General features: G+C 40.3%; 11 protein-coding genes, 1 long non-coding RNA gene and 1 other non-coding gene across 29 annotated transcripts; 2 read left to right on the top strand and 11 right to left on the bottom strand.

The window, feature by feature from the left end:
* Positions 1-14,188: 14,188 nt before the first annotated feature.
* On the bottom strand, positions 14,189-18,484 carry LOC121987946. The gene is made up of 7 exons (XM_042541649.1): positions 17,400-18,484; positions 16,806-16,924; positions 15,690-16,319; positions 15,142-15,415; positions 14,905-15,058; positions 14,724-14,817; positions 14,189-14,619 (listed from the first exon to the last, which is right to left on the bottom strand). Exons 1-7 carry the CDS (start codon positions 18,417-18,419, stop codon positions 14,502-14,504), a joined length of 2,409 nt encoding a protein of 802 aa, XP_042397583.1. The 5' UTR covers positions 18,420-18,484; the 3' UTR covers positions 14,189-14,501.
* Positions 18,485-19,238: 754 nt separating this feature from the next.
* On the bottom strand, positions 19,239-26,766 carry LOC121986424 (uncharacterized GPI-anchored protein At1g61900-like). 2 transcript variants are annotated; one of them, XR_006113410.1, is made up of 9 exons: positions 26,522-26,766; positions 25,737-25,931; positions 25,036-25,644; positions 22,313-22,558; positions 22,128-22,139; positions 21,096-21,239; positions 20,798-20,851; positions 19,992-20,138; positions 19,239-19,463 (listed from the first exon to the last, which is right to left on the bottom strand). XR_006113410.1 is itself a non-coding variant. In XM_042540373.1 (8 exons), exons 1-8 carry the CDS (start codon positions 26,583-26,585, stop codon positions 20,068-20,070), a joined length of 1,395 nt encoding a protein of 464 aa, XP_042396307.1. In that variant the 5' UTR covers positions 26,586-26,766; the 3' UTR covers positions 19,793-20,067. The 2 variants fall into 2 exon arrangements, 1 of the variants encoding a protein (XP_042396307.1); XM_042540373.1 differs by lacking the exon at positions 19,239-19,463 and having other exon boundaries at positions 19,793-20,138.
* Positions 26,767-59,025: 32,259 nt separating this feature from the next.
* LOC121987169 (la-related protein 6C-like) lies at positions 59,026-60,960 on the bottom strand. Its single transcript, XM_042541062.1, has 10 exons — positions 60,595-60,960; positions 60,444-60,525; positions 60,259-60,353; positions 60,111-60,182; positions 59,941-60,020; positions 59,778-59,859; positions 59,667-59,714; positions 59,523-59,591; positions 59,309-59,440; positions 59,026-59,238 (listed from the first exon to the last, which is right to left on the bottom strand). The coding sequence occupies exons 1-10, from the start codon at positions 60,958-60,960 to the stop codon at positions 59,026-59,028; spliced, it is 1,239 nt and encodes a 412-aa protein (XP_042396996.1).
* A 1,018-nt stretch (positions 60,961-61,978) lies between these two features.
* On the top strand, positions 61,979-63,521 carry LOC121986423. Its single transcript, XR_006113409.1, has 2 exons — positions 61,979-62,460; positions 63,042-63,521. It is a non-coding gene; the product is annotated as an uncharacterized LOC121986423 (long non-coding RNA).
* Positions 63,522-63,686: 165 nt separating this feature from the next.
* On the bottom strand, positions 63,687-71,124 carry LOC121986421 (protein FAR1-RELATED SEQUENCE 5-like). 3 transcript variants are annotated; one of them, XM_042540369.1, is made up of 4 exons: positions 70,728-71,124; positions 67,910-68,146; positions 64,210-66,637; positions 63,687-64,014 (listed from the first exon to the last, which is right to left on the bottom strand). In XM_042540369.1, exons 1-4 carry the CDS (start codon positions 70,770-70,772, stop codon positions 63,941-63,943), a joined length of 2,784 nt encoding a protein of 927 aa, XP_042396303.1. In that variant the 5' UTR covers positions 70,773-71,124; the 3' UTR covers positions 63,687-63,940. The 3 variants fall into 3 exon arrangements, with proteins under 3 accessions (XP_042396303.1, XP_042396305.1, XP_042396304.1); XM_042540371.1 differs by lacking the exon at positions 70,728-71,124 and adding an exon at positions 69,663-69,986; XM_042540370.1 differs by lacking the exon at positions 70,728-71,124 and adding an exon at positions 69,575-69,705.
* A 1,185-nt stretch (positions 71,125-72,309) lies between these two features.
* On the bottom strand, positions 72,310-73,031 carry LOC121986422. The gene is made up of 2 exons (XM_042540372.1): positions 72,703-73,031; positions 72,310-72,575 (listed from the first exon to the last, which is right to left on the bottom strand). The coding sequence occupies exons 1-2, from the start codon at positions 73,014-73,016 to the stop codon at positions 72,518-72,520; spliced, it is 372 nt and encodes a 123-aa protein (XP_042396306.1). The 5' UTR covers positions 73,017-73,031; the 3' UTR covers positions 72,310-72,517.
* Positions 73,032-73,661: 630 nt separating this feature from the next.
* LOC121986420 lies at positions 73,662-74,662 on the top strand. The gene has a single exon (XM_042540368.1). The coding sequence runs from the start codon at positions 73,692-73,694 to the stop codon at positions 74,499-74,501; it is 810 nt and encodes a 269-aa protein (XP_042396302.1). The 5' UTR covers positions 73,662-73,691; the 3' UTR covers positions 74,502-74,662.
* A 2,880-nt stretch (positions 74,663-77,542) lies between these two features.
* On the bottom strand, positions 77,543-106,378 carry LOC121986419 (B3 domain-containing protein Os07g0563300-like). 12 transcript variants are annotated; one of them, XR_006113402.1, is made up of 10 exons: positions 105,839-106,378; positions 105,443-105,523; positions 105,202-105,339; positions 84,348-84,529; positions 83,629-83,705; positions 82,789-83,153; positions 81,663-81,764; positions 80,598-80,711; positions 79,366-79,433; positions 77,543-78,380 (listed from the first exon to the last, which is right to left on the bottom strand). XR_006113402.1 is itself a non-coding variant. In XM_042540365.1 (9 exons), the coding sequence occupies exons 5-9, from the start codon at positions 82,894-82,896 to the stop codon at positions 78,298-78,300; spliced, it is 423 nt and encodes a 140-aa protein (XP_042396299.1). In that variant the 5' UTR covers positions 82,897-83,153; positions 83,629-83,705; positions 84,348-84,529; positions 92,209-92,305; positions 92,446-92,572; the 3' UTR covers positions 77,543-78,297. The 12 variants fall into 12 exon arrangements, 3 of the variants coding, with proteins under 3 accessions (XP_042396299.1, XP_042396298.1, XP_042396301.1); XR_006113403.1 differs by having other exon boundaries at positions 105,202-105,300; XR_006113406.1 differs by having other exon boundaries at positions 105,202-105,300; positions 105,453-105,523.
* Positions 106,379-107,615: 1,237 nt separating this feature from the next.
* TRNAQ-CUG lies at positions 107,616-107,687 on the bottom strand. The gene has a single exon. It is a non-coding gene; the product is annotated as a tRNA-Gln (tRNA).
* A 3,086-nt stretch (positions 107,688-110,773) lies between these two features.
* Positions 110,774-112,779, bottom strand: LOC121986418. The gene is made up of 4 exons (XM_042540363.1): positions 112,475-112,779; positions 111,982-112,063; positions 111,530-111,898; positions 110,774-111,465 (listed from the first exon to the last, which is right to left on the bottom strand). The coding sequence occupies exons 1-4, from the start codon at positions 112,612-112,614 to the stop codon at positions 110,884-110,886; spliced, it is 1,173 nt and encodes a 390-aa protein (XP_042396297.1). The 5' UTR covers positions 112,615-112,779; the 3' UTR covers positions 110,774-110,883.
* A 127-nt stretch (positions 112,780-112,906) lies between these two features.
* Positions 112,907-116,026, bottom strand: LOC121986414 (CSC1-like protein ERD4). The gene is made up of 6 exons (XM_042540358.1): positions 115,451-116,026; positions 115,184-115,332; positions 114,774-115,049; positions 113,862-114,706; positions 113,519-113,774; positions 112,907-113,449 (listed from the first exon to the last, which is right to left on the bottom strand). Exons 1-6 carry the CDS (start codon positions 115,719-115,721, stop codon positions 113,069-113,071), a joined length of 2,178 nt encoding a protein of 725 aa, XP_042396292.1. The 5' UTR covers positions 115,722-116,026; the 3' UTR covers positions 112,907-113,068.
* Positions 115,763-122,590, bottom strand: LOC121986416 (protein trichome birefringence-like 13). Of its 3 annotated transcripts, XM_042540361.1 has the most exons (8): positions 122,048-122,590; positions 121,769-121,946; positions 120,440-120,580; positions 118,904-119,024; positions 117,245-117,379; positions 116,846-117,173; positions 116,397-116,649; positions 115,763-116,327 (listed from the first exon to the last, which is right to left on the bottom strand). In XM_042540361.1, exons 1-6 carry the CDS (start codon positions 122,460-122,462, stop codon positions 116,916-116,918), a joined length of 1,248 nt encoding a protein of 415 aa, XP_042396295.1. In that variant the 5' UTR covers positions 122,463-122,590; the 3' UTR covers positions 115,763-116,327; positions 116,397-116,649; positions 116,846-116,915. The 3 variants fall into 3 exon arrangements, with proteins under 3 accessions (XP_042396295.1, XP_042396294.1, XP_042396296.1); XM_042540360.1 differs by having other exon boundaries at positions 116,397-117,173; XM_042540362.1 differs by having other exon boundaries at positions 116,397-117,173; positions 121,769-121,951; positions 122,048-122,273.
* A 160-nt stretch (positions 122,591-122,750) lies between these two features.
* LOC121986415 (scarecrow-like protein 23) lies at positions 122,751-124,256 on the bottom strand. Its single transcript, XM_042540359.1, has one exon. It carries the CDS (start codon positions 124,163-124,165, stop codon positions 122,855-122,857), a length of 1,311 nt encoding a protein of 436 aa, XP_042396293.1. The 5' UTR covers positions 124,166-124,256; the 3' UTR covers positions 122,751-122,854.
* Between the last annotated feature and the right edge of the window lie 17,308 nt (positions 124,257-141,564).

Below are 141,564 nucleotides of genomic sequence, written 5' to 3'. Positions count from 1 at the left end.
AGGCAAGAAAACCTGTGTTTTTACATTTATTGTTCTTGTCTTCTTGTATTTCTTCTTGTATTCCTTTCTTGCTGTTGCAAGAATATTGTGGCGAGGTTTCTCCACCCACAAGGAGTATATTGTATTAGCCGGTTTTCCGGGGACTCATCCACCGACGGATTGATAGGCTTCGTCCACCTTACGGACACGCCGAGGAGTAGGAGTTTCATCTCCGAACCTCGTTACATCGACGAGTTGAGGTTTGGTTTGTTTTGTTTTCGTTTCCTTTTGTTATTTCCGCTGCTAACCTAATTTGTAGAAAGAAACGAAGAAAGATTTGGGGTCGGCTATTCACACCCCCCCTCTCTAGCCGTACGAAGGATCCCAACAAGGGAGACTCTCGGAACCTAGGATAGTTGAGGTCTAGGAAAGATCTCTGCAAGCAAGGAGGTTCTCACAACCTAGAACAATTAGGGCTTAGGGGAGATATTTGCACGCAGGGAGGCTCTCACAGCTTAGGACATGGATTGAGGATGTTCCCTAATGGTAATGCTCCTAAGCTATGCTAGCTGACTAGGGATGTACCCAATGGGGTTGTTCTCAGACCGCAACATCTCAATCTGTGGAAGCTTGAGTCTTTCCGGAGGTGTACCTATCATTACAAGAAAATAAAGCTTCAGAAACAAATTTTTAAGACAAAATTAAAATATGTTTCAAAATTTATTAAATTAGAGTCAGATTTGCTACAAGTATTAATCTATTTCACTTTAATAAAATATAATATTTGAAAAACAATTTGACATAGAATTTGAAACAAATTTGAGATGAAATTATAAATAAATTTTTAAAAATAAAAATAAATACATATTGCAAACAGAATTTAAAATTAAATAATTTCTTTCATAAATTTCGTTTAAAATTTAATGAAAAATTGAGATAGAAAATAATCCTTTTCAAATTAATATAAATATTGATAATTTTTTAAAAGAAATTAAATTATATTTCCAATTTAGATAAATTAGAGATGAATTTGTTATAGAATTACTAATATGTTTCACTTTAATAAAATATCATATTTGGAAGAAAAAATTGAGAGGAACTTGAAATGAAATTACAAAATAAATATAAAGAAAAATAAATACATATTACAAACAGAATTTGAAACTATATAATTTCGGTCACAAAATGCATTTAAAATTTAAAGAAAAATTGAGACAAAAAATAATCAGTTTCAAATTTATATAAATATTGATAAAAAAAATTAAATAGAATTAAAATATGTTTCAGATTTAGATAATTAAAGATGGATTTACTACAAAATTACTAATCTATTTCATTTTAATAAAATATAATATTTGATAAAAAAATGTGACAAAATTTTAAATGAATTTGAACAAAGTTGTAAATAAATTTTTATAAATAAACATAAATACATATTATAAATAGAATTTGAAATCGTATAATATTGATCACAAAATTTGTTTAAAATTTCATAAAAATTTAAGATAGAAAATAATTTTTTCAAATTAATATAATAATGATAATTTTTTAAAAAATAAAAAAATCTATTTCAGATTTATATAACTTAGAGAAACATTTGCTATGGAATTACTAATCCATTTCACTTTAATAAAATATAATATTAAAAAAAATTTGAGACTAAATATAAAATAAATTAGAAACAAATTTACAAATAAATTTTTATAAATAAAAATAAATACATATTAAAAATGAAATCTAAAACAAAATTATATTTATAAAAAAATCTATTTAAAAAATTAAAGGGGGAAAAAAATTATATTTTAAAATTTTAAAAATTAAAAAAAAATCATTGATGTGGATCTGAAGAAATTCGATCCATCCACCCAGATCCGATCATCCTGGCCATTCATCTAGATTTAGAGTGATCTGATCTCCTAATTCAAATATGGATCTTCATAGTTGATTCAAATCCAAATCATCCAAAGATTGAAAAAATACCCCTAATTTTTTATCCCATTCTTCTTCATCCCGATACTTCATTCTCTACCTCCCGATCGCACACCTCAAGCCCACACACGAACCTCCCTACTTCCTCCTCCATCCACACTCCACCAAGGTCAATGGCTACCACCCTCATCATAGTTGGCCTCCATAACATCCCATCTCACCTTACCCTCTCTCGATTGGGAGAAGCTCTTATCACCGACAGCCCTTCTTTATCTCCTCTACCTCTCCCAATTGGGAGAGGAGGATTCATCTCGTCCTCCCCAATCCTCATCCCTGGTGCCACAACCACATCCTTCTTCATCGGTCACCACCACTCCATCTTCTTTCTCTCCCGATTGGGCGAGGAGGCTCCAGCCATCTCCACCTTCCTCTCTTGATTGGGAGAGGAAGAGCCACCTATAGGGATCTTTTGCATAAAATAATAACATACGCGATGAAAAAAATAATCCCTCCAGAGATCCATGCGAATACAGTATATGTTGGAATTCAATCAAAGTCTCATATTAAAAAGATTTGATAAAGATCATGGGCCTAAAAGGATGTAGGATATCTTTATTGGCATGAAACCTTTTGGGAAGAGCACAAGAGCAAAGCCATAAGGGTCTAGGCCCAAAGTGGACAATATCATATCATTGTGGAAATATGTGGACATCCTTTAGGCACAATAAATGGTATCAGAGTCATGGTCTAGATCAGATGTAATGTGGGATAGCTTTGAACGAAGATGAGAATAGGCCTGGAGTAGGTCAGGTTGATCGGATGTTCACGAGGAGGCCCGAAGTAAGTCAGGTTGATCGGATGCTCACGAGGAGGCCCGAAGTAGGTCATGAGTGACCAGATGCTCGTGGAGAAGGTCCGGAGCAGGTCAGAGTGACTAGATACTCGCGAGGAGATCTAGAGTAAGTTAGGGTGATCAGATACTCACGGGAAGGCTCGAAGCATGTCATGAGTGACCGGATGCTTGCGGAGAGGCTCAGAGTAGGTCAAGGTAATCGGATGCTCTTGGAGAAGGTCCGAGCAAGTCAGGGTGACTGAATGCTCGCAGGGGGCCTGGAGCAGGTCAAGGTGACCGGATGCGGATGCTTGAGGGAAGGTCCAGATAGACCTGACCATGGTTCGGAACCGACGGTTCGACGGTTCGAAACCGCCGGTTCGACGGTTCCAGGCAGGTCGACCCTTAACCTTAACCGCCCAAGACGGTTACGATTTACGGTTCAGAACCGCAGGTTCACGGTTCGATTCACGGTTCATCACGTTTCGCCACAGTTCAAGATTAATATGTTAAAAAAAAATAAAAATTAAACATTAAACATTAAAAATTAGAAATTAAAATTTATTGAAAAAAGGGCTTGCACTTATTTAAGATGCCTACGTATCCCTTTAGGGGAATCAAAGTCCACGTAGTTCTTTTACATTTTTATCCTTTTACATTTTCATTCACTTCCATTTCCTGTTCCTGTCGTATTTGTTCCTTCAGTATCAAAATCTTCAACTTCGTCATCTGAAAGTTGCATTCCTTGGATTCTTTTCTCCACTCTGGTCCAATCGTCCAGTAATGCTTGGGCTTCCAATGAGTCGGGAGACAAAGTTGATCGTCATTCATCTAATATGTTGCCGCCGGTACTGAACGTCTGCTCCACAGCAACAGTTGACACTAGACAAGCTAAAATTTCTTTTGCGATCACGGAGAGAACGAGAAAGCTTTGAGCCTTCTGTGACCACCACTTTAAGATATCGAAGTTTTCAATATTTGCTTCATTAAAATCAAAATAAGTCGTAAAATAATTCTCAAGCTCCTGTGTGGAACTTGAGGATCCTCGTGGACGTTTTGTCCGTTCTTTTAATAAGAGTTGTGCTTTTGTAAGTTTTAAATTACTACTAGTAGTTTGTTGTATTTCAGAAATATTAATTTATGTTCCATATTTTGCATAATATTGATTATAAATATCATATAAATAAATTCTAACATTATATATAATATTAACTGGATTAGGGGAAGAAGAATCTTTAATTAGAATTAAAGCACCATAATATAAAGTTAATATTTCTTGTAAAACTTCTAATTTAAATCTAGGATCTAAAGCAAATGCAATTAAATGAATTTCAGGAATTAAATAAAAATATTTTTCCCATTTAGTTTTCATAGCTAAGATGCAAGGAGATAAAGATTCATTATTAATATGTTCATTTAAAACTAATACTATATTAGAAAAATTTTCTAAAACTAATTGAGCAGTGGGATAATAAACACCGGAAAGTTGTTTGGTTGCATCATTAAATACTTTTAAAATTTCACAAATACTACTATAAATATTCCATTGTTGTGAAAATAAATATATATTAGTATTAGTGTTTTGTGCAAAAAATGAACATAATAATTATTTATATTGAAATGAATCTTGTAATAATTGGTATGTTGAATTCTAACATGTTGGTACATCACGTGGAAATTTTTTAGGTCTCATTCCATTAATTTTACAAAACCTACCTCATTGTTTCATTATAGATGGATGAGACCATAAATAAGAAATTCTAATTCTAATTGGTTTAATATAACTTTCTAAAATTTTTAAACCATCTTGAAAACATAAATTTAAAACATGGCATACACAACGAATATGAAAAAATAAACCTCCAATAATAGGTTGACAAACAAATTTTAGATCATCTATACAAGCGGTATTGGAACTAGCATTATCTAATGATATTGAAAATATTTTATGAGTTAAACCATATTCTTCTAAAATTAAATATAATAATTGTGTGATATTATGAGCATTATGTGATTCATCAAAAACTCTATAAGCTAATAATCTTTTTTGGAAGTTCCAAGAGTTATTGATCCAATGGCAAGTCACACCCATATACGAATGTGTTTGCCAATGATCACTCCAAATATCGAAACATAAAGAAACTTTATTATCTAATTTACTAAATTCATCAATTAAATTTTTTTCCCTTGTTTTACTAATTTTTTAATTGTACGAGTAAGTGTATGTTGGCGCAGTGGGGACCGACAAGAGGGGGGTGAATTGCCTGCAGACAAAAATTATACCCTGCTCAAAGCTTTCCAACTCTTAAAATAAAGCAACAATATAAAATTAACTACAGAAATAAAAGGAGACAGAAATTAACCTGGTTACAACCAAGAGGGTTGTTAATCCAGGGCAGTAAGAAAAGCGCAGTAAGAAAACTCCTTCTCAGAAGGTGGAGAAGCCTTTTACACTTTGACAGCATAGTAGTTGCTTAAACAGAGATTACTAGAGTTGCTATTTCGTTCGTATTCGTTGTTATTCAACAGCTACCCGAGACCCCCTTTATATAGGGGTTCTAGAGCCTATCTGTTAACCTGATCTTCGGGATCAGGTTTGACTCGAGAGGGATCGGTCGACCGATCCACAGGTTCGGTCGACCGAACCTGCTGTACCTGCCCAGTCTTCCATCCAGGTGCAGTCTCTATGGATCGAGCTTAGGTTCGGTCGACCGGTCCTTTTGTTCGGTTGACCGATCGGCCAACGGTCTCCAGCTGAGTTGGCCCGATCAAACTTCTCGACTTGGTCTCTGGATAAACTTGGGTTCGGTCGACCGATCAAGAGGTTCGGTCGACCGATCAGCTTCACCAACGGTCAGCTTCTGACGTGGCATTCGACGTGTCTGCTGTGGTTGGCTTCGGTTAATGAAGGGTTCGGTCGACCAATCAATAGGTTCGGTCGACCGAACCGTTGACAACTCAACTCCAGTTGACTTGCTCCGGTTTGGCTCCTTGGGTGATTGCGGCCATCCGGAATAGGGCTCACCCGAACCCAGTTCCCGGCCTTCTCCTCGAGCAGGCTTCCGTCCGGCTTCCCGTCCCTCGAACGCCGCGCACGTTCTTCTCGCTCCACTGGAGTACTCTTCCACAGCTCTCTCGTCCTTCGGACGCACCGAGCCCGTCGACTCCCTTCGCGTGTCGTCCTTCTCGCTAGCTGCGTCTTCCGCTCGACTTCCTGTGCTCCTAAGTTCCTGCACACTCAGACACAGGGGTCAGACAAAACGCAAGACCTAACCAACTTGGTTGATCACATCAAAACTACCATCAGGTCCAACAATCTCCCCCTTTTTGATGTGCATCAACCCAAGTTCAAGTTAGGGTTAAAAATAGACCAACGTAATTTTAAGAAAAATTACTAAACTAACAGGTATAGCATAAATTTGCAATTAATAAAATTGCAACACAGTTTAGAGAAGAAACAGATTAAAATTTTAAAATTTTTCCTATCCCCCTAAACTTGTACTTATCTTTATTCTCCCCCTTTGATCACAGCAAAAACGGGGGCAAACAAGTTACAGAAGTTGAAAAAAAAAATTAAGTTAAGATGAATTTTTCAGAATTTTCAAAGGAAAATTTCTAAGTTAAAATTTTAAGAAACAATTTTTCTAGAAAAACAAAGTTAGAGAGTTCCTAAGAATATGTTTAAAAACTTTTCAAAGCATTGTTTAATTCTAATATTAATGCTTTTATCAGAAGGTTAATTAAACATTTTTATTTCGATATTTCGGCTTCCAGGTCGTGGCGAGGCACTAGGCCTTCTTGGTTATTGGAGCAACAACCACTTCCTTAGACAAAGCTTCCATAAAGAAACTCAAAGTTTAATTTTCTCACTGTAAGCTTTTAATTTTTGAAAAAATTAATCAAGTACAGATTTTGGAACCAGTAAAGGTTCCTTCCTACGGGATTTTTTAAAAACATAGGGGGTATATAACTTTTAGGAATTTTCCTAAGTTGAACCTGATGTTGTTTAATGTACCAATTCAATTTTCCATAAATTCTAACTTTTGATTTTGGAAATCTATTTAAGCATGCATCAGTTTTTAATTTTTCAATTTCAAATTTTAATTTATCATTTTCTGATTTTAGATGATCATACATTTCTAATGGGCATGCTCTTGCTAGGTTCAACTTTAGTTCAACATTCTTTTTTTCTAATTGATCTAACTCTCTAGAAAGAGACTTGATAAATTTAAAAGATTGCGTTGGGGTTAGATTGCGTACCTTACTTACTTAGTCTGGTGACGCTCCCCCTTCACTGCTGCTTTCTTCTTCTGATGTTCCTCCCCCTTCATCAATGCTCATTTTTGAGCTAGATGTTTCTTCTAGCTGATGGTTGGCCATCAGTGCTAGTCCCGAGAATTCTTCGACTTCTGACTCGGAGGATGAAGAGTCGTCCCATGTCGCCTTCAGATTTTTGTGCTTGGAGGAATCTGGTTTCTTGTACTTGGTCTTTGTCTTCTCCTTTTGCTTGCTCTTCAATTTGGGGCAGTCATCCTTGATGTGCCCCTCTTCGTTGCAGTTGTAGCAACGAATCGTCCTTTTCTTTCGTTGATGCCTCTGCGATCTAAACTTATTAGTATTAAAAAATTTATTGAAGCGCCTTACCAGAAGTGCCACTTCTGATTCGTCGACTGAGGCTTCGGAGTCAGAACTGTTCATTTTTGCCTTTAAGGCAATGGTCTGACTGGTCTTCTCTACTCCATTGGGCTCTGAAACTCGAGATTCGTGAAGTTCAAAAGTGAAAAATAATTGTTCTAAAGTACTTACCTCGAGGTCCTTAGAGATGTAGTATGCATCTACTAAGGAGGCCCACTCTAGAGTTCTGGGGAAGGCATTGAGCGCATACCGGATAGAGTCCCGGTTCGTTACCTCTTCTCTAAGATTAGTTAGTTGCGTGATCAGCTCTTTGATCCTTGCTTGGAGCTGCGCTACCTTCTCACCTTGGTTCATCCGGAGGTTCGTCAACTGGTTCCGGAGGATGTAGCGCCTCGTTAGCTTCGCTTCGGAGGTACCTTCATGAAGCTCCAGGAATTTCTCCCAGAGATCTTTCGCAGAATCGTAACTTCCGATTCGATTTACCTCCTGAGGTGGCAGTACACTGAGTAGATGGAACTCAGCCTTTCCGTTGGCGACGAAATTGGCTTGCTCCTTCTTGCTCCACGTGTTTTCTTCTTTATCTTTCGGCGTTGTAAAACCATATTTCATTGTAATTAGAATATCAAAATTAGTTTTAAAGAATACCTTCATTTTTCGCTTCCATGTAGCAAAATCTCCGTCGAACTTTGGGGGATGAATGTTCGCGCCGGCCATTGTTCTTGATCTTAGTGCTTCAGACGGCGGTTAGTCCTTCTGAGGCTGTCAAGCTCTGATACCACTTATTGGCGCAGCGGAGACCGGCAAGAGGGGGGTGAATTGCCTGCAGACAAAAATTATACCCTCCTCAAAGCTTTCCAACTCTTAAAATAAAGCAACAATATAAAATTAACTACAGAAATAAAAGGAGACAAAAATTAACCTGGTTACAACCAAGAGGGTTGTTAATCCAGGGCAGTAAGAAAACTCCTTCTCAGAAGGCGGAGAAACCTTTTACACTTTGACAGCACAGTAGTTGCTTAAACAGAGATTACTAGAGTTGCTATTTCGTTCGTATTCGTTGTTATTCAACAGCTACCCGAGACCCCCTTTATATAGGGGTTCTAGAGCCTATCTGTTAACCTGATCTTCGGGATCAGGTTTGACTCGAGAGGGATCGGTCGACCGATCCCCAGGTTCGGTCGACCGAACCTGCTGTACCTGCCCAGTCTTCCGTCCAGGTGCAGTCTCTGTGGATCGAGCTTAGGTTCGGTCGACCGATCCTTTTGTTCGGTCGACCAATCGGCCAACGGTCTCCAACTGAGTTGGCCTGATCAAACTGCTCGACTTGGTCTCTGGATAAACTTGGGTTCAGTCGACTGATCAAGAGGTTCGGTCGACCGATCAGCTTCACCAACGGTCAGCTTCTGACGTGGCATTCGACGTGTCTGCTGCGGTTGACTTCGGTTAATGAAGGGTTCGGTCGACCGATCAATAGGTTCAGTCGACCGAACCGTTGACAAGTCAACTCCAGTTGACTTGCTCCGGTTCGGCTCCTTGGGTGATTGCGGCCATCCGGAATAGGGCTCACCCGAACCCAGTTCCCGGCCTTCTCCTCGAGCAGGCTTCCGTCCGGCTTCCCGTCCCTCGAACACCGCGCACGTTCTTCTCGCTCCACCGGAATACTCTTCCACAGCTCTCTCGTCCTTCGGACGCACCGAACCCGTCGGCTCCCTTCCCGTGCCATCCTTCTCGCTAGCTGCGTCTTCCGCTCGACTTCCTGTGCTCCTAAGTTCCTGCACACTCAGACACAGGGGTCAGACAAAACGCAGGACCTAACCAACTTGGTTGATCACATCAAAACTACCATGGGGTCCAACAGTGTAGTCCTAGAAACACGTTTAGCACATGAATTAAGAGATTCTTTACAAAAATCTTCAAATGTGCATTTAGATCCAAAACTAAAAGAAAGATGTTCTACGGAAACATATTTAGCTAATGATTCTCTTAATTTATTATCCGAATATAAAAATAAACCGGAATCGGTACTACCGCTAGTTGAAGAAAATCTTGATAATTGTGTTTGAGAACGGTCGAGTCCATATTCCGCCGGGTGCTTCGTTTCTACATGTCGTTTCAACAATCCATAGCCGCCGCCGGCTTGGAATTTGTAGGAAGCATTGCAGTGCTTACATTTTACACGCATTTCTCCCGACGGAAGAGTGACTTCTCAAAATGTTTAGTGAAAATAGAAGACTTTAGAGGAGGAAGTTCCCGAACCTTAGAAGTAATTGCATCGGTACTTCCTTGTGTTTCGGGTGTCGGATTCGGAAGATGCTCGATCTCATCATCGGTGGATTGAATGTTGGGGTCCTCCTCCCGCGGATTCATTATTTGCTTTCCCTTCTAAGCTCGAGATGATGCACCTCCGCGGCCTCCTTCCATTGTAATTGAAAATTGGAAACGAAAGCGTGTAGAGATTAGAGAATACGAAAATAAGATTAAGAGTAGAGAAGATGTGTGTGAAAAATGATGAAATGAGCTCTCTATTTATAGAGTTTTGATAGTAACGGACACTAAATCATATCCATTAATCAAAAAACGGTCAAATGATCCTAACTGTTGAAAAAAATACCCAAAAAATCCTCCCAACGGTTACGAACCGTCGGTTAACCGGCGGTTCAAGCCGTTTAAAGAAAAAAAAAATTACGGCTGAACCGCCGGTTCAACCCGGCGGTTCGTCGGTTTTACAGCCAATGAACCGGAACCGGCCCGGCAAGTTGCCGGGCCGGTTGACCCGGTTACGGGCTCGGGCTGGGTCCGGGCCAGACCCGGCCCGGGGTCGGGTCTAGGTCCAGAGCAGGTCAAGAGGATCAGATACTCACGGAGAGGCCTAGACAATGAGAGTAATTGTGGTCTTTCGTTTGAGGGAAGGATTGTTGAGATTCAATCAAAGTCCCACATTAGAAAGATTTGGTAAAAATCATGGATTTAAAAAAAATGTAGGATATCTCCATTGACATGAGGGTTTTTGGGGAGAGCAAAGCCAAGAGGGCTTAGGGCCAAAGTGGACAATATCATCCTATTATGGAGATATGTGGACACCCTTTGAGCACAACAGTATATATATTTTACTACTCTATCAAATAGAATAGTTACCTTTGTTGCGTGAACAAAATAATTTCGGTGGCAACTTGACTTTGGTAGATCTCAACGCAATCAAACACCCGCGCCTCTACGGTATCTACACGAACAAGCCCTTTGTTCATCACACAAACTCAATATTCAGCGAAGCACCAACTATGTTATGCTAGCAACAATCACAAGTGATGTTCAGCCAAGACAAGAAGAAGAGGAAGAAGAAGATCAAGAGACTTACCAAATTTCACTCAAAAGAGTCTTTTATATTCATCTAATGAATATCAAGGGCTTTGCCTTTTGATCTTCTTCCATTAATGATGAATTAATCTCCATTAATCTTCATTAATTTTCATAATGGATTGGATTTAGTATATTAGATTAACCATTACCCAATACGCCTTTAACTCAATATTCCAATGAGTTTAACCCATTAATACAAAGAGTCTAATCCATATTCATTTGTATCTAACTTAATAAGTCAAATTCATATTAGACTTAGCCCTATAATCTTAGGGTCCATCATATTTTAGTCAAACTAAAATATATCCATCTCCAAACTAATATGTTCTTTGTGCGTGACCCAATAGGTTCTCGTAACATTGGCAATATCTCTAAAACAATATTTTAGATACAAAGCAATGAGTGACATCTAGAAATATACCATAACTACCCAAGTGACAAAAATGTCGAGATCCAACCTAACCTTTCTGTGTCTGTTATGTTGTATAACTTGGTTTTCTATCCTTGATATCTAGATTTATTGATGAGGCATAGGTCGTATCATCCTCTTATCAATTTTTGTGTTTCTTGATCTCAAAGTAGACTCACTTAACCAAATGAGTTCAATATCTCATATTGACTTATTTGTGTTTGGTCATGTATTTTAGTAGTCCTACTTAATCAAGGGCCTAGAGATATCACTTCCATCATATAGAGGGGATATATCTCATCTACATCACTGATATCCCTTCGTATAACTTATTACATACCTAGTGATTAGTTTTTTAGTTCACTTTGTTACAGGTGACGTTTGCCGATACCAAAGTATACAACTCCTTATGTAGGCAACTATAGTAATTTCAGGTCTAAGGACTATTCATACTAATAGTCACTATGAGAATGTTTATGACACTCATATAACAATCCATGAAACATTCTCATAGCAGGTCAATTCAATATATATTCCATAATATATACTCATGTGTCAACTTGATATCTTATATCTATGATTTGTGAGATTGAGTTATCAATTGACCTATATACTAGTCTCAACACATTAATATTGTCCTTATATATTAATGCTTGATTAGGAATAATTAAGAGTAGTGTTCTATATATTTCTACCACCTCCCACTATCAATTCAACCAATTGATATGTTGTACACTAGAACTTACTATCCTAGGATATTATTATATTTATTCATTTGGCATAGATATAAAGTAAATATAATAACTATTATCTTTTATTAATAAAATATGATGCAAATGTTTCCTTGTCAACCATCCCATAATTGGCTTAGCTAATCCTGAAATCCAAGGCACTTCCATTCATCCAACCTCATCCACAACCCTCCATTCAATTTGGAGAGATTTTGACAGCCCACCTTCATCCGTTGGCGAGTTTACATCAGAGTGCTTTGGGATTCCAAGCTCTTATACACCATACACCCTTCCAAATTCGGAGGGGGCAGCATGATTCATTTTCGGCGCTCATCACATGCCATCCATTCCGATCGAGGGAGAAGCTTCATCCACAACCGTCATCCATCTGCAACATTCTTTCGATGTGTTGGTTGATTTTTTTTGTGTTGGGTTGTCTACTTTGATTATTGAATTGTAATGACATTAGCTTCCCATGTTAAGATTGCATGCACTTTGGTTTAACTTGATGAATGCTCACATGGTGTTTGATGAAATATTTCTTCCATTAGTTGGACTCTAGTTGATGCATTTAAGTTGTTTAATTTCTTGCAATGGTTATTTCGTTGGAATATTTAAATATGTTTTCTTTATTTGGATGTAATTATATTAGATTAGATTGGGTTTCATTGCATGGTAGTTTTGTTAGACGCTTATTTTATGTTGTCTCTAATTCTCTACAACCGTACTTAATTAGGTTAGTTTTCGTTATTTGCATTGCCTTTAATTTTATAGTCTTAGCAACTCAACCAAAAATCCCATTGTGTTTCATTTCTTAGCCTTCGCAATCAGTAACCAATTTGTGATGTTGGCTAGGAATTCTAAATTCTACAATGTTAATGTAAATTCTGTGTTGTTATAGATCTATGATATATAGTTTCAGTTAGCTAAAATTACATGAGTTTATAAGTTTAAGATGGTGTTTCAGTTTGTTTAAATTCCAATATAGTGATTTTAGTTTCAGTTACTTCTGACAAATATGTTTCATATTATATGAGTATCAACAATTTGAGTTTTGTTGGCTAGGAATTCAAAAATCTTCGATGTTGATTCTGTAGATTTGTGTTATATAGTTTTAGTTTGATGAAACTATATGAGTTTATAAGTTTTTGATGCTGATAAGTGCTATTAGCTTCAGTTTGTTTCAGATTAATATATAGTGATTTCAATTTCAATTACTTCTGACAATACCTTTCAGATTGAATGAGTATCAGCAATTTGAGTTCTATTGGTTAGGAATTTTAAAGTCTTTGATGTTGATTCTAAATTTTATGTTCTTATTGATCTATGTTAGTTTTAGTTTGCTGAAACTATACGAGTTCATAACTTTCTAATGTTGAAGAGTCAAACATCATTTTGCCTTTTAACTCATCTCAATTTTTCACGTCTGATTTAACTGCACCAAGAGTTTTAGGTTTTACTATGACTAAAGAAGAGACTGTATCTTCAATGTTAATTTTGTTACCATGATCAAGTTGCTGGCAAGTAGTGGTATGCATTATACAGGGTGCATGATGAACCTGCCATGCATATATATTTTTGCTTTAAAGAAATTTTTTTGCTGCATGATGAACCTGTCATGCATATATAGATCACATTAAGTATGACAAGAGGTGAATGCATTATTAGTTATTAAAATCTCTGTAAGTTGTATTTATTTTTTTATATTTATGACAAGGGGCATGCATTTATTTTACTTATTTATGTGATGCAGGATGTAAGTAGAGGGAAGGATATTGGTTTCAACAAAGGAAGATCAAAAGGGAGAGGACACGGAGATGATAATCTCTTATAATACCATATAAGTATGTATATTTAATTCTTATTAATGGTATACAAATTGAAGAAATCATGGTGTTACATAAAATTTACTTTGATGATCCATGAATGTAACATGATCCAATGCCTGAATTTGACAACATGCCAAATGAAATACAAGTGCATGAATTTTATCTCAATATTGTATTTATTAAATGACATACATTATATATATTTATTTGTTATAGGATGAGGAGGGAAGACAAATTTCAGAAATTATTGAAAGCTAAAAAAAATGGAACTCATTATCACATAAAATAGGCAAAGGAAAGAAAAACTTATCATAAAAACCTTTGTGCAGTCTGTAATTCTCGTAAACATTGTTCTTTGTGGTTATTGGTTTGTTCTTTATGGTTATTGATTTGTTTTTTTTCAATGAAATACTCATTAAACAAATCAGCCACCAATTGAATCGTCAGAAATGGTTCACAAATGTTAGAGAATGCACAAACCACATATACAATTTTTCCCAGATTACATATTTGATAGTATTCAACAATAAACCTTACATTTTATCCACTATTGGAACTGTTTTTTTGTTCCAGAACATATCCAATATAATATGTAGATACAGTCTCCAGTATATGAAGTTAAATGGAAGGATGGCATTTACATTATTGATCTCGAATGGCCGCAACAATCAATCTTTCTTGTGATTCTTTTGCACTTGGTTAACCTATCAGCAGTGAAGACAGAAGAACACAACCAAAATCTCAGTGGTTTTAGTTAGATATCGATTTCAAGTCAATGTTGTTGCAGTCGTCTTTGTTGTTTATGAATTGGGAATCATCCGGACGACGTCGATGATTGAGGATTGACAGATTGGGCATTTGGCACTGCTCCATTGCAGCTGATGGGCACAATTGAAACAAGTACACATATGGCCACACCTGCAGATGCCAAAGATGAAATTTTTTTGAGAATAATTTTGTCTCGGATTGATTGAACATTGAGATCGAACAAAAAATATTGCAGGTTCTTGTTGTAATGTCACCTGTAAAGCAGACAGTCAACTTGCATTTGGCAACATACTCTGCATGTTTCTCTTCTTCCAGATTTGGAATCTTTGAAATTACGGGAGGTATTCACTGTTCCAGTTGAAGCAGAAGGGTAAACAACTAAATTCAGCATCCATAAGAGGAGTACTAGAAAGAAATGTAGTTAGTTCCCATAACCTGACTGATTGATTGCATCCAAAATGTCCTGTTTGATCGATTGCCGAAGCTTGTCCTGCCACTCCATGCAGTTCTCAACCATTAGTTTCAGTTCGCCGATCTCTTCGTGGATTTGAGCCATCTCATTTCTAAAGTCATTCAAGGCTTCCTTGTCCTATAATGTCGCAGACGAATACTATTGGCATATGAACCTCATGGAAATAAGATCGAAAAGATATATATAGGCAGACACCTTACCACATTTTGAGATGATTGGCGTGTGAATGAAGTGTTGGGCCAATTTTCTGAGTTTTGCAAGTTGTAATAATGTAGAGGTACTATCGACGATGAGATGGATTCAACTGGCTTGGCACTTTGGTAAACAACACTTTGTTGCCAGAATGGATGATCCATATTAGTTTCCGAACAATTTTCGTAGAAGAAATATTGATCTCTTCGCTGTACAAATGACAGGATTAACTGGTTCATCTTGTGGCAAAAGTCACTACCAAGCGAAGTAGAGACTCTTTTTCTGCAAAGAGAATTAAAGTGACACACATTAAGTGCTTAAAGATCTGAACTCGCATGTTCAATGTCTGTTCTACCTAGTTACTTTGTTAGGAATTCAGAAGAAACCTGTGAAGAAATGCAACACAATAATGGTTCCATTACTATTATTATATCAATCAGACATAATCATTAGTAGACTGAAAGAAAAGGAATTGAAGGGAATAGTTAGGCTTTATCTACCAGATGTATGAAGGAATCTGTTAATACTAAAAAAACAAACAAGAACGAGGGCATACCTCTCAAGAAGATCCCTTATTTCAACATTATCAGAGAAGTGTTCGAACAAGTCATTACATTGAGGTTTTCTTGTTATGCTCCATCCTCTCCATGAATCTGAACATTGATCACTTATCCAATTCCCAAGATTTTGCCGTGGGGATGTTTCCATGTCCTCGACAGCTGCCTCACTTTCAGCAGCAGCCTCATTTTCCCAGCCATTGGATGGCAGTGAGTTGGGAGGCCTTTGCCAATCAAGGTTATCCACCCATAAATTTCTTTCATCCCAAGAGCCATCGATATTGTGTCTTTCATCCTGCAGCTCATTGTTGTTAGGAATAGGTGTGCTGGCTTCCATCGGAATGCTCATTGAGTCTCTCGGGGAATCTACTTCTTCAAACTGATGTTCATCTTTGAGGATAAACTGGTTGGTAGAAGATGCATGAACTGAACCTTCTGCATCCATGGGGAACTGAACATGTATTGTTGTATCTGAACCTTTGGCACTTATGGGGAACTGGACGTCCACACTTATTGGGTACTCTGTGGCTTCAGTCATGGCTGGAAATTGAATGTGTACACTGCTTGAGCTCTCCATAAATGATCTTTTGCTACCGGAACGCTGTCTTCTATGGTTGTTGAATCGCTCCCTAGCATTGATCAAGCCACACACATGAAGGAAAGTAAGAGTAGAGATTCGAAGTTCCAAGATATTTTCAAGTTCTTCAAGTGGATTGATTATTCCCCACCAAATCATAAGTTACTAGACATTCTAAACATCCAAGCAAGATCAACAATATGTAGTGTGAAACATTACAAATTGTGAAACTTCAAGGCCAACGCAAGATGGAAAACCATTTAGATTGTCAGGCATGTTTTCATGGGTCTCACTCTACAATGTAACAGGAGTCTCTTGCTCTCTTTAACAAGTCCTCAGTCTCGACAGTGCTAGAGGTAAGAAAGTACTTAATGTGAAAGTTCAAGGGGAGGCCTACTCCAAACCAAAATGCTAAAGCCCTTTGGTGATCAACACCTTGATTGAAACTTAAAGCATGTTTGGAAGGTTTGCATAAAAATGGAGGGTAAAGGAAGAAATATCTTGTCACCTGTAACACAATTACCTGGGTTACTAGTACCTGATAACTGAGATTGTGGATCCATTTTGCATTTTATCCAATTCCAATCTTCTCGACTGAACCCGCATTTGATCTTGTATTGCCATGTGCCGTGGGAAAGACCGGAGTTTTAGCATCGACTACAAGAATTATGCAAAAATAAATTTTAAAAAAAATCAGAAATTGATCTCGAGAGAAGTTGCTGCTTCTTTGAATCATGAAATACTTTACTAATGTCACTCTTAGTGAAAACAATTCAAATGGTTATTTGAGACACATTGTAGCTGATCAAATCTATCATATTTATCACAAAATATAACTATTCCAACAATTTAAAGATTGTTCAGCCTTCAAATCAACAACCACTGTGAACAAGAGTTTCTTAGGACAAGCCATAAAATGCATTTGTGAGACAAAAGAAAATCAGTAGTATATAAACAGATAAAGAGAATTCTCCACCATTACAGATGATAAGAAAAAAGTTAATTAAATGATAATAAAAACGATCGTTTAATTGGATTGAATTGTTGTGTGTGAAATTAAGTATAAAAATGAAGATTTGGAAGTTTCTTAGGAAAACATTGAATGGTTTGAGTTGAAGTTGTTGCAGTTCACCTGAAGCCGGCCGCGATAGGAGAAGCCCGAGACATGGTGGTGGTCGGCCAACGCAACGAGCTCCCGCCGCCGCTCCTGCTCCATCTTCGCCACAAAGCTCTCCATCTCTCCCCGCCCTCTCAGCCGCCGTGAATTCGTCAACACCGACGGCCCTGAGACCCTGCCGAGCGGCCTCTCTGCCTTGTCGGCCGCCGGGCTTTCTCTTCCTGACCGGTTGTTCTCATTGTTCAGAGGCGCCACGAAGCTGCCGCCGGTACCGTAGCTCGACGTTAGCATCCTGACGATGCTCCCCACGCGGCTCCGCTCGCTCTCATGGAATGGCGAAGCAGACGCGGAGTTCGCCGGCTCGGTGGACGCCATAGACATCGTGTCGGAGCTCCAGCCGCCGAGCGTATTCAACTCATCAGACCCATCGGAGTTGTTGCCGCCGCTGCAGGCGTCCTCGGTATTACCACCAGCTCCGCCGAACGCCTCGCGGTGCTTGGGCGTGCCCCCCGACTCCGCCTCCGCTTCCGCCTCAAGCTCCCTCCACATCTGGATCAACGACGAAGCCCGAACATTGGACTGCAAATTTCCGCCGCCGGCGGCGGCGGAAGACGATTCAGAGAATCCAGACGGAGACGCCTCGCGGAGGAAAGAGGCGGCGCGGGCGGAAACGGGCCGCACCGCGGTGGTAATCGTGGAGATATCCTCTTTGTGAGCCTCACGCTCGATGGTCGTCACCATCTCCCGCGCCTGCCGCGCCGCCCACTTATTGAGGATCTGCGACTCCCTCCGCCGCGCTGATGCCCGGGACTCCCCGCCCCCCTCCGCCTTGCCCATCGGATCCAAATCAGCCGCAGAAGGCGGCGCATCACCGCCTACCTTCGTCTTCTGCTGGCGAACGAGAACTTTCTGGAGGGCAGCAGGGTTATACGATGACCGACCGTGTGAGGCGCCGAGGACAGCAGCGGCCAGGCGACCACGGTCGCGCCAGTCATCCGCCGTAGCAGACGGCAATCGGGCAACCGACGAGGCCATGCCAAGCTCTCAACTTTTCTCACAAAACAAGAAACGGAACACTCCAAACCACGATCAGACCGAAGCAAGAAGCTCCCCGCCATCCTCTCGCTTCCCCTTTCCTCGAAGACCGTAAGCGTTCATGTCGCGATGAATCGCAGCGAAACAAAGCAGCAGACGCCGTCGCCCTGCGATGGGGAAAAAAAGGAAATCGGCGGGTGAAGCTTGAAATTGAGGGAATGGCGAAGGATAAGGCGGGAGTTCAGAGATGTTTTGGCCGCGAGAAGCGCGCGGCCAGCCATTAATTGGGGTTTGAAAGTAGCCGTTGAGGACGAAGGGTAGGAATCACAAGGGAAGGAAAGATTCCCTTTCTATTTATATTTATTTATTTATTTGTTGGGCATAAATCATCAAATAATTTTATTAAAATGTAATAAACATTTTGCCATTAAATAAATTTAATTATTATATATAGAGAGAGTGTTATGTTGCGATGTCTCAATAGGTAAGAACATAAACTGAAATATTCTAAAACTTCAAAGATAGTTATTAAATCGTAACACCACATAAAAACATTTCTCCTAGAGTAACTATTAATACGAATAGAGTAACTATTAATACGAATAACATAAAGATTCACATAGAATTGAACATAGTAAAATAAGAAATTGAAAGATTTCTTATTTTCTGAAAAACTAATTATAGGTCATTCTCTCCATCGGAACAATATGACTGTTATGTTTATTACTAAACTTATTGAAGAGATGAATACGTGACTCTTTCAGATGACATTCTTTCAGTCGACCTCAACACAATCTCAACAAACGAGAAGGCAACAAGTGAAGTGAAGTTGCATTACAAATTGACAAGCACAAAAGTCAGTCATATTTACATTAAGAACAAATTTCACGAAACTAACTCACACCCTTTTGCATTCTCGATCCTGCAATGCACTGACATTCATTCTTTTTCACTTCCGTCGTTCACCGACAGTTCAAAAACACCTCGGAGCACTTCATAGATCATTTTCTAACAGGTCTTACCATCCGCGCCCCTTCTTTTCAGCTGAATCAAGCAAACAACCAAGCAATGAAAGAAGTATAAATACACATTTAACAGCGTTACATGATCGAACACACCCGATATCAATTACAAAGGAGAGCATCTGATCAACATAAGTATAGGTGCACCACAACGCTGCATGGCTCTGTTAGGGCAATCTCGCAAAGGAGACGATAAAACTTGTCATCCAAGTTCTTAACTACTAAGCTCGAAGATGATACCCTGAGTATTTCTATTGTACATCAGTCAAAAAATTTCAGAAATAGCCAGAGTAAACACTTCTGTTCTGTGCCTGATGCTGGTATCGGTCGGAATAATATAGCTAACAAGCCTTAAAAGGAATTTCAAATGGGCTTAAACAATCTGTAGCTAATTACAGGGACCATCTCTGTTCTTACACTCTATTTTAGCTATACAAGAGATCATTACATCGATTGATTACAAGATAGAGAACCAAAAATTTCGGCACAGATTTACTGAACAAATGCAGAATATTGTTAAGAATGCTGGTAAACACTCTAAAAATCTAACCTTTGGCGATACAGCACCAGCATGAACAGGCCAGGGGGCAGCAAACTTAGTATTAGAACAATGTGACTAAAGAGGATTATAGCATCATCGCAAGCGGCAGAAATGAACAAATGATCATGGTAAATTTCACACAGGTTCGCACTAGACCTGAAAAAAGGAGAGAATAGATACAGGATGATATACTTGTATTCACCAACTCCATGTTTTTATAAGTACTTATAGAAGACAAGTTTGCGCCCGTTGTAAACCTTGACTTCAAAGATCTTTTACAGTCAACTACTTTCATAAAGTGATACATCAAGTATTTTTTATAATCAATGCTCATCTAGTTTCATTAAGTGATACATCTAATTTCTTATAATCAAATGTTAATCTTTACAATCTCATTCACCTAGTTTTATGCACTTAATTCATTGGCATATACAAAACATCATTAATGATTCCCAATTCACATAGTTATGCATGCATTCATTATTTTTTAAAAAAATTATTTTGCAGAGTAAGAGAAAGACAGGAAAAACTCCAAACAAGTGATAAAGGCAGAATTTGAATCCAAGAGCTTGGCGACAACTACTAAAGTTCTAGTCGACTGATAACAATTTCAATAAAGTATGAAAATTATAATTTATTGAAACAAAGCAGAACAACCCGCATCAGTGATTTTCTATTTGCAGGAATACCTATTTGCTAAGCAAGGAATAGGCTACATAGACATTAAGCAGTGGCAGGAGCATGGGAGCATAGGATGCTTAACACGAGAGTTATTATAAACGAAATAATACTAGGAACTGAAGCTATTTGCTTACCCAAAGATGAAGAGGTCGCTGCTGGAAGTGCAGGATAATTAGGATACTTAACAGCTGCACATGGAAAGGCAAATATAAAAGATTTATTTCTAGTAACAGTGAATGACAGGAGATAAAATTATACAAAAGAAAAGAAAAAGAAATTAAATCTTCAAGATACTAGTGAAGGTTTTTGTTAGAACATTGGGACAAACTTCCACATTAAAAATTCAGAAAACTGAGGTGGATCGCTGAAGCATTTCATTGTTCATTCAATACATACACATACACACTTGGATACAGGGAAAAGGCACCATACACTTGTTACAGGTAGACGAAGATGGTTGAGATGCAGATGGCCAAGGAGCTGCAATATTATCATTCAAATCACAAGTGAAACTGATCCCTGAGTAAGGGTCAAACGTTGCATCTGATGGTAAGCTTGGAAGAAGGCATCCAGACTCTGCAATAGAAATGAACATATGTAAAGAGAGTACCAAATTGATAAACATCACAATATTATGATCAAACATAATGCAACAGATGAAATTATTTCATATTCTTTTGTTAATAAACCTAGTTTCCAAATCCAGTATGCACCAATACTTAATCTATTGACCACTTGATTATGACATTGATAATGATTTTGTCAACCATGGATCAATCATCATCTGGTCCTTTTGTAGTCATTACCTTAAGCACATGTTCATGTGAGATCATCTTTACTTGGTTGTAAGATCTTGAGGTCAAAGAAATTTTGCCAATCCTCATCTCAGATGGAAACTATATTGATGCAACCAAAGTATACAAGACTGCTCTGCCAAATTGCCACCCCATAGAATTGGGCAAAGTAGGACATTGAGATTCATTGATTGGAGTACAACAAAAGGCCCTGGATAGAAGCAAGTCGACCAACCTCAGCTAAGGTCAGCCATGGGCATCATCAACAAGCAGAGAGATTGAGACCAAAGGGTCATCACATTTCAAGTTTATTCATCATTTTACAAGAAACCATTATGTCCAATGTGATTTGGATCTCTTCATACATAGTGACATATTTTCTTTTCTCACTCGTGACTTTTGTCTTGGTGTTACAACATAAATCACTGTGTTTACAATTTGGATCTATAATATTTTTTGTCAAAAAGAACTAATATAATTGTCAAGTCAAAGATTTGCTTCTGTGAATATAGCAGACAATACCAGATTTTTTGTGTTAGATCCCTGAATTTAATCCACAGAAATTATAGACTGGAGGAAAGAGGCCTTCCATACATCCAAATTCATTCAAAAGTAAAGTATATAAGTAATCATATGCTACAGCAAAAGTAGAACTGGATAAAGATCATACCTTGGGTCCCAACTGTTTTCCGTTCATCATCAACATAATCAACACAAAAGTCAAATAAAAGGATATCAGTATTAGCAAACAATTAATGAAACAGTAAGTTCAGAAAATAAAATGTGATGAAAATTTCCATAATTGGTCATTTCTAATATAAAATAGATAGTCACTATCAGCTTTGCATAACTAACCTTGGAGTGAAAAATCCTTGAGAGTTATCTGGCATAAACTATAAACATTTGTTCTGACACTCATGTTTTGCAATTTTTTACCAAGTGAGGCGGCACAACCCAAAGCTTGCAAATTGGTAATGAAACTTTGCTTTTGTAAATGTGAGACGTAATTATCCATAGCATGACAGCAGGCACTATTATTCTTAATCCCATCAGAACAATCTCTGGCAACATCCTTGGTGTCTGGGAAATTTAACGGACAAGCTGCAAGAAGAATCACAGAAAGAACCAAGAATCAAAATAGCAGTCACTTCAATGGTCCACTCTAATAGAAGTTAGAAATTATGTTTATCAAATGTGACAATAGGAAAAAAAAGGAGAAAAATTGCTAAAAAGTTTATTAGCAACATGCAGAATTCAAATAATGGAGCAAGACTGAACAGTATAAAAGCATAAAAGTAATTGAAGAGCTTCGGCACTTCATATTATCAATTCACTCAAGCAATATAACACCACATAACAGAAAAATAACTGAAAGTCCCAGATATATTCTACATGCAATGTTTCAAAAGCATATGCAGATGATACATGGTTAACCCATTGCATAGTGCAAATGTGACCATGTACTAAAATAAAATTAAAAATATTATTTACTTATGAAAAAACGTAAGCTACATACAAAAAAGTAAATTAAACAACAAATATCCATGCTTCTACATAGAAAAAGTATATGTCAATCATGCAATACAAAATATAAGAGTATAGCCTACTTGGGGTTTTAAATCAATTTTGTTCAATCTATATAGGTTCTATGAATCAAATACATTTTTTAACTGCAAAGTCTCGCATGTCATGTGTGATAATGGTTTCCAAATCCTCCAATAAGGCTTTTTGAAACAATGGATAGACGCATCTTATTCTACCATTGAACTCACATAATGCTACAAGCTAATAATATTCAAATCTTTTTAGTCCCTTCTAATTGTCATATGTCAAATTTCATTAGTCTCCTTGTAGACATCAAGAATTCATCATTAATCAATTCATTTTGTCTAATTATTGAATTTATTAATCGGCTTTGAATATATTGGTAGTTTGGTACCATTTAAATTTATTTTCTTTTGAAATTTTACTCTATCTGCCTGTATTTTTAATTTTTTTAATTTTTTCTTTTCTCTCGTCCATCTGAATTTACAAAATTCATTAACTTAAATTATCTTTAATTAGTGATATTGTATATCACAATTATTATTATACATTCTATAAGAAGCCTCAGTGGTAGAGGAAGAATTTCTTAGACAAAGCTCGTTTTTCACTTATTGAATGATGAACCTGCAGTCCTTGGGAGATCTTCCCTCCCTCTTTATTTACTTACCTATTAGGAACACTTTCACACTATCTTGATATTAGTTGGATGGTAAATGAAATCCTTCCTCAAAAGAAGAACAAGTGCAACCATCTAATTGTAGCTTGATATGAGATTTTTCTTTTTTAATCATGTCTTTTTAGTCCTTAAAGTTTTATTCATCTTAGCATTCTAACATCTACTGGACTCATTAATTAATCTCTCTTTAATGAGAGCATTATTGAATATCACATTAATTCTAATAAATTGTTCATATAAAACATCTTATATAATAATCACGCACCTTCTTAGTAAGTAAAAGTTTATTGAACAACTTAGTTAAATGAACTATACTTTCATCTCCTAATTAGTTTCAAACATCAATAGGATAGCATTAGCACTTATGAAATTTACCTACTTTATTTTACCAAATGTTTGTTTAACCATGTTTTCTTATTATATTTGAGTGTTACTCTTATTATGTGACTACTGTATGTGGATGTGTTACAAGCATTGTTTAGCATAATGCAATCCCATGGTTCACACAAGGGATGTGCCAATAAAGTTGTTGCCTCGTCGAATGAGTTTTCCGGACCTTGGAAAGAGGGCCATGGCAACTTCTCCAAGCAATGAAATAAAGAATTATATACTATAATACTTATCTCTTTGCCCATGAGTTTTATGTGAGCTAATTTATACTTGTGTTGATAATCAAAATCAGTTTTTTCTTTAATAAAATACAAAAGACTAGCACAATACAAGAAAAGGTTGATTGTAATAGACACAAATAATGAACTTTATAAGTGGTGAATTCAAATCAGATTTTGCTCTCTCTTATTCTCTGTTCTCGAGAAACAGGATATCCTCATACTGCATCCCAAACTACTAAGGGTTGGTCGGCTGCATAATGTTATTATGATATGAAGCACTATATAACACCATATCATTAATACTGAATCTCCTTTATAATTAAATATAAATTTTGTTTGGCAACACTTTACCTTTCATTATTCAACTCAAATACTGTGAAATCAATTGATCAACTTAAACCATGCCCTACAACATTAATTCATAATTCAATAATCTATCATGCTACCACTAAGACATAAATAATAATGGCAGTTTTTAATAAAAAAAAAAATCCATTGCTCCTTGTTACTTGAGCATCCATATCACCTCTATATGTTCCATTAACTATGTGTTAATCTTTTAGTTACCAAACTCCTAACTCATAAAGCATGATTATTGGTCCAGTGAACATACTCTACTCAAAAGAGCATAACAACAATTAGGCATTCACTCATGCTAGCAGATTGTGAATCCAAATCAAGAAGCAACTCAAATAAACTACTAAACTAGATGGCAGAGAGTCTGGAAGAAGAAATTGCAAAGTTACCTCCGTTAACATTACAGTTTGATAGTCCTCTCAACACTTGCTTTGCAGATGAAGAATCAAGTCTACTAGATAGCCACCTAAGGACAATGTTTTTACAGCTGTTCACAGTAGATGAATCCTCCACTGTTGTATCATTAATTTCCAAATTCGTCATCAATCCGCCATCCTTCAAGACAAGGTTTTTTGCAGCTTCATTGATGGCACTTTGACAGATTTGTCTGCAGCATTCATTCACAGCATCAACCTTTGAACATGCAGCAAGGAGTTTAGAAGAGTCAACAACACTCTCAAACCCAATGGTATCATTAATTGGGCAGGATCCTTCAGAGAGGTTAGAAGAGTGGATGGAACAAATATCATGAAGGTCACTAGGGACACCCTGACTTCCAAGAATCTGTTGAATATCTGATAGGCAATAATTTGCATGAACAGAGTCCAGCGCAAGTAAACCTGAATCTTTACTTGCTTGTCCAATTAGAACAACAAGGGTAGCCTCGAACTGCGGACAACAAATAACATTGGCTAAGAAAGGAGCGAAGGAGGCCCAACAATCAACAGCAGTTGTTCTTAACAAATTGTCAACTGCAGAAAAGTTCAATGAACATTGTCCTACAACAACATGACAAACCAAATAAAAGATCATATAATAAAAGAATACTTGCAATTTATATCTAGCCAGTTATACATGAAACCAAAGAAACCTGATAATTTTGGAGTGCTATTGTGGAAAAATGGTGTTGCCATGGGGGAAGGAGCAAGTAAAGGAATAAAAGGTTGTGGAGCACTGTTTGGAGAAGTATCAGCCAATAAATTTGTTTCCTTTGCCTCCATCACCTGATTCGCTAGTTCAAAGCTATTAACCAATATTTTGTCTAGATTGCAGAAGTTCAGTAGACCTGAATGACGAGTACATTTTAGGATTAATCAACTTACCTGAAACATATAGCTCTTCATAATGATCAACTGCCTATACCGAACAGAAAAAAAAAAAATAACATAAAGTCCTTGTAATGAAAGTGAACATTCTTGGTACTTTCTATTTCAAGAGAAATTACATGAATCATACTTCGCTCAATAACTTTGAGCTACTTGGTAGTTACGTTGCACCTAACAAAAGCTCACCTTTCTATAACAACCAACGCGAGGAAGAAAATTAACTTATCACCAGATTTCACGACACTAGGTTTCACATTATTCAATTCCTCTTTAATTACACAGGAAAAGGTAGTCAAACGCATGGCTACCCGGCAGACACAGCTTTCCAATCAAACACCAATTGCGCGACTAGTTTTTCTCTAGAGCAATCTAACGTCGCCACTCAGTCAACCACACGAAACCGCGAAATTTTGCCACCGACCCAGGTAAGGGACAAGCCGGCATCAGCAAAACCCTCGGAACCAAGATCAAACCACAAACTCAACAAACCAAACGGCAAAATCAGATCTTTGAAACTGGAGCAAGAGATCAAGAAGTCCGGCGTACTCACAGAAGAGGAAGAGGGAAGCGGCGAAGAGATTCGGAGGGACGGAGAGCGGCGGGGCGCCTCCCATTTCGGACTCCTCCGCTTGAGAGAGAGAGAGAGAGAGAGAGAGAGAGGAGGAGGAGGAGGAGGAGGAGTGGAGGAGGGGGGATTGGATTGTGGTAGGACAAGGCTAGCTAGGAGTGTGCTGGGCGTCGCTTTTAATGGCGATGAAGGTGTGTCAGTAGCAGTGGGGAAGCAGACAGCATTTATAAGCGCTTATTAAGAAGCGCCGTTTGTGTAGCATGACCTCTTTTACTCCCACCCTCTTCCTTCCCAGATCAATACTATACTACTACACGACTTGACTCAGTCAGTAACTACCTTAATTATCAGTCGAGTTAGATCATTTAACTCGACTCGACTCGACTTAATTGCCCTAAGTGGATTCAACTCAGCCAAACTCCCTACTCAGTAACTTTGTTTGAAGTGAAAATTCAACTCGATCGAGCTAAGTGTGATCCAGTTGAAGTTGGATTAGCTTGATGAAGGTGGCTTTAGTTGAGGATAACATGAGTACATTTAATGTATGTTGCGGTCAAATAGAGAGAAAATTCATTGTCTTGATGACCCAAAAAAGTCAAAGAAATAGTTTGTTAGAAAAACATTAATGACCACAAGATGTCTCTTATATATCTCTAAAGTCAAATACAATGTAAACTCCATCAATCATGCATTATGTCATTACACACAGAAATATATATATATATATATTTCAAGTTCAAGACTAGTTTTGAAGATGTTATCTGACTAAAAAAGATATATGATCACCCGGACATAGACCAATTGGCCTGATCGAGATTTATTTTTATCACGACATGGACATTATGATCATCACAACCTAACTTTGTAATATCCATTTTCCACTTGAACAGACCCTTTAGCATCACACAACTAATCTCTTTAGCATTGTGAGTCGGGATTCATCTTCTCTATGATTAACTAATCTCCTTGTCTCGAGATCAAACTCCTCTAACTTTGCGAGGAACAATGAAAGATTAGTTATGTCTCCAACTGTCTAGTAGGCTCTGTTGATCCCTTTGAAGACCGATAAAAGAGGAGAGATGAATTATCATGCATAAAAAAACACAACCCTTCTCGAACTTATAAAGAAACACTTGCATAAATTATAAAAGTAATAAATTGAAAAGAAGAGACAAAGGAGTTTACTTGGTTACAACCAAGAAGATTATTAATCCAAGGAATGAAAGACACACTAAAGATCTCCTTCATACGGAGAAGCCTCTTACAGTAATGACGTACAGAAAATAGAAGTTAAACTAAACAAGAGGAGCGCACAAATGTTGAATATGCAATTGCTTGTTGTATTTTAGCTTCTTGGACCAAGGCTATATATATAGCCTTGGTCGGGGCGCCTGCAAGGGTTCCAGGCGCCTGGGAGGGGATAAAATTTTATCCCTTTTCGCATAGATCGTGTTTGACCACGATTTGGATAAAATCCAGGTCTGGGCGCCCCGGACTGGTTCCGGGCACCCGGACCAAGAAAGTCAATGTTAATGTAACGACCCGACACCTCGACCCCTTGGGCGGCCCAACTAGCGACCCCTTATGTCGTCGACCGACGACTCTCGGTCGTGCCATTACTCACTAGGTCTTCCCACTCATGGCAGTGGATTTTTGCCTTCCCCAGGATTCGAACTCTAGACCTCCAGGATAAGTACTAGAGTTTATGAATCCTGGTAGTCAAGTGAGCGCTCACTTGGCTACCAAGATTCATAAACTCTAGTACTTAACCTGGAGGTCTAGAGTTCGAATCCTGGGGAAGGCAAAAATCCACTGGCCAAGGGTGGGAAGACCTAGTGAGTAACGACACGGCCGAGGGTCGTCGGACGACGACATAAGGGGTCGCCAGTTGAGTCGTCAGTTGGGCTACCAATTGGGCCGCCCAAGGGGCCGAGGGGCCGGGTCGTTACAGTTAACTTTTTTAGTCCAAGCCCTCTACTCCGGTTCAGCTCGTCTCAATCCGGGTCTTCCGCTCTGCTCCGCTTGCTTGGGTGATATCGGCCATTCGGAATAGGGTTCACCCGAACCCAAGTTTCAACCTTCTCCTCGAGCAACCTTCCTCCCCAGTTTCTCGTCCCTCGAACATCGCGTATGTTCTTCTCGTACACCGGTGTACTCTTCCGCGGTACCTCATCCCTCGGACGCACCGAGCCCGTTGGCTCTCTCCCCGTGTCGTCCTTCTCGCTAGTCGCATTTTTCGCTCGACTTCCTGTGCTCCTAAGCTCCTGCACACTTAGATACAAGGGTTAAACCAAACAGGACATAACTTAACCTATTTGATCACATCAAAACAACCTTAGGGTTCCAACAATCTCCCCCTTTTTGATGTGAGCAACCCAAGTTAAGTTAGGATAAACAAATGCAAGAAAAAAATGCAATGTAAAGACAATTAATTTTGAAAATAAGTGCAAACAAATTTTTCAGTTATACCTCCCCCTAGACTTAATATATTCTTCTCCACCTTTGATCACATAAAAAATTGGGATTTCTTAATAAGTCTAAGGTTATTTTAAAAAAATTTATAATAAATTAGAAAATTTTAAGTGTTAAAAAAAGTTCTAAGTGAGAAAATTTTAGGCAGAAAAATTTCTAAGTAACATAATTTCTAAGTAAGAAAATTTTTAATTTTCTAAGTTAAAAATAAAATTTTTGTGCAACAGAATAAATAACTTAAAAAATATTTTAACAGAAATAATTTAAATATTGAATTTTTCTAAGTGAAATTTTTAGAAGAAATTTTAATAAGTGTTAAACCATTGACAAATATTGAAAGCAATTAACTATTTTATGCTTATCAGTTTGTCAATTAAATATTTAATTCAGAAATTGGCTTCCAGGCTATGGCGAGACATTAGGCCTTCTTGGTTATTGGATCATCAACCACTTCTAGATAAAGTCTTTTAATGAATTCAAATATTCAATTTTTCTACCTGAAAGCCCTTGGTCTAATTTCTTTTTCAATTTAAACAAGTTTTTGGAACCCAATATAGGTTCCTTCCTACAGGGTTAATCAGGTATTTTCTAGGTATATAAGCTTTTGATATTTTTATGATTCGTCTTTTGTAAAACTTATAGTACCAGTTTAATCCTTTGTAGTTTCTAAAGGCAGAAGTATTTGAACAAGCAGAATTTTTCAAATTTTCTATTTCTTTTTTTAATTTATTATTTTCAAGTCTTATTTTATCAAAATTTTCTATCAGACATGATTTTGCTAAAATTCTCTTTATTTCTAAATTTTTATTTTTTTAATTTATTATTTTTTACTTTTTAATTTGTACATAGATTTTGTCATAGACTTAATATCATAATAAAATTGATCAGGAGGTAAGAGGCATACCTCACTTACCATATCAGATTTGAAGCCTGACTCTCCGATCCCCTTGCTTCGTTGCATTCATCTGAAGTCGCTCCCCCTTCATCGATGCTAGCTTCTGATGTACTTTGCGCTTCATAACTCGCCATCAGTGCTAGTCCGGCATATTCTTGTATTTCGGACTCAGATGATGAACTGTCGTCCCAAGTAGCTTTCAGATTCTTTGCTTCTTGGGTATATTAACTTTATCCTTCTTGAGTTCTAGGCAATCCTCTTTTAAGTGTCCTTCCTCTTGACACTGGTAGCAACGAACCCTTCTTCTATTTCTTGGATTTTTCTTATTATGCATTTTTTTAAATTTATTAGATCTAAAGAATTTTTTGAAATTCCTTACCATATAAGCTTCTTGATCTTCTTTTGAGTCTGATTCGGGTTCATCCTTCTTGGTTGCATTTAGCTCCATAATCTGACTTAAATCTTTTGATGTCCCTGCACATCTGGTTCATGTAATTCAAGAGTAGAAAAGAGTTCCTCTAGGGTACTTACCTCCAGGTCCTTTGAGATGTAGTAAGCGTTGATTATTGAGGTCCATTCTAGAGTCCTGAGAGAGGCATTGAGTGCGTAGTGTATCGTGTCCCGGTTGGTTACCGTTTCTCTGAGGTTTTCGAGTCTGGTGATTAGTTCTTTTTACCTTTGGGTGTAGATCGGCTACCTTCTCACCTTTTTTCCAGACGGATATTTATCAGTTTGTTCTGAAGTATATCTCTCCTTGCAAGTTTGGCTTCGAATGTGCCTTCATGGAGTTCCAAGAATTTTTCCCAGAGTTCTGTGGCCGACGAGTAGCTTCCGATGCAGTTGACTTCTTGAGGCGGCAACACGCTCAACAAGTGATATTCTGCCCGGTTATTGGCTACAGAATCATTTTGTTCTTTATGTTGGGGTTGCAAGGTTACAAACATAGTCCCATATTGAAAACACATGGGAAAGATCATGGGTTTATAAGAGAAAAGATATCTTCATTGGCATGAGGCCTTTTGGGGAGAGCCTAAGAGCAAAACCATGAGGACTTAGGCCCAAAGTGGACAATATCATGTAATTATGGAGATATCTAAATTCTTTTCGATCTTATAATTGGTATTAGAGCCCGGACTGCCAAAAGGTTTAACCGCCGACTGTGCACAAGAGCTATGGTCTGATTGAGCCATGTGGGTACAATATTGACCTCGAACAAAGAAAGTGGGGGCTCCTATGTTCGGATCAAGATGACCAGACACCAGGCAGGAAGTTCTAGTTGTGACTAGGCAATGAAGTCCTAGTAGGTCGGGTGGATCGAGGGACAGGAAGACCTGGTGGGTCGAGGATCAGACGTGGGAAGCCTATGATCCTTTGTTTGAGGGGGGATTGTTGGGATTGCAAGGTTACAAACATAGTCCCATATTGAAAACACATGGGAAAGATCATGGGTTTATAAGAGAAAAGATATCTCCATTGGCATGAGGCCTTTTGGGGAGAGCCCAAGAGCAAAACCATGAGGGCTTAGGCCCAAAGTGGACAATATCATGCAATTGTGGAGATATCTAAATTCTTTTCGATCCTACACTTTCTTCGTCCAAAGACTTTCTTCTTTTTCCTTTCCATTTTGATTCGTAGGAGCTACAAAATCATATTTTATTATTAAACGAATTTCAAAGTCTGTTTTCAGAAATACCTCCATACGACGTTTCTAGTGTGCGAAGTCCCCCTTGAATTTTGGTGGAACGATGCTTGGTCCGGCCATTGGTTGCTTTGCTTCGGTTAGCGGTTAGTCTTTCTGAGGCGTCCTGGCTCTGATACCACTTGTTGATCCTTTGGAGGTCGGCAAGAAGGGAGGGGTGAATTTCCCTACACAAAAAAAACACAACCCTTCTCGAACTTTTAAAGAAACACTTGCACAAATTATAAAAACAATAAATTGAAAAGAAGAGGCAAAGGAGTTTACTTGGTTACAATCAAGGAATGAAACGCACACTAAAGATCTCCTTCAGGCGGAGAAGCCTCTTACAGCAATGACATACAGAAAATAGAAGCTAAACTAAACAAGAGGAGCGCACAAGTGTTGAATATGCAATTGCTTGTTGTATTTTAGCATCTTGGGCCAAGACTATATTTATAATCTTGGTCGGGGCACCTGGAAGAGTTCCAGGCACGTGGGAGGGTTCCAGACGCCTGGGAGGGGATAAAACTTTATTCCTTTTCGCATAGATCACATTTGACCATGATCTGGATAAAATCCAAGTCCGGGCGCCCGGAAGGGTTCCAGGCGCCCCAAATTGGCATGGGCACCTGGACTGGTTCCGGGCGCCCAGACCAAGAAAGTCAACAGTGTCGACTTTTTTAGTCCGGACCCTCTGCTCTGGTTCAACTCGCCTTGATCCGGGTCTTCTGCTCCGACTCCGCTTGCTTGGGTGATCTCGGCCATCCGGAATAGGGCTCACCCGAACCCAAGTTCTAGCCTCTCCTAGAGCAGTCTTCCTCCCGGGTTTCTCGTCCCTCGAACATCACGTACATTCTTCTCGCCCACCGGTGTACTCTTCCGCGGGACCTCGTCCCTCGAATGCACCGAGCCCGTCGGCTCTCTCCCCGTGCCGTCCTTCTCGCTAACCGCGTCTTCCGCTTGACTTCTTGTGCTCCTAAGCTCCTGCATACTTAGACACAAGAGTTAAACCAAACAGGACCTAACTTAACTTGTTTGATAACATCAAAACAACCTTAGGGTTCCAATAGACTCCTCCTCCTCCACCCCCTTATTAGGTGGAGCAATCGACATTGTGTTATTGGCACAACCAAAACAAATACAAAACCATCAGCTCCAACTCAAAATGAGATTTCAAACCTTAGTTACATCCCCCAAACAACTTTATGAAATAACTTTTAAATTATAATCCGCATAGATTTTAGAACGCACCGAATAAGAACTCTAATAACAGAAAATATAAGGACATGATCTAATTTCAACAATTAGTATAACATAATAAAGTAAAAGCATAAAAGTAACGACAAGAAACTTGATTGAAGAACTATTATCATTGTCTTGTATCGTCGTCCAAGAATTCAATATCCCTGAGGAGGAAGAAAAAGCGGAAGCAATCGAATAGAAGTCTTTCAAGGGATTTAGGATGATGACGCTGTAAATACTCATCAATAGGAAACGAGGGTTCTGTCAATATGCCCTAATCCAACGTGGATTTCTTCCTTATATAGTGATCCTGTCAGAAAGTCGGGGATGTGGCGCTCCCACTGACCGCCTGTAGACTCCGCTCGGACTTACAGCACAAACTACATCAGTGCCAAGCCAGGGAAGAGGTCCCCGACGTTGGCCCTCAGACACTCAAGTCAGTCATCGGCGATAAAGTAGAAAGCGGAGCAACAAGAACCCTGTAGCACAAACAGTGAATCTCGCATATCTTCGCTGATGCTTGGACCCCCCCTTTATATAAAGCTCCGGTAGCACGCGTGCATGCTTCCCAAGGCGGGCATGCTTCTCAAAGTTTTCCCTAAAAAGACTCTTCAGTAAAGTGTCCCTGACATAGTACCTTAACAGACCAAGCATATCTCTAAAGTGACAGTGGAAGCTTCCACCGTACGATCTTCTGGTTGTCCATGCCCGATGTCGGTGGCACCAACTCCCAAAAGGATGTCAATGGATATCAGTGTACTGTACTGCCAAGCCGAGTGGGATGGCCGCTCGACAGGAGCTTCGTCGCTCTGGTGTCCCGTCCGGTCGGCCAAAACTTTGATATTCCCATGTGTGTCCACTCGACCGACGTTCCACTCTACCACTGCCAAGACCTGCTGCCAGGCCGAGCGAGGTAGTCGCTCGGATGAAGTTCCATCTGCCAATGTCGAATCCTGGTGCCCTGCCGAACGGGGAAGCTGTTCGGGTGGCTTCTGCACATTTTCTTCAGTGAGCGTCGGTCGTTTGACTTTTCCCTATGTCGAAGGCGGCGGTGGATCGGGGCCTTCTCCCCCGGTCGGGGCATGTTTATCCCAACCGGTCGATGATATCTAAGCATTGACCGTCTTGATTTGGACCTCCACCGTGGCCACAGGGTGGGGCCCTTCATCATCACTGCATCACAAGTCTCCCCCTCAAGTCTAGTTAAAGGAGGTTGTAAGACCGATTGACTGGACAATTATCTGAGCAGATTTCCTCCTGATCGGCCTTCGTCCTCCACTTGGCTTCAGATTGGGATGCGAACGCTTCTTGCCGATCGGCTTATTGAAGCTTGTCGTTCGATCGTAGGTATACTCCCTCAATCCGATCGGCACGACGAAGGTTTGAACTTGTGAAATCTTTTCTTGGCTTGTCTTTGGCGAACGCGAGCCAGGCTTACATCACCTAGATTTCTAAGAAATCGTGCAAATCTCTTCACATTAAGGCCGAGCGAGCCCCCATGCCTTCATTAAATGCCGACCTCTGGTGATGCGCCACGTGTCTCGCTCACTATCGCCGCACACCTGATGTGACAGTCGTATATCCGCTGTAATGTGTCGTTTGGTGGTTCAAATTCAATGGTTAGATCTTGGCCTCGGTTTACATGACTTAGATCGGACGGCTCCGGTCAGCCAACCCCCAGGCTTATAAGCCCGTGCGCGTCGCCGCCTTTTCACACTTCTTTGAGTTCTTCGGTGACGTTCCTGTGCTCCGGCGACGCTCCTCTTCCCCTGCTCCTTCAGCAACCCCTTTCTAGTAAGCTTTCTTCCCATCTCCCCTTGTTTTCTCATCTTCCGGCGTCTGTTCTTCCTCATCCTCAAATTTTTCGGCGTCTTAGTGTTCCGGTGACAATTTCGCCAGTAGGTTTTCTTTCCTTCGCATCTCCACCTTTCTTTGTTTTGCAATGGCAAGTTCCTCGCAATCTCCCGCTAGCATTCCGAGGCCTTGGTACACCTCTACCGAGTCCCGGTTCGACATCGACGACGCTAAGAATCTGAAAGCCGCTTTTGAGCTTCCTCCCGAATATGAAGTTCTTCTTCCATCTCCCTCCAATTAGCCAAATTCTCCACCGTCCGGCTGTATTTGCTTCTTTAGGGACCATTTTACCGCCGATCTACGGTTTCCCCTCCACCCCTTTTTTTCCTCCGTGTGTAAATATTTTCGAGTCTCCCTTCATCAACTAATGTCAAACTCCTTTCGGCCGCTGTACGGGGTGGTGGTTTCTTTTTCGCCTGCACGACATTCCCCTTACTCCCTTGCTCTTCCATTACTTTTATTATCCTAAATCTTTCGAGCTGGGGACTTTTCTTTTCCAAACCCAAGTGAGCTTGGTTTTCTTTGATAAAATGCCAACTTCCAACAAACACTGGAAGAAGTATTTCTTTTTCGTACGCTTTCTCGAGCGGCTGGACTTTCCAACCTCCTGGCAGCTCGACGTGGCAGCTCAACCTCCATTAAAGATGTACAAGAGTCAGTCGAACTATCTCAACGCTGCTTCCATACTGGCCGGTCAGAAGTATGACATCCACAAATTACTGTTGGAGGGTGTCCTCTACATCTTCGTGTTAGAGTGTATACTAAAAGCCTAGCTTTTGTAAACATTTATTTTTGAAATAAAAGAATCACATTGGTCAAATGTCTACATTTATTTGTTAAGTGTAGTTGTTCAATTAATTTATATTATAGATAACATGGTGTGTGGTGTCACCCACAGAAGATCATCACTACAAAAATACTGCCATTTAGGGACAAATTTTGCAATAAATTTTAGAAAAAAATTCGTTGGAAATTGGATTTGGGACGAAAATTGCGACAAAAAAAATTCGTTGCAAATATGTCGTCGCAAAAATTTGCGACGAAAAAATATAATTTCGTTGGAAATTTTGCAACGAAATCGAAATTCGTTGCAAAATTCATTGGAAATTTTGCAACAAAATCAAAATTCGTTCCAAATTTCGTTGAAAATTTTGCAACAAAAATCAATTTTTGTTGGAAATGTCAGCAGAAAATATCTCCGACGAACCCTAAATTTGTTGCAAATTAGCAACGAAAAAACGTATTCGTTGCAAACAGATTTGCGACGAATATCTATTTGTTGGAAAAGTTACAAAATACAAGATTTCCAACGAAAATATAGATTCGTTGGAAATTTCCAACGAAAATATATTTTCGTTGGATATTTCCAACGAATCCGCATTTTCGTTGGAAATTTCCAACGAATCTATATTTTCGTTGGAGATTTCCAACGAAATTCATATTCGTTGGAAATGCCCAACGAATTTATATTTTGTTAGAAATTTCCAACGAAATTCATATTCGTTGGAAACTTCCAACAAATCTATAACTTCGTCGGGAATATCCAACGAAGTTGTATTTTTGTTGGAAATTTCCAACGATTCTATATTTTCGTTGGAAGTTTCCAACGAAAATATAGAATCGTTGGAAATTTCCAACGAAAATATATTTTTTTGTTATAGTATTCTGATAAATATGATATTTCCAACGAATCCAATTTCGTTGCAAAATTCGTCCCAAATTTAAAAAAAATATCCAGACCCATCTGATTTCAATATTTTTTCCTATTAAAATTTTTTTCAAACAGATTTAACATATATATAATACACCACTAAACACAATAACACAAATATAAACAAAAAATCAACCAACATATTAATGTACAACAAAATAAATACAAACATCAATAATATAAACTCAAACACATACATCATTAAAACATGTTCCATATACAACCAAAACTAAGAGCATAAAACTAACAATACAACATAAAAAAGTTACAAGAAAACTAACAATACAACACACATCATCATCCAACAATACAAACTACAACAACATACAACTACAACTAACACTCTAAACCAAACACTATAATAAAGTTACAAGAAACATGTCATAGTATCCAAATTCCAATGTCATACAAAAACATGAAAAAGGTAGAGTAGAAGATAATCTTATGGAGATCCTTCTCAATCCAAATCCTTCTTCTACCTACATCAAAAGATAAACAAACAAAAAGAAAATCTTATATTATAAACCAACACAAAAATAAATAGGTAAAAACTTACATATTTTTACGTCAATGCTATCATCATCTTCACCTACCAACTTCTTTCATTCTGCATGTTGCCTATTTCAAATATATTATAGTAAGAAAAACTCTTAGAACATAAATACTAATGGTCATTATTACTTAGTTCACGTACAACTGCAAATAACATATAATAGAAAAAAAATAAAAACATGTAAATATCATGTGTAAATAAATATAACTAACAAAGGTAAATAAAACCGAATGTCTCTCCCAGCCACGTCAAATCCAAACCTGCACATACAATAATATCAAAATTACAATAAAATAAAAAGGTCTACAAATTATCAAATATAATCTTGGGCTCAGCGGTAAAGAACTGACCCCCGGACAGCTGTGCCGCTGTAAGGCACAGACACCCCACGGCCAACCAAGGACAATGACCCTCTGATTTACAAACAGAGGTCATCCAATGCTGGCCGTGGCCAGCCTACGCTGCCAGCGGCCAGCATCAGTCACCAGTGGCCAGCCGACGCCGCCAGCGGGATAACATGCACACAAACAGCAGCTATTTGAGGCCACCAGCAGCCATCCTGTGCTGACAGTGGCCAGGTGAGGCTGCTAGTGGCCAACCTCGGTGCCAGTGGTCAACCTCATCGCCGGCAAGAGGGTCAGGCGGCGGCGCTAGGGCCAGGCGCCGCCGTGAGCGCGAGAAACAAGGCCCAGACGCGAGCGTACGGCCAGACGACGGCGCTAGGACCAGGCGCCACCGTGAGCGCGAGAAACAAGGCCCAGACGCGAGCGTGCGGCCAGGCGCAACCGCTCGCGGCCAGCCACTGCCGCTCGCGGCCAGGCGCGGACGCGAGCGGCCAGGCGAGGCCGCTCGCTGCCAGGCGAGGCCGCTCGCGGCCAGGCGCGGATGCGAGCAGCCAGGCGCGGCCGCTCGCGGCCAGGCGCTGCCGCTCGCGGCCAGGCGCGGCCGCTCGCGGCCAGGCGACGCTGTCTCGCATGAAACTCGCGCAGAAATCGCGCGGACATGAGATCGAGGGAGGTGGCTTACCTGCGAGAGATGGGCGGAGAAATCGCGCAGCCGCCGTCACGCACGAAGAGAGGAAAAAAATTAGGTCAAGGAGGAGGAGAAAAGAACGGGCCGGGTTTAGATAATATTTGGGTTCTTCCAAATAATTTCCAACAACTCTAAAATTTGTTGGAAATTTCCAACGAATTCTATTCGTTGGAAAATTTATAGTTTCTTAAAATTATGGTTGGCCTATCTAGAGACCTCCGAATTGGATGAAACTGGTTCCTGTGTGCTCCTCTATTTATCCTGACTTCATATATGCCCTCAAATATATTTTTTACTTCATATATTTTTTTATTTTATTTTTTCAATCCCCAATGTGTTGAAAAAATTAAATTCAAGTTTAAAAATTCACAAATCAAAATAAATTATCTCCGTAATTATTTTTAATTCATGGATATAATCATGAGAACCTTACGCATGCCAACAAACTGATTTCCTCTAGTTCTGAGCACTCAAACATTATTTTTTAAATCTACCAAGTTAAACTAAACTCCAATTTGATTTAAAACTCTAACTCTTTCATGCTCAAATTCAAATTCATCCAATTGACCTTGATGTTAAAAATTCATCTAATTTCAAAAAAAATATTTGAGATCATCTATAGAATCATGAGACCAAGTGGAGCACACAGGAACTTGTTTCATCCGATTCCGAGGTCTCTAGGTCGGTCAAACGGGTTTTTAAGCTATACCATACTTTGCAACGAATTTATAATTCGTTGGAGATTTACAACGAATTGGCAGATTCGTTGGAAATGTTTCCAACGAATCTGCCAGTTCATTGGAAATCTCCAACGAATTACAGATTTGTTGGAAACCCTACATTTTCTTAAATCCACGGTTGACCGACCTAGAGACCTCTGAATTGGATAAAACCAGTTCCTGTGTGCTCCTCTATTTGTCCTGACTTCATATATGTCCTCAAATATTTTTTTTATTTCATATATTTTTTCCTTTATTTTTTTAATCCCCAATGTGTTAGAAAATATAAACTCAAGTTTAAAAATTCACAAATCAACATAAATTAGCTCCGTAATTATTTTTAATTCATGGAAATAATCACGAGAACCTTACGAACGCCACCAAACTGATTTCCCCTCGTTCTGATCAATCGAATATTATTTTTTAAATCTAGCAAGTTCAACTATACTCCAATTTGATTTAAAACTCTAACACTTTCAAACTCAAATTCAATTTCATCCAATTGACCTAGATGTTAAAAATTCATCTAATTTCAAAAAAAATATTTGAGCTCATCTATAGAATCATGAGACCAAGAGGAGCACACAGGAACTTGTTTCATCCGATTCCGAGGTCTCTAGGTCGGTCAAACGGATTTTTAAGCTATACCATACTTTGCAACGAATTTATAATTCGTTGGAGATTTCCAACGAATTGGCAGATTCGTTGAAAATGTTTCCAACGAATCTGACAGTTCGTTGGAAATCTCCAACGAATTACAGATTCGTTGGAAACTCTACATTTTCTTAAATCCACGGTTGACCGACTTAGAGACCTCCGAATTGGATGAAACCAGTTCCTATGTGCTCCTCTATTTGTCCTGACTTCATATATGTCCTCAAATATTTTTTTTTATTTCATATATTTTTTTCCTTTATTTTTTTAATCCCCAATGTGTTAGAAAATATAAACTCAAGTTTAAAAATTCACAAATCAACATAAATTAGCTCCGTAATTATTTTTAATTCATGGATATAATCACGAGAACCTTACGAACACCACCAAAATGATTTCCCCTCGTTCTGAGCACTCGAACATCATTTTTTAAATCTAGCAAGTTCAACTATACTCCAATTTGATTTAAAACTCTAACACTTTCAAGCTCAAATTCAATTTCATCCAATTGACGTAGATGTTAAAAATTCATCTAGTTTCAAAAAAAAAATATTTGAGCTCATCTATAGAATCATGAGACCAAGAGGAGCACCCAGGAACTTGTTTCATCCGATTCCGAGGTCTCTAGGTCGGTCAAATGGGTTTTTAAGCCATACCATACTTTGCAACGAATTTATAATTCGTTGGAGATTTCCAACGAATTGGCAGATTCGTTGGAAACCCTACATTTTCTTAAATCCACGGTTGACCGACCTAGAGACCTCCGAATTAGATGAAACCAGTTCCTGTGTGCTCCTCTATTTGTCCTGACTTCATATATGTCCTCAAATATATTTTTTTATTTCATATATTTTTTTCCTTTATTTTTTTAATCCCCAATGTGTTAGTAAATATAAACTCAAGTTTAAAAATTCACAAATCAACATAAATTAGCTCCGTAATTATTTTTAATTCATGGATATAATCACGAGAACCTTATGAACGCCACCAAACTGATTTCCCCTCGTTCTGAGCACTCGAACATTATTTTTTAAATCTAGCAAGTTCAACTATACTCCAATTTGATTTAAAACTCTAACACTTTCAAGCTCAAATTCAATTTCATCCAATTGACCTAGATGTTAAAAATTCATCTAATTTCAAAAAAAATATTTAAGCTCATCTATAGAATCATGAGACCAGGAGGAGCACACAGGAAAAGTCCAAGTATGGAGACTTGGCACGGAGAAGTCCAAGTATGGGAACTTGACATGGGAAGTCGGAGATGACTCGGTAGCTCGTTCTCCGGACTGTGGTCAGAGAGGGCTCGGTAGCTCGTTCTCTGGACCGGATGTGGAAAGTCCTGGTGAGTGGAGCCAGGTAGTTTGGAAGTCCTGGTGAGTGAAGCCAGGCAGATTGGAAATCCTGGTGAGTGAAGCCGGGTAAAAACCCTAGTAAGTGAAGCTAGGTGAAAGTCCTGGTGAGTGAAGCCGGGCAAGGGAAAATCCAGATGGATCAAGGGTGATCGGACATCTGGTGTTGGGAAGTCCAAGAAGATCAAGGGAGTGATCGGATACTTGGCACGAAGAGGAAAGCCCAAGTGGGTCAAAGGGATTGACCGAACACTTGGTGGAGAATTCTAGCAGGTCAAGGGAGTGACCAGATGCTAGGAATGATGAACCAACAGGTCAAGGTTGACCGGATGTTGGTGTAGAAGCCTGAGGTTTAGGGCTGGGGAGTTTGGATCGATCTGGGGACCGATCCAGTGATACACTGGATAGCCTGATCGGTCACCAGACCGATCAGTAACCATCCAGTAGCCTACTGTAGGTTATCTGATCGGTCTGGAGACCGATCAGACAACGATCAGGAGGCGCAAAGAAGTTCGGGAGAAGAGAAGCCTGATCGGTCTACGGACCGATCAGGAGGTTCCCTGATCGGTCCATGGACCGATCAGAGACGGAACAGAAGCGAAGGCTAGGGAATGGATCGGTCTGTGGACCGATCCACATGGAGCCTGATCGGTCCACAGACCGATCCAGGCACTAGCCGTTGCGACGCAACGGCTAGATTTCTTCTGTGTTTCTTCGCAGGTTATAAAAGGAGGGCTGCTGCTGCGAGCCTCCTTCCTTAGTTCTTCTTATTCTTCCTTGGATTGAAGCTTCTGCTTCTGTGCTCTGAGGTTCTGAGCTTTGTTGAGCTCGCTTCCGAAGCTTCGCGTGAGCTTCCAGTCGTCGATCAGCTGCTGCAGTTGGGTTGTGAAGTTGCTGCTTCATCGCCTCCGGTCGACAGAGAAGGCAAGCGAGTGTTGCATTCATATTGTTGTTTGTATTTGCTTCTTGCTTTCCTTGTACTCCTTTCTTGTTGTTACAAGTATTGTGGCGAGGTTTCTCCACCCACAAGGAGCATTTATTAGCCGGTTCTCCGGTGACTCATCCACCGACGGATTGATAGGCTTCGTCCACCTTACGGACACGCCGAGGAGTAGGAGTTTATCTCCGAACCTCGTTACATCGGTTTGTTTGAGGTTCGTCTTCTTTCCCTTTCGTTTCTGTGTTTATTTTCCGCTGCGCTAACACGTTTTGTAGAAAGAAACGACGATTTGGGGTCGGCTATTCACACCCCCCTCTCTAGCCTCCGTACGAAGGATCCTAACAAGTGGTATCAGAGCGAGGTTGCTCTTCGTCGGATTAACACCCGGAGGAGCACAAGCTAGAGAATGGATCGACTCGGTGAAGACATCACGTTTCCACCCTTCTACGAGTGCTGCGACTTCGCGTATTGGAAGGTAAGAATGAGGTATTTTCTTATGACTAACCTTGAAAATTGGAGTTGTGTTCAATTAGGTTTCAAGCCTCCGATGGACAAGAAAGGAGAAACCCTAGAGAACAAGGAGTGGACCAAGGAGCAAATCCACCAATCAACCATCAATGATGAGGTAACGAAAATCATTGAATTTTCTTTACCTAATGATATTTTGTGTAAGATAGGAGGATACAATAATGCCAAGGAGTTGTGGAACAACTTGGCCAAACTCCATGAGGAGAGCCCCACTTCAAGCCATGAAGAGGAGCCTAGTGAGCCAAGTAGCTCACATCGTGGAGGTGAGGAATTATAAGTTGAGGGCTACTCAACATCTAAAGAAGAATAGGAGGTGAGTTCTTCTTCAAGATCGGAGCACGAAGAAGAAGCTTCTACCTCCGGGAGGGATGAAGAAGAGATCATCCATCCATCCTCAACCCTAGGTAACTCAAACACTTTAAGTTCAAGTAAATTGCATATAATGTGTTTTGAGTGTAGGGAATTTGGACATTACAAGAGTAAATGTCCAAAGAAGACTAAGAAGACTCCACCGGCGCCAAAGATCAAGGAAGTCGGAGTTCCAAAACGCAAGGGCAAGGAGCACGTGGTGTGCTTCCAATGCAAGCAACGGGGACACTATAGGAGTCAATGTCCAAGGGGGAGGCAATCTCACAAGGACAAAAGACCAAGCACGTGTAAAGAGGGAGCGAAGGCAAACCCTAAGGTATCCTCTAAGGTTCATTCTTGCACTTCTAATAAGATACATGCTAGTAGTCTTATTGCAATTGTCAAGAATGATAAGCATGATAATCATAGAAATCAACATGTGTGCTTAGGTGCTAAACATCTTAGCCTAGATAAGAACAATACTAGGAAGGCCAACCCTAGGATTAACTCATCTAAGGCTAAGGAGAACCTAGGTAGAAACCCCAAGACAACTAGACATATGCCTAGAAACACCTCAAGAAAGAATGATAAATTAAAACTTGAGGTTTTAGAGAAAGAAAATCAAGTCTTGAGGTCAAGACTTAACACTCTAGAAAAGACCCTAAAGAATTTAGAGAAGTCAACTCTAGGGTCTAAGGGTCAAATCTCAAAGCCCAAGGACAAGAAAGGTTTGGGTCACAAACCTAAGTCCCAAATGGTCAAGCCCACCTATCATAATGTTCCATTCGATTATGGAACAAAACCTAGGGCTAGGAAGAACAACACCAAGGTCACAAGGGGAGTCACCCCTAGAGTTGATCTTGATGAGTCCCAAATGATCAAGGCTTTAAAGCCTAAGAGGGTCATTAGGAGGGTTGCTAGGGAAGTCATCCCTAGTGAATATTTAGTGAACCCAATGAGCTCAAATAGGTATTGGGTTCCTAGGAGCGTGATTTCATCACGCTAGATGAGTTAGGGTGTGCCAACCTTACTTGAATAGGTAGTTAACCTAATCATGGCAAAAGGTGGCACTTTAGGAAGTTTCAAGGTGCAATCAAGCCTTGAAAATGAAACTGAAAAATATTCCTAAGGTGATTAGGATGTGCCAATCATATTTGAGGAGTTGTCTAGAGTCAATTTAATTGGCACATAGTGATCTAAACATCCTTGATATATGATCTTAGATCTATTACACTTAGGAATATAGAACCTATGGCAAGATGATCAAAATTATCAAAAATGACAACTAAGGCTAGTTTTAGGTATTTTCTATACCTTTATGTGCTATTTGCCATATATTGTTTGCCATATACCATGTCATGACATCATATTTATTTTATGATCATTTAAAATGTCATGATAATGCTTAGGTTAGTTTAAATGTCATGCTTTATTTAAGTTTCACACTTTATGCCATGACATCATGACATTGACACATGTTTTTACTTATGAAATCATTATATGCCATGTCATCATCTTGTGCATTAATGATCAATGAAATTGATTTAAGGACTAAGACACAATTTGATATGGAGATCAAATTGATGTTTAGAAAATGCATGAGAATCTAGCCTAAGATAACCTAAACTCATATCTCACATCAAAATTGACTTGGATGTGTTTGATACACCTTAGATGTGTGTGAGATATTAGGATCATGAGTTAGGATCAAGGTGCATAGTTCTTGTACCTAGATGAGACTAATTCAAGAAGGAGGATCATAGGGAAAGCTTATGTACAAGTCATGTACATTTAGCCCTAAGATTGTGGTCCTAAATTAAAGGGTTAAAAATTATTTCAAAATTGATTTGAAAAACCTTGATGAAGTCATTCTAGTGATAGCATTCATCATTGAGCAAGATGATACAAAGATGAGCTTTTTTTTGACTATTTCAAAAGTTTTTGAACTTTGTATCAAGATTTGAAAATGGAAGTTATTTTCATCTAAAATTATTTTTCCATGATAGTATATGGTATGAGGAATGTATCCTCAAAATTTTACGATTTTTGGAATTTTCTGTAATTTTCTGTGAGTTTCTAAATTTCTCCCGGGGAGAAAAATCAGAAAATCTCTGATTTCAGAGGCTGGATCGGTCACCGGACCGATCCAGAGAAGTCCTGATCGGTCTGGTGACCGATCAGTGACGATCCAGAAAGCGAGGATCGATTTGGGAATAGATCCAAGGGGTTCCTGATCTGTCTGGGGACTGATCAGTGCGTGCCGAATTTCTGATTTTCAGCAGGTGTCTGAAATTTCAGTTTTTGAGAGTTGAGTTTCGGATCTCTAAAGGATTGAAACTCTCCAAGACATTGTTGGTGCAATGGTCAAGGGGGAGTTGGCCTTTAGGGGGAGTTTTACCTATTAGTCAAGGGGGAGTTTTTACTCCTTAAGACTTTTGAGGATTAGTGATAAGGAATTGTCACTAAGTTGAGTGTTGAGTTTAGTATCAAGGGGGAAATTAAGGGTTTCAATGAAAGGTATGAGACTTTCATTGGGAAGAAACTCTTGACCTTGATTCCCTCTTTTTGATGTGTGTCAAAAAGGGGGAGAGATGTCCCAAGGGGGAGAATGGGAGAATGTTTTGGAAAACCTAAGTTAGGTTATCAGGTTAACCTAACTTGTTTATGGGTTTTGTCAAACATCAAAAGGGGGGAGATTGTTGGTGCAACCTTAGGTCAAGGTTGACCTAGTTGACCAGACTCGAGTTGACTTGACTCGAGTTATGTTTTGATGTTTGACGAGTTATGACGATGTTTGACGTGAACAGAAAAGTTGTATCTTGATGTTTGACAAGGATACAAGCTTGGGAGATTGTGGGTGCAACTCGTGGTCAAGGTTGACCTGGTTGACCCGAGGTGAGGTGACCTGACTCGGAAAAGTCCAAGCAGGGAGCTTGGCACGGGAAAAGTCCAAGTATGGAGACTTGGCACGGAGAAGTCCAAGTATGAGAACTTGACATGGGAAGTCGGAGAGGGCTCGGTAGCTCGTTCTCCGGACTGTGGTCAGAGAGGGCTCGGTAGCTCGTTCTCTGGACCGGATGTGGAAAGTCCTGGTGAGTGGAGCCAGGCAGTTTGGAAGTCCTGGTGAGTGAAGTCAGGCAGATTGGAAATCCTGGTGAGTGAAGCCAGGTAAAAACCCTAGTAAGTGAAGCTAGGTGAAAGTCCTGGTGAGTGAAGCCGGGCAAGGGAAAATCCAGATGGATCAAGGGTGATCGGACATCTAGTGTTGGGAAGTCCAAGTAGATCAAGGGAGTGATCGGATACTTGGCACGAAAAGGAAAGCCCAAGTGGGTCAAAGGGATTGACCGAACACTTGGTGGAGAATTCTAGCAGTCAAGGGGTGACCGGATGCTAGGAATGATGAACCAACAGTCAAGGTTGGACCGGATGTTGGTGTAAAGCCCGAGGTTTAGGGTCGGAGTTTGGATCGGTGCGGGACCGATCGATGACATCGATAGCTGATCGGTCACCGCACCGATCAGTAACCATCCGAGTAGCCTCAGAGTTATCTGATCGGTGCGGAGACCGATCGGACAACGATCGAGGCGCAGAAGTTCGGGAGAAGAAGCCGATCGATCTACGGACCGATCAGGAGGTTCCGATCGATCCATGGACCGATCGAAAGCGAAGGCTAGGGAATGGATCGGTCGTGGACCGATCCATAAACTGATCGGTCCACGCATCGATCCAGTACTAACGCTGACGCAACGGCCAGATTTCTTCGTGTTTCTTCGCAGTTATAAAGGGCTGCTGCTGCGAGCCTCCTTCCTTAGTTCTTCTTATTCTTCCTTGGATTGAAGCTTCCGCCGTGCTCGAGGTTCCGAGCTTTGTTGAGCTCGCTTCGAATCTTCTCCAGTCGTCGATCAGCTGCTGCAGTTGGGTTGTGAAGTTGCTGCTTCATCGCCTCCGGTCGACAGAGAAGGCAAGCGAGTGTTGCATTCATATTGTTGTTTGTATTTGCTTCTTGCTTTCCTTGTACTCCTTTCTTGTTGTTACAAGTATTGTGACGAGGTTTCTCCACCCACAAGGAGCATTTATTAGCCGGTTCTCCGGGGACTCATCCACCGACGGATTGATAGGCTTCGTCCACCTTACGGACACACCGAGGAGTAGGAGTTTATCTCCGAACCTCGTTACATCGGTTTGTTTGAGGTTCGTCTTCTTTCCCTTTCGTTTCTGTGTTTATTTTCCGCTGCGCTAACACGTTTTGTAGAAAGAAATGACGATTTGGGGTCGGCTATTCACACCCCCCTCTCTAGCCTCCGTACGAAGGATCCTAACACTTGAGTTGTGTGTTCGGGGCGAACACGGGATACTCAAGCTCGTCGGAAGGCCAAAATCAATTTCTCCTCTAGGTCCCTGTCGTAGCCTCATTAAAACTTCAAGTCCATCCATATAAAAGTCTATCTTGGTGTCCAAGAAGGGGGTCGGCCCAAGGCTTGGTGACCAAGCTAAGGGCTGGCCACTATCTCCTCAAAGAGGGTCGGCCCTTTGCTTGGTGCCAAAGCAATGAGGGGTCAGCCACCATAATCAAATTAGGAGGGGTGTTTTGAATTTTTAAAATTTTCTCTTTGTAGATAACTGCAAGTTTAAAAGAAGTATTTTAAATTTACAAAACTTTCCTTATTTGAATTAGGCCACATGGTTTAAAAGAAAGTTCAAAAGTTTTAAAACTTTCCTTTTTAACCATCCTCATTAGGAAATTAAAACTTTCCATTTTTGTAACCATGTTAAAAAAGGAAATTTTTAATTAGAAGTTTTAAATTTTAAAATTTGGTTTTAATTTTTAGAACTTTCCTTTTTTAACATCCACATTAGGAAATTAAAAGAGAGCTTGTAAAATTTTATAAGAGCTTTTTCTCTTTGCTTATAAAATGTTTACAAAGATTATTTTTCTTTTTTTAAAGGGTCGGCCACCCTTGCTTGGTGCCCAAGCAAGGGGCCGGCCAATCATCCTATTAATGATCCAATCAATGATTGAATCAATCAAAATGAAGGAAAAGGAAAAATAAAAGGGGAAAAGAAAAAACAAGAGGAAGATTTTAATTTTTGTAAAAATCTTTTCCTTATTTGCCTTGGGCAAGTAATATAAAAGAAGGGGAGGGGAGACCTCATGAGAAATCAATTCTTATTCTCTTGTTAGAGCTCTTCATTGTGGCCGACCCCTCTCTTCTTTCTCTTCCCCTTGCTCTCTTTTGTTCCTTGGTGGTGGTGGTGGCCGAATACTAGAGAAGGAGGAGGAGCTTTGGGTGGTGTTCATCTTGGAGGATCGTCACCCATACGGCGTCCAAGAGGAGGCGAGGAATATGGCAGAAGATCTCGAGGTTATTAGCATACAAAGAAGAGGTATAACTAGTAATTATTTTTTGCATCATACTAGTTCTTCTTTGTTAAAATTTCAAACACAAGAGGCATATGATTCTAGAATTTCATATTTGTTTCGAAGTTGTGTTTTTTTTTTTTTTCAAATTTGTGATTTGATTGTTCTTTTCGGTTAAACCTAATGTTATTTTAGGAAATTAAATATTGAATTTCTATTAAAGGCTTTATCGAGGCAGTGGTGGATGATCTCATACCCAAGAAGGACTAGTGCCTCGCCATGTTTGACCTGGGAGCCGATTTTAGAAATAAATATTTAATTAACTTTATAACATAGGTAGATTTGGATCAATAGTGTTAAGTTCCGCTTGCGATCCAAATCTAAACCATTAAGAACAGATAAATTAAATTTGGAATCAATAATGTTAAGTTCCGTTTGCGATTCCTAATTTAACTTCTAAAGAACACAATAGGTTGTTTAGGAAAGGTTCGACACTTGTATAAAATTTTTGAACAGTGAAACCAATATGATCTTCCTATGACCAACCAACACTTCGGTCTGAGTCCGATCTGCACCCAACTGCCGACCAGCCTAGGTATAAAACTTCTTCAATTCTTCTTTTGATTCTAACTGATTTTTCTTCCTCTTTTACAGCCGAAGTCATGCTACGTGCACGTCTAGCTGGCAAGGCAAAGCTCACAGATGTCGCGATCAATACGGCCGCTGTAGAAGAATTGGGGAGCCGCGACTAGCAGTCGGTCGACTCACAAGAAGAGCCGCAGGATGAGAGTGAAGCGGCTCCCGCCCTGGCAAGTGGTGGAGCGACCGGTGGCTCCCAAACTCCTTCCGAACGACAACCAGTCATCCAGGTTGAGGGGGTGTCAGGCTCAGCCTCCTCAGCCGAGCCACTGATTAGGCGTAAGAGGCGTCGGGCGGAGCCTTTATCATGCTCTGCCACTTCAGGGGTGCGCTCCACCAAATGGGTCGAGACGTTGACCCCCGCTCCCGTCCAAAAGTACACGGCTCCTGAATCGTCAGATCAGACTCCTTCCCTCTCCAGTCTGCCACAAGGAACCATCTGCGTGTCGCCTGTGGCATTCCTGCCACCAAAATCAAAGGCCAAGAAGTCTGGCATCTGTCCGACGTCTTCATCCCGGTCGTCCAGACGAGCCACTTCTGCATAAGTTTTTCATTTATCATACTTCAAATTGAAACTTCCAAATTGATAGTTATTGCCTGGAGTAAAAGCTCAACGAGCGTGGATCTTGGAGTAGGAGTCGCCACAGGCTCCGAACCAAGTAAAATCCTTGGTGTTAGTGATTGCTTTTCGTTTACTTCTATTCCGCTGCATATTTCTGAAACGAAAGTAAAAGTCATGAGCACTATTCACCCCCCCTCTAGTGTTTTCGATCCAACAATTGGTATCAGAGAGGGGACGCTCTGAATCGGTACAAGTACCGTTCGAGCAATTTTTGCTTTTTTGTCCGTTTTTTCAAAAAATAAATACGCCTTTCATTTTTTTCCCTCCAAAACTATTTTTAAAAAATTAATTTTCATCTTTTCACTATTGGTCGATATTAGCGAAATATCGTATTTTCAAAAATTTGTAATAATATTTTTTAATATTTTTATTATTATTTTTTACTATTTCTATTTTTCTCCCTGTACTACTGATCCAAGACCAAGTCTTGGAATATTTGGTTCCTTTTCTTTTTGTGTACGAGAGTTTCCTCTACAATGGCCCACCAAGAAGGCTACAGCACGTCCGTCGCTCTTCTCCGGCGAAGACTTCGGCTACTAGAAGGGTCGAATGGAGGCCTACTTCCAAACCCAATTTGAGATGTGGATGATCATCAAAACCGACATCTCACTCCCACTCGACGGCACGGGAAACCCAGTATCATGCGAGAACTGGGAAGCAAGTCTAATAAAGAAGGTTGAGACCGACGCCAAAGCTACATGTACTCTTCAATGTGGGCTAACAAAAGAGGAGCTGAATCGAGTTGGTCCGTTTGCAAGTGCTAAAGATTTGTGGGAGAAACTGATCGAGCTGCACGAAGATACCTCTGATACGAAAGTAAGTAAGCACGATCTAATTTTGAATAAACTTTATAACATAAAATTGTAAGATGGTGAATCGCAAGTCAATTTCAGGCACGCATCCAAGACCTCCTCAATGGCCTTCATGCGATCAGACAAAAGATGGAGAATCGAGACATAATAAGGTACGCACTCAACGCCTTTCCGAGGAATACTTTATGGGCATCCATGGTAGATGCTTACAAAGTATCCAAGGATCTTTCATCAATTAAGTTAAATGAGTTATTTTCAGAATTTGAATTGCACGAACAGACTAATACACGTCCAGCCGAGAAAGGTATTGCTTTGGTTGCAGGTACAAGTAGAACCCGGGAACCAAAAGCAAAGCGCAGAACCGAACCTGAGTCCGAAGATGAATCAGACTCAGAAGACGACGACAACAAAATTACCGCCGAGCTCATAAAACTGGTACGGAAAATGTGCAAAAAGTAGAAGGTGACTTAATCGAGCACGAAGGTCAAGTCTGGAGTTACCTGCTATGGTTGCAACCAGAAGGGACACTACAAACCAGAGTGTCCGAACCAGAAGCAACGAAGAAGGAAGTCCTTCAAGGCAACGTGGTTTGAGTCATTGAAAGAGTTCGACGAAGAAGAACATAAGCAAGCAAGCTTTTTCGCTCTACTAGTACAAGCGTGTGTTGCCGAAACCGACTCCGAGTCTGAAGTCGAGAGCGAATCCGAAGCCGAGTCTGAAACAAGCCACAGATCCGTATCCATTTTTGAAGGGTCAAACACCATTGTAAGATCTTCTCAAGTAGATAAACTATATAATTTAATTAACTATTTAATACGCAAATTAGCTAAGTCAAATATCCAAGTCAAGCCACTCCAAAAGGAGATAACAACCCTTAAGGAAGTGACTAGCTCAAGCTCCTTGACCGAACCTATTCAAATTGGAACTTCAACTCAGGTTCAACAACTTGAGAAAGAAAATTTCAGTCTGAAATATCAAGTCAAGGAACTTAAGGGAGCATTGGAACGGTTCACCTTGGGTTCCAAGAATTTTGATTTGATTCTTGGGAAGAAAAGGGTCATATAGAATCGATCTTGACTTGGATATAAGACTAAATACAAATCATACTTATCATTAGTAAATCGATCAAATAGAAAAGTAGCCCAGGCATGAGTCCCAAAGTCTAACTTGATTAATCAAGTTAGATTTGGCCAATATTGGATCCCCAATGATCAAATTCATTATCTTGATAGACCTTATCGAGGCTATGATCCAAGGGGAGCCAATATAAAGACTATTTTTATTAATAAATAGATTTGTTTGATGATTGCTTTTACTACTTTTATTATAAATGCTTAGACTAAGCTAGATAAGGACCTAGGTTTAATTTACACTTTGACTAGTTAGACCTAGGAGTTACTGTAAAGAAATTAAATATTCAATTTCTTTAAAAAACTTTGACTAGAAGTGGTGAATGATCTCATATCCAAGAAGGTCTAGTGTCTCGTCACAACCTGGAAGCCAATAATCAAAATAAATATTTAATTAACTAACTATAAAACCCGAGTCTAACTGAAATGTAAACCAATCCTTATATTGCAATCTAAATTTAAGATAAAATTAACCATCTCACAATAACCTATAAGGTTCCCTGATTGATAATCTAGAAAAAAGGTGAGATGGACTTAGGATAAATTTAGTCAACTTAATAAATTTAACTCAACTTAATAAACTTAACTTAATTAATTTCAAAATCTTAATTAATTTCAAAATCATAATTAATTTTCAAAATCTTCTAAAATGATTTTCAAAATCTAATTATTTTCAAATATTAATTTTAAAATTCGTAATTAATTTCAAAAGTTTAATTAATTATAAAACTTTAATTAATTACAAAACTTTAATTAATTTCAAAAGATTAAGTAATTAACTTTCATATCTAATTAAGTTTCAAATATCAATTAACTTTCAAATTTAATTAATTTTCAAAAGTGTTAATGTTAATTGATTTTCAAAGTATAATTAACCTTCAAAATTTTAATTATTTCCAAATACTAATTAATCCTTAATTTTTAAATTTTGACTTATATTTTAAAATTTGGAATTCAAACTCATTCAAAAGTAAACTTAAGTTGTTAATCTCAATTTCAATATTTCTGAAATCCAAATTCTAAGTCAAACTTAAATATTTTTCAAAATATATCAAACTTAAATTTAATATTTTTGAAATTCAAATTTAAAGTCAAATTTAAATTCAAAATTCTCTAAATTTAAGTTCAAACATAAACATTTTCAATATCTTTAAATATTTATAAACTTAAAATTAAGTTGAAAATTAACTTAAGTTCATCTCACACAAACTCATAAGTTGAACATGTTTGATAACTTATAAAGGGTGAGATGGAAAATTAGGATAATAAATAATTACTTCTATCTTAAACTTGTATTTTTACTTTGAATTTTCATGTCTGGACTCTAAGACTTTAAAAAATTTTTTACAAAATTTGACTGGCATTAATCAAGGAGGAGTAAAAGAAAGATTTTTCAAATTAAGCCAAGTTCATGTTTTTAAAAATATTTGTCAAATAGAAGTTTTTTTTTGTTAGACTTTACTTAAAATTATTTTTAAAACTTGGTCATTTTTAAACTTGGTGTTAAAATGAAATTATTTTTCATGTTTAAACAAATTATTATTAAGCTTAGTGTTTATTCAAAATTAGTTTTCAGCTTATTAATATCAATTTTTGAAGTAAAATTAGTTTTTAAGCTTAGTGTTTATCAAAAGTATTTTTATCAAAAGCTTTTACTAAATTCTTGACTAAAGCTTTTATCAGAATCTTTATTTAAGTTGAGTACTTCTAAGTTTTGTTAAAAACTTTAAAGCTAAGTACTAAAGTACTTTTAAAGCTAAGTTTTTAATCAAACTTCTTTTAAAGCTTGAACTTACATAAGTTTAAATTCCTTTTAAATCTAAGTTATTTTCAATATTTAGTTATAGTCTCTTTCAAATTTTTTTTTCTCCTTCTTCTTGCAAAATTATATTTTTCAAGTAAGAGCTACCTTTCAGGGGAGCTAAATATTTCCTATTTTTCCATTTTTTTTTTGTTTTTAGGTAATATTTTTGATATATGGTAAAGGGGGAGAGGAAAGTGAAAGTTAAGTAATTGAGGGGGAGATACAACAAGTTGCAACTAAATATTTATTTCACTTGATTGCACTTGAATTCAACTAAATATTTATTTAACTTGATTGCACTTGGATCTTGATTTTATGCTTGTACGCATTTATAATCTTATTATGTTTTACTTAACTTTGAACTTTGTTACCATAATAAAAAAGGGGAAGATTGTTGGTGTGGGAAGCATTCGACGATCGAACCTAAGTTTTGATAATGGCAAAGGGTTCAAAGTTAAGGTCATTTGTGATCTAACGTGTTTGAATAAGGTTGCAGAAAAGTTTTAAGTATACTTAGGCAAAAGTCCTAGCTGAGGTTAGGCAGGTGGGAAACTCTAGGAGTTGGTAACCCTAGGTCCTAAGGGGTGGTAACCCTAGGCGGAAAGTCTTGACAGGTTGAGTGCTTCGGGCAAAAATCCTAGAGTCGGGGACTTTAGGTTGAAATCCTAGTGTCGCGAACCAAGTGGAAGTCTGGCGGGTCGTGGAGCGGACGTCCAGCATGAAGAGCGGAAGCCTCGGGTGCTGAGAAAAAGTCCAATCGGTCTGGAGGACCGAACTGGCAACATGTAAACTCTCCTGAGTGAAGTAGGTGAGGACGCGTTCCCCGGTGAGGGAACAGTAGGCATCGGTTCGACCTAAGATTTCCAGAGGGAAATTTGAAGTCAGAACCAGACAGTCCGGTGACTGTCAAATATTTATCTTAATCTTATTTTATTATGATAAACTCTGTTTTGCAGGATATGTTTTGTATTTTGGACTAACACATCTTGCAAGGAGTGAAAAAGCTTTAAAGCCTCGGATGAACATTACCCGAGGTGCCCTCCATGGAGCTTGGAGGCGCCTCGGGTGCAATACTTGAAGACTCCGCGCAGCAGAGCAGGAGACGCCCTGGACGTTTGGTGGAGGGCTCCCTCCATGGGCTTGGAGGCACCCTCGGGCGGATAGGTTGCGAGCAAATCGGAGCTTATCCACGCTGCGGATCCAACAGTTGGAGGCGCCCTCCATGTTATTGAGGGCGCCTTCAACGGGATATATAAGCCTGTCTCGAGTAGCAGCAAAGAACAACACTTGAATCACAATCCATCTTCCATGTGCTGCTCAGAGAACGATCCGATAAAGCTGCAACTCGACTCTGACGACCTAAAGCTTCAAGTTTACTAATTCCTTGTTTGTCAGTATAAGTTTTTCATTTATATTGTACTTCAAATTGTAACTTCCGAATTGATAGTGATTGCCCGAAATAAATGCTCAATGAGCGTGGGCCTTGGAGTAGGTGTCACCACAGGCTCCGAACCAAGTAAAATCTTTGGTGTTAGCGATTATTTTTCGTTTACTTCTATTCCGCTGCATATTTCTGAAACGAAAGTGAAAGCCACGAGTGCTATTCACCCTACCCCCTCTAGCGCTTTCGATCCAACAAACTACACGTATGACTGGGTTCACCCTAATTTAGGAGCCTGGACCTAATAGGAGTGTCCGGATCTTTGGGCGCTAGGAAGTCCTTTTTCTAGTCAATTTGCAGCTTCGATTTCCTATACCATAGAGTTAACAAGCATACTATGAATTAAAATTATTAATTAGATCCTATCTTACTAAGACCAAGATCTAGTCTTGGTCTTAACTTAGACTTCCCAAATGGATCTAAGTTGGACCAGCGCCTACATCCCCACTAAGGCTCACCCTTGGATCTCTCTCTTCCAATGCTCACCTCACTTACCAATTGCAAACTTACTCAACTCTTGACCCACTAGGTCTTCTTGCCAAATGTCTCACTTCGGCTAGTTGTCAAGTCCTGCATATCCAACTAGACTTCCTACCAGATATCAACCTATCTAGATTTCTTGCTAGTTATTAGATCATCTCTCATCAAGTCTTTTAGTCCTGCACACTTAGTAAACAACTTAGAACACAACAACATCTAACTTTAAACCATTTATCGTACATTAAAATTTGAGTTTGATTATTAGTGCTAACTGCACCAACAATATCAGTGGGCATTGTTGGAGCAATCTAGGTGCCCTAGGTTTTGATGTTTGAGCAAAAGTTTAGGTTATATTTATTGTTATATTTGATACGTAATGTGAGTGTGCAGCATACAGGTACAACAAGGAAAGTCCAAGTATGATCTTGGTAAAGGAGAAAATCCCAAGAGAAGTTTTGGCAACTTAAGTCCAAGTGTGGTTTGGCAATGGTTGAAGTCTCGAAGGTGAGGAGCCTCTTGGCAGAAGACTCGACAACTAGGACAAGGTCGAAGGAAGCTCCAGATGGCAAGACGTGAAGGATGGGGAGACATCTGAGGGATGCAAGGCTGATGGAGGAGGCTAGAAGGCTAGGTCCAGGTTGGTCGTGCAACAATGAGTGCTGAGTGAATGTACTCGGGGGAAACGCTAGGGTTAGGATTTTATTTGTCGACTTGCAACTAGACCACTCGACTGGGCTAAAGCATAGAATATTTTTATGCCTGGCGATTGTGAAAATAGTAAAATGATACTGTAGCAGTCGACTGATATTTTCATCAGTCGACTGATATCGAGCCTTTGACATGTAACAATCAAATTACACAAAGGGTAGTCGACTGGTAGGCAGGGTTTTCCAACCCTTAGCTTATATAACCAAGACTTTGGAGCTTTGTTTGGATTGACGAAATATACTTAGTTAAAGTCTATTAGAAGTCTCCTAAGTACTCTAAGCTCTTCTTGTGATATAAGGGTTTTTGGATCAAGGATGTGGTGAGGTTTCTCCACTGAGAAGAATGTTTAAGCTAGCCGGAGTTTTTCAGAGAATCATCCATCGATGCATTGGGATCGTCCACCTTACAGACAGTAGTGGAGTAGGAGGTCTAATCTTCGAACCACGTTAAATGAACGTGTATTGGTTTGCTTCTTGTTTATCATTTTCTAGGGCTAGCTTTCCTTTTGTTTGTTAGTATTTTTGCTTCTGCTGTAACTAACAATTGTAGGAAGTTATTCATCCCCCTCTAGCGGACGTCAAGACCCCAATAAGTACAATAATCTCTAAATTAACAAAATTGAGAAGTTTATCCTTCTTTATACGCCAATTGACGTTTTTGGACAGTCTTTCTTCATATGGTCTTTTCTCTTGCAAAAGAAATAGGTGGGCTCCTTATACTATTTTTTTGTGCTCCTTATGACCAAAAATATCCCAAAATCTATAGTTTGTTTTCCCTTTTCTTTATTATTGATCCTCATTTACTTTTTACTCGAACATTGGGAACTAGATGCTAAGTGAGCACTTTCAGGTGTCTCATGCCTTAATCTCTCTTCCTAGCTCTTGCACGAATTGAACTATAAGCTCATTTAATGCTCACTTTTCCTTTTGAGTATTATAAGAAATCTTAAAAGTAGTGAATCGTATAAGCATAGATATCAAGACGAAATACACTAACATATACTTAGACATTTTGAGTTTAAGTGCTTTTAGACTTATGGAGATATTAGACATCTTCATAATATACTCCCTTATGTTTTCATTGCCATTATACTTCATAGTTATCAACTTTGGTAGAAGTGTGTTAGTCTTAGCTTTTTCATTTGCCATGAAATAATCTGTTAATTGGCTGAGGAAACTCTTAGCATTCTCTCCCTTAGTTATTGAGCCTTTAATTGGTGTCAGAATGTCCCCAGGGCGTAGCACAGATGGGGAGTGCATGGTTCTGTGGCTGAAAAGTCTAGGGATCGATCCCCAGGGTGTCACTGCCTGGGGTTAACGTCTCCGCCATGCACTTTCTACCTGTGTACCTGCATTTACCTCCCTCCATATCCGTGGGACCGGCTCTAGGGGGGCCGCTGATGTGGCGGTTCCACATTTTTTTTAATTGGTGTCAGAATGGAACCTCATGATACTTAGACATATGAATTTAATCGCTCCCACTTTTCAAATTCAACCCTCTTCTTTATAGTGGTAGCACTAGTCAGGGGTGCAGGGCAATCATGCCTCAATGCATAGTTTTAATTCATACAGCCTAAGACTACAATCACATTCTATTTCCATTCAGTAATATTTGAACCAGTTAGTGTAGGAATGTTATTAATACTAACAATTACAGATTGCAATGAAATTAAAGAGAAAAAATAATGTAAGCTTACAATTTACTTATAGCCAAGAATATGTATAACTACAAGTAATAAATCATACAAATAAAATAAAATTTTAAATGTATATAAATGAGCTCTTTATGAGATAGTAAATATAATATTATATTTTATTTTGTAAACTAAAATATAATTTGTTAGCGGTATTCTTTAATCTAACTCAAACTTTAATTGACCACATAATGAGTTTTTCTTTGGGTCGGCCCATATAACGCATAATTCGATACTTTATATAAGTTATAAATTGGTTCATAGCTTACAATAAATTTAATCTGATACGCAGTATGTCTTCCTATGGGCAGACATTTTGTGTATGATCTGAACAAAAATAAATTTTGTCCCTTAATCATATATCTGACATAAATGTAATTTTTCTTTGGATGAATTACTATTAGCATAGATATATGTTTATTAACATAAAATGTACTAAATCTACCTAATGCGCCTTCTTTTGGGTCTACACATTAGTTTAATTTAGTAGCATGTATGTAAATTGACCTAAGAAAATCCAAGGAACTTTAACTGAACAGATAAATTTGTTGTGATTTAACGTTGTAATTTATTAGAAAAAAAATCTTAATCGATTGACGGCAAGAATTTATCATGACTTAAAGCTATCCATCGATTGTTAAAATAACTTCAATCAATTGACTTGATCGATCCCAATCGCTTTTGTGTCTGATCGAACCATGTAATCGATTGTAAATCGTCCTTTTATTCGATCTAAACGTCCTAATGGATTGGTAAAATTCACTAATCGATTGATATCAACTGAATCTATTGGGTCAATTGATTTCCATCAATTATGTTAGTAAACTTAAGCTTGGTAATCAATTGTCTGACCAAGGCAATCAATTACACCATTATGATTTAACCTAAAATTAGATCAAACGCGACGATTTTAGACAAAGAAAATGGTGGTTCACTGCTATTCTTCGTGTTCTTTGTGAAGAACATGAAAAACATGAAAACCCAAATCTTTCCTAGGTTTTCAATACAAGAGTTTCAACGATCACAAGTTAGGAAAACCTAAAACAAAAGATCGACAAAGAACCTAAACTCTATTGTCATGAAATCAAAAAATACAATCCATCATCTAGTTTAAACAATTAGCATGACATAACAAAGTAAAATATAAGAACAATGATAAATAACATAATTGCCCTTGTCCTATAGCATCATCTAAGAATCCAATATCTTTCAGGAAGAAGAAGAAGTAGAATCAATTGAAGAGAAATCTTCTAAGGGATTTAGGGTAACGGTACCACAAACACTTATCAATGGGGAATGAGGATTCTATCAAATGCTCTAATTCAACGGAGATCTCTTCCTTATATAGGAATGAAATTTGTTATCAACCCGTAGATAATAATAAATTGGACTAAAAAAATACTACATATTAAACTTATATCTAATAATCTGAAACCTAATAACCTTATACATGCTTTCATTTCGCTCGAAAACATTCTCGAAATATCGAATACAAGACGGATATTTCTTTTTCCAAGCTGCTCAAATTTGATTTTGATTTTGATTCTGATTCCCCTAAGAAACAAAAGACTAACTTCATCACCATGCAGCTGATTCAAGTACAAATTTATTAGCAAAGTGTAGCTTGTGAAAACTCTCGTAATACAAACGGATCGATCGATCGATCAAATTATTCAAAAAGAGCAGTTCAGATCAAGATCATGATATCAGATCTATACTTCTACTTCAGTTACTGCATCAGCTAGTGATTACAAACAGCTAGCTAGCTGGCCTCCCAGAGCAAAAGCTGCAGCTAGCGCCGGCCGGCCGACCGGTCATCCTCATGGCCCGACGGGACCAAGAGTACTCGTCGTCGCCGGAGACGGCTTCCCCCGCCCCATCGTAAACCCGCGCGTGCCGTCGGGCATCCGGGGGCTTTGCGGGCAGCATAGCTTGCTCATTGCCTCCCCTGCTTGGCCGCCGCCCTGCCCCAGCGCCTTGCCTCCTCGCCCCCTCCCCCAGCCTTTTCGAGCCCCGTTCTGGCTCTCCTCGTTCTGCGCCAAAGTAAAGGAGTCAGTCCGCGGCGGCCGCCGCCGCAAGCAGCACCGAGCTAGTCAGACTTACGCTGTGATCGGGGGGCACTTGATCGCCGCGAGGAGACCCGGCCAGAGTTTGGGAAGAGGACGACTGTTCATCGTCGGAGAATATGTCGAAGTGATCGAAGTCCAGCTTCTTGTTTCTGATCACAGATTTTGGCTGCACACAGAGTTGTAAATTTCATTGTTAAAAATTATCCCAAAAAAGAAGAAGAAGAAGAAGAAAATGGAGAAGAGATTACAGAGCATCGTAGCATCGTTCTCACTCGAAGGCCCTTTCTCCAGTTCCTCTCATCGTTCAACTTCTCGACCTGCATAATCAACGAAGAACATCTAATGGCCTTCTCAATTAATGCTCCAACAACAATCTGTCAATCGACTCATACCGCCTTCTCAGCTTGATCCGTGCTCTCGTACTCCACCAGCGCATGCAGCTTCATTCAGAAAATTAATTCACAGTCATTTTGAAGAGATCGAAAACCATTAAACACGAATACCTTATTGCTGATCAGCACATCATTCTTGGAGCTTCTCGCTGAGTTTGGCTCCTGAGGATGGCATATCCTGATGTTCTTCACGCTAGTAAAGATCAAAATCATCATGATTATGATTCATTTTCCCCCCTATTTTAAATGATGAAGAAGATCGATTTATGTTTACCACCCAGCGACGCTGAATATTTTTTCAAGGTTCTGGCGCGAGTAATCCTCTGGCAGATTCTCTACCACAACAGTACGAGACTACAAAAAAGTGAAGAAGAAGAAGAAGAAGAATCAATAATATTGCATAAAAAAATAAAAATAATGAAATATATATTTTCCATTGCTTACTTGGAGCTCCTCTTTGTCTCTTTCAGTGAAAAGTTGCTTGCGTTTGATCTTCTTGCCATCCTCGCTAAGAACCTAAAAAATTAACATGAAATTCTATATATACTCATTAAAATGGTATAAAAGATTTGAAAAGAAGTTAAATCCTCACTAGCTTAGAGGAGGTCTTGAGGGCTTTAATGAGCGTGTAGTTATTGACATCAAGAGCTTTTATCTTTTTCCAAGAAGCAACCACTGACATTGGCACTGAATCAAGAAAATTATATATGATCATTTAATTAGACCAATTGAAATAATATGTAACTGAAAAATCAAAATGTATGTATATATATTCACCATATCCTTCTGGATCTTTGTTCATAATCTTCATCAGGAAATCATTTGCAACCAGATTGGTATCGCTGAACTGGTACTCCACCTGTGATTCGGATTGCAAAAATCATTTAAACATGTATACTTTTTTAATAAGTCACAAAATGATCAGAACCTGCTTTACTATCTTTTGAGCTAGATCGCTGCTGTTCTTCGGGCTTGCTGCTGCGCCTTTGCCGTAGAAATCCGGAACGAAGTGAGTGGATTCTTGGTCTGCGAAGTAGAACCATTCTGGTCCCAATGAGCCGCCGCCGCCGCCGCCGTTGCCGCCGTTGAAGAACTGGAGGTAGGGGTAGAAGCACCCTCCTGGTAAGGAAGACGGCGGCGCGGTGGCGACCGCCGGCAAGTGCGACCGCGGCACGAACTCCGGCGCGTGGACATTCAGCTTAAACCTCGGGCTCAGAGCACCCGCCTCCGTCGTCGTCTCTTCCTCCACCACTTCTTTGATCTTCTCTTCTTCTCCTCTGGTTTCTTGTGCCATTAAATTTGTTTTTTTTTCCTGAAAATAATTATTATTATTTTTTCAGGGTGTTCTTCGATTGCCTCTTTAAGTAGTGTTGTTCTCCACTTCTTTCTCATGGAGTTTGTGGTGAAAGGAATTTTCGAGACTATTTCCTCCTAATTTCACTCGATCTTCTTCCCACAATTCCTCTCACCTCGACACATTTTCGGCCAGATTGAATTGCCAGAATAAAGTAGTATAATATTTATTTCAAAAAAATAAATTTTAACACGAGCAAATAGCTAGCAATAAAATATCCTCAAAATTAAGATATAATATTAAATAAATTTTCTTTGGTATATTAGACAGCAATATAATTCCTGTTTTAATAGGAAGGAAGTTTGATGATGTCTCGGCTTTGGGTTTTGTCCTACTTATCTTGAAAATAGATGGTCTGCTTTTCTAATTTGTTTATTGGATAAACTACACTTATGTATATTTAAAGATTTATCTTTAGAATATTTATCTCTCAATATTCTTTTATTTGTTCTCTTAAGTGTTTTACGATTGATCAGAATTTCATCAGATTTCATCAGATTCAAAACATGTACATTAATGCTATTCTTTTCCAGAAGTTCATCAGATTTCTTCTTTTTTAGAGTTTTATGAGATTGATCAAGTTCGACTAAAAATAATATTAAGTTGATTTATGTTAGAAAAAAAATCATATATATCCATAATGATATAATATTGGGCTTAAGTCCTCAATTTATTTTTAAGATCTAGTATTAATCGCATAAAGATATTTTTCATAAACTCATATTTTTTTTATGTATTTCTAATTTGGGATTTTGATTATAGTTTTAATAATTTATTTCAATATATTGGAATAATTATAGTTTTTGCTGCTATAATAGTATATTAGAATAAAGATATTTTTGAGACGGAAAAAATAGGAAAAATAAAATAAGCGCCTTTTTGATATAATTCCAATAGGCAAAAGAGGGATACTTTGTTACTTGAAAAAGGCGGGCACTTTTAACATTAGCACAAGCTTGGGAGGAATTCACGGCGGCTACTTAAAATTTTGATTTTTATGTGCCCAAAAGAGCAAAGACACGATTTTAATCTCCCTGTCTTGGTTTCAGGGGCCGACCGTGTCCGCTGCGTTCGACAATCGACAAACCCTATAAAATGCTGCCAATACAAGTGATGAACGGCTCTGCAAAAAGAGAAGAGAAGGCAAGGAAAGGATGAAGGTTTTGGTGGAGATGCTAACTGGGAGGTTGTTCCACGTCGAGCTAGGTGGAGAAGGATGCCACGGTGGGGAACTTGAAGAAGGCCATCGCCGTCGTTGGAGAGGAGAAGATGCCACTGGAGCAGCATGTGCTTCTCGTGCTCGGCAATGGCCGCCTGCTGGCTGACGACGGCTCTGCCCTCGCCGAGGCCGGTGTGCGTGACGACTCCGTCATCTACCTCTTCTTCACCTCCATCGGAGACCCAAACTGGCTCCCATTTCTCGACTACCATGTCATTTAGGTGCTGTCTCTCTTTTCTTCTGTACGTGGTTTTATGGATCGCGAATTGGTGTGTTAAAAATAAATGATCGTCGCCGGCGGTGTAGTTATCAGCCGGTGTATGTCATCGGCGGTGGGGCAAAATCAGCAAAATCTAATGAATATGTTTTATCAATTTATGATAATAATAAAAATAACAAATTGATTTTTGTACGATGCTAACTCAGATAACATTTAATCCTACCCGTCCGATACCAATCACATCTGACGGTCCTGATTCCCGATCCGTGTGCTCCGGGATCAGCTATAAGCGAAGCAATAGCTGCCGGCGTCCGGGACTCCGGGGCTGCGAAGAAGGGGACTTCTAGGAGTAGCATGGCTGGCCTCCAGTTCCCGTCGGCCGGATCGTGCAGTTCTTAAAGGCCGGCAAGTACGCCGAGCTAGTTGGCGCCGGCGCCCCGGTCTACCTTGCCGCCGTGCTGGAGTACCTCGCAGCTGAAGCTTGCGTTTCTTAAGTTTCCTTTCACAGTTTAGGGTTCAAAAGGGGAATTCTTGTCGAATCGATTCACGATGATCGATGCCCGCTGTTGATGTTTTCTTCAGGTGCTGGAGTTGGCGGGCAGTGCGGCGCGGGACAACAAGAAGACTCGCATTGTGCCGCGGCACATCCAGTTGACGGTGAGGAATGACGCGATGAGCTAACGAAGCTGCTGGTCTCCGTCACCATCGCCAGCGGCGGCGTGATGCTTAGAATCCACAACCTCCTCCCCAAGGCCTCCAAGCCTTCCGGCGCTGGCGACGACGAGAGCTGAGCCTTTGGCGGTCGCAAATGTTCTTCCTTCTATCATCAGGTCATCTAAGATGGCGACGTGCTCTCTCCAAATAGATCAGATGTACAGATTCGATGCTCTGGCTGCTCTGTTTAATGTCGTTTTGTACATTGAAGAAGAGTTTTGGCATGGAAAAAATCACTCTTTTACCGAGTGTAACTTCGATGGCGAAGATGGCGATCGCATTGGATCGAACCAATCTTCCTTTTATAGACCAAAAAGATGAATGACAATAAGAACTAGTTCTTCACAATTTGTCGGTTGGTGTTCATTTATATCTAAAATTGCAGAAAAAAAGTTGTAAAGAGTAGGTGCTACAGATTATGCTTGCTTTGGATGATTAAACAAAGCAATACTATCAACCAGTTAAATTAAATTGACAAAAATAAAATAAAAGAAGGAACTTACTCAAATCATGTGAACCAATGAAGGAGCCAAGTCTGAATTTGACCCCCCAAAACCATCTGTTCGCCATTCTAATCATCAGTAAACGAATTTTTCAGATACAATAAATATCCATTTAGACAAATTCTTGTTGCTTGTAAAATGAGCTAAATTGATTACCAAATCTTGGCAGACAAACATGTTTAAGCATAAACTAAATAAACATGATAAAAATCCTGCCCTACATAAGTGTACAAGATTAGTAAAATACACCATGGGATCGTATCGTCACAATTCTGGTGGCCCGGATGAGAATTGCCCCCAGCACATGGTTGGGTGAGACTGTCTGGAACCTAGAAATCCTGCACGAAGAAAGATATTTAATAAAACATGTAAACAATGGTGGAGGAACCATTTCAGATACATTGTAATGTCAGTTGACTTAGATTTAACGAGTTAAATACATTCTAATTATTAAAAGAAACGTAGCAATTAAAATCCTATACAACTATTTCTGAACTATACTATCAAAGTGAATGCACTGTTTTTGTATTTACCGTGTGATGTGCTGTCTACAAATATTGCTTGATTTGTTTTATCATACTGCAGGCTTTCAGGTACTCCACTTTCAACTGGATTTTGTAGTCGATCAGATGGAGCAGATATTACAGAAGTTGTTTCTACAGATCTCGTCTGTAAAAATTGTTCAATCTGATTATTGAGTAGTTCTGCTTGGCCTTCGAGAAATGCATATGAATCTAAAGATTTAGCCGCATGTGCTGCAGCTAGACCAAAAATGCGGCATAAAATGTTACAGCGATTTGTTACTGATGACTGAGGATCACCAAAAGAGAGCGCTAGGTTTTGACTTAACTCACTGTTCTTAGCATCCTTTCTCCATCTTTTCAAGATGTACTGTGATGGGATCTCTTTAATATTTCTTGTATCTAGTACTTTCAACACATGGCAACATTGTATCCCAAGAAATTCAAATTTTTTGCAACTGCATGTGGCAGAACCATCTACAGAATCAAATTTCACCAAATGTTCTTTAGGTTTCTCATCGACTATAACGTTGTATTGAGATATCGTGCCAACTTCGCCTAAACTATATAACATACAATCCATGTATGATTCAAACTCCCTTTCAAACATTCTGTAGGCAGCTGGAGTGTAAGCATTTGCAGCCTGCTTCAGCATGCGCATAGAAGGTGACTTCTTTGTATTCAAACTAGCACTAAAATCAGCTTGTAGCTCTGCAGACCTTTTCTCAGATAATATTTTCTCATAATTTTCAAAAAAGGACAGAAGGTCAGTCTCAGCGGTCAAATATTTCTTCAATTCGGTACCAATACTCTCTTTCTGTTGGGCACTTTTCATATCTGCATAAAATGCTTCCCGTCCATATACAAGCGACCATTTTTCCCTTTCCTCAAATAACTGACCCAACCATTCATTTTCTTTAAGTTCATACTTTCTGCACATAGCCTCCCATTCTCTCAAGAAATCTTCTTCATCTTCAAAGTCAAACAGGCATCGGCTAAAATCATATCCAAAAGTTTTTGATCCATGGAATGCTTGACTTAGTTGCATGACAGCATTTTGATATATATGCCAAATGCAGAATCGATGTATTGTACCTGGCCAAACTGCAGCTATTGCTTCGCTTATAACTGCTGAACGTTCTGTTAAAATTGTTTTAGGCTGTTTCCCACTCATTGCTGCCTTGAAACTCTCAAACAACCACTTCACCGAATCTGTGTTTTCATCATACAGTAGCGCAGCACCAAATATGATAGTTTGGTGATGATGATTTACACCAGTAAATAACACAAATGGCCTACCATAACCAAGTATTTTGTAGGTAGTATCAAAGAATACAACATCACCAAAGTAACAAAAATCCATCATAGATTTTGCATCCGCCCAAAAGAAGTTTGATAAATCATCATCTTTGTCAACTTTTATGGCGTAGTAGAATGATGGGTTATCTTCCTGCATCTTTTGTAAATACTCCAATGTGGCCCCAGCATCACCAACCTGAATAGCCTTAATACGCTTGGTTTGTAGATGGTTTTTCTTATCAGCAGAAAGCAAGGTGCAATGTTGACGAGATTGTACTTGCTTATTGTCTGCATTCTCTGCAGATTCATCAGCCATTTCTGCAGCACGATCTAAACCATTATCTGCAGTCTGAGATATCAAGTTCTCAGTAGAAAGAGAAGCTTCTAGCTGATGGTTATGATATGTAACAAATTCCGTTACTTGATACTTGCCACTAGGCGTTATTCGAATGACCATACAGGCAGGACAACCTGTTCTGAATTCGGGACGGGGCTTCTTTACCCTCTTTGCTCCTTTTTTCTGCTCACGAAAGCCTTCTCGTGAACAAACAAACATCCTTCTTGTTATCGCATTTTCTGCATTGACAGTCACACTTGCTCTTCGAACACTGAATCCTAACCTACCAGCATACATGTTGTAGAATTCATAGGCATCATCCTCAGTTTCAAACTCTGGTGTTGTCACAGTATCATCTGTCAGATCTGCTCTAGCAACTCGAGCCTTACGCCTGAGTTTTTTTGCCCTCAATGTATGGATTGTAGACACAGTTGCTATCTGATGGTTGTGGTTCGGTGCAAATTCAGTCACGCGGTACTTTCCACTAGGTGTGAGCCTGATGGTCATGCATGCTGGGCAACCAATTCTTGTTTCAGGTCTTGGACACTTAGCCTCTTTTGCACCTTTTTTCTTTTCTCGAAAGCCTTCCCTTGAGCACACAAACGTCCTCCTAGTGATGATATTTTTTGATGTCCACAATGTTGATCTCCTGACTATAAAACCCACGTTCTCTGCATATGCATTATAAAACTCATATGCATCATTCTCACTGTCAAACAACATATCAATCCTTGGTACCCATCTCACGTTACTGCCATCCCCTACTTGCATAGAATCAGTACTTGCCATGTCCATCACCTTCGCCTGCTCAACCATATGAAATTCGTATAAAATTTCCACAACTAATTGATACAATAAATAATAACAAATTAGAATAGTCTAACTAAGACAGATATATACTGCATTTAAAGGTATAGAAATAACATTAGATCAATGCATAATGCATCAGCAGTATGCAAACAATTAAGCATATTAATAAGTCGCAATTGTGAATTAACTACTTAACATGAATCTAGTCATAGAAATATAATTTAACTGCTAATCCATTACATTAGATTTAAACATAAATAGTTCTAGTTAACTTCCTTACTAAGTATTTTATTGCTAAAGAGATTAGTCGATTTAAACTTGGAATCTAACTTCTTGTAGGAGAACCAATTCAAGATTAGAAAAATATATGATTGCATATGCTACAAGGCGAAAAGAATGCTACAATTGATTGCACATTTTTCATTCAGGGACAAAACATGTTTAATAAAAAGATATGTTATATAAATCACAAAAAGGGATCAAACATTTTATATGTGATCAATTCCGACACCTCCTCTACGGTAAAATGTTCCAAAAGAACGTGTTATAAAGCACAAAAACGGATAAACATTTTATATGTTATCAGTACCTCCTCTATATCAAAATGTTCCATCATCATAAATTGTCCCAAATTAATTTAAAGTTTAATGCATAGACAATATGAGAGAGAACAAGTGCCTTATAAAGCATCTCTATCATCACATAGTTTAACACATTTGTTGATCACAATTTCCACAGCAAATATTACAAGAAGCTGCATACAAAAAAAAAGTTGCCTTCCACATAGCAAGTAGAATGTTAACCCATTTGGTTCATGAAGGCTAATAAATAAATACGGATTCATCATTGTTTATTCTTCTTGTTTTGCTCCTTATGTTAAAACAAATTTGTCAATGGTAATATGATTGACCATATTCTAAAAGCAAAAGGCCCTGTTTACTTGCGTTGAAAGGAAAGAAAGGAATCAGAGAGAAGGGAAAGAGTGGATTCATGGAATGAAAGGAGAGAGAGGAAATAAGGTAAAAACTTGATTATTACCAAGTGTGGAAGGGTCTTTCTCTACTCAATTCACTCCAAATAATCAAGGAAATTTTGCTTAGATCCCCTCATATAATTTGCAAGAGGGGCATATAAGATATGCTTTTAGGATGTAGCTCCTAAATGACTTATTTTCCATGAATGAAATCATGCTTTTGGTATATTCCTAACAGTTTATCTAGTGGATCAATAAAGAAATACGAAATAATCAAATAATAAAGGGTAAACCTTTTGGCAATTATTCTGCATGGATGAAATCTCTGAAGCTGATGGAATAGGTGGTTGAGCAGCCCAGGGTGTGGCCGGAGACAACAAAACAACAGGCCGTGTCCATGTATGCAGTAATGGTTGTAATGTAGTTGGATGACCACCAGAACTACCATGTGCAGATGTGACAGGCTTCAAAGGAGTAAAAACTATGGCTGGGGCAACAAAAGTCTTTTTATCACTCTTCATGCTGTAAAACTGCAAACATAGATCAGGAACATATATTATCTCTGCCTCTGCAGAAAGCAGTAATTTCAACTACACAAATATCTCTGCGCATAGTAAAATTATTAATTATTCAACCATATACTCTACACTTGGAACTAAAAATATATGTATAATTTCTAAAAGATAAGCAAACATGATGTTGTGCAGTTAGGCAATGGAATGCACCATATCTAAAACATATAAACCACAACATTTTGACTTTGGATTATTGTTTAAAATACCAGTACCTACTGCTATGAAGATTTGTCAAGTATATACATCCAAGAAGCAAAAAAAAAAAAACTTAGAACAAGATGTAATCTAACTTGCGGCAATGCAATGTATGATTTACAAAGTCTCTCGGCCCCATGAAACAAGGAGATACCTCAGAAGTCTAGTTCAATTTTGCTTGGTTATATCATCGTATTCAATCAAAAAATAAAGCAATTTTGCTTTGTGCACAGTTTTATAGAATTTTACCAAGGGACACAAAATATCAACTGAATATGGAAAGTACTGATCCTACCTAAATTTTCTGAGACAACTTGAAATTATCAAAGACTATATCATTAGACTGGAATGACTATTATTGGATATGATTAAAATTTACAATAGTCAACACAAATATCTATGCCGAATACAAAAACAATGAAAAAAATACTGTTTAAACTGAAATGTATGCCAGAAGAAGTGATGCTCCAATGGTCGTTGTGATAACCTAGATTCATAGAGGAAGTTGTCTTGGTTCATAAGCTGTATGAATTTCTGCCACTAGCTTCTTTTAGGCAATTAGGAGCTACAAGGTTGAGGCCTAGTAAGTTTTGGTTACTTCACCATTGAGCCCACTTTTGACAATACTGAAGTATTGTGAAGAGGGACTATAAACTGAACTCTGCAGTGTATACCGTGGATACTGCGAACACCTCTGCAGGCCAGGAATAGAGTCTGCTCCTGTCAAAATTGATTTTTTTTTAATTTCATGTAACTGCCTACCAACTCCATGTCTTCTCTAATCTTCCCACAACAAACCCAGTGCCCATTTTTCTTTCTTTCTTTTTTTGGTAATAGATTGTTTTTCACACCAAGAAATATCTCCACTGGGCCTATATATCCTGAAAACGACATTTATGTTCCGTTCTCGGCGTTGACGAGCGGCAGCGATGATCTAGTAATCGATCAAGAGGGACACAATCAGATAGATACACGGGGAATCAATTGATTGAATTCCTCAAGCTCATTTCACGAGCACTGATTCCGCTTTTGCAGTTGCTATAACCTAACGATCACGTTCGAACGAACTCAAGCACGGTAAGACTTATGTTCTTTCATTGACAACCAAAAGCGAAAAAACCCACTGATATAGAAAAACAAGGATCAATTTCTAATTTATTTTAACCAAATCACAAAGAAAACAGTAACCCTAAATGCATAAACAGGGGAACGGAGGGCGAATACACAATCGCATATAGGCACAGAGGGGGCAGAGATCGAAGGGTCCGGAAGGTACCTCGGAGGGTTCGATCGGAAGCCGTCGCCGGCCGTTTCAACGCCGCCACGGCGACGAGAACGCGGAAAGGGAGCGGTGGAGGAGTTCTCTGGATCTTACACCGGGGCAGTTTGGGGAGAGGACAAAAGGGAGAGGAAGGTGGAGGGATTGGGGTGGTGGATTTGGGTAAATCTTATTCGTGCTCTTCCAGCAATTATAGTGAGTTCAAGTTCGGGTGGGGCTGCAAAGCGGGTCGGATTCATTCCGCACTGATCCGAACCTTGCGTGAGTTGGATAAAAGAGAAGCTTCGCCTCCAACAGCCCGCGAAAGGCCCACCATCCACTTCAAGCCCATGTTTCCCTGCCGCTTCACTTCCCGCATCATCGACCGTCCATTGTCATCTCACCGCTAGTCGATCGGCACTCTTTGCTCCGGCGACGAAGAGCGTGAGAGGAAGAGAGGAGAACCCGAGAAGATGCCCCACGCTCCGCCGGCAGGCCGGACCTCCACCGCCGCCGCCGCCGCCGCTTTCTTCGCCCGCGATCGGGCTCTGCATACGCCGCTTCTGCCTCTTCCCGCGGCCTCGACGATCGACCCCTTGCTTTCCTCCCACATCCAGCAGACATCACCCGGCATTTTAATGAGGACGAACGCAAACCCTTCGACGTCTCCGCTCCTTGCCGCTTCGCGATCCTTGACGACACCCTCGCCCCACCCAGATCAGAACTCAAGCGCCCCCTCCCCTGGATCTGTCTCCTCTTTTCCATATCCAAGGAAAGTCGGCACTGCTTGGGGTCTGAGGAAGGAAGTTGGAAGCGATCCGCCTCCTTTTTGCATAATCAGCACATGTGCTCGACATCGAGGCTCTCATAGGCGAGCGCGGTGAGAAGGTGCCATCGGGCAGGTTGCCCTCGAGGCCCCCTGAGTGGAGATCATCAGACCTCATGAAACGGATGAGTTCGATAGGAGATTTGTGAAAACTGCGGCCGTTGTGGATGGCATCGGTCGAGATCGCGAGGTGGAGAGTCCAAGATCAGTTTCGGCCGTTGTGGCTCCCAATGCAACAGCCAACGAGAGGATCTTACCAGAATCATTTCCCCAGACAGCAGGGGATCAGCATTGGACAACATCTCCAAAGTAACTCTGAAATGGAGAAGAAAGACACAGCATGTTTCTCAAGTGAAGGCGTTCGGCCAGCTTCCATCGATAGGGACGCTCAGAGGATCAAAATTACATCAACAAGGTGCAATGAAGGTGATAGAGCGTCCAAAGCTGAAGCTTCTCCCAAGAAAAATGCCACTTGATTCTCCAGATATTCAAATGCATCTTTATCTGATCCATTTTTATCCATTTTCCTCCCCTAATGCTTGCTTTGCTCTCGTTGCTGGTAAAATTTTAAGCTTTCTAAGCTCTATCTATCTGTAACATGTGGATTTCATTTGAACGCTTGTGTAGGTAAAACAAGCATCCACGATCTTTGTGCAAAGTCAGAATGTCCATCAAGTGCACAAGAGCACAAATATACATGAGTAGATGAAGGGAACCAAGCAATTGAACGTCCCAAATTGTATCTCTGTTGAGCAGTCTCAAGGAAATGCTGACAAGGAGAGGTTAGAACTTCATTTTCTGTCAATCTTGTGATCTCACGTTTGCTTTTAGGAATCTTGTTTGATTGTATCTGATAAGTTTGTAGTGTTCTTATGTTTTATATTTTGCGCCTGTTGCTGGTCTATGAATAATTTGTTTAACTTTACATGTTTCCCAAGGGCTTTGATTGGCTTCTCTGTGCATGCTTTTTGATTTGTTCAAACAATCTTGCTTTCTGCTCCTGTTTATGTACACCATGGATGTCTTCATTTATTTATTATAAAGTCAAGTGTCTCCAGAAATTTTACTAATCAGTCATCACTATCCAACCCTTGCACAGCTCCCAAAAGGTTAATTAATCAATTTTTTTGACATAAACATAAAATGTGAAAATGGATTTCAGTAGATAATTAAGGGATAGATTCTTTATTTGTTATGTTCATTTTTTTCCCAGGCTGAATTGTTTGAATGACCCGATCTCATCATAATTCTTTTGCTGATCTTAGCTAGAGTCCTAGAGTTGCTTAGTTTGGTGATGGGCAAATGCTTCCTCTAAGAACTCCTTCAAAATTGATTCAAAGAGTAATAAATGTTAGGAAAGAAAGAACATAACTCCAATAAATTTGCACTACTGCATTAAATTTTTTCAGCATCAGGATTTGCTGTTGGATATTCAAGGAACAGCTTTGGCCCAAAAAGAAAATGCCTCATTCATGAAATTCTTCTCTTCCTTTTTAAGATTCTAGAGAGGCATGGAAGTGGTTCTAAAATAATTCTCTTTTCTGTATTTCTTTCAAAAGGAAGCCAAATTAAAGGTAACAAACTGTCATCTTTCTAAAGAGCACTCACCTTTCAGTCTTCACTACCACTCTCAAGAAACACTGAAGGGCTTCAGTTCGTGTGTTTTTATCAACTCCACATTCACTCAGTTCGACCTTGTTTAGGTAAGGTACTTGTTCCATCTATGAAACCATCTCATATAAGTAGGATCTTACTTAAATGGTGTCGGAGACTTCATCAAGATATCAATATTATTCAGATTTGCACTAATTTTAATTTGACCATTTAAATTGATAGAGATTTAAGTAGAACTCTGTTATATTTGTATATTCGTGTTCAATATTATGTGCTTATCAGATTGCTGAACCAAACACATCAGGAACTTCTATGCTGCCAAAGAAGGAGCATTAGTTTATGTACACAGTAGAACACAAACCGGAAAGGAAGGTACAGATCAACTTCATTTCTTTTTCCTTTATGATTTCATGACTTGAATCAGCTTTACCCTTTAGAATATGAAGGCGGCTGGAGCAAACGCTGGCACAAGTTTAGCTGCTCTATAGTACCTGGAATCCAGCAAACGGTGATCTGTTAGATACTAGATCCCAGAGAATTTAAGAACGCCCGACAAAATCTACGACAAGATTGCTTCTACTTAGAGAAATTTCTAGAAATGGAAAGATAGAGAGAGACCCGTAGTCGTCCTTGAAGGAGCGGGGACGGACACTTCTGGCTGACTTGGCCTTCGACGCCTTGCGCGTCCCACCACCGCCGCCAGCGGCTGCCTTGGCCGTGGCGTCTCCGGTCGCAAACAGCGCGACGTCCTCCGAGATCGACATCAGCGACGGCCGCCACGGTGCCGCCCTCCGCTGACTCTTCGTCGACCCGGTCGGCGCCGACGTCGTCCGGTCCTTCGCCGCCTCCGGCCGTGGCGATCGCCAGCGACTGGGGAAGTCCAGCGAGCTCATCATCTCTGGCTGGCAGGCACAGTTAAAAATCATCAGCATGCCACGTGTTATATAGAGCGATGGAGCGCCAGTGTTTGCTCAGCGAAATCACCAAATTGCCCTTCTACTCCTAGATTCGGATAACACCGATGATCGTGATCAGCGGCTGAGATCGGTTAGTTGATTCATAAAATTCCAAAATTAAGAGCTAAAAATAAAAAATGAGCAAGCTTTGGTATCGTTTAACACTAAATCAAGCAATTTAAACACCGGATCTAAGTAATTACTGTTTGTAAATTGCCCATTTGAAACACATTTAAATTGTTCATGCATCCACATATGTGCATGTCATATTCACTCTCCATGTGAATAAAGAAGAATCAAAGATTCGAGATCCAAAATTAAAGCTACAAATCATTCATTGTAATAAACAAAGTTCACTCAAGAACGACTTAGTGCATGCCCATTGGCAAAAGCACATCGACACGCATATGCCAACCAATGCAATCAATGCTTCTTAATCCTTTATACAGAGAATTTTAAAAATTGAAAAATTTAAAAATATTCTTTAATATCTATTTAATAAAACAATTATAGAATTAATAAAATAAAGATAAAAAAAAAGAATGAAATTCAGATGCGATTTGGTGAAGGTTACCTAGTTGGGCCGGGCTTCGACGGCCCGTTTTCAACTATTGAAAAGAAAGGGAAGAGGGCGAGGGCCAGGGCCGAGGGATGGAGGAGAGAGAGGCGACTAGACAGCCTCCGCCTTCGATGGCAGCGAAGAAGAGAGAGATGGAGATCGAGATGGCGACGGAGAAGAACGTCGAGCGGTTGCTCAACCGGATCTCACTCGTTTTCGCGGCCGTCGGCACTCTGGCCCTCCTCCATCTCTTCTCGAACTCCTCCCTTTCTTGCACTCCCGCTCCCGTCGTCCGCATCGATCGCCACGTCGCCCGCCGCCACCAACAGGACGGCGACTCTTCCCCTCGCTCCTCCTGCGATGTCGCGGCCCGCGAGGTCGTCACCCCCGAAAAACGCTTCCTCAAGCTCCGCTCCTCTCGCGCCTGGCGCCGCAGAGCCGATGCCTTCGCTGCCCTGTTCGCGACCCTACGCTCCGCCCGTATCCTTTCCAACTCCACCAATGTTCTCTGCGTCTCCGCTGGCGCGGGCCACGAGGTTGCCGCCCTACAGGAGTCTGGTGTTGCCGACGTCACCGGCGTCGACATCATCGACTTCTTCCCTCTGGTTCGACGCGCAGACCCGCACAACCTCCCCTTCTTCGACAACGTATTTGATCTCGGATTCAGCACCGGCGTAACCGAGGCGCTATTCCCTGCTCGGTTCGTTTCCGAGATGGAGCGCACCGTACGCCGAGGCGGAGCCATCGTCCTGGCGGTGAACCTCCCGTCCTCGGCCCAGGAAGTGGAGGAGATCAAGGCGATGTTCAAAAAATCAATCCTTTTAGAGGTGAGGAATATGACCATGCTTGGATCTGATATGACGCTTATCGTGATGAAAAAAAATGGGAAAAAAGCATCTTGACTTGACGATGGTATGGCGCACACAATTCTTTGATTGATTTTGTCTTACTTTCCTGAAGAAAAAAAATTGCTTCCTTAGTGCCCAAATACGTTCAATTTGTATAGATATGTAGTTGATTCTGTACATATTTTTGAATCACCAAGAAGAATGATTTATCAGTTTCAGCAAGATCTATCAGCTTTTTTTTGTTTTATCTGTAGATCTTTCTTGACAATGCACCTTCAATGGCTTTATGCCCACACACAACAGCACATCTTTGACACCTAGAACAATTTGAAAACTAACTAGTACTGCATTAAGATATTAGTGGTATAAATTTCTTTGAAATGCAAGAAACAATCATGTTAATTAAGGCCAATACATGAAACAGTTTGATGGGTCTCAGGCATTCAAATGAATCAAATTCAATATTGCTAATTGATTATGTTAGCTGAATTATGGTACCTTATCAGTTACCTTAAGTTCATGAGGATAGTTGGTGAGAATCACTTTAGGAATCCCATCTTCCAGTTTGCTTGGGCATGATCCTCAATCTCATCGTTTCAGATCCCTTTTGCTTAGAGATATGATTATTGGTTACCACTTACCACACAGAATGCAGGTGCTTATGAATGTGCTTTCGATTTAAATATCATATAAGGTGTAATTATTCACTTGAAATAGAAGCTTGAAATAAACAATTATGTCCATATAATGGATGCTTAACAACTACATGATGATTGATGGCCTTGATCTAAGTGTGTGATGGGTGTTCTTAGAAACAGTGATACGCGAATAACATGATTTGTGTTGATATATGCACAAATGGTATAGATGAAGAGTCCAAGAAATATCGTAAAACTGAACAACTAGCTTGGTTTTGGTTAGATGATTCCTGCCTTAAAGAGTACAAAACCTATATGCATTGTGTGAATTGGTTTTTGAAGTGATATTTAATCTTCAATCCGCAACCATTGTATTTATAAAAACCTTCCAAGGTCATGAGCATTGTTTTGAATAGCAGCCTTCTAAGCTAATGCGTTTCTTGTACATTCAATCTATGAGGCAATTTCTCCATATATCGCCTTGGAATTTCCAAATCATATTGGAAAAGCAAACCTAGTAGGTTATCTTGATATGGTTGCCATGCTGATCCATGTTCTATTTTGACAAGTTTGCTTGGCATTCAATGTTTTGTGCCTAAACTTCACTTAGAACTGATTTCTTCAGACCAACAAAAGTGCAGATTTTTATTCGATAAAACAATAGAATGGAGTAACAGTTTAGCAAATGATATTGCAAGACCAGGCCATTATTTTTTTTAATCAGTATAGCATTAATTGATATTGCAAAAAATGGGAGACATTTTGTGTTTTCCTTTTTCAGAAGGGTTTGAGGTTCTTTAGGGTTCATTAGGCAGAGTGACAATTCATAATCTGTTTACTTGAATGGAAAATGGAATGGAAGATATAAGAGGAGACACTCATAAGATAAGTTTAACTCCTGTTTATTTGGAGAGAAGCTAGGGCGGGATAGAAATTTAGAAAAGACAGTAGAGAAGATAGATTTTATAAATCTTATTTACTAGGAGAGAAGGTGAGAGAGTTAGTAAGATGCATCCAATTTTCTTTCTAAGCTGGCTGTAAATTTTAAAGAAAGTAACATTCTTTTCCTCCCATTGTTGATGATAAGTTATTGTGTGTGTGTTTTTTTTTTGTAAGTTTAAAGAAATTGTGACTTAGGGTTTGAACCGACAAAGTTAGAATATTTATGGGAAGTATATTTATGATCCGTTTATTTGCTGGAAAACATAAAAGTTGTTGATAAATTTTAAAATATGTAAGTTGTCGACTTTGTTCTAGCCCAATGAATTTAGCCACTAATCGTCACTTACGGGATGACACATTATGACGAAGCTAAGTTGCTATCCGATGGCGGTAAGTTCCGGTTGGGCTTCTTTAACCCTGTGATCGAGCAACCGAATCGATACATCAGCTTGTGGTTCCACAACATCTCCGACGACTCCTTGGAGTGGATCCCATCATTAGCGCCATCCTTAGATTGGATTCTTGTCATTGCTAATCGGATTGCTTAACAAATAGACAATGCAAACTTGGTGGTCAGACTGGTCAGCGGCGATCGGAACAACTCGATGCAGCAGCAGTGGTCGGTGCGACCGGAACAACTACTTGGTGCGGCAGAGCTGCGACCAACATACTCCTCGTGAGCATGAACTTGAGAGTGGAAACTAGCTTTAGAAATTAAGTTACTGAACAATTTATGTATAAACTTACTTCTTAACTTGTTTAAATATTAATTATAAATTTATTTTTTATTCAAATATAAAAAAAAGCCACAATCTAAATTCCTGTAATCTCAAATTGCCTATATCATATTTAAAATAAAAAATAATACAAATTTAACATATTAGATCACTATTATTTATACCTAAGTTATTTAAACTAGATAGAAAACTTGGCTGAAACAAAAAATTAGAATTTTTGCTAAGTAAAAGCTGCAAAACAAAAACACAGCAGCACCACCACCACTATAAAAAAAAGCAGCCCGTGCATAAAGTCCTGTTATGCGGGATCCTGGAGAAGAATCCATTATACACAACCTTACTCTATTTTTTATTTATTATTATTATATTATTTTTTTTTACAAAAGACTGTTTCCAAGATTTGAACCAGTGATCTTTTGATCACAAAACAACAACTTTACCATTACGTCAAAGCTCCCCTTCCCACCACCACTATACTAAATTTAATTGGATCCCAATCTCAACTATTGAGATCATGTTATCCATCCATAACTCTGAAATTCTCTGTGAACAATATTCAAATAGGGATGTAAAAGCTAGTCAGACTGATAAACCCAGTTTGGAATGAGATTGCAACCAGAAATCACAGAACTGAAAGAGTTGATTGAACACGTAGAACAAGTAACTAAAAATAGTCAATAAAATAAGCTCAAATGCCTGGAGTCATTAGTTCTGGTAACGAGCTCCACTATTTTGAGTGTGGAAATTCTACAACTGCATACATTCAGAAGTATTGCCCTTTACAACAGCAAAGATCTTTTCTTGCAAATGGTTACAATAATAATTATGAATGCAAAAAAGAACATATCATCAAATGTAGCTCAAAAAACTAAGCAATGGGGGGATTTTATTCCAACAATTATAAATACAACTCGGGATGAATGCTGGAGCTTTGTTCCCGGACTGGAATACAACTTCCTGGCTCATCCTGGAGGGTATAGAATAGGAGTGTATCTACATTTAGGTTTGCAAAAATGGCTGGGTTCCCCATAAGAATCATCATCTCACACACTTTGACCCATCTGGAGGTGTTTAGGTTGTTGTATTTGCGAGAAGGCTCATCATGCTGCCATTCTCAAATTTTGGCGATGGCTCTTCCTCCGCTCTGGTTGAATATTCAAATCAATCTGAGGAGATAGTCTTTTGCTCTCGAGTGCTACATCACTAATTCCCTCCTTTGAGATTGGTTTGGTTGGGGAATTATTCACAACTAGAGTGCTTGTTTTTGATGGTTTATTTCCTACTTGTGTTTTCTCTAGCAATAGGTTGGGTTGTTTTTTCTGGTGCTTCACTGAGGTTTCAGCATCCTTCTCTGACTTGCGCTTTTCACGCCTTAGCATGAGTGTCCTGAACCTTCGCTTGACGGTGAGGCATACATTGCATGTGCAAGTTTGCTTGTGCTTAGGGCCCTTGCCGCTTGGGGGCTGTATACAAACAATACATGTGCACCCAGGCCTATGCCTTGGATGCTTTGTTGTTGGTTTAGGCCAAAGTTTAAAATATTATTCTATGTCGTCGTTTCATTCTTGACCAGAATGGTATGGTTTCGGAATGTGTAGATGCTTGATACCCATCAACTGCGTCAAAGCATGCCAAGAGGAGGATTATGAACTTGGATATTCAGTAAACAAAAAACAACAATGGACCAGTGTATGTTAGCAATATGCTTTTGAACTGAAATTTCAAAATCTATGATCAACCACACATTACAAACATCACAACTAATTCCAATTCTATCAAAAAGAAATTTGGTAGAGATGCTGGCAAATGCACTTTGGTTAGAATTTTGAAGTGCTCTCGATTTTTTATGTGTGTCTGTATCCAAGTGCAAAATCTAAGTTGAAAATTCATGAACAAAATTCTAACAAGAGGATTATGAGATAAACTACTCCTAGAAAAGGTAAACCTAGAAAATTTTCATGTTTGGCATCCAAGGAGAAAATGAAATAAGCAAAAACATAATAAATTGTCATTTTTATTTATTTTTTTAGTATACCCTACTATTGCATTAGACATCTCACCAAGATGACATAGAACACTCAAAATTTAGAATGAAAAATAAAATAAATAAAGTCACAAGGATCATTAAGATATAACTTAAATATCTATCAAGTGTTGGGAGGACCCTCCAAATGCAATAAATTTTTAAAAATTTGAGTAAACACCAAACAATGGCAATATTGAACATCTAGAGTCTTAACAGAGTTATGAATGTCATCTGCAAGATAGGATTTATAGTAATAATAAACAAAGAAATTTCAATTTGTTAAATCCCTGATCCTAGAAAGGAAGGCAACCAAAACATGTTTCTTTCTGATTTCTGTGAAATCAAATAGGAGGGAGAAGGAACTCCCATACAAAATGAGGCCAATAGTTACTTGATCTATCTCATGTTTCTGTTTTACTCTATTGCTAGTCAATGGACGTTGTAGGAAGGTAAAACATCATGTAAGACTAGTGACCTACAGATAGATATTAGTCCTAGTTAGGAATGCTTAAATTAACATATTGATTCACCAATAAGTCCTAGCATTAGAAAATTTATTATGAAGAAATCGATACCTGTTTTAGATGGGATTAATTCTGCCAGCTGCTCCAAACTCAACTCCTGAGCAGCTGAGCATGAAGACCTACAATCAAAAGAAATAAGCCGCACATTGATCAATATTTTGGAACAGATATGAGAACATTAGCACTTTCAAACAATAGCATGTCATAGATAATATACCTCCTTCAATGAATATAAAAGAATTCAAAATAAAATAACTAGGCCCAGCATGAATGCATAATTTCTAGTGTCCAGTAAACATTGTAATTCGATTTTGTTAATTACCTGTTTGATCTAAAACTAGCATCTCCAAGGGCTTTCTATAATTCCATCTGTTGAATTTTAGGAAGTGTATTTTCCAGTAGCACGCCTCAAAAAGTTGACATAAACAGCTTCATAATGTATTTTCATGTAGAAAAGTGAATATAGACTACCTATTCTTAAAATACATGGCATTTTGAAATTTGGATACCTACCTGACTACAGGGAAAGAGTCTACTCTATGGGCTAGTAAAATTCCAATTTCTCCAAAATGAAGGAAAAAGATTAAATGATATGACTCCTTTTGTGTGTAAGAAATATATATCATCAAAGTTTTTTGCTCACCATAGGCACACTACTGTCGAGGATTAAATTGTCATGGGGCATGCTCAGTCTTTTATATAGATAAAACAAAGACTTTAAAAATGTCATTTTCATAGGTAGAGAAAGCTGAGTTAATGTAGTGTGCAGGGAGGTGAAACATCATATACTCCACTCCATCCTCCTTGGATGGCAGATCAGAACTATTATAGTATGCTCCCTACATTAACATGACATTGATGGGGATATAGCTAGTTTGGACAAGTCAAGTTGGGTTGCAAAACTGCAGGTCCCTATTCAGGGAGGTTAAATTGACATCCAAGTTCTGTCATGGACAGATGATATGTCAATGAGGCCACTGATCTTGTTGGTTGCACTAGAAGATTGAGATCTTCAATTGATAACTCTTCTGTAAATATTAACATTCTATTGATGATACATCTTTGTATATACAAATAATGCACTGTAAATACCAATTTGAGATGGTCAAACACATGCGGAATGATCATTATTAACATATTACTGCAAAATTGTCATCCTGTATTAAGTTCCCAATGAGTAGGGAATAATTATCAATAAATTCTGCAGTATCAAGTCCAGCTTTTAAATGGCATAAACAAAGTCACTAAACTTCTAGTTTAGGAACTAGAACATCCTAAATCACCTTTCAGGATCCCATGTATTGTTAGAACAGGTCCATCTAAATGGAAGGAGTGCATCCACAGGCAGTCGACGCCATTTTGAGCAATCTTCACATTGAGCCCATTGAGAGTTCTTACTGTTGTACGACAATGACCACGCCAAAGAAATTGTGAGTCAAAAATAATTGAGGTAGGCTAGACAGACCTTAACTGTCACTGAACATTATATCAGGTTATATGCCAATAACCTAAGTTTTTTTTAGTCACTTCTAATTTAATAATATTAATTAGAATCTCTTTATTCTTTCTCAATCTTCATAACTTCAACTCTAATTGATTCAATTTGTCAGGTAGAGAATCTATTATACTTGAATGCTTGGATGCTTTCATTCCATTTTAATCTATTTTTTTTCTTATTTATAGAAAGCTACAGCTAGATGTTCCTGATTATTAGTATTTTCTATTTTATTTTTATTTTTCTATGAATGCCTACACACTTCTACACTGTACAGAATTAGCTTTCTGTAACCTGGTGTTAAGGCATATACAAGGACACTAGGAGCTGTGCCAATGTAACAAAGTTTTCATATCTTAGCAACTTTTCCATGCATACCGATTTATTTCAAGGAAGAGACAGTGATCAGAGAAGAATCTAGAAGAAATAACAAAGAGTCCATCTCAGAGAGCATTGTTGCCTAAGGTGACACTCATGGAGAAAATAGAGGGAGAAGAAAAAAAAGAAAGGAGACTGAAGAATAAGACAAATAAAACCTCAAGATAGCAACATTGTCCCGATGCACACCACCTATGAGAGTCATTTGTATATCTTGGTGTCTATATTTTCTAAAAACAGTAAGGGCCTTGCTTCTTTACATACTTTTACATAAGTCTTTTAAATAGAGAGTTACCTAGCCTCAATTTAACAGGAAATGCAAGTAATCATTATCAACTTTGCTATCCGTACGCCAACAAGAAGTGGATCAAAATTATCTACTACAAGTGAAAGCCCTATGGTATTTCATGATCAATAAATCTAAATATGAAGGATTTTAGCATCCTTAGAGATGCACATAAAAAGGATAGGTTACCTGATTTGGTTAGCAGCAAAGTATGTACACTTTCCAAATACTGGTGCTTCCTGTCATGATCAGCCACATCAGCCAAAAAAACACATTGGTATGTTACATTCCCTGAAGGAATTGATATACAAGTCAAATAAATGAATATAAGACAACAAGAACGTTCTACTCTGAATTGGCTGAAAAAAAAATACATCAACTACAAGAAAGTATATAATCCATGATTGGTGTTAGATCACATTAAGTGATTGGAAAGTCTTTTGTCATGTATGATATTCAGACATTGCAACGCAGTAGTTGTATAGAGAGAAAAATCACTGCACAGAATGTCAATGCAAAACAAAAGAATTACCTCTTTAACATAACTGTTATCCATACATATTCCTAAAAAGACAGGTGGGATGATTGATGTTGAACTAAAGTCAAAATGCCAATAAAGAACTGATTAATTCAACAGCCAATAGCTTGTTAATCCACAGAAGTTTTAAAACCAAAGCCAGTTGCAATTCAGGAATGATCAACTCAATATAGTATGGTTTTGCTGTCAATTGCTCAACCTAGAAACTAAAACTGCTAAACTACTAGTTCTAACATAGAATTATCTAGCCAATTGTAGTATGAGCTTAAACATTTCATATGAACAAATACTTAATTGGAATAAGTTCAGATGAAGATAGAAAGCTCAAACATTTCATATGAACAAATACTTAATTGGAAAAAGTTGAGATGAAGATAGGAATCTCACAAGTTAAATGACACCTAATTTCTGGATCAACCAATTACATGATGATCACTGTAGACTTGTACTGGATTCTCATGCAAAAGATTTCTCAAAGGAAGGCTTCTCTTAGTTGTATTATATATTACTTGGGACTTAGGTATAATTATCTGACATGTGCATATCTAGGTTCCCGACAAAACTCTTTCTAGATTTTTTTCTATGGTCGATGGAGGACTTGTCCAAGTCCAACTTGGAGCGGCAGTTATCGACATGGATAAGGGAGTTGATAGTGTGAATTCTTAAATTTACACCTTTTTCTTTACAAAATACACAAAGATACTTCACAAACTACTAACAAGAATTTTAAAAAAGTGATACAACAGGAAGGTTGTAGGATATTGCGAAGTAAAATACCTCGTACTCTTCAAACTCATGACCTTCAACCAAAACAATATCAGGAACACAGTTAGGAGATGGACAGAGCAACTGTTGAGCCTCTTCCCATGTCAGTTTCAATTCCATGGAGTCTTCATTGTCAATTCTTAGACGTTTATTCTTAGACCCAAGATTGCCACCTTTTCTTCTACTAGTGCCCTGTGATGACTTAGCACTAAGCCCATCTTTTTGTAGCAGGCCTTCATTTGCAAACTTAGAGCAGCTCCTACTGTACTGGCCAAGTTCCTTGTTTCCATACTGCCTTTGAGATGTTTAGCAGTGATTTTGCAGTCGGCCTCTGGAGGTGATGAAAAATCATTGCCAGATTTAAGTGTTTGCGAGTCCTGTCAATGAATTTGAAGGAAAAAAAACAAAACATAACAATGTAAAAAATCCTACGAAAATAAAAAGGAACAAAAAGACTACAAGGACAGAACAAGACATTAATCAATGCCCTTCATTTTTTTTACACAACATATGTATTCAAGAAAATGATGTTCTCATTTTCTACATTGCAGCACGTATTATGTACCAATGAGCACGATTCTAGAAATTTAAAGTAAAATGACACCTCTGCCACTAATGGGTAGTTTGTAGAATAACAGGTATGCTTAGAGAAGTTATATCATAACAACAGTAGGTGAAGTTGTGAAAGAAAAGGCCATGCTCAATCAAAAACTTGAACATTGAATGCTTGATAAAACCCGCAAGAAAAATAATATTAATTTTTAAGCCTTTAAAGGGCAATAGAAAATTTAAGCACTATAAAAAATTTATCTAAATAGTTCTATATTCCAGAGCAGTCTTTCCCCTACGGACCTGTTCATTAGAGGCACCGGAAGCCTTCCTGAAACCCATAATCAATGTCCCTTTTGGATCCATACGACTAAATGTCACTGCAGGGACACATAATAAGTATATGCAACAAGATATGCTATTTATACAGACATCCATAAATATTAAATCCTCTTACGCAGCTACACACACGTGTATGTGCTCATATCATAGACAAATAGATGGAAATATACTAGTAGATTCACGTTTGCTTAAGCTAGCTCATAGACATATCATATACACACATTGCAAGGTGAGTAAATGCAGTGTTAATTCCATAGATATAGCCAAGAACCCTTAAAGTAAAATACTATGGAAGTCTTAATATACTACTGCATCAAAAAAGAACTTTACCTGGGAGATAAAACAAAAGAAAGAGCAATTTATAATATTCTCAAAAAAGCCATCGACACTGGTTGTCACATCAATAGATAACCATGCTTATTAAGATGCTAAGAAAATTTGAGATCATCACTCCCCATTAATCCAAAACCACAGCAGTCATAGTAGAGGAAAAAGTAAATATATGCTAAATTATATGGGCATCCAAGGCTATAGGCTTCCAAGGGTACAGAAGTCCAAGAAAAGGTTTAGTTTGACACAATAGATTATAATAGACCTGCAGAAAATGTCATAGATACAACAGTTTCAAACCTGGAGGATGCTCCAAACTAAACAATCTTTCATGAAAGTTTAATCCATACCTGTATCACCAGATGCAATTGCATTGCCTGAATGCAAGGTGTAACTCCCTCCCAAACATACATTCTACTGTTATTATTTGGCCAAAAACGAAATTGAAACACCCAGTCCTTGCCATTTGCATCCTTAACTTTCAGTGGAAGCCCTTCAGGCTGAGAAATTGCAGGGAAGTACCGAAGTAGGCCTGTTTTGTAACAGTCACTCACATTACTAAAAGTCACTACAATTTTTTTGTTCTCCATAAACTTTCAACCGCTAATTGACTATTGACCAAATTTATATGCATACAGAAAAAGTAAGCATGTGATCACTGAGTAAAATAATAAAGGGTGCAGCGTCAGAGAGCATCTAAAAAACATCAAGTTATGCTAACCTTGTTAGCATGGCCATTGTAACAAATTAAATTTATAAATAAAACTAGACACCTAAAGAAAATCACCACAAAGGTTTTACATAAACCATGTCACACAAACAAAAAGACACCTTCAATTGACAGATGTTTGGACCATGGTTTAAAATCTCGACCCCTGCCGAGGTTTCAGTTCTGGACCGAAATGATACGGTTTCGGTATCGTATCATATTGTGCTAATATAGTTTCGATATTTTTTAAATATATAATATATTAATTAAAAATAAAATATAAAAATAATCTGGAAATAAATATGAAAATAGATAAATAAATAAATGAAAATTTTATTATATTCTTTTAGAATTAAAATAAATTATTTTTCTAATTTTATTAGAGTTTAATAAAGTCCTAGGAGTTGATTAAAGTAATTTACTTAAGTTTTAATTTAAAAAACACCCTGCCACTCCCCTGCGCGAGACAAGAAAATTGCGCAACTACGCAGCCGCTGGGTTCGCGCGACTCCGACGCAGTCGCGGCGGTCATGCGACCCCTCCGCTGCGTCCGCAGGGTCGCGCGACCCCTCCTCCGCGGACGCGGGGGTCGCGCGACCCCTCCGTGACGGACGCAGGGTTACGCCACCCCTCCGTGGCAAACACGGGGTTGCGCAACGCCTCCGCTGCAGACGTCGAGGACACGTTAACCTCCCGCAGCAGTCATGAGGTCGCGCGACCCTTCACGACGGCTGCTATGTCACACGACACCTCTGCTACCGCGAGGCCCGATACCGGGGTTGTGCCTGTTAGGATCGATGATCGCGGCTAGAGAGGGGGGTGTGAATAGCCGACCCCAAATCTTCGCGTTTCTTTCTACAAACTAGGGTTAGCGCAGCGGAAATAAAAACAAGAAACGAAGACAAGAAATCAAACCTCAATACGCGTCGATGTAACGAGGTTCGGAGATGAAACTCCTACTCCTCGGCGTGTCCGTAAGGTGGACGAAGTCTATCAATCCGTCGGTGGATGAGTCCCCGGAGAACCGGCTAATATATACTCCTTGTGGGTGGAGAAACCTCGCCACAATAACTCTTGCAACAGCAAGATAGAAGTACACAAAATACAAAGAAGCACAAGACAATATGAATGTAAAACAAACACGCTTGCCTTCTCGTCGACTGGTTGAAGCAGCAACTTCACGAGACGCCTACAACAGCAGGAACCCAGTCGGAGAAGCTCACACGAAGCTTCGGAACTCAGCAAAGCTCAAGAGCACACCAACAGCTCAGTCGAAAGAAGAGAGAAGAATTAGTAGAAGCAGAGGCTCGATCTCCTTTTATAACCTGCGAAGAAGAAGACACAGGAACTAGCCGTTGTGTCGCAACGGCTAGGACCTAGACCGATCAGGCTCCACCCTCGGCCAGAGCCTCTCGATCGGTCATGGGACCGATCAGGCTCTAGTCTGATCGGTCCCCGGACCGATCAGCCATATCTTCACAGAGCCATCGATCGTGCTCGATCGGTCCGTGGACCGATCAGTTTCAGGCCGATCGTCCCTGCACCGATCACCAACTTCATGAGAGTTGGCTCGCTCGATCGGTCTCGCACCGATCGAAGAGCCTCGAAGCCATCGATCGTTATCCGATCGGTCACCAGACCGATCGAGAAATAGTCGGATCGATCCACCGATCGATCCGAGCTTGGTTTTTCCCCAAACCAAAGTCCCAAGTCTCCCACACCAACCTCCAGTCAATCTTGACTGGTACATCATGCTTAGCATCCGGCCACCCTCGACCTGCTAAGACTCTTCACTGTGTCACCACCTTTCACTCCCCTGGACTTTTTGTCAAGCATCCGGCCACCCTCGACCTACTGGACTTCTCAACACCGGATGTCCGATCACCCTCGATCCATCCGGATTTTCCCTTGCACGGCTTAACTCACCAAGACTTTCACCAGCTTCACTCACTAGGGTTTTCACCGGCTTCACTCACCATTTCCACTCCTCGGCTTCACTCACCGGGACTTCCAAACCGCCGGCTTCACTCACCAAGACTTTCCTCGCTCGGCTTCACTCACCAGACTTTCTCAACGCCCGGCTTCACTCACCGTGACTTTCACCTTCACCTAGCTTCACCACTAGGATTTTCACCGCTCACACACCAGATTTTCCACTACCCAGCTTCACTCACCGTGACTTCTCATCACCCGGCTTCACTCACGGGACTTTTCCCCGCCAAGTCTCCATACTGACTTTCCCGCCAAGCTACCGCTGACTTTTCCCGAATCAGTCAACCAGTCAACCTCGACCTAAGGTTGCACCTACAATCTCCCAAACACCTATTCTCTCAAACATCAAGAATACAACTCTCTTCTCGCCAAACATCACAAACATCAAAACACAACTCGAGTCGGTCAACTCGAGTCAGTCAACCAGTCAACCTTGACCTAAGGTTGCACCAACAATCTCCCCTTTCGATATTTGACAAAATCCAAAATCAAGTTAGGTTAACCCGATAACCTAACTTAGGTTTTCCAATGTTCTTCCTTGAACATTCTTCCAAAACCTACACTCTCCCCCTTTGGACATCTCTCCCCTTTTGACACACATCAAAAGAGGGAATCAGTCAAGAGTTTCTTCCTAATGAAAGTCTTATACCTTTCATTGAAACCCTTAATTTCCCTCGATACTAAACTCAACACTCAACTTAGTGACAATCCCATATCACTAATCCTCAAAAGTCTTAAGGAGTAAAACTCCCCTAAAAGTCAACTCCCTCGACAATTAGTTAAGACTCCCCAAGGTCAACTCCCCTCGACCATTGCACCAACAATGTCTTGAGAGTTTCAAACCTTTAGAAACCCGAAACTCAACTCCCACAGCTGAAATTTCAGGCTATAGATAGATCGGTCCACGGACCGATCAGATCTTCCCTGGATCGGTCCCCGGACCGATCCAGCCTCTGGATCGGTCCAGTGACCGATCCAAGTTCAGATCAGGCGGTTTCTGATTTCTTTTCTCCCGAAATTCAGAAACTCACAACAAATTCCAGAAAATTCGAAAAATTGTGAAATTTTGAGGATACATTCCTCATACCATATACTATCAAGGAAAAATAGTTTTCTATGAAAATAACTTCCATTTTCAAATCTTGATACAAAGTTCAAAAGTCTTTGAAATAGTTCAAAGTTAACTCATCTTTGTATCAATTTGCTCAATGATGAATGCTATCACTAGAAAAGCTTCATCAAGGTTTTTCAAACCAATTTCAAAATGATTTTAAACCTTTTAATTTAGGACCACAATCTTAGGGCTATATGTACATGACTTGTACATAAGCTTTCCCTATGATCCCCAATTTCGAATTAGGCTCATCTAGGTACAAGAACTATACACCCTGATCCTAACTCATGATCCTAATATCTCACACACATCTAAGGTGTATAAAATACATCCAAGTCAATTTTGATGTGAGATATGGGTTTAGGTTATCTTAGGCTAAGTTATCATGCATTTTCTAAAACAACAACTTGATCTCCATATCAAATTGTGTTGTTTATCCTTAGATCAATTTCATTGATTATAAATGCAAGAAATGATGACATGGCATAAAAAGATATCATAAATGAAAACATGTGCCAATATCATGATGTCATGGCATAAAGTATGAAACTTAAATAAAGCATGACATATAGATAACCTAAGCATTATCATGACATTTTAAATGATCATAAACTAAATATGATGTCATGACATGGCATATGACAAACAATATATGGCAAATAGTACATAAAGGTATAGAAAATACCTAATTCTAGCCTTAGTTGCCATTTTTGATAATTTTGATCATTTTTCCATAGGTTCTATATTCCTAAGTGTAATAGACCTAAAATCATATACTAAAGATTTTTAGATCACCATGTGCCAATTAGATTGATCCTAGAAAACTCCTCAAATGAGATTGGCACATCCTAATCACCTTAGGAATAATTCTTAATTTCATTTTCAAGGCTTGATTATACCTTGAAAAAATCCTAAAGTGCCACATTTTTCCATGATTAGGTTAACTACCTAGTCAAGTAAGGTTGGCACACCCTAACTCATCTAGCGTGATGAAATCACGCTCCTAGAAACCCAATACCTATTGGAGCTCATTGGGTTCACTAAGTATTCACTAGGGATGACTTCCCTAGCAACCCTCCTAGGCTTTGAAGCCTTGGTCATTTGGGACTCATCAAGATCAACTCTAGGGGTGACTCCCCTTGTGACCTTGGTGATGGTCTTCCTAGCCCTAGATTTTGTTCCATAATCGAATGGAACATTGTGATAAGTGGGCTTGACCATTTGGGACTTAGGTTTGTGACCCAAACCTTTCTTGTCCTTGGACATTGGTTTTTGACTCTTAAACCCTAGAGATGACTTCTCCAAGTTCTTAAGAGCCTTTTCCAAAGTATCAAGTCTTGACCTCAAGACTTGATTCTCCTTTTCTAATACCTCAAGTTTTAGTTTGTCATTGTTCCTTGAGGTACTCCTAGGCATATGTCGAGTAGTTTTGGGATTCCTACCTAGGTTTCCCTTAACCTTAGATGAGTTAATCCTAGGGTTAACATTTCTAGAATTGTCCTTATCTAGGCTAACATGTTTGGCACCTAAGCATGTGTATCGATTTCTATAATTATCATGCTTATCATTATTGTCTATTGCAATCAAACTACTAGCATGCATCTTACTAGTATTGCAATAATGTGCCTTAGAGATTACCTTAGGGTTTGCCTTAGCTCCCCCTATCGATGTGCTCGTCTTCTTGTCCTTGTGAGGTTGCCTCCCCCTCGGACATTGGCTCCGATAATGTCTCCTTCGCTTGCATTGGAAGCACAGCGTATCGGGACTCCGGCTTCCTTGATCTTTGGCGCCGGTGGAGTCTTCCTAATCCTCTTTGGACACTTACTCTTGTAGTGCCCAAATTCCCTACACTCAAAGCACATTATGTGTAATTTGCTAGAAACTAAATGGCTTGAGTTACCTAGAGTTGAGGATGGATGAACGCTCTCTCCTTCATCCCTTCCGGAGGTAGAAGCTTCTTCTTCTTGCTCCGAACTTGAAGAAGAACTCTCCTCCTCTTCTTCTTTAGATGTTGAGTGGCCCTCAACTTCTAAATCCATTCCTTCATGAAGTGAACTCCTTGGCTCACTTGACTCCTCTTCATGGCTTGAAGTGGAGTTCCCCTCATGGAACTTAGCCAAGTTATTCCACAACTCCTTGGCATTGTTGTATCCACCTATCTTACATAGAATGTCATTAGGTAAAGAAAATTCAAAAATCTTCAATACCTCATTGTTGACTAGGGATTGGTGGACTTGTTCCTTGGTCCACTCCTTCTTCTCTAGGGTTTCTCCTTTCTTGTCCGTCGGAGGCTTGAAACCTAATTGGACACAACTCCAATTCTCAAGATTAGTCATAAGAAAATATTTCATTCTTACCTTCCAAAACGCGAAGTCGTCGCGATCGTAGAAGGGTGGAATGGTGATGTCTTCTCCGAGTTGATCCATTCTCTAGCTCGTGCTCCCCCGGGTGTTGATCCAACGAAGAGCGACCTCGCTCTGATACCACTTGTTAGGATCGATGATCGCGGCTAGAGAGGGGGGTGTGAATAGCCGACCCCAAATCTTCGCGTTTCTTTCTACAAACTAGGGTTAGCGCAGCGGAAATAAAAACAAGAAACGAAGACAAGAAATCAAACCTCAATACGCGTCGATGTAACGAGGTTCGGAGATGAAACTCCTACTCCTCGGCGTGTCCGTAAGGTGGACGAAGCCTATCAATCCGTCGGTGGATGAGTCCCCGGAGAACCGGCTAATATATACTCCTTGTGGGTGGAGAAACCTCGCCACAATAACTCTTGCAACAGCAAGATAGAAGTACACAAAATACAAAGAAGCACAAGACAATATGAATGTAAAACAAACACGCTTGCCTTCTCGTCGACTGGTTGAAGCAGCAACTTCACGAGACGCCTACAACAGCAGGAACCCAGTCGAAGAAGCTCACACGAAGCTTCGGAACTCAACAAAGCTCAAGAGCACAGCAGCAGCTCAGTAGGAAGAAGAGAGAAGAATTAGTAAGGCGAGGCTCGATCTCCTTTATAACACGCGAAGAAGAAGACAGAACTAGCCGTCAGGTCGCAACGGCTAGACTGGACCGATCAGCTCCACCGATCGGTCCAGAGCCTCCGATCGGTCATGGGACCGATCAGTCTAGTCCGATCGGTCCCTGCACCGATCAGCCATATCTTCACAGAGCCATCGATCGTGCTGATCGGTCCGTGGACCGATCAGTTTCAGGTCGATCGCCCCTGCACCGATCACCAACTTCATGAGAGTTGCTCGATCGGTCTCGGCACCGATCGAAGAGCCTCGAAGCCATCGATCGTTATCCGATCGGTCACCGCACCGATCGATACTCACTTATCGGATCGATCCACCGATCGATCCGGAGCTTGGTTTTTCCCAAACCAAAGTCCCAAGTCTCCCACACCAACCTCCAGTCAACCTCACTGGTACATCATGCTTAGCATCCGGCCACCCTCGACCTGCTAAGACTCTTCACCAGGACTTTCACCACCTTTCACTCCACTGACTTTTTGTCAAGCATCCGGCCACCCTCGACCTACTGACCTTCTCAACACCATGTCCGATTACCCTCGATCCATCCGAATTTTCCTCGCACGCTTAACTCACCAAGACTTTCACCCAGCTTCACTCACTAGGTTTTCACCTGGCTTCACTCAGATTTCCATCCGGCTTCACTCACCGTGACTTCAACCGCCCGGCTTCACTCACGTGACTTTCCTCGCCTGGCTTCACTCACAGGACTTTCCAACGCCCGGCTTCACTCACCGTGACTTTCACCTTCACCTAGCTTCACTCACTAGGATTTTCACCGCGCTTCACACACTTCCGATTGCCCGGCTTCACTCACCGTGACTTCTCATCGCCTGGCTTCACTCATCAGGACTTTTCCCTGTGCCAAACTCCCTGTTTGGACTTTCCCCGTGCCAAGTCTCCATACTTGGACTTTCCGCGTGCCAAGCTACCTGCTTGGACTTTTCCCGAATCAGGTCAACCAGGTCAACCTTGACCTAAGGTTGCACCTACAATCTCCCAAACACCTATTCTTGTCAAACATCAAGAATACAACTCTCTTCTCGTCAAACATCGTCAAACATCAAAACACAACTCGAGTCAGGTCAACTCGAGTCAGGTCAACCAGGTCAACCTTGACCTAAGGTTGCACCAACAGTGCCGGTGCCGGTCGGCCGGTGAAATGAGATGTTTTGCCCGTTTTGACCAGTACGACACGGTATTTTAATCCCTGGTTTGAACTAGGCCACATGATGGCAACAAACATAGGATGACAACATGGAGAGTGATCGAAGAGAGAATTCATACAGTGATGGTCAAACAAGATAGTAATCATTATATAATTTCAGTTCTCAATGAGGGAAAGTTCAAGCAATGACCTCAGCACATTTTTTTGGCAGCACCAACCTTCCTATGCGCCCAGCATCACTAGCACTCAACATCATTTCAAACAATGGAGTAATCACAACATTTGAACTGATAGCAAGTCAGGAAAGCTTCATTAAATTGTGAATTGTAGATTAATCATTAGACCCAATTATTTGCATGGATACAAAAATCATGATAATGGAAAACAGAAACAAAAGAAAACTACAACATGAACATGAAAAGGATACTCTCCAGAGATTTGTTGTAGCTCTTGATCTGTTAATCTAGGCCAATATCGAGGAAGTAATTGAGGTCGCACTCGATTATCTATTCGAGGTTTTCCATTGTGCATTTGAGTTTGCAATTCAGCATCATTTACACTTTGAGGATAAAACTGCTTCGATAAAGGAGGGCCAACTTAAAGCTGCAAAGACAGCGCGCTGGGCACGATGGCTTGATGGTTGACTGATAGAAGACTTCTTGCATCACGCACCACGTGAAAGCTTCCTTTTGATCCTATGCACATAGAGATGAGCCAACAACACATCAGTGCCTAGAACCAGGGGGAGTCCCTGGTGAAGGCCTTCTGACGCTCAAGTCAGTACAAGTCCGAACGAGTGGATGAAAAACGTGCGCAAGAGTAAGTTGTAGATTTTCAGAGAACGTACCTTGCCAATGGAGAGGACTCCCCATACCACCTCTCATAACCTCCATAATCATGAAGTGGCGAAGTGTGTCAGAATTTGTTAGGTAAAGAGAAGTGTACAACCAAGGCAATGTGTAATAATTATCCGATGAATCTTCCCTTTACCCAAATGTATACCTTTATTGTCATTTATAGCTTCTATTATTGCTGAAGTTATTGAAGGAATATGCTGTTATCAATGGTCTGCTGATGGGAGACACATGGTCCCCAAAGAAGGTTCTAGAAGAATATTTTCTGACACGTAGTTATTATTCTGACAGGTTGTTAGGATTCTCTGCTTCTGCTGTCGATCGAGTATATTCTATCCAGTTTATAAGACCGACCCTCTTTATTCTGGGTCATGCTTTAAGCTGATTGGTTATGTAATAAAGGATGTTATTAGGCTTCTCTGTATAGTATTAGTGTTTAGCTTAGGCAAATGACAAACTATGCACACTGAAAATCCATTTAGGAATCAATATGAGACTAAGTGCCTTATACCCGGCTAACCCTTTATCTAGCCAGACATTCATAGAAAGATGTATGAGGCTAAGTGTCTTAAGCCTAGTCAGCCTTTTATCCGGCCGGACCTATAATGGGCTACTTGGAGAACTGAAGATATATTCTGAGAAGTTTGGTCTATATTTTGAGCCAAAGTGTCTTATGCTCGGTCGGTCCTTTGTCCGACCGAACGTGTAATAACTTATAGGTAAAGTGCATTTGGCATTCTGACCGAATTTATAAGGCCATCTTACACTTATGCATATAGGAGACGGGTACGACATTATGCAAACCCGTTCGATTTTATCATCTGAACGGACACCCATGGGGTCGACCAGTCGACCAAACACGTGTAGAGAGGCTCATCCAGAATAAAGAGTTTGACCCTCCCTTCGACTAGGTCTATGGCTGATTAAATATGGGGTGGGTCGGTTATTCCGGCCGGCTTGTAAGGACGGCCGTTCTTAGACTCTATCAGCTATTGAGTGAATGAGTATGCTGTCTTTTTAGTTCAAGGGTAAAGCATTAAAACCCTTATGTTCGACCGGCTCAAGGGTTGATCGGCTTTTTTACGCAAGGCTTGGAATCCGACTAGGCCAATTCGGAGAGCCTTAGTGTTGGGCAGTCAATTAGAACCAAGTGGGGAGGTGTTCTCCTCCATTGACTTTGACCATCACATCATCTTGAATTTGATTATCATGTTATTTCCTAGGTTTGCTTATTATAGTTCGTATCATTAATGTTATTATATTATATTGTGATTTTTTTAAAAAAAATATATTGGGATTTTGTGCGCATTTAATTTGCCACTAGGAAATAAAATAAATATTTTAAAATTAAATATCTAAAACGTCAACAAGGTAAGTGTAATTTAGTCAAACTTTATTTTAAAATATTCTAAATAAAGGGAAAAGTAAATCCTAATTTAAAGAAAATATGTTGGTTTATTAAAAAAATTCAAAGGAAAAAAAATGATAGATCAGACAAAATGAAACTCTTATTGATTCATAACAGAAATCTCATAATAATAAGTGAATTTTAATTGATTCGGATTCTAATAAGAAGCCCTCGAAGCTCTACAACCTGGCGAGCTCTCGAGGTGTTGTTCCAACAACTTGACGATCCAAGCTCTACAACCTGGCGAGTTCTCGAGGTGTTGTTCCTACAACCTGACAACATGGTGAATGTCGTTCCGAGCTCTACAACCTAGCGAGCTCTCGTGGTGTCGTTCCAACAACCTGACAACCTGGCAAGCTCTCGAGGTGTCATTCCAACAATTCGCGCTCCGCTGCTTCTGATGCCGCCTCGTCACGTGGCACCCGATCTCTACCAATAAATCTTACAAGCCCCCTAAACCCTCACTCCTGACTCCTCGCTCGTGCTCCCAATGGCCACTCAGGCGCCGTTAGCAGCCTCGCTTGAACGCTTGATGAATTTCATTGAAAAGGACGAAGAAGCTATCCAACTGAAGCACGTTATGGTGAAGATGAAGATTACTACCGAACATCTCAAATTTGTTGGAGCTAATTTTTTTTATTATTTTGAGAATAACAAAGAAAAGATCAAGAGCCTTGAAGCTGAAAACGCCCGTCTGCGAAGGAAACTGGAGCGGTTGAAGAAGCTGATAAGCTCAAAAGGGCTTTTTGCAGAACTGGAAGGTGGAGCCGATGCAGAGGAAGGTGGAGGTGATGCTGCTGCAGGGGAAGGTGGAGCCGATGCTGAAGCAGCCGATCAACTTTAAGTATGCACTTGCAATTGGAACTGCTCTCGCAGTTGGGCACTACTCACGGTAATATGTCTAAGCTTCGGTAGAGTCTAGGGTTTTGCGTGTTTCCCACCCAAAAACAAACTTTAGTTTGAGGGACTATTTGAACTTTTTAGTTTGAGGGACTGTTTGAACACTTTTGAGGTCCTATTATGGGGATCATGCATTTTGGTATTACTGTGATATGTTTGTGTTTCAGTTTCGAATTTTCGGGAAAAAAAAATCTCTCAATAGAGTCATCGAGTTACCGATTACTGGGTGTGAAGTATTTCACGGAAGACAGGTAGGCCGAGGTCGGAGGAAACCAAGCAAAGCAGTAGCGTAGCAGTGTTGGCGTGCGAGGGAGGCAGCCACCGCGATTCGAGACGCCGACCTTTTTATTCCATCCTTGATCCCTCTCCCAAACCCTCGCCCCTCTCCATGCTTCCGAATTCGATCTCCTCACCGGCGGCCGCCTCGATCTGATCGCTCGCCTTGCTCCTCTCCCGCTTCCCATGTTGCCTTCCTCGCCAGCGGCGACCGTCGCGAAGATCTGCTTCAACTTCCAATGCAAGGAGTCGCTGCCCGACCAACAAAAAACACACTTGAGAATGAACGCTCCTAAGCGGATCCAAAAGTAGCCTAATTATTGAGAGACAAAACATTCAACTTAATTTAAAACCTTGCCGCACGTTTCGTATTTCCTCCAACCCCCATCGTCGGAGTGATACGTTTCACAGAAATTACCCAGCTCGAAAGTGCAACTGAAAGCAAACAAAAGACATTGGACAGTTACAAACATCCCGATAATATCCCGGCAGAAAGCCAGTTACATGTGAAAAGAAAAAAGGAAAAAACAAACAAAGTCAAAAGGCAACTCCAAAGAGATCTATGAAAACAGAAAGCAAAGTGATTTCCATGTTTACGATAGAAATTTTAGGGGAAAACACCGTCCCAAAACCACTAACACCACAAGCACGATCAACCAACGGTTCCTACTAAAAAGCACGAAACACGAATTCAAACCACCACCGAATCCGATGCGAAAAAGAAGGGCAGAACAGTTGCCACCTTTATTCCAGTAAAACGCTTAAAAATCCCAGGAACTTAGAGCAAATCAAAGATGACTAGGCATCGAAGATCCTGAGAATCACTTCGGCGTGAAAAGCCCGAGGCAAAGAGCGCGTACGAGCATCCGTCGCACAACTCGACGATCTCGCCGAAGCGTAGGCGCCAGCCCTTCCTCCGGGCGGGCGGGCGGCGGGTCGGTCAGCGGCTCCTTGCATTGGAAGTTGAAGCAGATCTTCACGACGGTCGCCGCAGACGAGGAAGGCAACATGGGAAGCGGGAGATGAGCAGGGCGAGCGATCAGATCGAGGCGGCCGCCGGTGAGGAGATCGAATTCGGAAGCATGGAGAGGGGCGAGGGTTTGGGAGAGGGATCAAGGATGGAATAAAAAGGTCCGTGTTTCTTTGCAAGATGAGAGAGAGGCTGCTGCCTCGCCGTCTCGAATCGCGGTGGCTGACTCCCTCGCACGCCAACACTGCTACGCTACTGCTTTGCTTGGTTTCCTCCGACCTCAGCCTACCTGTCTTCCGTGAGATACTTCACACCCAGTAACCGGTAACTCGATGACTCTATTGAGAGATTTTTTTTTTCCGGAAATTCGAAACTGAAACACAAACATATCACAGTAATACCAAAATGCATGATCCCCATAATAGGACCTCAAAAGTGTTCAAACAGTCCCTCAAACTAAAAAGTTCAAATAGTCCCTCAAACTAAAGTTTATTTTTGGGTGGGAAACACCCAAAACCCTAGACTCTACCGAAGCTCAGACATATTACCGTGAGTAGTGCCCAACTGCGAGAGCAGTTCCGATTGCAAGTGCATACTTAAAGTTGATCGGCTGCTTCAGCATCGGCTCCACCTTCCCCTGCAACAGCATCACCTCCACCTTCCTCTGCATCGGCTCCACCTTCCAGTTCCGCAAAAAGCCCTTTTGAGCTTATCAGCTTCTCCAACCGCTCCAGCTTTCCTTCGCAGACGGGTGTTTTCAGCTTCAAGGCTCTTGATCTTTTCTTTGTTATTCTCGAAATAATAAAAAAAATTAGCTCCAACAAATTTGAGATGTTCGGCAGTAATCTTCATCTTCACCATAACGTGCTTCAGTTGAATAGCTTCTTCGTCCTTCTCAATGAAATTCATCAAGCGTTCAAGCGAGGCGGCTAACGGCGCCTGAGTGGCCATTGAGAGCAGGAGCGAGGAGTAGTAGCGAGGAGCGAGGAGCGAGGAGTCAGGAGTGAGGGTTTAGGAGGCTTGTAGGATTTATAGGTAAAGATCGGGTGTCACGTGACGAGGCGGCATCAGGAGCAGCGGAGCGCGAATTGTTGGAGTGGCACCTCGAGAGCTTGCCAGGTTGTTGGAACGGCACCTCGAGAGCTCGCCGGAACGACACTCGCCAGGTTGTCAGGTTGTTGGAACGGCACCTCAAGAGCTCGCCAGGTTGTAGAGCTCGGAACGACATTCACCATGTTGTCAGGTTGTAGGAACAGCACCTCGAGAACTCGCCAAGTTGTAGAGCTTGGAACGTCAAGTTGTTGGAACAACACCTCGAGAGCTCGCCAGGTTGTAGAGCTTCGAGGGCTTCTTATTGGAATCCGAATCAATTAAAATTCACTTATTATTATGAGATTTCTATTATGAATCAATAAAAGTTCCATTTTGTCTGATCTATCATTTTTTTTTCCTTTGCATTTTTTTAATAAACCAACATGTTTTCTTTAAATTAGGATTTACTTTTCCCTTTATTTAGAATATTTTAAAATAAAGTTTGACTAAACTACACTTACCTTGTTGACGTATTAGATATTTAATTTTAAAATATTTATTTTATTTCCTAGCAAGGTTCTAAAATTCGCTAGGCGCTAATCGGGCGGCAGACCAGCGCCTAGTGCCTAGGGCGCCTAGGCTGGGACTAGGCGCCGCTAGGCGGATTCCTCGGTATCCCTTGTTTCATGTGGACTGTGGACAATGTCATATGCAAATCTAAATGTTGTCTTAAACAATTTCATAGCAATGAAGATCTAACTATGTATGCTAAAATAAATACATACTTTCCAATACCAAAAAATGAAAAACTATAAAAGAAAACTAATAGTTTTGTGCAAAGGAAATATACTAGACTCAGTAAATATGAGTAAAAGAAACAGTTAAACAATAGAACATGCAGTAAGTTATCATAATCATATAGTAAACAGTAGAAGTAGAACATTGGAAAATAGAAGCAATAGTTCAATTCAAGATTACAATGCATTGTGAACTAGTAACCACTAAGCAAAATATAATTGTTAAATAACATAAATCATGTCTTAACAAAATGAGTTCAAAATTACACAACTAATAATATCTCATAGACTCATATTTATTCTGCTTCTTCTTCTCCATAATTTTCAATAACTTGTTCTTCATCGGACACAAACTCAATATCATTATTGTGATCCTCGTCTTCTTCTTCGGATTCAAAATCATCTTCATGGAGTTCTCTCACTCTAGAGCTTCTTCGGGGTTGTAGATTTTCATCTGCTCCACTTGCTTCATCAACCATTTGCCAAGTGAGCCCGGAACCTAGTTCAACTTCATCATCTTCCCCACCATCCACAATCCAACCTTGTGCATTTGAAGCATCTTTTGCAAGAAGGACATCAACATTTCTTTCTTTTTCTCTTTTTTGTTTGTTCAACAATCTAGCATTAAATTGGACAAATACTAGATTGTTCAACCTGTTGGCATCCAACCTATTTCTTTTCTTTGTGTGAATCTAAAAAAAACAGAGAAAGTAAATACTATAGTCAGTACCTGAATATAAAGTATAGACGTTAAAAATTATAACTAATTTAATTAAAGAGTAGACTGAAAGTTTAAAACTTACTCCTTCAAATGTACTCCAATTTCTTTCACACCCAGATGAACTTGTAGTTAATGAAAGTATCCTCCATGCCACCCTTAGCAAGTTAGGTGTGTGAGCACCGTATGTACTCCACCATGCACATGGATCAAATGTATCATCATTTTTTTCACATGCTTTTGCCACCAATGTGTTTTCAAATAACCCAGCCTTATTTCTATATTTTGGAAATTCCTTGTTAATAATTAGATCTTGTAGATCAAATTGCATGTAAAATTTCCATGCATTCAAAAATCCCCATCGCGACCTCCTCATAAAGAGCAATAGAATTATCTTTATATTGAAAATAGGGATCCAACAAAAAGGGAGTGGTATGCAATGATGTATCAAGTCTTTCCTTCATTTTTAACTAATAATCAGTATGATAGGCTGATAATTTGATTCTACATTGTTCAGGGCCACTTTGATGTCTTCTTTAGCTTGAAGAAGCTCCCCATATAGAAATCGATGATTTTCTATCTCCATCTATCAATTCAAGAATTCTTACCAAAGTGACTCCATTCCAAAAACTTATGCTCGTCATAATGAAGTAAGCCAATTTTCCTTTGTTTGTTTTGACCATTTAAATTTCTCCCACATATCACGTGTAAACATGACCCTTAAGCTAGATTTTTCTTCAATCAAATTTTGCAATGAGGAAATTTGATGCAAACCTGGTAACTCCGGGCCGAACTGTCTCTCTTTTTCGTGAAACTTCTCATCAATGACAAAGTCTTAGCATAAATGAAAATGGTAAAAGACTTGGCTTGCTCAATAACCTTTTTATATTGTGGAAGCTTGCCAATACTTTCAAACATGAGATTAATGGTGTGAGTTGCACATGAACTCTAAAAGATCCCAGGTTGTTTTTCTCTCATCAATTTAGCTACAGCCATATTGTTGGTGGCATTGTCAATTATAATCTGAATAATATTTTGAACTCTTACTTATTCAACACACTTGTCAACATATTCAAAAATAAATTCAGCTGTATGTGTCTCGTTTGAAGATTTCTTAGACTCTAAAAATGTAGTACCCTCCTTGCAATTAACACACAAATTTAAGACGCTTCTTCTTTTTCTATCATTCCATGCATCTGTCATGATCGATTACTTATTCTTTGCCCATTCTTCTTCATATTTCTTTAGCAGTTGCTTTGTTCTTTTAATTTTGGCTTTCAATAGTGGCTCCCTAAGTTGATATTGAGTTGGAGGCTTGAATCCTGGTCCAAATTGACCCACTGCCTCCATTAGTTGCTTGAAGCTATCATTATCAACAGCATTGAATGAGATTCCATTTTCATAAACCCATCTCCCAACATATTGTTGAACTTGTTGAGTTCTCTCTTTGAAAAGAGCCTCATTTATATTTTTTTGCCGAAGCACTTTACTTCCACTGGAGCCTGCATTTTCTGGATCAATTGTCGATGCATATCTATCCATGGGGCCAAGTGGAAGAGGTTTTTTAATTCCATCCATCTCTTCAATTTCAAGACCTTCTTCATCTAGAGAAATAGCCACCTCTGCTCTACAGCTTTGTTCTTCCATTATTTTGTTCTTCTTTCTGTTCCTCCCTTCTAAAATAGCCTGTTTGCACTTATTTTTGTCTTCTTGAGATGCTTTTCGACAACCAGATGCATTTCCAGGTATATTTCCAATGTGCTCCTTTATCCTATACACTCCCCCTGACATTGTTTTTCCACATAACTTACATTTAATTTTGTCGAGATTCAAGATTCTTAGGATCAATCAATATTCCAAACTCCCATCCGATGTCATTTGACTTTCTTCTAAGAATCCCGGATTCGGGTTGAGTGATAGATGCTGTCGAAGATGGATTGCTTGCCATTGATAACAGATATAATCTGAAAAAATTATATATATTAACAAGTAACAACTAACAAGACATACCATGATAATAAAATTTAATTATACCATACAGGAATACAATACAAAATATTTCAATAACATTAAGTCACTAACAAGTCTGAGAATATTTTTTTATATATCTTAATCTAATTAATAAAATTTATTAGATATTTGTTTAAATAAATTAAATTTTAAATATATTTTTTTTAGATTTTTAAATCTGTTTTATTACTTTATTTTTAAAATAAATTATAATATTTTATACTTTTATATATAAATTATAAAATAATAATATTTATTAGAATTTTTAAAATTTTAATATAATTTTAATATTTATAAATTCGATTAATATAAATTAATAATATATAAAATTTATAAATATGATTTATATAAATTAATAATATGTATTATATTTTTTAAAATTTTAAATATTTTTTATATTTTAAATCTGATAAATGATAATATTTATTATAATTTTTAAATCTGTTAATATATAAATTAATATTTAATATTATTTATTTAAAAAATTAAATATATTATTTATATATTAAAATCTTATTATATAAATTATAAAATTAATAATGGAATTTTATATATTTAAATTTGTTTTATATAAATTAATAACATTTACTAAAAAAATAAATTTAAATATATTTAATTGGATCCTAATTTTATTAGGCTTTACGAACCAACCCTATTATTGAAATTATCCCCGTTAGGAATTGTTTGAATTTATTAAATCTAAAAAAATTTTTAAAAAAACGCCGTCTTCTCTCTGTCGCGAGACTCGCGACTCGCCCGACGGCGGACGCCACCGGCCGCCACCGGCGCCTCGCGGGAGGCCTCCGGCGCCGCCGGAAGCTCCGCCGGACGTGTCCGGCACGTCTGGCGAAGTCCGACGTAGCTTCCGGCGGCGCTGGAAGCGTCGCGGAACGCTTCCAGCGCAGCTGGAAGCATCACGTGATGCTGCAGGACGCGTCTTCGTCGTCTCTCACATGATGCTGCACGACGCTTCCGGTGGCTGCGGACGCGTCTGGCGTCGCCGGAGACGTGCCGCGACGATGAATCAACAGGAATAAAAAAACTTAACATAACGTAAGAAACAAAAAACGTAAAAACTTACCGAGCCCCGGAGCGACGAAGCCTTCGACGCAGTGACGATGAGAGAAACGAAGCGACGTTGAGAGACGACGAAGACGTAAACACGCAAACAGGAAATTTCGAACAAAACATTAAACCTAAATAACAGCGCGGAGGCCCGCGGAGGCCCGCCGAGAGCCACCTAGGCGGCTGGGCCGCCTAGGTCACCCGCCTGGGGGTTTTCCGGCGCGGCTTGCTGCCGCACAGCGACTAGGCGGCGCCTAGGCGGCCGCCTAGCCCGCATTTTAGAACATTGTTTCCTAGTGGCAAATTAGATGCGCACAAAATCCCAATAATTTTTTTTTTAAAAAATCACCATATAATATAATAACATCAATGATACGAACTATAACAAGCAAACCTAGGAAATAACATGATAATCAAATTCAAGATGACGTGATGGTCAAAGTCAATGGAGGAGAACACCTCCCCACTTGGTTCTAATTGACTGTCCAGCACTAAGGCTCTCCGAATTGGCCTGGTCGGATTCCAAGCCTTGCGTAAAAAAGTCGATCAACCCTTGAGCCGGTCGAACATAAGGGTTTTAGTGTTTTACCCTTGAACTAAAAAGACAGCATACTCATTCACTCAATAGCTGATAGAGTCTAAGAACGACCGTCCTTACAAGCCGGCCGGAATAACCGACCCACCCCACATTTGATCAGCCATAGACCTAGACAAAGGGAGGGTCAAACTCTTTATTCTGGATGAGCCTCTCTACACGTGTTTGGCCGACCGATCGGACAAAGGACCGACCGAGCCTAAGGCACTTTAGCTCAAAATATCGACCAAACCTCTCAGAATATACCTTCAGATCTCCAAGTAGCCCATTATAGGTCCGACCGGACAAAAGGTCGACCGGGCTTAAGACACTTAGCCTCATACATCTTTCTATGAATGTCTGGCTAGATAAAGGGCTAGCTGGGTATAAGGTACTCAGTCTCATATTGATTCCTAAATGGATTTCCAGTGTGCACAGTTTGTCATTTGCCGAAGCCAAACACTAATACTATACAGATAAGCCTAATAACATCCTTCATTACATAACCGATCAGCTTAAAGCATGACCCAGAATAAAGAGGGTCGGACTTATAAACCGGCCAGAATATACTCGACTGACAGCAGAAGCAGAGAATCCTAACAACCTGTCAGAATAACAACTATGTGTCAGCAAATATTCTTCTAAAATCTTCTTCGGGGACCATGTGTCTCCCGTCAGCAGACCATTGATAACAACATATTCCTTCAACAACTTCAACAATAATAGAAGCTATAAACGACAACAAAGGTATACATGTGGGTAAAGGGAAAATTCATCGGATAATTATTACACATTGTCTTGATTGTACACTTCTCTTTACCTAACAAATTCTGATACACTCCGCCACTTCATGATTGTGGAGATTATGAGAGGTGGTATGGTGAGTCCACTCAATTGGCAAGATACGTTATCTGAAAATCTACAACTTACTCTTGCGCACGTTCTTCATCCACTCGTTCGGACTTGTACTGACTTAAGCGTCAGAGGACCTTCACCAGAGACTCCCCCTGGTTCTAGGCACTGGTGTGTTGTTGGCTCATCTCTGTGTGCATAGGATCGGAAGGAAGCTTTCACGTGGTCCGTGGAGCAAGAAGTCTTCTTCCAGTCAACCATCAAGTCATCGTGCCCAGCGCGCTATCTCTGCAGCTTTAAGACAGGATCAAATTTAACATCGTCTGTGGGAACTTTTCGCCTGAAACTGAAGATCAGAGATGGAAGAAACGGGAAAACTCATCACCGTTACCTTGACGCCCAAAGAATTAGAAATGCTCATTAATGCTCAGGCACAAAAGTTATTGCAGCAGCAGCAACAAGCGGCTACAGGTGGTACACTGCCGCCACCTAATCTTGTCGCATCAACAGCAATCCATCAGAGGGAGAGAAGAGCTAGGGAGGAAGGCCTAGCTCATTTGCCGTCGGCGTCTCACTGACCAGTTCCAAGCTATCACGCACTCTTTCGTACGCTCGTGAACATATGGGTCAAGAAGGATTACACCAAGAATCCTCCGGAGAAGCATCGGTCCGAGCTGGGCGCAGGGGAAAAGCCCCTGTATATTGTAGCTCCCTAGAATAGATTAGCACTCTTTTCTCTCAGATGGTGCTAGAAGACAAACTGCCAAAACATTACCAATCCCTGACGATAGGGGAATACTCAGGGTCAACTGACCCTGAGGATTATTCCTCAAATTCGAGCACGCGCTCTCCTGCACCAATATATTGATGGTGTGAAGTGCAGGTGTTCCTCACCACACTGTCGGCTCAGCACAAAGAAGGGGAGACCAAAAGAATCGCCGACTCTAGACTTTGTTCAATCTGATTAAACACTTATGCAAAAGATATACAAAGAAAGAGCATCAACTTCCCTCCTCTCAGTTACTAGTGGGGACACAAGCACAGGAGATGAAATCATCTGGTTTGGAGCCTAAGAAAACATGAAGTGCACACTAAGAATCAAATCAGAGATTAGTACTTAATAAGGGCATTAGTGGCCTATAATTGCATTTATGAAGAGGATCACATGATTTATATCTTGATAACTAAATTATGTACCACACTGAGGTTAAAGGACCAGAAAAATTATGAGGATATGAAAGAAAAATGATATGCTCAAGGAAAGAATCTCAATGAAATGCTCAAGAATAGACACATAAAATGATGGGACCCACAAAAAGTGAAATGGTGGACCATGAATTTATGTGTCTATCCTTGAGCATTTCATTGAGATTTTTCCTATAACCTGAATAAATTATGTAAGGCAATGTCTCATTAAACAGAACCCTCAAGTGCATTTCTAATCACAACCAATGATTTACACAGATAAATAAGCATCCCAAACCAAAAACAAAATTTCTAAATTAGCTTCTCAATTTGCATGGCGTGCATATGAAATGAAAATATAATTTTGCTGAAATGGTCAAAATTCAAACATATCTGTATTCAACCAGAAAACTACTTAATCATATATCCCAAAGTATTTTAGGGATCATACTCATTGCAAATTGGAAATTTCACCGTTGAAGCAATAGGCAAGCTGCATAAGATGAATAGGAAACAGAAATGACTTATTTTTCCTCACTCACCATGGCAGAAGGCTTCGTAGCACATGCAACACAGTCAACGCCACCAGCATCAAGAAGCACATAAGCAGTGACCGAGACGATACATCCACAGTGCACTCGCTGGGGGGAAAAAAATCCAGCTAAATCAGATAGTATGTTCTACGGATCAACAAAAAACACTCTTGAGAATGAACACTCCTGAGCGGATCCAATAGTAGTAGCCTAATTACTGAGAGACAAAACATTCAACTTAATTTCAAACCTTGCCGCACCTTCGCAGTTCCTCCAACCCCCATCCTCGGAGTGGTACGTTTCACAGAAATTTCCCTGTTCGAAAGTGCAACTGAAAGCAAACAAAAGACATTGGACAGTTACAAACATCCCGATACTCAATATCCCGACAGAAAGCCAGTTACGTGTGAAAATAAAAAAATAAAATAAAAAGAGAGTCAAAGCTTGGCAACTCCAAAGAGATCTATGAAAGCAGAAAGCAAAGTGATTTCCGCGTTTCCGATAGAAATTTTGGGGGAAAAACACTGTCCCAAAACCACTGACACCACAAGCACGATCAACCAACGGTTCCAACTAAAATGTAGGAAGCACGAATTCAAACCACCACCGAATCCGACGCGAAAAAGAAGGGCGTAGCAGCAGCCACCTTAGTAAGACCCTCAAAAAATCCAGGAACCCAAAGCAAATCAAAGACGACCAAGCATCGGAGATCCAGTCCGAGAATCACTCCGGCGTGGAAAGCCCGAAGCGAAAAGGGCGTACGAGCATCGGTCGCAGAGCTCGGCGATCTCGCCGGAGAGTAGGCGCCAGCTCTTCCTCCTGGCGGGCGACAGGTCGGGCAACGGCTCCTTGCATTGGAAGTTGAAGCAGATCTTCGCGACGGCCGCCGCCAGCGAGGAAGGCAACATGGGGAGAGGGAGACGAGCGGGGCGAGCGATCAAATCGAGACGGCCGGCGGGGAGGAGATCGAATTCGGAAACATGGAGAGGGGCGAGGGTTTGGGAGAGGGATCAGGGAAGGAATAAAAAGGTGGGGTTTCTTTGCAAGATGCGTGTGGAATAGCTAGCTATTTACAAGGAGAGAGAGATAGGCTGCTACTTCGTCGTTGCTGCCTCGCCGTATCGAATCGCGGTGGCTGCCTCCCTCGCATGGGATTCCTCCGTCCTCCGACCTCGGCTTGCCTGCCTTCCGTGAGATTCTTTAACGGTAACTCGATGAATATATTGAGAGACTTTTTTTAATTTCCCCCTATTTTATCTAATTTTTTTATCCATACTGCTGGGTAGGTAAATAAGGGGTATTTATCCTAAGTTAGAAGAAGTAGGAGGATTATTATGAAAAATTGAGCAAGGAGGCTTATTTTCTGCGGGTGAAGATAGCCCGCAGGAGGGTGGTTGGTTTTATTATGCGCTTCTCTGCGTGGGTGGATGGGTAGAATATCGGTCTATCCTCTAGTTCAGAAAATTCTGGACCAAAAGAGGCCCTTTTTATTCATTCTATTGGTATGCAATAGACACACTCGCTGTCGCCTCACCTTCGCCGAACCTATCGTGGAGAGCAGCGGCGCTTCTCACCGTCCGCCTGCCCGCCCGCCCGCACGCACGCTGGTCTCCGGTGCAATCCCCACATGCCGATGGATGAGCCCCGCTAAGCTGACGATCGGACGGCGGATCTCGTCCCCGCGCTCGTGAAACGAACGTGCACGTGATTCTGCGTGGAATTCGATCGAAATCTATCGCGGCGTCGATGGATTTCATGTACTCGTTCTCGATCTCGTTCTTTCTCAGGCGAACTTGCAAAAGGTGGAACCGTCACCTTAACGGTCCCCTGGGTCCGGCCCCACAGATATCCAGAAGGGGTAAATTATGGTTAAGCTGGGCAGGAGGGGTAACTGGGGGTCAAGTGAAATTTAAAACACAGCAGACCGAGGTTTTACGCCCGTATGTAACCGATAACGTTCGACCCCTGAATTTCTATTGCAAGCGTTAGACACCCTTCCAGCTGATTCAGTCCGTGGAGGCTACTGCCGACCACGTTGAATACTCGCATGGAGGATGGTCCCACCGCCGACGTCACGTTGTCGAGTGACGCCTTCTCCCCCACGCCTTGGGCATGGGATCTGTTGTTTGGAGCCGAACAGCGAGAGTGAATCTTTTGTTGGTCGGGATAGAGTTGACAAATTTTGACTTGAGTCGGACTGGACAGGATTCAGCTGGAATCGTGATTCGGTGACCTGGATGAATCAGGCTGACGACTCAATTTTCAACATGCGGACAGTAAAATTTAATCTTAAAACAGAGAAAAAAACAGAAAAAAAAAGGTAACAAAAAACTCGTGAAAACAGATAATTAAATGAAAAAAAAAAGTAGAATATTAATGGTGAAGTTTTAATGGAAAATATAAATCTGTAACAAAGAAAAAAAAGGTCCCACCGAGATTTGAACTCGGGTTACTGGATTCAGAGTCCAATGTCCTCACCACTAGACCATGGGACCGTTGGTGCTAGTTTGTTGGATTTATAATAATATATATGATTTATGTGAAGATACTTAACGATGATGAACGAGTAAACATATTATGACCGTTGGAAAACACTTTCTTAAGGCTGAAGTTGCTTTATGCTTTTGGTTAACAGCTTTTCCACTACTATTTTAGAAATTGCTTTTGCCTAATAGCCTTTTTCGATTGAGATGATATGTAAAAAAAGTTGATGTCCTATGACTTATAGTCTCATATTCTACTTGTAGAAATAGCTTTAAGATTTCGTATGATAGATTTAATGTGATCTGACTTTTTCTTAGAATTCCATATTGACAGGAATTTCATGTACGGAACTGTCCTTTTGATGCTATGTAAATATATTTCACTTGTAAAACTACAATGTGTGTTTGTATGTATTCATATTAGTGCCAACAAGAAGTTATAGTTATCATTGTTTTTAGGTTTAATTTGTATGTCTGTATGTGTTTAATTCTCCAATTTGAGAGGTGTTTAAGTTTTCTAGAGACGAGAACTTAAAGTTTATTTAATCTTCAAAACTTGTTTATTTAATCTGGGAATTTGTTCTTTCAGCAAGATCAGTTTGCCGTGATAGTAAAAGAATCAGTTTATGAGACATCAAGAGGACAACTTTAATTTTGAAAACTTGCAGCATATCGAACAAGCTTTGATACAAAACTGCTGGTTGGAAGTTGAGATTATCGAGAAGACTCATTGCTAAGCATAGACATTAGACAGTTCTTGATGGCCTTCTTCAGCATGATACAAAAGTTGATACAACAAATCAGTAACATCTGCGTGTTGCTAGCATACCAGAGCTCTCACCTTCCTTCTTGGCAAGTTCATAGACACGAAATGAGCAATACAAAGGACTTCATTGAAAGCATGTGGCATCAACACAAACATATTCTAAATAGTTTCTTAAACACCTCTTCGACAAGTCTCAAACATCACCAAATCAGCAACAACAGCTATATAAACAGAATTCAGGAAACACAATGCCATCGAATGTACACCAAACAGATTCATTTAGTCAGGGAATGGATGATTAATTTCAGAACGATGTCGTACTCAATGATATGAAAGATAATCAGAGGAACGATACGCGATAATTCTAGTCCATAGCCAATGAAGAATCTGAGATCCAAACGAGCACAATGTATCATTCAATAGCTATCAATTTGTATAAGAAATTGAAGAACAAGAGGCAGAGGCACAATGTATCATTCAATAGCTTATAGCTATCAACTTTTGTCGGAGGGAGTAGGCCGGCGGAGGCAAAGCCCGTTCGAGTTGACGCTCCTTTAATAGACTCTCCCCTTTCTGGTTTAAAACCTCTCTTGTTAGTTGAGAGTTCTTGAAGAGGATAGCTGAGGAGATGACCTCGGTTGTAAAAATAACTAAACATTAGGAATTTTTATGGCAGGTAACTAAAAGAAAGATAGAAACTTTCCCTTACCAAAGGTAGCGCTTAGTCCGAGGTCAATGGAAATAAGCCCAAATATATACAATAGGTCTTCTATTGTCAGCTCAAGTAGGCTAAATTTCAAACCTTTTAGTCTCACTAGAGCTACACAAAGAGCTGGGTCTATGCGAATGTTGCCTAAATCAAGGACAAGGAGAAGATCTTGCTACCAAGATGTGGGACAAGGTAGAGAAGTTAGAAGGTGGATGAAGAAATACTTATCTCTCCATTCATCCTGAGCTAGGATCCGATTAAATAAAATTACCTTGGGGCGAGCCTAAAAGCAAAATAGGCCTGAAGCTACTTGTCGGGGATAGAAATAACAATGGAATATGCGAGGAGATAAAGGAAGATTGAACAAGTGAACGACCATGATGACACCGCTTAAGATGTGAATGGATTGGGGAAGAAATTGGCGAAGTAGAAGGCTAAAATATTAACTAACGGCGATAAAATGCAAAGGGATTGGGGAAGAAGTTGGCGAAGTGGAAGGCTAAAATATTAACTGACGGCGATAAAGAAGGGATGAAAGGGGAAGCGAAATCTGACTATGACCTGTTCCCTAAAGATAGCGACGCTTTCTCAAGGAGGAAGATAGGGACGATCTTCGTCGATGGGGATGACTACATATGAGGGAAGTCCGTAGTTGATGGCAAGGTTGTATGCCTCTATAAGGATGAAGTTGAAGAAACATTGTGTATATCACTCGGATGCCTCAACTATTTTAGGGAAAAGACCGCTTAAAATAAAAGAAAAGAAGGAATAACAAATGAGAAGAAGATAGTCAATCCTTAGGGTTCTTTCTGTAGAATCGGAATCTTTATAAAGATCCTTCAAGATGTTTTTTAAATGAAGTCAACGGATTATAGTGGTAAAAAAGCAAGATCCATCATGAGTCATCTGATGATTAGATGAAACGATAAGTACGGTAAAACGTGTACATTACGTGTCACTAATAAAAAAAAATGTGGAACTGCCACATCAGCAGCCCTCTAGAGCCGGTCCTATGGATACGGAGGAAAGTAAATACAGATACACAACTGAAAGCGCATGGTCGGGATGTTAACCCCAGATAATGACACCTCGAAAATCAAATCCTGAATCTCTCAACCACGAAATCATGCGCCCACGTGACACTAATAAGAAACCTACAATAGATAAATAATTTAACAGTCACTTATCCCCAAGCGACCGTGTACTTACCAAGAGTGGTTTTGAAGACAGAGCGAAGTTAATATCAGATAGGCACAATTTCGACCGATTCTAAACACTTCGACCATAATGAATAGTACAAGCGATAGTCCGTTCTATCCTAAAAGTTAAAGGTCGAACAAGTTCAACTCCAGATAAAAATAAGCTCGAACGAGTTTAATCTCGAACCATCTTAATTCCGAGCAGAGATAAACTCAAACAGTCCTACCAAATGATCCTGACCAGTCACAAAAGTTGTTATAGTTATATGAATAAATTATATATGTTACATTCGGACCGGTATTAAAGTTCGGATGATCTCTACGTTATGTAAACCTAAAGGGGATTCATCTCTCTAATTATTCATTGATTTACATCCGAACGATTGGACATACGTTATTTTTAGGTTAGTATACACACGCTAAGGAAAAATACAAGTTAGTAAGCAATCAAATTTTAAAGTCAAAACCCTTTTGACAATTTTAACAAGAACCTAGAGTTTAACTTACAGTAGGTCACTAAGAAACTAAGACAGATTATAGGAAGTCGTGAAACAGGTCAGATGGATAACTACTAAGTATCCTCTTGAGATCCAAACAATTGGCAGGAGGATCAGCATTTAAAAATCCACCTTCTTTCAATAGTTCCACTGTACCCTTCGCTCCCAGGAGAATGACTATGGTGATGCAGCGGGCAAGGAGTACGTTAAATTCCCGTGTTTTGAAAAGGTCTTCCTTCCACGTCTCAAAGCATTCATCCTCCTCCGCTCGATATACGGCCAACTCCGCCTGAACAGCTATTAATTCAATTAGGATAGTTGCTAGGTCCGAGCGTAGGGAGTCTAGCTGCAGCTGAGCGGACAAATGTGAACTCTTTGCAATTTGCTCGTCTAGCTCCATTTCCATGTTCGCCCGGATAGTCATTTCAAACTGGAGTTTCGCTTTAGAAATATCTAGGGCGGTCTTCAACTTGGATGCTTTCTCAAGTTCGCCTTTGGCCAGTCTTTGAGTTTCTTGAAATTGACTATCCACCGCCTTCATCTGTTCAGAAGCACTGGAGACAGCTGACTTTGGCAAGGTAGATAAGTGTTGAGCCACACTCATACTCATCGCCCAATGCTGAAAAATAAGCATTAGTTTAGTATTCAACGAAAATGAACTACAATCAAGTAAATCGCCTTACTTTGATTTGTTGATAAGAGTATTTGCGCACTAAAGAGAGCTCGCTGAGTTGGTTCCTTGCATCCGCCCAAGCATCTGCTAGACGACCCTCCAATAATATCGGGTCAGCAGGGGAAGAAGTGGCCGTCGAGACAACCTCGTCCTGGGCAGAGGGTAGAGTCAAGATGATCGGCGATGGATGAGGCGAATTCGCGGTTGCAGCAGAGGTCTTTGAACGTTTTTGCCCAGGAAAGGCATCTTTCGTCGGAAGATCTTCCTTTTCCCTACTCACAGGGGCAGAAGGCTTCGTTGCACATGCAGCACAGTGAACGCCATCAGCATCAAGAAGCACATAAGCAGTGATTGAGACGATGCATCCACAGTGCACTCGCTGGGGAAAAAAGGTCCAGCTCCTGAGCGGATCCAATAGTAGCCTAATTACTGAGAGACAAAACATTCAACTTAATTTCAAACCTTGCCGCACGCTTCGCAGTTCCTCCAACCCCCATCGTCGGAGTGATACGTTTCACAGAAATTACCCTGCTCGAAAGTGCAGCTGAAAGCAAACAAAAGACATTGTACAGTTACAAACATCCCAATACTCAATATCCCGACAGAAAGCCAGTTACGCGTGAAAAGAAAAAAAAAGGTCAAAAAACTTGGCAAATCCGAAGAGATCGATGAAAGCTGAAAGCAAAGTGATTTCCGCGTTTACGATAGAAATTTTGGGGGAAAAAACACTGTCCCAAAACCACTGACACCACAAGTGCCAACTAATAAAAGGCAGAAACACGAACTCAAGCAAACGACTCCGACGAGAAAAAGAAGGGCGGAGCAGCCGCCGCCTTGATTCCAGTAAGACCCTCAAAAAATCCATGAACCGAAAGCAAATCAAAGACGACCGAGCATCGGAGATCCAGCACGAGAATAACTCCGGCGTGGAAATCCCGAAGCGAAGAGAGCGTACGAGCATCGGTCGCAGAGCTCGGCGATCTCGCCGGAGCGCAGGCGCCAGCCTTTCCTCCTGGCGAGCGGCGGGTCTTGCAGCGGCTCCTTGCATTGGGAGTTGAAGCAGATCTTCGCGACGGCCGGCGAGGAAGGCGACATGGGGAGCAGGAGAGGAGCAGGGTGAGCGATCAGATTGAGCGGAGCGGAGCGGAGCGGAGCGGAGGATCGAGGGGCTAGGGTTTGGGACGAGGGATCGGGGGAGGAATTAAAAGGTCGGCATTTCTTTGCCAGATGCGTGTGGTATAAGATAGATATTTATAGGAAGAGAGAGAGCGCGCGCGCTGCTGCCGCCGCCGCCTGCTTCGTCATTGTCATTTTTTTTTAGGTTTAAAAGAGTTTTGTGTGTCTCTCTGTGTGTGTTTAATTCTCCAATTTGAGGGATGCATAAACAGATTCTAAATACTTTCTTGCTTAAAACACTTCTTCAACAAGTCTTAGTTAAAACACTACCAAATCAGCAGCAACTGCTATATAAACAGAATTCAGGAAACAACACAATGCAATCGAATGTACACCAAACAGATGCATTCAGTAAGGCAATGGACGATCAACTTCAGAACGATGTCGTTCTCAGTGACTGCGAGTGAGCATCTTCAAACATGTCGCTGTCCTCAAACTTATCGTTTACCAAGCATTGTGGAATGTAAGCTGTGTATATTGCTTCCATATTTGGGACCTCCTTCTTCCCTTGTGATGCAACAACCTCTAGTGGTGTGTGGGCGAAGGCAAGGTAGAATCGCTTTCGACACACAAAGGCAAAGATGAAAGAGAACACGATGGCGGGAATCAAGAAGGGAGCATATACGAATTTCCTCAAGCCAATGTAGCCAAACGTCGAGACTTGATACACAATCAGAGCTGCGATAATTCGTAAATGAATGTGAGGCCACATCCGACCATAGCTCTCATACCTCGGCACATAAACTTTAAGAGCCTGCATCAGAAGATTACCATGATCATTTAAGGATTTTGTTTTCTAGTTAAGAACAAACTAAGAACTCACTTGATTACGAGCGATGAGCCAGCCGAGGCCGAAGTACATGACTCCGAAAGGAATGATTATAGGGGCTATTACTGAGTAACAGAGAACAATGGTGACGATAAGTATGTCGACAGGAATCCTAGTCGCGTAGCCAAAGTCACCAGGAGCCCAAGCCTCTCTAACCTCAGCTTCAGTTTTGCAAAGAAATCTCCTCTTGATATGAAAGATAATTAGAGGAACGATGCGCGATAGCTCAAGTCCATAGCCGACGAAGAATCTGAGATCCAATTGAGCACAATGTATCATTCAATAGCTAGCTATCAATTTGTATAAGAAATTGGAGAACAGGAGGGGAGGATCATACTTGAGAGCGACAAAGGTGAGGAAGAAAGTGGCACTTTTAGGCAGACTCGCGCCGAGCAGTGTGACAATCTCTGAAGGGTGATTAACAATAGTCTTCAGTGAATCAATCAATGCACCACCAATTGTTACTCCAAGGAAGACATTGAAAACTATGAAGTAGAAGTATTTCCCAGAGGCAGCTCGCGCCGCATGGCTCTCGGAGGGGATTCCTTCCTGTTTCGATAGAAACATAAGAAAACCCGGCAACAGAGCTAAGAATACAATGAGTGCAAGCTGAGGCAGGTAAGCCTCCAAGACAGTTCTGATCTCTGGCTGATCCACAATCTTCTTCGTAAAGGACAGATACTTCTTCAAATTTTCCACAGTTGTGAAACCAGAGACAAATGTAATGGGGATCATGTAGAAGACTACGGTGAGGAAGACTAAGCCGTAAATGGCAGAAGCTCTTATCTGTCTCTCATAGAACTTCTTCGGCAAGTTAGTCCATATTAACTGTCGTGGCTCGGGAGCTTCCATTACCGTCCATGTATCGACGTTCTGAGAGTGAATTGTCTGAGCAGCAGAAGCAGCAGCAGTCTTGCTGTTGAAGAAGACAATGGCTGCCTGTTGTTGTTTCTCCCTTAGGGTGATACTTTGCTCAGCCTCTAATTTAGGTACCAATTCCTTTAATTTCTGATTGCAGTGTTCAATTGTGTCGACTTTTTCGCCGGCTAGACCAAGAAAGCCTAGTCTGTTTGTAGGCCTTATGCCATCTGGTTTGCCTGTAGTTTTCGACTCCGCATACACTGCTTCTGCTCGAGCAAGTTTCTTCTTGTAGCCTTCTATCTCTGCCCAAATTTTGTTAGCCTGAAAGAAAGAATTGTTACGTGACGAATCGAACCGTAGCTATCTATGCATAAGTAGATGAATCTACCTCTGTGTTGTCTGTGACAACCATGGATTTGTGAAATGTTTCAGGGTGAAGTGATCTGAAGTATGATTCCACTTGATCCTTAATAGACTGACCGGAGGCGGTCGCCGGTATGTCCCTCACCAATATGGCGAACTCTTCAGGCCTTACTTCTTCACTTGATTTTGCTCCAGCTCTCAGATTCGAGACATGTCGATATGCTTTCCATAGAACATAGTATGTTGCAAAAGAAACCCAATATACTCCAAGTAAAAATGCCCATAACCTCGGACTTCCCTTCTGATACAATCAAGAACAAAAAATTGAGGCCTAAAACTCTTCCATGAGCCTAAACATGATACGATACTTATCGCGAAAGATAAATTAATTCTACATGGTGGAGACTGAATTGTTGTTGTTTGTCATTTACTTACATGGACATGCCCCATGGTTAACTTGTCGAGGTTTTCGAAGCCTTCCTCGCTATTGCTATCTGAGGAAGATGGCCGAGTAAGGACAGTGGCGGCCACTGGAAGAAGAACTGGCAGCAGAACAATTCCAGAGAGGACCAGAATTGCTAATACTGCGTGAATAAATGCAGAAATTGCTTGTAAGAATTCTTAATTGACTAAAAAGATGATGAAGAATCTAAAACATGTCAAAGGTTTAGTCTTTAGCATTGAAACACATGTAGGCCGTACCGGAGCAGAGGAAGACGAGGTAGACGGCGGCGTCAACGCCGGCGGCGGCGATGACGTCGGCCTCGGAGGCGCTCACGGCCTCCCTGATCCACGCGAAGGGGTTCCTCGTCGCTTTCCGCCCTTCCAGAGGGTCCAAACCCCGGAGGATGCGGCTGGGATAGTAGATGACGGCGTTGCCGGGCCTCCTCTGCAGCCAGTTGAAGATCAACATCAGCACCAAGAAGATGACGAAGGAAGTCGCGAGGGACGTCACGAACGAGCTAAAATCCATGGCTTCTGCTCTCCTTCCACTTCCTCTTCCTCTTCCTCTTCCTCTTCCCTCCTCTGTTGCAGATGTGCTGCTATGCTATCTATCCGTTACTTCTCTTAAAGATCTCGCCTTTCACGGAATAAAGGCGCTTAAAAGCGGCCGTTGCCTTCTTCTTTCTTTCCTTTTCTATTCTTTTCCTTTGCACACTGCGCAGGAAATTCCTATCTCTGTAGCAGAAGAAAGGAGATGGTTTCTTTTCGCAGGTCGATGTGCCTTTTATCGACACTTGGGCTACACTCTTTCTTCTGGGAGCAATGCCACCATCAATGAGGACGTGAGCTGGGAGAGACGTTGACGTGATTCGAAGTGTAGCTTCTTCTTCCACGGTGAAAAGGGTTCCCAGTATAATTTCTAAAGCCAATTTTAGCCTTGTGAAGAATAATAATCATAATAATAACTGCCTTCTCTTTTGTTGCCTTGGCCCTTTTGTGTTGGATGACTAAGTGCAATCATCTCAGTAGAGAACTTCGACATCTAGACAAACCAATCATGTGACAAAAGTAATGAGCAGGGAGGGCCACGCCATGTCCTCGACGTCGCCTCACGAACAGCTTCGCTCTCTGTTTACTGCACGTAACAAAGCTTCAGAAGGCGAAGAGAGGAGGGGGCAGTGTGGTAATTTTATTCCAATCTAACCGTAATCTAACGGATCCAATGGCGTATCCGCCGGAGGGCACGCGTCGGCATCGTGTGGCTGCCGACACATCTGCACTGACCGTTCGGGCAGCCGAGATTGCAACGGTCGGCGAGAGGATCTGTCCCGCGGAACCCTCCCGGCCCCGCGAACGACGACCCCATTTCGTACCCGGATGTCGTGTGGTCCGCGCGTGAGTTACGCGGGTGGCTGTGCGTCGTTTTCTTGAAAGGCATATCGCCATCGTTTTCTTCCCTGCAACATGGCAAATTTTTTCCCCTAGATTTAGCTTCCAATTTTAATAATTTTTTATTCATAAAAAAAAATTGAATATTTCATCAACATTATGTTATAGCAACATATCAACTTTATCAACGCTAATAAAAGAGTTCGGCATATAGTTGAACGCCGCAAGCTATCAAACTCAATTAGGAATTGTTGTTTCTCATACCTGAACAAAATATTGCTAGTGCTCAAAGAACAAGTAAACAAACATGCCGCCTTTTAATGGACAAACAAAATTAGTTTTCCAATTGATCTTCCAGAGTAGCAATGAATGCATCATTCCAAGTGTCTGTTAAACCTGGTAAGCACCAATGCATACAATCTTCGTGCATTTTCCCTCCGGTAGTCGAAGGATGAGCATCGGCTCTGAGCTCGCTCATGCGAGTAATGTCCAATATGTGGAAGCTTGTTCCATGGAGGACCTCATAAAGGTGCCTGTTTATCACTCGCACCTCTGCATTTGTTGCATTCTTTGTCGAAAACAGCTCTTCCACCTTCACAGGTCGTAACATAATTTCAAAGGAGGAACTGTAAAACGGTCTTATTTGCGGATGAGAAAACTCACCTCGTGTGGCAACAAAGGTTGAGTTCGTCGACATGAACCACCTAGGTTCCAATCACCTCCTTCGAAATGCCTTGGAGATTGTGTCCGGAAGAATTTCATTGTATCCATAGTTGTTCGTCTCTCCACATACAATATCTGTTGTTACAAGAAGGCAAATCATGCACAAATTGAATACAGAAGGAATGAGATAGATAATTAGGGTAAATCTATGCACAACATTGCATTCCATAATATTCAAACTACATTCATTATAGGAGCTGTTCTGCAAAAGACTACTCTAATGCTTGCCATTTTATTTAACTTATGTAGATGCGTTGGGAAAAAAATGTCAATTCTTCTCGATTCATACCAAACAACAACAACCAAATCTTTATCCCACTAAGTGGGGTGAGTCAACTCGTACCCAATAAATGGAACAAACATATTCAGGTGTAATCCAATTGTTCCTGTCAAAAATCTTAACATGTACCTCACAATCAAAATGGAGGTAAGAAAACTTCCATCCTAAAAGATCAAATAAAGGATATGGCATAATTGCTACTTCTCATTGTGTCTTGAAAGTGCACCATTAGCACATTATTGTAAATGTAGATATAGGAGGGAATTCTTACAGAATTTCTTAGGCCAAACATGCTACTTCTGATAACTTGGGCGTTTCATCTATCCCTCAATACCCATGTCAGATTCCAACACTCGAACACTAACACTCCATGTAGGCACTCCAAGCCATGCCAAATGCAATCTAACCAGCTGATACTCAAATCCAAGTCTCAGTAACATAGCATGATACAATACAACTCATTGTATGTTATGAAACTCAGCCTTATATGAGCATTTCTAGTGATGTGTTGTATCCTTCTACAAACCTAGCTTTGTGATCCCCACTGATTGATTATTCATAGACTCAAAAGCCCAGTGTTACATAAAAGGTCCCCATCGACTTAGTTCCTCACATGAAATGTATTTTGTGTACCCCAGTAGAACCACGACTATGGGACTTTGGTGCCTATTGATTTAGTTCACTTTGGCACTAGTCCCCTCTCAATCTTAAGCCACTTAATCCAAGTTCCTAATGAGGAGTTTGGACCTACCGAATCAAAGCACTGGTTCATATAACTTAAACTACTTAGTTTGGCACAAAATTATTCCACATTTAGGTCCACATTGCAAAGTCAAATCTGCAGCTAAAACAACAAAAGAGTCAGTTGGATCCGGCAACTAGAAGGGAAAACTTAAGAAAATGATTGAGGGGAGAAAATTGCAAGGATATGAAATTCATTCCAGTTAAACAAATGAGAATATATTTTGTTATGACATGAATATTTCATTTTAAGACGTATGTGCACAAACATGTAAATCTGTAATAACTTTATTTTTAAGAATGCAAACAAGTTAATGTTAGACTTAAATGTTCAATGGCAAACCAAATCATCACTGAACTTGGACACTGAGGAGAGTAATTAGATTTGCACATAAGATACATAACCAAACAATCATTTACATAAAACAATAACAAAAGTTCTTGGCACACTTTGAGCACTTTCAAGTGGTATTTTAAGGTATAAAAGGATTCATTTTAACCATCTAATGACTTCAACACATGCGAACAAATCATATACTGCAAATTCAGGAAGCATGTCGAATCATTTATTGTTATACCATATGTCTCAGAGCCAAACTGAAGCCAATTTCTGGAGTCACTGGAGGTAAAACTGGCAATCCATTTTCAAAAAAGAGCATCGGTGATTGAACTGGATCAAACTTTGATGGGGCCCACCACCTGAAAGTTAACAGATTATGATTTTATTTCGTAATTAGAATTTAAATATGATGAATAGTTGTTATATCCATATATTTGAATGATATTTCACATCTGCACTTAATTACAAGAACAAACAAATTCAAAATCAAAAACAACTTGTATGTATGTTAAATAGGTCAGTCCGCCCATGGCATGGCCTGGTACCACATGTTATGGGTTGTGTCCTGTACGTTCATAAGCATATAGGTCATGCGATGTTGGATGTAGAGGTCACAACCTGTGGACTTGAAACAGGCTATGCCCGACAAAGCCTATCAATCAATTTCAATTGTTATTTTCATATTAATTATTGATAAGAATGATTTCAATAAATTTTTTAAAGAAATATTAGTTCTAAAAAGGGCAGCCCAGTGCACGAAGCTCTCGCCATGCGGGATCCCGGGGAAAGATCTAATAGTTCTAATAGAATTTATTTTATTTTTTATTTATATTTTTATTGGTTTTATTGTTTTTATTATTTTCAATAGGGACCTAACTATGCATGAGCACAAGTCGCTCAGGCCAAGGCCCGTGTTAGGCCAATGTATTGGATAAACGAGTTCTCTAAAGCAATGACCCATTTTTCTATGTCGAATTTGGCTTGACACAAAGAAGCAAGTCCCATAAGACCCTGGCATGCCCGACTCACACATGACCTATTGACACCCCCATCTATCAAGATTCAAACAATAAGAAAAACTCCCAAATTGTAAATTAATTAGACCAAAAGAATAAACATCTCCTCAAATATTGATATGTAAATCCCAAATATTGTTATAAAAAGAAACAATTTCAATGGAAATAACATAAAAATTTGGATTAAGAATTTCAATGCAGTATGTAATGTTTTACACAGTTAATTTCATAATGATGCTTATCTATCTTTATTATTGAAAACTTTATTTCAGATTTCCTGAAATGTCTTTACTAGAGTTATAGAGCTGCAAACTAATTGTAAGATAAAGTTTAAAAGAAAAAATACATGCATATGACTAGTATTTCATGCCATAAATTTTCAAATGGAACTTGGTAGTAATTGTGAGTTGTACTCGTGTATGTGATGAAGCATGAGTTGTGTGACTCAGTTGGTGGTCCGATGACGAGAGAGATGAGAGTATGAGAATATAGAACCTTTTATTATTCTTTGAACGTATGAAATAATGGGATGAGACTATGGTAATGTGATCTAGCTAAACTTAGGTGAAATAGATTAAATGTTCAAAAATAAACTAATTGTATTTCAAACCTCTGAATCAGTGTATATTACTATATATGTTTATTTAAATTTGGTCTACTTTCTTTGCATCAATATAGCTTACATATTTTCCTATCTTTAATGTTAGCACAGTTTCTAAATGTAAGACTAACAATGTAGCGCTGGGAATCACCATTACCAGTGACCTGTATTAAATATTAGAATATGATGGAAGCCAGGTGCCTCTGCCCAGGATCGTTCTGGAACATCAACATCCACCCTGTAACCTTGTTTGTATCCACGCAACTCCAAGGGTCCTCCAAGATCACTTGCTGACCACCTGAAGACATGATACAGAAACCAATTTTCTTTAGGAATCTGCATATTATGTGCACATTGATAGATGCATGGAGAAAGAAATAATCATATCAATTAGTAATTGTTTATTCCTTAACACTGTAAAACTTATCCTGTAGAACCCATGAAATTGGTCCAACCATTATCATTTAGCCAATGTAGTAGGCAAGGTTGAATGTCCTATATTAGGCTCCAACAGAGTTAATGCAAACTCCAAATTTTTCTTAACCAAAAACGTAGAAACTATTTCATCATAAAGCACATTCAGCTAATTTTTTTTTTTTTTTTTACTCCAGAGCATTAGCCATCAAAGGAATAACTACACCAGGAGGCTTCTGAAAGTCAATAAGGGTTGCAAGATGGAAACTGGGTTATTGGGGTAATTATTCAGAGTAAGAGTGACCCATGGCTCCTTTTCTCTGATGAGGAATGGAAGAACTCTTCTTAGCACCAACTGAGAAACTGAGAAAGAAAACTTTTCTATTTGATGCCTTGACAAAATCTGATTTGGCACTTCAAAGACCATTCTTCTTGAAATTCCAAAAAGGTTTTTTATCAACACTAGTTGATCTGCTATCTGATTTGGCACCAAAAATATTTCAGTAGTGCTTGTTATCCTACTGATATCTGACCAAAGTAGAAGTATGAACTGGAATCAAGTTCATCATAGAATTCTTCTGAACTAGTCAGGGCAAATTACTTACCCAGTGAAATTTTTAGTCAAGATGCTTTGGTATCAACGGAAAGCTTTTACGAGAAACAAAAGCCCCCTAAATACTCAAAAGTTTGCATTCATTCCTTCATTCCAAGCATCTAGCTAATATGATTTTTTTGTTCTAGCAGAACAGTTCCATTGGAAATAAGACTTGTTGTTTATCCTTATTCACTTTAGCTGGCGTAACCAACACTTTTCCAACACAGTAACTAGGCTTTTGCGAGACTTGTTTAGCTATGATTGTGAGCATAAATATCATCACCATAGAGCATACAGACAAGAGAAATATTTTAACTTAAGAAAGAAATGTAGGAAGGCAAGGTATGAATTTCCAAACAAGCAGTAAGATAGAAAATCAAAATTAGGATTTTTGCGCTGCAATGTGCAGGCACACTAGTTTAACGTTGCAATACAAATTCCTAAATACCAATTTGCCGGTGAACAACTATTACTCACCTACCATACTGCACCAAAAGATTAGTCCGATGGTACGCAATTGTCAGGTTATAGTTCAGAAAAGTGAAGCCGCGATCAGCCCCAGCTGGACGCCATTTCCTCACCTCGCCGCTCGCCGATCTCAGCATGCAGACAAGCGACGCGAACATGTTTCTGTTCAACGAATCGCCCACAAACCCTGCACTAATGAATCCAACCACAAACACAACCGTTTTGAAAAGGAAAACAAAAAAGATTTTGAGACGATAAAATCGAGATCGGCGTCCGAACAACGCAAACCTATGTTGGAGTCCCTGAAGCGATGGAGGAAACGTAGAGGATCGAGACGGGGGAGATGACAGCGGGAGGGCTGCCACCGCCATCGCAGTAGATCTCGGCCGTTGATCTTCCTGTTCCCGAGGCAGTTCCAGCCCTTGAAGATCTCCTTGCAGGTGTGGTCGTAGCGGGAGGGGACGGTCTCCGGTTCCGGGATCCAAGATCCGTCCGAGTAGTTGCAGGTGCGGCGGTCCCCGCGCCTCGCCGGAGGGTCCTTGAGGCGGTCATCGTAGCGGGGAATGATGGAGGGCCTCGCGGCGGAATAGACAAGAGCGACGAGTAGGAGGAAGGAAGCAAGGAAGACGAAACGGGCGAAGCAAGAGCAGGAAGGCGGAGCAGCGACGGCCGATGCTCTCTTTGTCGTGCCTCTGGCGGCCATCGATGGTGGCGCAAAGTGTCCGCTCCATTCGGTGTGAAAATAGAGAAATAATTATTATTTGGAAATTAATTTTTAATTCTTTAAATCCATTTTATTTATTTAAATCATTTTTAAAATAATAATAATAATAATAATAAATAATAATAAAAATTGGGCTCTGGAACGAAGTAGAAGAAGCAGTGACAGTAAGCAGTTTTTTGCTTGATAGCAACGCACATTTGCTTCAGCTTCTCCATCTTCTACCGAAGAGAAAGGAGCAATTTTTAGCATTCTTTTTGTACAGAACGATCAGATTAAACATGAAATTTTATGTTTTGTTCATGGTATTTGTTCTTGATCTTGAGTTGGACTCGGGTTAGATGGAAGGATTTTCGAGGGGCAAAGGCAACCTTTTATGGGATGTGTTGAGGTTTCTCGGGTTCTTTGTGGTGGTCGGCCGGCTTCCAGGCGGAGGCGATGAGTAAGGAGAGGTCCTTCCAGCCCAGCTTCAAGCAGCCGTTCTCCTCGACGAGGGTGTAGCCTTTCCATGGATGCATGCCGAGGAGGAGGTTGGCCTGGGCAGCGGGGTTGCCGGCCAACGACACGCGCCGGAAGCCGATTTTGGTAAGCTCGTCTCCCCACCGCTCCACCTTGACCTCCCCGGTCCGATTCGGGCCGCCCACCGCCACGATGTTGCGAATCTCGACCGCGAGGAGCTGGCGCTCGACAGAGTGTCGCTCGGCGCTCTCCGGGGAGGCTCCGTCGATGAGGGCATCGAAGCGGGCAGAGTAGTAATGCAGCGCCTCCACGAAGCGGCCGAGGAAGCCGCCGCCGCCGTGGCAGAGGTCCTGCTCGATGATGGTGATGAGTTTGGGGCGAAGCTCCTTGAGGAGGCGCACCGTGGCGGCGTCGGAGCCGGTCACGTCGTATAGGCAGTGGTGCATCCAGTGGACGACGGTGGCCTCGCGGTGGTGGCGCGGGGCGAGCAGGGCGGATGGATCCGCGAGTTTGCCGATCTTGCCCTCCATGGGGCGGAATTCGAAAGGAAGGCCAAGCGCCTCGGCGAAATCGGAGAGGCGGCGGCCGGTGGCCTCGAGAAGCTCGATGGAGGATCCGACGCCGGTGAGGCGAAGCGAACGGAGCTTGACCGCGGATCGGGACGCGAGGATGTGGAAGAGCCCCGGCCACTGGAGACCCTGCATAATGTCGAGGTCGATGACATGTACTCGATCCTCGCCGTCGAGGGCCTCGAAGATGGCCTGGTTGGCCGTGAAGTGGGAGAACTTGACTAGGGGAGAGATGGCGTTGTAGTAGTTGAAGGCGTGTGAGATGCGGCGATGGGTAACGGCGGCAGCGAGCGGGGAGTAAACGCCGAGAACGGAACTGATGATGCGGGCGCGGAGAGCGTCCGCGAAGTAGGCAGCGACGCGCTGGGGGGAAGAGCCGAAGGGGGAGGCGAGCTCCGAGATCTCGGGGAGGAGGTCGTGGGCCTCGGAGAGCCGGTCGGCGGCGACCGCCTCCGCGCAGCGGAGGAGGAGGCCGAGGAGGCGGAGGCCGCGGGATTCCTCGTCGAGGCTGCTGCAGTCCGCGACCGAGTCCTCGGCTGCGGCGGCGGGAGGATCGGCTTGCGGCTGCTGGCGGCGCTTCTTGGGGGCGCCGTCGTCGTCGAGATCGGAGGGGGCGGTGGAGGAGGAGGGGTCGCGGTTGGGGCGCTTGAGTTTCATGAGGAGGGAGGAGGCGGCGGCGTCATCGAGGGAGGGGCGACGGCGTTGGCTGCGAAGAATCGGGGGCAACAAAACGGCACGGTTTGGAGATGGTAGCGGAATGAAAGACTTCATAGCAGTTATCTTCATAGAAAAACATTTGAGCAAAAAGGTGGAATCGTCATCCTAACGGCCCCCTGAGCCTGGGCCCTCCAGGATTTCAGAGGGAGTAAATCACGGTGAGTACTGGGCTGGAAAGTTGACTGGGGTCTTAGGAGTTTTTGACCAGCAGACCAGGAATATTATTCCCACGTGCAACTGACGATCCTCGACCTTTGGCCATTTGAGCAAACAACCAGACAACTTATCAGCTGATCCAGTCCGTGGGGACATCTTCATATAAAAACATGAAAGAAGAAGTTCATAGAAAAACATGAAAGAAGAAGATGAAGACAGGAAGGAGATGCTGTTACGGTATCAAATCAGTTAGTAGCGGTTTTTTATGACAGTCATTTATATATATCGTTAATGATATATCCCTATAAAGTAGTATAAATAATTTCCCACGTGGGGCCTGTTGAATATCGGATTGAGACCGTTTTGGGGCGTGAATTTAGAGTTAACGATAACGTTTACATATTTATATTAAAAGAACATAATAAAAAAAAAGTATTATTGAAAGAACTATTTTTATGGACCTAAATTCAATAAAACTATAAAATAAAATCATATAATATAATGATTTCAGAGACTCTCTAGAGAATAGTAAAAAAAATATCATCCGGATTAAATTTAGATTCATATTAAAAAACAAAAAATTACTAAAAATAATAAGACATCTTTAAATATTAAAATTATTATTATTATTTCAATCATTGAAATGTCTTCTTCTTTTTCCAAACCACCTCTATAATTGGCTGAATGATTGATTGTCCATTCTTTGTTTCTTGTCCTTAATTTTGATTTTATTTCCCCCTTTTATTTTTAACTTTTTGTATGGATTAAGGATGGTTTGGAACTTTGGATAAACTCAGTAAAAGGTGTTTGTCTCTTTGTTTGAATAAAATCATATAATTCAATATAAAATAAGATACTTTATAAATCTCACAATCATATTGCCTTGTTTTTTGTTCAATTATTGAATAAACTATAAAAATATCTGTTAGTTGTGTATTTAATTTATTAGGCAAAAATTAAAAAATATCTTTTAGTTTTTTTATTATTATCAAAGGAGCATTCAACATTTAAAATATTAAAAACATGACCTATCTTAATTTTTCACTTAAAAAATACCTTTAATCCAACACTAATATATTAATTTTAACCAAAACTCATACAGCAAAACTATTTTAAGTGATTTTAATCAAAACTCCTATGTTGATTAAAATTACTTTATCATTTTAATGAGGGGAAACAGTGCCACAGTTAAAAATTTTAAGCGATTAATCAGATATCTAAGATTTGAAACTCAACTATGATACATTATAGGGATTTTCATTTAGTGAAATAATAAATCTAAGAATGCTAGTCGCGTAGATGGGCCTCCGCGAGCACTTGCTGATTTATCTGAGTGGTTAGTGGAAAACTTATGTGGAACCATACCAATCACTTTTAGGACCGTGAGAGTAAGAGGGGATGAATAGTTCACTTCGCTTCTTCGTTTTTGATTTGTAGAGAACTTAAAGCAAAGCACACCAAAACGCTAACACATTTGATTTTATTTGGTATTTATCTCCTTGAAATGACTAATAATAGACACACCAGTAGTTACATCCACTATGAACACTCTCCTTCTTGGAAACTTTCCGAAGGCAGACAGAGAAGCTTCGTATTGTAGGACCGTTGCGGCCGGCTAGAAGGGGGTTGGATATCCTGCAAACACAAAAAGACAAACCCTCCTCGAACTCTTTAAACTGACACTTGCATATATAACGTAAGCTGATAAATTAAAAGCATAAAGAAAAAGCGAGGCACGAAAGGTTTACTTGGTTACAACCGATGTGGTTGTTAATCCAAGGAATATTAAGCTCACTAAAAACTCCTTCAGACGGAGAAGCCTCGTACAACAATGTAATGCAGAAAACAGAAGCTAAACTAGAACTGAAGCGCACAAGTGTTTGAAATTACAAGTTTTAGTTCATTGAAAAACTTCTGAACCAAGGCTATATTTATAACCTTGGTCGGGGCGCCTGGAAGGGTTCCGGGCGCCCTGGGGGAATAAAACTTTATCCCCCAACGTTCAGATCACGTAAATCGCGATCCTGGTCAAAATCAAGGTCCGGGCGCCCGGAAGGGTTCCGGGCGCCCCGGAGCCCAAAGTCAACAGCGTTGACTTTTTCGTCCGGGACCTCTTCTCTAGTTCAGTCCCGCCTCGATCTGGTTCTTCTCCTCCGGATCCGCTCGCTTGGGTGATCTCTGCCATCCGGAAAAGGGCTCACCCGAACCCAACTTCCGGTCTTCTCGAGCAGCCTTCCGCTCCGGCTTCTCGTCTCTCAAGTCTAATTTATCAAGTCTTGACCTCAAGACTTGATTTTCCCTCACTAAGTCCTTAGTATTTGATTTTTCATTTGATCCATGAGCATTTTTATTCTTGGGCTTGTATCTATTTTCCTTAGTGTTCTTGCCCAAATGTCTATCTACCTTCCTAACCTTAGGTTGGGTAGTCTGGGCATGTAGGGCGACATGCTTTTCCTTAATGCCCTCATGCTTTCTATTCTTATGGTAAATTGCATTAAAATGATAAAAATTAGAACTATCATGCTTTTTACCATAACGTAAAGGGGTAGGCTCAATAAATGTTACCTTCTTCTTTACCTTGAAGGCTCCCCCTTGACTAGTGCCTCCTTGAGCCTTTACCATCTTCTTCCCCTTGGGGCATCGACTTCGGTAATGCCCTTTTTGTTGACACAAGAAGCACACAATGTGTTCCTTGCTCTTCTTTGTCTCGGGGGTGGTCTCCTTGGGCTTCTCCTTGCCTTTTGTGTCACTTGACCCTTCTTCTTGGCCAAGTTGGGACACTTGCTCTTATAGTGCCCACTTTCCCTACACTCAAAACATATTATATGTTTTTTATTTTTAATTGAAACATTTATACCTTCTTGTGTAGGGATGGCACTTGCTCCTCCATTTGATATTTCTTGAATTTTGGAGGTGGCACCATCTTCTTCTTCTTCACTTGACCCGGATGTGGAGGCCTCTTCTTGCTCCGAGTTCATTGATCTACACTCCCCCTCAATCCTAGAGGTGGAGGCTTCATCATCTTGTACATGGAACAAGGAGTATGCTCCCTCCTTGTTCTCTTTATTGCACTCCCTTGAAGATGAAGCTTCTTCTTAGACTTCTTCTTCGGAGGTTGAGCATCTCTCAACCTCGGAGTCCTCCTCTTGGTCTTGCTCCAAAGAGTCACCCTCTCTGAATACTTCTTGCTTTTGTACAGTGGAGGGGATCTCTTCATGAAGCTTGGCCAATTTACTCCATAAATCATTTGCATCTTCAAATTCTCCAATTTTGCAAAGGATGGTGCTTGGCAATAAATTTACCAAAAGGTTGGTCACTTTGTCATTGGCCTCGCACCTTTGGACTTGCTCTGAGCTCCATTTGCTTTTCTTGAGAAGCTTGCCCTTTGAGTTTGTTGGAGCTTTGAAGCCTTCCATTAGAGCAATCATTGCTCTATCTCCATCATAAGAAAATTTTCGATTCTTGATTTCCAAGAATCGAAGCTTGTGGATGTGTATGGTGGAGCCACCTTTGTGTCAAATCCAAGTCCATCTTGGAATTGCATCTTGAAGTTGAGCTTCTTGAAATCTTTGACTTTTGATGAATTTACTTCAACTTCTTCACCCTCTAGCTTTGCTTGTTTTGTTTGCCCCTTCCGGCGATGATTCCGGTGGAGAGCGACCTTGCTCTGATAACACTTGTTAGGACCAAAAGTAGCTAGAGGGGGGGTGAATAGCTCATCGCGTGCCCAGTGTTCGGCGTTGCTTGTTTCTTCAAAGATATGGCAGCAGAAAATACAGAAACAAATCACACAACGCTAACACGGTTGGTTTACTTGGTATCCACCTCACAAGAGGTGACTAGTCCAAGGATCCACACCAACACACACACCCTCCACTAATAAAACTCTCCTTTATGGTAACTACCAAAGGCGGAGAAGCCCTACAAGACTCAATACAAGAAGAGAGGAAAGGGATACAAGAAATACAAGCTTACAAGCTTACAATGAGTGCAAAACCCTAACCCTAGTTTCCTTTCTTGCTTTGATCCGCCTCTTGACTCGGAAAACTTCCAAGATCCTTCAAGAACTGGCGATCTGAGCTTTGAGAGCGCTGTAGAGAAGCTGGTGAAAGATTGGAGATGAATCTGCGAAGAAGAAGACACATAAACTAGCCGTTGTGTCGCAACGGCTAGGGCCTGGACCGATCAGGCTCCAACCTGATCGGTCTGGGAGACTCCTGATCGGTCCCCAGACCGATCAACCAACTCTCTGTGAGAGTTGGCTTCGAAGCCTGATCGGTCTGTGGACCGATCAGGACTCAGGTGGATCGGTCCACATACCGATCCCCCTCTTTCTTCTCCCGATCTTCTTCGCTTCTGTATGATTACTGATCGGTCACCAGACCGATCAGGTAATTCACAGAAACACATTGTTTGGTTACTGATCGGTCACCAGACCGATCAGTCAACCAGCGTATCACTGGATCGGTCACCAGACCGATCCAGGTTTAGAGCTCCCAACCCTAAACCCTACCAGGTCCTGAGAACGAGCTACCGAGCCCTCTCTGACCTAGTCCGGAGAACGAGCTACCGAGCCCTCTCCGACTCCATCCGGTCCAGAGAACGAGCTACCGAGCCCTCTCTGACCACAGTTCGGAGAACGAGCTCCCAAGCCCTCTCCGACTTCTCATGCCAAGTTTCCATACTTGGACTTTTCCGTGCCAAGTCTTCATACTTGGACTTTTCCCATGCCAAGCTCCCTGCTTGGACTTTTCCGTGCCAAGTCTCCATACTTGGACTTTTCTCGTGCCAAGCTCCCTGCTTGGACTTTTCACCAGATGTCTGGTCAATTTTGACCTATCTGGATTTCCCTTGCCTGGCTTCACTCACCAGGACTTTCACCTGGCTTCACTCACCAGGATTTTCCCTTGCCTGGCTTCACTCACCAGGACTTTCACCTGGCTTCACTCACCAGGATTTCCCGAATCAGGTCGACTCACCTCGGGTCAACCAGGTCAACCTTGACCAAAGATTGCACCCACAATCTCCCAAGTTTGTATTCTTATCAAACATCAAGATACAACTTTTCTATCATCGTCAAACATCATAATAGAACTTTTCTATTATCGTCAAACATCAAAATACAACTCGAGTCAGGTCAACTCGAGTCAGATCAATCAGGTCAACCTTGACCTAAGGTTGCACCAACATAAATCATAAATGTTATTCTTCCTATAAATTCTTAATACTAATATATAAAAAGGGAAAAACATAACTAAAATAGAGTAGAAGACAACATACATGTAATCACAGTGAAAAGTTTCGTCCTCGGTATGATTTTAAAAGAACTCGGTGCTTTGGAGTTTTTCTTGAATGATTGCAATATCACGAACAATGTCAAATGTTTTGGAGCTGCTGGAACATTGATTTACACCAAACCAAAGCGCAAACTTCATTTATAAGGATGGTTTGCACTATAGGAAGCTTTGAGCGCTGAACCAAATACAAAGCATACCTCGCTCGACCGTTGCAATAGGAGATGGCGAGAAGGAAGGTTGTGTTTCACCAGTTAGGGTCGTTTGCCCTCGTTGAGATCCTACACCGTGTGCAACGACTGAAACACATTGAATTGCTGAATCGGGCTGCACCGTAGTGTTTAGGTTTAGATTTGACGAAGAAGATGCACCGGCCGTTAGTGTTGGTTCGGGTGCACTTCAGGAAGAGAAATCGACCTGTCGCACAGTGTTGCAACGTCAGAAACATGTTGAGTTGCTGCACCGAGCGTTTCAAGAAGAAGATGAACAATGTTGTGTTTGGGTTTGACGAAGAAGATGCACCGTCGCCGGCCGTCGGTGTAGGTTCAAACGCACTTCGAGAAGACAAATTGCATGATTTGGATGCACGCGACAACCAGGGTGGAAAAGCCAAACAGAGGTGGAGGGTAAAATCGGCATCCCATATATGATTTGGTCATTTTAGAAGTTATGTATGTGAATTGGGTATTTTGCTAATTTACATGCGCGGTTGAGTAAAATGCTGAATGATTTATTTGACTATTAGCCATTTGAATCTATGCAACCCATTTTATGGTTTAAATTCCAAGATATTGTGTCCTCATAATGGTAGGTCGATGTTAATCCTACCATATCTATCATATCGCTAGTTAATCCTTCCCACAAACCCTAAAAGCTCTCTCTCTCTCTCTCTCTCTCTCTCTCTCACTCTTTCAGATCTTCAAACAACGCAACAGCAACGCTATGGCAGGGACGTCAGCAGCCGCCTCCCCGTCACATTTGGAAGATATCGTAGCTTTCATTAAATGTTTTGAAGAACTGGAAAAAAAAATAGAAATTCTGAAAATGTTCCAAGAGGCGAAGAAACAGATGCAAAAGAAAGAGGAAGCCTTGCGGAATGAGAATGAAATCCTGAAAATGTGTATCAAAAGACTTGAAGAGGAGATGAATGCAATGCCTAAAAGATCCGCATAGCTTATAGTGCCAAGCTATATATATATATATATATCTATATATATATATATATATATATATAGATATATATATATCAGCAGCAGCTTCTTTTATCTCGCCCATAAATAAAATAAACTAAACTATGTATATATTTGGTTTCCGAATATATATAGATAGTAACGCCGACATATATTGGGCTTAATTATTATTATTTTTATTTTGTTTCTGTAATAATCTGCATGTGTTACCCTAAACAAACTGTTGCTTTGATTTTATGGCTTTAGCTTTGGTAAGGTTTTCTATAAACCAAATATTGGATTCCTTCAATCAATTAATCCGGAAAATAATCACTGTCTCACAGAAATTATCTATTGATTATCAAGTTGAATCGAAGAATAACTCATTGCGGATTAATTCCATCTCAGCTAAGAATAGAATTAGACACTCTTTTAGAGTAGAGTAAAAAGAAAAAAAATGATGTCACTCACTCCAAGTGATTTAGTATTATTGGTCCCATGACTAATATAGACAAGTAAATCATGAACGATCTCATAGTAAGATACAAATAAGTAAATCTAGATATCTAATTCCTAGATAATCTCATGAAATTTTTTTATTGATGATAAATCCGAAAAACGCAAGTTAAAGATGACCTAATAATCCAACATCTCAAGTTTTCCTCTCCATTAGAGGAAAATGTCCGCATAGTTGGGATCATATGCTCTAATTTTCAATATTTGGATAAATGGTCCTGTGAGTTTTTGAAATAATTATACAATATTAATGTATATTTATTATTAGATTAAACAATAGTGTATTTCAAACTCTAATAAATTAGATTTTTTCGAGTGAATACTTTCCATGTCAATCGTTGGGGAATCGTATGACACAAGTTTGAAAACTTTTAGGGGCGCTCTGATGAATTTTGAATTCTAAGAGTGTTTTTTTTTTAAAACAAAGATTGAGTTTACATCCACGAGTTAATTTCAATGAACAAAGAATTTCTATGAGCAAGAAATAATATCAAACAGAATTAATATTTTAAATTTACTTCATAGAATAAGTATTTTAAAAATTATTTTCTGAATGTGCATAGAAGTATTTTTAAATTTATTTATTTATTTTTGATAATTTAAGTATCTTGCTTGTACGATACTAGGTAATGTGCTTTTTTGGTGAGATTTGAATCCCCGCATAGTGGGACCAAATTTTTTTTTTTAAAAAAAAACTTATTCGATGAATGAATAACCAAAAATCATATCTTGTCGGTCGGGCCCGCCTTGAGTTACTACCCGTCAAGTTCCACGTGATTTTTTTTTGGACAAATTATCAAATCACGTAAATAAAGTTTCAGAATACTTAAATCACATATTTAAGTTTTAAAAATACCTAAGCATGTATTACATTCATATTTTGCTCCTTTTGCACTGTTCTCAATTGATTAGTAGATTTACCAATCATAGCAAATAAATAGCTAAATCTAGCAATCGATTGAGAATAATTATGTGACTATAAATTTAAATTTTAAAATCTGATTCATATAAACAAAATCATTACTCTTAATATAATCTGATTCATATATATACAAGGTGCTTAAATGGTTAGCATACTTGAATCCAAGAAAGATTTCATATCCATCAGACATGAGATTCATCTTTTGAAATCAATATGCCCACGCACAGAGGATGAAATTAAGAATTTGCAAAAGATTCTCTATGCATCTGTGATAGGATCTATCATATATGTTATGATATGTATTAGGCCCGATGTATCTGTTAGGACCTATTGGCTGGCTAGAAGAGGGTTGGATAGTCCTGCATAAAAATAAAAAAAATGAACCCTTCTCGGACTTTAAAAGAACACTTGCATAAAACTAATTAAAACAAGAAATAAATTGAAAGACAGAGGCTCGGAGGATTTACTTGGTTACAACCGAGAGGGTTGTTAATCTAAGGAAGTGAACGCTAAATGGAAACAAGATCTCCTTCAGGCGGAGAAACCTCTTTACAGCAATGAAACACAGAAAATGAGAAGCTAAATGGAAACTAAAGTGTATACAAGTGTTGTTTGCAAAATGCTTGTTATTTTTTTAGCTTCTAGACCATGACTGTATTTATAGCCTTGGTCGGGGTGCCTAGAAGGGTTCCAGGTGCCTGGAGTGAGATAGAATTCTATCCCCGATGTAATAGTCAACATCCACGTCGAAATGGATAAAATTAGGTTCTGAGCGCCTGGTATGGGTCCGGGCCCTCTGCTCCGGTTCTACTCGCCTCGCTCCGGGTCTTCCGCTCCGGCTCCGCTCACTTGGGAGATTTCGGCCATCTAGAATAAGGCTCACCCGAACCCAACTTCCGGCTTTGTCGAGCAACCTTCCACTCCGGCTTCTTATCCCTAAGAAACGCTGCGCGCCTCCTTCTCGTCCGCCCGCGTACTCTTCCACAACACCTCATCCCTCAGACGCACCGAGCACGTTGGCTTTTCCCCGTGTCATCCTTCTCACTAGTTACATCTTTTGCTCGACTTTTTGTGCTCCTAAGCTCATGCACACTTAGACACGGGGTTAAATATAACAGGACCTAACTTAACATATTTAATCATATCAAAACAACCTTGGGGTACCAACAATCTCCCCCTTTTTGATGTGAGCAACCCAAATTAAGATAGGGTAAACAACTTAAAATAAAAGCAATAATTTTATAATTAAGTGTAAAAAAAAAAAAAAAAAAACTACCTCCCCCTAGACTTAATTCTTCCTTCTTCCCCTTTGATCACATAAAAAATGAGGTACCAAAAAAAATCTAAGGGTAACTTTTATAAAACTCTGATTGTCAAATATTTATCAAGATTTTTAATAATAATTTTGATAGCACTAAAAATGCAAAAAAAAAAATCTAAGTAAAAAAAAAATTGAGAAACAGTCAATAATTTCCTTAGTTAAACAAATTTTCAAAAACTAATTTTATAGAAATTTTGGTAAAGTAAATCTGATACTTAAAAAGAACTTTTAAGTAAAAAAAATTCTAAGTAAGGAAAAAATTTTCTAAGTTTTTTTTTTAAAAAAAATTGTGCAATATAAAATATATTTTGGTAAAACACAAGTAAAAAAAAACATTAACTTAAAAAAAATGAGATTTTTTTTTTAAGTTAAACTTATTTGCATAGAAAAATTTATGAATTTTTCAAAAAAAAATTGAATAATTATTCAAAGCATTATCTAATTTCAATTTTAATGCTCTATCAGTTAGTCAATTAAACATTTTATTTCAATATTTGGCTTCCAGATTGTGCTGAGGCACTAGGCCTTCTTGGTTATTGGATCATCAACCACTTCTAGATAAAGCCGCATAAGAAAATTAAACATTTAATATACTCTCTAAAAGCCCTAAGTCCAACTAAACTTTTAATTAAGACAAGACTTTTGAACCTAATAAATGTTCCTTCCAACTGGATTAATTAGAAATTTCTAATGGACATTGTAAAATACCGAAAAAATGACGAATAACCATAAGAGAATTTTCTAGAATTTTTAGAAATTTTCTGGAAATTTTTCGGAGACCGTATGGACGAGTTTACGGGGATAAAACTGGGCTCCGGGAAAGTTTGTTTAGGCTACCCCATTTTAGTGAGGAAATGTTTATTTTTTTGTACTTTCTTTTTCTTTATTTTTCCCCCATGCCTTTCCCCTTCGTTTTCTTCCCCGTTTCCTCTCCTCTCCGCCCGATTCTTTTCCCCGACGATTTCCATCTCCTCAAACCGTCGACGTCGGTTTCCTTCTTCTCGTGCATACAAAACCCTCGGCCAAGCCTCGCCTCTGCCAATCCTCTTCTTCTTTTCTCCTTCTTCCTCCCTGAGCCGATCCTTTTCTGTCCCTGCCCAAGCGCCGGCAACGCGCAAACCTCTGCTCTGCTGCCTCGATCGCTGTTGTGCCCTACAAATTTAACGCTCGCCGCCGCACTCCACTTTGTCGCCAGCACGAATCCACCGCCGCTGCTGCCCCTCGACTTGATCGGCGCTTTCTCTTCTGCCCTATGGTCGGCCGCTTCTCCTCTACCCTAATCTGGGTCACGCGCACGCCCTAGCATCTGTCGACGCCGTCGACACGAACTTTTCTCCCGCTGAGCAGCGCCGGTTGCCGCTATCAGTGAGCCCAGCCCTCCTCACAGCATCTCTGCCCTAGATCCATTTCGCGGTGCCGACCCTTTTCTGGTCTTCCCGATCAGAGGCACACCTCTACACGAGTTGGGCTTCAACCAGGGGCAAAGGTCCGTGCCCTAGTTTGCTCTTCATTGTAGTTCTGTTTTGTTGTTACCGTGCCCTAGCTGTGATCGAAGAGGTAAGGGAAACTATATTTTGTTGCTGGATTATAGTGGTGAAAAAATTTCTTGGTTGACTTCTTGATCTCTTTGATCTGGACAGTGAAGCACAAGGTACTTCTTGGTTTCCAGCGACTACCCTTCTCCGACAGTAGCTTCTTGTTCTAAAACAGGGTTGTGATTTGAGGTAAGGCATAAGGATTTGAAATATTTTGTAGGTGGTTGCCAGTTATGTTAGCAAGGAGTGTTAATTTAGGTAGGGTGAATGATCATGTTGATTAGGGTTTTCCCTAATTAGGTTTGAGCATTTTATTTAGCTACTTAATTCATTTGAATTTAGCTAAATAAAGCACTTCATGTACAATTTATCATAGGATTTTGATTCAAGACGGTGTCTTGACGAGGGTTCTATTTCGGATATGATCCTCTTATTAGAGGTGGGTACCTTGACTTATCTTTTAGATTTGTCATTTGATGTGCATAGTAATTTCTTAACAAATAGTAATGATTATGTTTTATATCTGCATCGGTATGTCATTGCCCATTTCCTGTGCATGCTTTGTTTGTTGCCTATTTGCATTCATGTTTATACTTTCAGATTACTTATGATTATAAAGGTAATGGCATACAATGTCATAGGATATACCAGACTTATTTGATACCATATCTGACCTGTGTTCCTAGATCTTCTGATTTGATCCATGTATATTTTTGGTACATATTTTATGGAAGTAGATATTGTTGGTGCAACCTTAGGTCAAGGTTGACCTGGTTGACCCGACTCGAGTTGACTTGACTCGAGTTGTATTTTGATGTTTGACGAGAACATGATGGGAGATTGTTGGTGCAACCTGGTTGACCTGACTCGAGTTGACCTGACTCAAGTTGTATCTTGATGTTTGACAAGAACAGAAACTTGGGAGGTTGTGGGTGCAACCCTTAGTCAAGGTTGACCTGGTTGACCCGAGGTGAGTTGACTTGGCACGGAAAAGTCCAAGCAGGGAGTTTGGCACGGGAAAAGTCCAAGCAGGGAGCTTGGCACGGGAGAAAGTCCAAGTATGGAGACTTGGCACGGAGAAGTCCAAGTATGGGAACTTGGCAAGTGGAAGTCGGAGAGGGCTCGGTAGCTCGTTCTCCGGACTAGGTCAGAGAGGGCTCGGTAGCTCGTTCTCTGGACCGGAAGTGAAAGTCGGAGAGGGCTCGGTAGCTCGTTCTCCAGACTGTGGTCAGAGAGGGCTCGGGAGCTCGTTCTCTGGACCGGATGGAAGTCGGAGAGGGCTCGGTAGCTCGTTCTCCGAACTGTGATCAGAGAGGGCTTGGTAGCTCGTTCTTTGGACCGGATGTGGAAAGTCCTGGTGAGTGAAGCCAGGTAGACGGATAAGTCCTGGTGAGTGAAGCCAGGCAGTGGGAAAGTCCTGGTGAGTGAAGCCAGGCAGTTGGAAAGTCCTGGTGAGTGAAGCCGGACAGATTGAAAATCCTGGTGAGTGAAGCCAGGTGAAAACCCTAGTGAGTGAAGCTAGGTGAAAGTCCTGGTGAGTGAAGCCGGGCAAGGGAAAATCCAGATGGATCAAGGGTGATCGAACATCTGGTGTTGAGAATGTCAAGTAGGTCAAGGGAGTGACCGGATACTTGACACGAAGAGAAAAGTCCAAGTGGTCAAAGGGATTGACCGGACACTTGGTGGGGAGTCTTAGCAGGTCAAGGGAGTGACCGGATGCTAAGCATGATGTACCAAGAGTTCAAGGTTGACCGGATATTGGTTTGGACTTGGTTTGGGCAAAAACCAAGACCTGGATCGGTCTGGAGACCGATCAGAAAGCGATCAGTGTGCCTCTGTGAGCTTACTGATCGGTCTGGGGACCGATCAGCAGGAAGCCTGATCGGTCCCCGGGACCGATCAGGGTACGCACAGAGAGTTGGGCAACTCTCTGTGAAAGCATTCTGATCGGTCTGGGGACCGATCAGCATAGAGCCTGATCGGTCCCCACGACCGATCAGATCAGCCCCAGACCGATCAGGGTGATGCCTGATCGGTCTGGCCCTAGCCGTTGGCTCACAACGGCTAGTCTTCTGTCTTCTGTTCTTCGCAGGTGCAGTGCAGGTTGAGTGCAGGTTATAAAAGGAGTTCAAGGGCTTCTACAGTGGCTGCTTCTCTTCTTCTTCCTACTCCTGACTGTGATCGAGCTTTGCTGAGCTCTTAGCTTACTGAGCTTCGTGTGAGCTCCTTCTTGAAGCTTCGGGTGAGCTTTCCTCGACTGATCAGCTGCTGCTGTGAGTTTCCTGAAGTTGCTGCTTCGGATTCCAGTCGACAAGAACAGTAGGCAAGCTTTGTTTTGTACATTCATATTGTCTTCTGTTTTGTGCTGTATTTTTGTACACCTTTCTTGCTGTTGCAAAAAGTTTCTGTGGCGAGGTTTCTCCACCCAGAAGGAGTGTTCTTATTAGCCGGTTTTCCGGGGACTCATCCACCGACGGATTGATAGGCTTCGTCCACCTTACGGACACGCCGAGGAGTAAGAGTTTCATCTCCGAACCTCGTTACATCGACGAGTTTGAGGTTTGCTATTCTCCGTTGTCGTTTCTATTGTTTATTTCCGCTGCGCTAACCTTGATTTGTAGAAAGAAACGAACGATTTGGGGCGGCTATTCACACCCCCCCTCTCTAGCCGCGTCCATCGATCCTAACAGATATGGTCAGGATCTTCATGCTTAGTGTCATGCATCATCTACACGATTACATGCTGTGTGATTGGTAGCCCCATTATTGTTGAGCTCATCGCCAGTTTCATGAATCTGCATACAAAATCACTCATGGGTTAGTGGTATATCAGGCAGGGTGTGTGGCAGTTTGCTCTGTCAGTGCTCTGCTGGTCCACTCATGGGTAGCGTGACACAACGTGGTAGCACGTCAGGGATCCCTCCTCTGAACTTGCTCAGGGAGATGAGAGTATTGAGCTCCCCACTTATGATTTGAGGAAGGAGGATAGGTGTACTCCGACAGCATCCCGTCCACTCAGTCACTCATCAGGAGCAATGATGACAGAGTGCACGGTTGTCACAACCCTACCCACTCTATCTCACCATCGTGCGTGAGATGGCTGACTGACAGTAGGGGTGACTAGGACATGTCATTGGCATCATACGCATTGATGCATTTATTGCTTGTGTTTGCTGTATTTATTTGCTGCATATTGGATGGATGCATTTGTTTGACATGCATACAGGATTTCTTTATTATGTATATCAGTAGTTACCCGCTGAGGAGTTGACTCACCCCGTGGTTATTACTATTTTTAGGTTGAGGCTGTCCGGAGGAGTTCCAGTCGCTAGTCCGCTGCAGATCGCGAGGATGTGTGTTTTTATCTTTTGGTTTTCTTATTACTATCTAGACTTGTTCTGGTTTTTGACACTTGGATATTGTATGGTTTTATTGTCGATGAGTTTTATTGGATATGTTTTACTACATGCCTATCTGGACAGCAGAAGAGGTGAGTTGATTTTATCATGATGATTTATGTTTTATGGGTGTAGTGGAGTAGGATATAAGTTTTGAGCTTTATGGGAGTAGTTGAGTAGGATTTTTGACTTGGTTTTTCATTATCGTTGCATTTGTTTAGTTTTTTACTATTAACTGCGTGGATGCTTGCTTATTTTACTTTTATGTTATATGTATGTTCCGATCGTGTTGCCCGAGGTATCTGGATGATGTAGTAAGTTTCAGATTGTCATCCGTACAGGGGAAATGCTGCCGAAATTTCTTCTGGCAGGGACTCCCCCGGGGTGTGACAGATATATTCCTTTGAAATATTTCTAATTTTCCCTTTATGATATTTAAAATACCAGTTTAAATTATATCTTATAATATTTGTACTATATGTGCATGTATGATTTTTCAAGTATTTTATTTCTTTTTATAAATTGTCATTTTCTAGCTTTAATTTATCAAAATCTTCTAATGGATAAAATTTTGCTAGAATTACTTTTAGTTCTTTAATTTATTTTTTCTAATTTACAACAATCTTTAGATAATAATTTTATGAATTTAAACATTTTATCGGGAAGAAGAGATTGTACTTGACTTACCTTGTCGATCTCATTATCCGTGGCTTCCCCTGAACTGCTACTTTCTTTCGATGTCGCTCCACCATCATCGATGCTCACGATGCTCATTTTGTTGGATCGAGACGCGCTAGAGGGGGGGGGGTGAATAGCGCTCGTGGCTATTTCTTTTTCAAATCGAAAAACTATCGGAGTTTAAAAACACGCAGCGGAATAAAGAACAAACACACACAGAGAGACACGAGAGATTTTACTTCGTTCGGAGCCTAAGGCGACTCCTACTCGAAGGCCCGCGATCCTTGATCGCTTTCCGTGGGCAACAACTATAAGCTCGTAAAATGTACAATAAGATATTACAATTGAAAGAACTAAAACAAATTATACCGACAACAATAAAGTAGCAGGATCTGAAGCTCCGGGTTGTCGGGGACTTGTAACAGCACTTCTGGGCGTTTCTAGAGCAGCTTGTAGCGTAAGGATTGCTTGGAGTTCATTTCAGAGAGCTGGTGGTCGAAACCCCTTATAAAGGGTGTTGAAGGCGCCTTCTACTGTTCACCAAGGCGCCTTGAATGAGCCGAGTCAGCCGCGGAGATAAGAGCTGAACTGATCGAAGCTTATCAGGTTCAAGGCGCCTTCATCTGTTCAAGGCGCCTTCCACTATTCATCAAGGCCCCTTGAACAGCTTCTCGCAGCCAGCTCCAGCCTTGCACCCGAGGCGCCTCCAAGCACCATGAAGGCGCCTTAGACACTGTTCATCCGAGGCTTTAGGTTGCTCCTTTGCACCTGCAAGATACGTTAGTCCCAAACACTACCCTGCAACACAAAGTTAGCACATAATACAATAAATATGATAAATGAAGTATTGACAGTCTCCGGACTGTCCGAGTCTGACTTCGGGTTTCCAACCGGAAACCCTAGGTCGACCCGACGCCTACTGTTCCCTCTACGGGGAACGCGTCCTCACCTACTCCCCTCAGGAGAGATTACCTGATGTCAGTCCGGTCCTCCAGACCGACTGGACTTTCCGCCTAGGGTTACCACCCCCTAGGACCTAGGGTTACCGCCCCCTAGGGTTTTTCTCCACCTAGGGTTACCACCCCTTAGGACCTAAGGTTGCCGCCCCTTAGGGTTTACCTCCACCTAGGGTTACCGCCCCCTAGGACTTAAGGTTACCACCCCTTAGGATTTTCCTCCACCTAGGGTTACCGTCCCCTAGGACCTAAGGTTACCACCCCTTAGGATTTTCCTCCACCTAGGGTTACCGCCCCCTAGGACCTAAGGTTACCACCCCTTAGGATTTTCCTCCACCTAGGGTTACCGCCCCCTAGGACCTAAGGTTACCCCCCCTTAGGATTTTCCCCTGCCTAACCGCAGTTAGGACTTTCCTGAAACCTTATTTAACCACGTTAGATAACAGAGAATCTTAACTTTGAATCCCTTTGCCATTATCAAAACTGAGGTTCGATCGTCGGATGCTTACTGCACCAACACATTTTGGAAGAGCTTTCTTCGCATTCGTCTTGATGACTTGCCATCAATGCAAGCTCGGAGAAAGCCTCAATTTCTGATTCGGATGACGTTTCGTCTCACGTCGCCTTTAAAGTCTTGTACTTGTTCGTTTGGATAGACTTCTTTAATTTGTCCTTATCCTTGTTCCTTAGGTTAGGGCAGTTGTCCTTAACATGCCCTTCTTCGTTGCAGTGGTAGCATCTGATTGTCCTTTTCTTTCTACCCTACGGACGGTTAGTTTTTCTTGATTTAAATAATTTTTTAAAATGCCTTACCATCGTAACTATTTCTTCTTTGTCGAGAGAGGATTCTGACTCATGTTCGTCTCTCGTTGCCCTGAAGGTGATGTTATGCTTCGGCTCCTTCGTACTTGGATATCTCGATTCATGCACTTCAAAAGTTGAAAATAATTCTTCTAAGATAATAGATTCTAAGTCCTTAGAGATATAGAAGACATCTACTAGTGATGCCCATTTTGTATTTATAGGGAAAGAATTAAGAGCGTACCTTAAAAAATCTTTGTTGCTTACCTTTTCTCTGAGATTCGAAAGTCTGGTGATGAGCTCCTTAATCCTCGAGTGAAGTTGTGCAATCGTTTTGTCTTCTTTAAATCGTAGGTTGGTGAGCTGGTTGCGAAGTAAGTCCTGTCTCACGAGCTTGGCTTCGGACGTTCTTTCGTGTAGCTCAAGGAACTTCTCCCAAAGCTTCTTTGCTGAGTTGTAGGTTCTGATCCGATTGACTTCTTGTAACAGAAGGACGCTCAACAGATGGAACTCTACTTTACCGTTTGCCACGTAGTCGGCCTGCTCATTCTTCGTCCATTGATATTCTTCTTTACCCTCGGGTGCTACAAAAC

Source organism: Zingiber officinale, chromosome 5B (assembly GCF_018446385.1).
Source record: "Zingiber officinale cultivar Zhangliang chromosome 5B, Zo_v1.1, whole genome shotgun sequence".
In the NCBI taxonomy this organism is placed as follows: Eukaryota; Viridiplantae; Streptophyta; class Magnoliopsida; order Zingiberales; family Zingiberaceae; genus Zingiber; species Zingiber officinale.
Note: the sequence above shows the minus strand (reverse complement) of the source record. Positions and strands in the feature narration are given on the sequence as shown.

Excerpts from the sequence above, each read along its gene's own strand:
- LOC121986420 (XM_042540368.1), top strand. The coding sequence starts at position 73,692 with ATGGAGGAGAGAGAGGCGACTAGACAGCCTCCGCCTTCGATGGCAGCG.
- LOC121986421 (XM_042540369.1), bottom strand. The coding sequence starts at position 70,772 with ATGTTGTCCAATGCTGATCCCCTGCTGTCTGGGGAAATGATTCTG. Across the intron at positions 66,638-67,909 it reads TGCAGAATAATTGCCAAAAG|GCGAAGGTGATGGACATGGC; the intron begins GTTTACCCTTTA and ends ATGGTTGAGCAG. Across the intron at positions 64,015-64,209 it reads TGTAGACAGCACATCACACG|GATTTCTAGGTTCCAGACAG; the intron begins GTAAATACAAAA and ends TTCTTCGTGCAG.
- LOC121986422 (XM_042540372.1), bottom strand. The coding sequence starts at position 73,016 with ATGCTGATGATTTTTAACTGTGCCTGCCAGCCAGAGATGATGAGCTCG. Across the intron at positions 72,576-72,702 it reads TCCTTCAAGGACGACTACGG|GTACTATAGAGCAGCTAAAC; the intron begins GTCTCTCTCTAT and ends GCTGGATTCCAG.
- LOC121986419 (XM_042540365.1), bottom strand. The coding sequence starts at position 82,896 with ATGGAATTGAAACTGACATGGGAAGAGGCTCAACAGTTGCTCTGTCCA. Across the intron at positions 80,712-81,662 it reads TTTGCTGCTAACCAAATCAG|TAAGAACTCTCAATGGGCTC; the intron begins GTAACCTATCCT and ends GTCGTACAACAG. Across the intron at positions 79,434-80,597 it reads AATACATGGGATCCTGAAAG|GTCTTCATGCTCAGCTGCTC; the intron begins GTGATTTAGGAT and ends TTTTGATTGTAG.
- LOC121987169 (XM_042541062.1), bottom strand. The coding sequence starts at position 60,960 with ATGGCACAAGAAACCAGAGGAGAAGAAGAGAAGATCAAAGAAGTGGTG. Across the intron at positions 60,526-60,594 it reads CTCAAAAGATAGTAAAGCAG|GTGGAGTACCAGTTCAGCGA; the intron begins GTTCTGATCATT and ends TCCGAATCACAG. Across the intron at positions 59,441-59,522 it reads GAACGATGCTACGATGCTCT|CCAAAATCTGTGATCAGAAA; the intron begins GTAATCTCTTCT and ends CTCTGTGTGCAG.
- LOC121986414 (XM_042540358.1), bottom strand. The coding sequence starts at position 115,721 with ATGGATTTTAGCTCGTTCGTGACGTCCCTCGCGACTTCCTTCGTCATC. Across the intron at positions 115,333-115,450 it reads CCTCGTCTTCCTCTGCTCCG|TATTAGCAATTCTGGTCCTC; the intron begins GTACGGCCTACA and ends TTATTCACGCAG. Across the intron at positions 114,707-114,773 it reads TTGTCACAGACAACACAGAG|GCTAACAAAATTTGGGCAGA; the intron begins GTAGATTCATCT and ends TCTTTCTTTCAG.
- LOC121986418 (XM_042540363.1), bottom strand. The coding sequence starts at position 112,614 with ATGTCGCCTTCCTCGCCGGCCGTCGCGAAGATCTGCTTCAACTCCCAA. Across the intron at positions 111,899-111,981 it reads ACTGCGAAGCGTGCGGCAAG|CGAGTGCACTGTGGATGCAT; the intron begins GTTTGAAATTAA and ends TTTTTTCCCCAG. Across the intron at positions 111,466-111,529 it reads ACTCTTATCAACAAATCAAA|CATTGGGCGATGAGTATGAG; the intron begins GTAAGGCGATTT and ends CTTATTTTTCAG.
- LOC121986416 (XM_042540360.1), bottom strand. The coding sequence starts at position 122,462 with ATGGCCGCCAGAGGCACGACAAAGAGAGCATCGGCCGTCGCTGCTCCG. Across the intron at positions 121,947-122,047 it reads CTTCAGGGACTCCAACATAG|GGTTTGTGGGCGATTCGTTG; the intron begins GTTTGCGTTGTT and ends TCATTAGTGCAG. Across the intron at positions 117,380-118,903 it reads GTTTGGCTCTGAGACATATG|ATATTGTATGTGGAGAGACG; the intron begins GTATAACAATAA and ends TTGTAACAACAG.
- LOC121986415 (XM_042540359.1), bottom strand. The coding sequence starts at position 124,165 with ATGAAACTCAAGCGCCCCAACCGCGACCCCTCCTCCTCCACCGCCCCC.
- LOC121987946 (XM_042541649.1), bottom strand. The coding sequence starts at position 18,419 with ATGGCCTCGTCGGTTGCCCGATTGCCGTCTGCTACGGCGGATGACTGG. Across the intron at positions 16,925-17,399 it reads CCTATCGCGGCCGGCTTCAG|TCGATGCTAAAACTCCGGTC; the intron begins GTGAACTGCAAC and ends TAATTCTTGTAG. Across the intron at positions 15,416-15,689 it reads ATAAGGGATCTTCTTGAGAG|AAAAAGAGTCTCTACTTCGC; the intron begins GTATGCCCTCGT and ends TTCTCTTTGCAG.
- LOC121986424 (XM_042540373.1), bottom strand. The coding sequence starts at position 26,585 with ATGGGAGGCGCCCCGCCGCTCTCCGTCCCTCCGAATCTCTTCGCCGCT. Across the intron at positions 22,559-25,035 it reads AAACTGTAATGTTAACGGAG|CTTGTCCGTTAAATTTCCCA; the intron begins GTAACTTTGCAA and ends TTCTTCTTGCAG. Across the intron at positions 20,852-21,095 it reads TTCGTCTACCTGTAACAAGT|CTGTTAAGTATCCTAATTAT; the intron begins GTATGGTGCCTT and ends TTCCATGTGCAG.